The sequence below is a fragment of the Chelon labrosus genome (genome assembly GCF_963514085.1).
Source record: "Chelon labrosus genome assembly, chromosome: 9".
Lineage (NCBI taxonomy): Eukaryota > Metazoa > Chordata > Actinopteri > Mugiliformes > Mugilidae > Chelon > Chelon labrosus.
In genome coordinates, this window is record NC_140359.1 from 21,506,270 (window position 1) to 21,650,448 (window position 144,179).

At 40.9% G+C, this 144,179-nt stretch overlaps 8 protein-coding genes and 1 long non-coding RNA gene across 10 annotated transcripts; 7 read left to right on the forward strand and 2 right to left on the reverse strand.

Annotated features, from left to right (window-relative positions):
• Positions 1-41,627: 41,627 nt before the first annotated feature.
• LOC311493701 (uncharacterized protein) lies at positions 41,628-43,136 on the forward strand. The gene is made up of 3 exons (XM_084552467.1): positions 41,628-41,837; positions 42,460-42,567; positions 42,675-43,136. Exons 1-3 carry the CDS (start codon positions 41,783-41,785, stop codon positions 42,821-42,823), a joined length of 312 nt encoding a protein of 103 aa, XP_084408593.1. The 5' UTR covers positions 41,628-41,782; the 3' UTR covers positions 42,824-43,136.
• Positions 43,137-49,190: 6,054 nt separating this feature from the next.
• Positions 49,191-52,948, forward strand: LOC311493702 (lymphocyte antigen 6G-like). Its single transcript, XM_084552468.1, has 3 exons — positions 49,191-49,374; positions 50,000-50,107; positions 50,237-52,948. The coding sequence occupies exons 1-3, from the start codon at positions 49,320-49,322 to the stop codon at positions 50,383-50,385; spliced, it is 312 nt and encodes a 103-aa protein (XP_084408594.1). The 5' UTR covers positions 49,191-49,319; the 3' UTR covers positions 50,386-52,948.
• Positions 52,949-74,400: 21,452 nt separating this feature from the next.
• LOC311493587 (lymphocyte antigen 6G-like) lies at positions 74,401-75,620 on the forward strand. Its single transcript, XM_084552320.1, has 3 exons — positions 74,401-74,531; positions 75,135-75,242; positions 75,367-75,620. Exons 1-3 carry the CDS (start codon positions 74,477-74,479, stop codon positions 75,513-75,515), a joined length of 312 nt encoding a protein of 103 aa, XP_084408446.1. The 5' UTR covers positions 74,401-74,476; the 3' UTR covers positions 75,516-75,620.
• Positions 75,621-97,388: 21,768 nt separating this feature from the next.
• On the forward strand, positions 97,389-99,917 carry LOC311493588. Its single transcript, XR_014699245.1, has 3 exons — positions 97,389-97,663; positions 99,425-99,532; positions 99,641-99,917. It is a non-coding gene; the product is annotated as an uncharacterized lncRNA (long non-coding RNA).
• A 4,622-nt stretch (positions 99,918-104,539) lies between these two features.
• Positions 104,540-113,410, reverse strand: LOC311493559 (myogenesis-regulating glycosidase-like). Its single transcript, XM_084552276.1, has 6 exons — positions 113,226-113,410; positions 111,090-111,562; positions 109,857-110,388; positions 108,056-108,860; positions 107,837-107,955; positions 104,540-106,636 (listed from the first exon to the last, which is right to left on the reverse strand). Exons 2-6 carry the CDS (start codon positions 111,365-111,367, stop codon positions 106,289-106,291), a joined length of 2,082 nt encoding a protein of 693 aa, XP_084408402.1. The 5' UTR covers positions 111,368-111,562; positions 113,226-113,410; the 3' UTR covers positions 104,540-106,288.
• A 288-nt stretch (positions 113,411-113,698) lies between these two features.
• On the reverse strand, positions 113,699-119,841 carry LOC311493139 (uncharacterized protein). 2 transcript variants are annotated; one of them, XM_084551695.1, is made up of 5 exons: positions 118,867-119,841; positions 118,646-118,790; positions 118,404-118,530; positions 117,996-118,180; positions 113,699-117,224 (listed from the first exon to the last, which is right to left on the reverse strand). In XM_084551695.1, the coding sequence occupies exons 1-5, from the start codon at positions 119,130-119,132 to the stop codon at positions 117,084-117,086; spliced, it is 864 nt and encodes a 287-aa protein (XP_084407821.1). In that variant the 5' UTR covers positions 119,133-119,841; the 3' UTR covers positions 113,699-117,083. The 2 variants fall into 2 exon arrangements, with proteins under 2 accessions (XP_084407821.1, XP_084407820.1); XM_084551694.1 differs by having other exon boundaries at positions 118,314-118,530.
• A 4,002-nt stretch (positions 119,842-123,843) lies between these two features.
• On the forward strand, positions 123,844-127,047 carry izumo1 (izumo sperm-oocyte fusion 1; the record flags this gene model as incomplete). Its single annotated transcript, XM_084552134.1, has 9 exons — positions 123,844-124,045; positions 124,158-124,232; positions 124,346-124,429; positions 124,534-124,554; positions 124,685-124,774; positions 124,985-125,112; positions 125,325-125,475; positions 125,860-126,028; positions 126,842-127,047. The coding sequence occupies 9 exons, from the start codon at positions 123,844-123,846 to the stop codon at positions 126,918-126,920; spliced, it is 999 nt and encodes a 332-aa protein (XP_084408260.1). The 3' UTR covers positions 126,921-127,047.
• A 4,792-nt stretch (positions 127,048-131,839) lies between these two features.
• dusp2 (dual specificity phosphatase 2) lies at positions 131,840-134,528 on the forward strand. Its single transcript, XM_084550763.1, has 4 exons — positions 131,840-132,238; positions 132,551-132,672; positions 132,876-133,095; positions 133,579-134,528. Exons 1-4 carry the CDS (start codon positions 131,851-131,853, stop codon positions 133,794-133,796), a joined length of 948 nt encoding a protein of 315 aa, XP_084406889.1. The 5' UTR covers positions 131,840-131,850; the 3' UTR covers positions 133,797-134,528.
• A 7,473-nt stretch (positions 134,529-142,001) lies between these two features.
• adra2b (adrenoceptor alpha 2B) lies at positions 142,002-143,634 on the forward strand (the record flags this gene model as incomplete). The annotated part of the gene is made up of 1 exon (XM_084551261.1): positions 142,002-143,634. The coding sequence occupies one exon, from the start codon at positions 142,002-142,004 to the stop codon at positions 143,577-143,579; it is 1,578 nt and encodes a 525-aa protein (XP_084407387.1). The 3' UTR covers positions 143,580-143,634.
• Between the last annotated feature and the right edge of the window lie 545 nt (positions 143,635-144,179).

Here is a 144,179-nt window from a genome sequence, read left to right on the forward strand (position 1 = left end):
TAAACTAAAGGGAATAGATTTGATATCTACTCTAATCAATCTTCTCTAAAAGATGTTAGTAGGGAGTTTCAAAGTAGTGACACCAACTCTTTGTCTTAAGCGGTAGGAACGATTAAGCCTACTTTTGTAGAGTCTTCTCGGCGTCGGTGATGGCGGAGCGTCGGTGTGACGAGATGATGGCGGAGCGTCGGTGTGACGGTCTGATGCAGGTCTCTCTGGGACCGGTAGACAGGACTTGTTGCTTGGTCTGCAACTCCAACACCCAGCTTTGCTTGAGAGCGCTGTAGGTGTTCAGTCAAAGGCAGATGACACTTGGCAATGTCTTTGTATTTGAAGAAAGAAACTGGATCGTCACGTCTTCTTGATGTCGATGCTATGGCAACAGCTTCTTGATTTCTTGATCCGTCGAAGAGATTGGGTCTTTCTCTGATATCCCAGCTGACTACGCTGGCTAATTTATAAACGATGTTGGTTAGTACTTCGGTTCGTAGAGTATAAAAATGAATAAAGCTAGAAAAATATTTAAGTCACTATAAAAATCGTACGTCGGGGAAAACATCCGACGAGAAACAAACAGAGCTTGAAAAGGACCGTATTGTCAATATTCAAGTTGTTCTTAAAGTTACTAAGTATAAACGTGACTAAGTACGTAAAGAAGAAGACTAAGTAAAACGTAAACAGAAAGTGGAGAGTTGAAAGTGCGGAGAAAGTGCGGCGAAAAAGAGCGGAGGAAAGAGCGGAGAAATGGGTGCGTCTCTCTGGTTTTATGAGTTAATTATTCAGGGCGTGTTTGGATCGGGTTTCCATAATCTTCGCGCGGAAAGAGAAGGGAACGCCTTCTCCTTTGTCTTGAGGTGTCTTATTGCCTGATCTTCTTAACCTATTTTATATTACTAAATTTAATCATTCCATCACTCATCATGGCTCGTTAGCAATGTTTTCCGTATGCGACAACACTCAACATTACAACATGACAAGATGACGTATCAGAATGACCACATCAAAGTAACTCAAAAGCATCAATAAATTAATAAACTCAAGTTCTCTTTACATTGACATTTTGCTAATAATAAAAGGTCGGGGTTTCTAAAATAACAATTTCAACAGTTATGATTTCAACTAATAGCTACTATTAGTATAAGAACATACCTAAGTTTCAACATTCTTTAACTTCAACAATTGGTTAAAAGAGAGATAATACTTTTAAAGATAGCCACTTGATGGCAATGTTGATCCATCCTTACTGTGACAAATTATGTGAATTTGGGCTAGCTTTATCGTACAATGATCAAAATCGTCTCATTGTGATCGTAAGCACTTCCTGAACAATAATATATAACTTACCAGGTTATTACATTTTCAATAGTCATATTATAAAACTTAGGTGCTTTTCAGAGGAAAATGCATATCAGAGTCTGGTTCTGGGAAAAGAAAGTTATTTACGACCGGCTTATCAGTGTTTCGCTCTCTTGGTCATTCCAAGAGAGGGGGGCAAAACCTGTTAAAATGGTATGTTTGCATTCGTCTCTGAAAAAGAAAATTAGTACATCAGAAGTTTAAAACATAATTTAACATCACATTAAGGCTTCTAGACTTTGTCCTTCGAATCCAAAAGGAGTCAATTCATTCTTTGTAGTTCCTGATATCATGTTGATGTTCTTTCGATTCAGGACTAATTAGTCAAGAAACAAGAGTGGGAAATTCCACAAAAAGTGTAAATCTGTCTTTTTGGCTCAGATGACGTCCTCAGCATTAGGGAGGTCCGATAGCGTGGGTCTGTTCAGTGTTTAGACATGGCACCTTTATGGCTAAGGTGAAAAAGGTTGATCTGTTAGGAGAGTTCTTCTGCAAAACAACTCCGTAAATTTAAATTCCAGAGAGGGGAAGAATTGAGAGGACCACAGGTTCCTACATGAGGACGGTCACAACAAAGACTCTCCACAAGACAAAAAAACAGGAAGTTTACAACAATGTGACTATTCCATAGCAACCACTCTTTCAACTCAGTGTTTCCGTCAGGTTCGGCACAGTGGCGAGGTGGTTAGCACTGATGCATCACAGCAAAAAGGTCACCGGTTCAAATCCAGGCCAACTGGGCCTTTCTGTGTGGAGTTTGCATGTTCTCCCTGTGTCTTCGTGGGTTCTCCCCGGTTACTCCGGCTTCCTCCCACCGTCCAAATGATCAAAGAGTTAATTACCTCTCATTTCTACACACATCCAAGTTTTTGACAGAGGACTTGTTTGTTGTATGCCTTCTGACTTTTTTTGCCTATTCAATTTTCAATTTGTAAATTTCAGTTTGATTGGCAAAATTAGTACAATGACTTCAAAGGGATTAGTTTCTACTGTTACACAAGGTCACTTGTGATAGGTGGCTCTAGTCATATCACATGATGTTCATCAGAGATAGTGTGTGCTTCCGAATTGTAAATGTTCAGATATTGTAAATGACTGACTTCTAGAATAAAGTTATTCATGTTTAAAACTTCCTCTTGTTTGTCCACTCTGCAGTTTAATATTTCACTTTGTCTGTTTTTAGAGAAAGGTGAAGCTCATTTAGCCGTTTCATCAGCTGATTGCAAAAGATACTTTACGGGAGCCTGTGGCAAAGAGTTACCACTTAGAGTAGAGATGTACTCTCACATTTGAAAAATGTGTAACTGATCTCAGTCTCGTATATTCCTGTGTAGTGTCGCCGAGTGGACGCGACCGGGGCAGGGTGCAAAACCACCGTATTTTGTCGGGGGAGTGACTACCACAACAACAAAGTCCACGGGGGATTTTTTATAAAAAATATACACTTTTATTACAAATTTAAAATAATATACTCCTAAAAGTCCTTTTCTAAAAAGAGTCCACAATGTAGAGTTACTCCGGACGTGGCGAGCTCCTGGGCAGCAGGCCTCACTATCCACGATTGGCTGAAGATCACTTTGTAGGAGACACAGAAGAAAACACCAGGTGACCGTCAGAATGTTCAGCCTAATCAGTCTTCAGTTATTTGGTTCTTTTTCTTTTAGGAAACAGAAGTCAGTGTTGATGGGATAAAATCAATTAATCTCAAAAGTAATCAAACAAAGGCCAACACAGGGCAAGTCAAAAATAAACAAACAATCCACACAATTTGGAAGAAATTAATAGCACGGCAAATCAAACAAAAATCCCATCCAACGACTGACGTCTGTCCTATAATGACTGATAATAATGCTGGAGATGTTCCTTATGTTCAAATAGCGAAATGAGAAGGGTACTTAGCTGGAGGAAGGGTGGAACGCGTCCCCACCCTTCCACTGTCTCCCACAGCTTCCCCCTCTCGCACCGTGCGTCTACTGGGTCGGTCCGGCGCATCGACGGCGTCCTCTCTCTTGTACCGCAGCGGCTTCCGTCGTCTTATGGCCGTTTCCCGTGTTCCTCGGCAGACTCGCTCCTCACCCGTCGTGGTGACCAACGGCTGTACTCGTATTCTCCCCGTGTCACCTGCCCGCGTCAGCTCAGCCGCTCCGTCCTGCTCTGTCTCTGCTTCCTGAATGAGAAGAAAAAGCACCTACGACCCTCCCCCTAGTGCTGCCTAATTACACACGTGCAGGTGATCAGATAATCACCTCCACAGGTCGGCAGACCCACACACACCCACACACAGTCACCCCGTGACACTCCCCCAAACCAAAAGGTTCTAGTCCCGAGAACCATTCGGCTATGCATTCATCATCTATACCTAAGAGGGGGGTTACCCAGATTGGACCTCTGGGAACGTCTTGGTACCGGCCCGGGTTCTGCCTCCTCTGCTGCTTCACCTCGACCTGTCTGGAACATCAGCCCCCAGTTTAACAAAGGGGCCCGAATTGCTCCTGGGCTGGCAGGTTGAGACGGCTCTGTTGCGGGGTACAGTAGGCAGGGGCGGAGGTGGTTGCGATGGAGGGTGCGCTCCAGCCCGTCCTTTCCCTCTGGTCTGATCTTGTAGACTGGGAGGCTTGCATGATGACGTCCAACCACCACATAAATTTGCTTTTCCCACCGGTCACTCAACTTCCCCTTATTTCGTCTTCTGTGGTCCACTACTAGGACCCGTTCACCAGGTAGTAGTGGGGTGTCACGAGCAGTCTTATCATACAGTCTCTTATTTTTCTCCGCTGCCTGTTTGAGGTTCTCCGAGGCCTTGTTATAGGCATACGATAGCTGTTCTGCATGCTTCACCACCCACTCAGCAGTAGTCATCGTTGCCTGCACCCCTGGTGTACTGGTTATCATCTCGATGGGTAGCCTAGTATGACGGCCGAACATCAGGTATGTTGGTGCATACCCCGTAGAGCTATGAATACTGTTATTATAGGCATGAACTAGCCCAGGTAAGTATTCGGGCCACCTATTCTGCTTTTCCGCTTCAAGGGTGCCAAGCAAGTTTAACAGGGTCTGGTTGAATCGTTCACATCCCCCATTCCCCTGAGGATGGTAAGGGGTGGTGTGACTCTTACGACAGCCATAAATGTTACACAATTCTAAGATCACTTTGGACTCAAAATTTGGGCCTTGATCTGAGTGCAATGTTTCTGGACAGCCAAAGGGCTGTATGACATGGTTCCACAGGGCACGGGCAGTAGTGATGGCTGTTTGGTCAGATGTGGGAATAGCCCAGGCGTATTTAGTGAATAGGTCTGTTATAACTAGGATGTTCTGATAACGATCGGTGGGACGGCTCAGAGTTAGGAAATCCATAGAAACAATATTCAATGGTGCTTTAGGCACAATGGGTACTAATGGGGCCTTGACCTCTGGCTTAGCCTTTCGCAATACGCACCGTGGGCAAGTTTGAGTCCAAGAACTTACAGTCTCTTCCATACCAGACCAGTAGAATTTCCTTCGGAGAAGCGACATCGTCCTCTCCACGCCTTGGTGGCCCATTTCTGAGTGGTAAACGTCCCACAGGGCCTTTGTCTGGTCCGAAGGCACAACCACCTGCTGGAGAGTCTCATGAGTTAACGAGTCTTTTATATTACGGCATACCACTCCATCTCTCAGGCTCAGCCGCCTCCAATGGTTCAAAAGTCTCTTTACCGTTTCAGGGAGTGTGGCACGCTCAGCGCCTCTAGGTAACCAACCTCTATGAAGATACTCCCTCACTGTTCGGAGTGTGACATCCTTCTCTTGTAGCTCCTTCCAGCGACTCGGGTCCCACCCCCAACCTGGGGGCGCAGCCTCCGCTGGGGTTCCCGGAGCAGTCACTACACCAACCAGCAAGTACTCCTCTGGTACTGGTTCAGCTGGATCTTGTTCTGGGTGTGAGAGAGGCAGCCTAGACAGCACATCTGCATTAGTGTGGTCCCTCCCTGGTCTATACTTTAGGGTATAATCGAAGTTTGCCAATTGGGCAGCCCACCTCTGTTCGACAGCCCCCAGTTTTGCCGTTTGCAAGTGTACTAGTGGGTTGTTGTCAGTTATCACAGTCACTTTGGCCCCCCATAGATAGTCTTTGAACTTTTCCACAACAGCCCATTTCATTGCAAGAAATTCAAGCTTAAATGAACTGTAGTTGGAGTCGTTACGTTCTGCTGGGCGTAAGCTGCGGCTTGCATAAGCTATGACTTTTTCCTGCCCATTTTGTTCCTGTGCCAGAACTGCCCCCAAACCTTGATGGCTGGCATCAGTGTAAAGGGTGAAAGGAAGTGTGAAATCAGCATAAGCCAATATTGGGGCCCTAAGCAGTTCTTGTTTTAATAACTGGAAAGCTGTCTCACACTCATTAGTCCAGTTAATGGGCAAAGACCCACCCCTTTGTTTACGCCCTCTACCCACCAAAAGTTCATGAAGGGGTTTAGCGATCTTAGAAAAGTCTTTAATGAAGCGCCGGTAATAGCCTACAAACCCAAGAAAGGAGTGTACCTGCTTTGCTGTTGTTGGTGGGCTCCATTCTTGGACTGCCGTCACCTTCTCGGGGTCAGGTGAAACACCTTGTCCACTCACCACGTGCCCCAGGAACTTCACTTCCTTCTGAAAGAAGTGGCACTTTTCTGGTCTCAACTTGAGGCCATAACTAACAGGGACTGGAAAACTGCCTCCAGATGTTGAAGATGTGTTGTAAAATCAGGAGAAAAGATCACTACATCATCAAGATAAACCAAGGCAGATTCAGTTAGTTGGTTACCCAGACACCTTTGCATTAGTCTCTGGAATGTTGCTGGTGCATTACATAGCCCAAATGGCATCCGTTCGAACTGGAAGAGACCAAGTGGTGTTGTGAAGGCCGTCTTTTCCTTGTCTTTCTCTTCCAGTTCCACCTGCCAGTAGCCGCTTGCAAGATCTAATGTAGTGTACCATTCAGCTCCGGTCAGACTGGTAAGGGAGTCTTCGATGCGTGGGAGGGGAAATGCATCCTTGTGCGTCACACTATTAAGCTTTCGGTAATCTACGCAGAACCGCCAGGCACCACATTTTTTTTGTACTAGGACAATTGGTGCCGCCCAGGGGCTGCAGCTCTCCTTGATAACCCCTTTGTCCAACATACCTTGTAACAGGGTGCGCATCTCTTTGTAGAGGGTAGGGGGTAGGGGTCTGAACCTCTCTCGGATAGGGGCAGCATCACCTGTGGGAATATGATGTTTAGCAATGTCAGTCCGGCCATAGTCTTCCTCATGAACAGAGAATACATGTTGCCATTTAGCCACGAGTTGGTGGAACTGATGTTGCTGTTCCTCGCTCAGGTGGTCACTCTGGGGTAGAGGAATGGTCAGCTTGTCAGCCTCCTGGCCAACCTGGACAGCCCCCACCTCTACCACCCCGGGACTCACTTCCATGAGGGAGACGTCAGTACTCCCTCTCACACTTAGTGGATCAACCACAGAAACTGTGGCCAACTTTTGGAGTCTGTACAAGGAGACTGGATAGGGGTTAACGTTACGCACCCTCACAGGGACCCTTCCCCCTTTCACTGTTACCAAGGCCCTTGATACCTCAACTCCGATGTCCCCCCCAAAAGGCTCCACTAGGGCACAGGGATTCTTGAGCTGTGATGGGGCTGACACTCTGGCCCACAGGAGGGCCTCACTCTGGGCTGGAACAGTCACTGCATAGCGGCAGGCCACCCGGGCGGTGCCCTCCCACTGTTCCTTCGTCACTGTCGCTTGGACCCTTCGACAATCTGTGAACACATTGTCCCACTCTTTCCCAAAATTCTGTAACTGGGGATTGCACAGTCTGCCTGGGTTCTGGAAAAGTTGTTCCCAACAGCCCAAGATTACATTCATCCCCATAAGGGCTTTATGTCCTTTCAGACAGTCATCTTTCACAATTACAATCCCACGTGATGGCACTTTCACCCCCCCAACAATAAAATCTGCAACCATATATCCAACATAAGGAATTTCAAGTCCGTTAGCAGCCCGTAAGGTTAACCATGGAAGATCTCCATTATTGTGTTTACCCCTAAAGAGTTCTTTGCAAAGGTTTTCACTGAATAAGGTGACCTGAGAGCCTGTGTCTACCAAGCATTTAACATCTATGTTGTCTACTTTGACCTCTGCTACAGGGCATGCTCTAGCAATGGTGGCTTCTGCAAGCTTGTGGATAGGGTCGCAGTTGGGGGGGCCGGCCACTTGACCCACAGTGGCCGGTCCAGCTAAAAACCCGACTGAGCCTCTCTATGGGGGCAGTGGCGCCTAATATGGCCTGGCTCCCCACACTGGTTACAAATGGGGCGGCCACGGGGATCCCACTTAAAATCCTGATTATTTGAGGAGGTTCTAAACTTCTGTCTTGCCCTACCAGGATCGTCTGAATAGGCCCGAGGCCGAGCTGTGTGTAAAGGAGGACACGGGGGACCATTAATCTCCGCTCGCAACTCGTTTACAAGTACTTTTGCTGTTTCTGCCAATTGTTCTTTAACCTCTTTAAGTACTTCTCTACGAAATTCTTGTTTCCAGTCAGCAACACCATTTTGGGGAGAGGGGTTAGGCCTGTTTATGGCTAAGCACGAAGGTGCTGCTGACCAGTTATCCTCCTGTTCTTCCTCTAAAGCAAGCGCTTCTAACTTTACCTCATCAAATGACAGGGCTCGCTGTTTCCTTACTTGACGCCTCAGCTCTTGCTTTATTGGCCCTTCTCGTAGTCCCATAATGAACTGGTCACGCAGAAGTATGTCACTGTGTTCCAGGCCTGTAGCATCTTTGCGCTTCAACCTCAGAAACAATTCCCTGAGGCGAAGGGAAAAGGATCTAAGGGACTGGTTGGGTTCCTGTCTGCAATTAAAAAATTGGGCTCTTAAGACAGATACATGAGTGGAGTCTCCATACAGTGCAGACAATACAGCAAAGATTTTCCGTGGAGTATCTCTACCTGTTTTCTCTAATGTCATGATTTCTCTTTTTTGCCTCCCCATCTAAGAACCCCATTACCAAGTCGGCCTTTTGAGCGTCACTGATTGGCTGGAAGCTTAGCATTGTCTCCATTTGTGCCTGCCAATCTCCCAATTTTACTTCTGAGCCCAACCCACCAAACCTCTGTACCCAGGACATTCCCATCATAAAAGGCATCATTGTAGCTGGCTGATTAATAGCTTGTCCTGTGGCTGCCTGTCCCTCCCCGGGCATGTTGTAAGGTGTAGTCGCTCAAACCCCACAAAATCCTGCCGACAACGCCAAAATGTCGCCGAGTGGACGCGACCGGGGCAGGGTGCAAAACCACCGTATTCTGTCGGGGGAGCGACTACCACAACAACAAAGTCCACGGGGGATTTTTTATAAAAAATATACACTTTTATTACAAATTTAAAATAATATACTCCTAAAAGTCCTTTTCTAAAAAGAGTCCACAATGTAGAGTTACTCCGGACGTGGCGAGCTCCTGGGCAGCAGGCCTCACTATCCACGATTGGCTGAAGATCACTTTGTAGGAGACACAGAAGAAAACACCAGGTGACCGTCAGAATGTTCAGCCTAATCAGTCTTCAGTTATTTGGTTCTTTTTCTTTTAGGAAACAGAAGTCAGTGTTGATGGGATAAAATCAATTAATCTCAAAAGTAATCAAACAAAGGCCAACACAGGGCAAGTCAAAAATAAACAAACAATCCACACAATTTGGAAGAAATTAATAGCACGGCAAATCAAACAAAAATCCCATCCAACGACTGACGTCTGTCCTATAATGACTGATAATAATGCTGGAGATGTTCCTTATGTTCAAATAGCGAAATGAGAAGGGTACTTAGCTGGAGGAAGGGTGGAACGCGTCCCCACCCTTCCACTGTCTCCCACAGCTTCCCCCTCTCGCACCGTGCGTCTACTGGGTCGGTCCGGCGCATCGACGGCGTCCTCTCTCTTGTAACGCAGCGGCTTCCGTCGTCTTATGGCCGTTTCCCGTTGTTCCTCGGCAGACTCGCTCCTCACCCGTCGTGGTGACCAACGGCTGTACTCGTATTCTCCCCGTGTCACCTGCCCGCGTCAGCTCAGCCGCTCCGTCCTGCTCTGTCTCTGCTTCCTGAATGAGAAGAAAAAGCACCTACGACCCTCCCCCTAGTGCTGCCTAATTACACACGTGCAGGTGATCAGATAATCACCTCCACAGGTCGGCAGACCCACACACACCCACACACAGTCACCCCGTGACAGTAGCATGTGGATTAAGATGCTACACTTGTACATCCAGCATCTCTGAACCCTGCACAGAGTCCATAACTTGCTCTTCTGTCCTTAACTGATGTTACTCAGCAGTAAATTGTTCTCCCACACCAGAAGTGTTGATAGCTGTATGTCAAACATGTCTTTGTTGCTTCACTGTTGACTGCTGAAACCGAGTTTTTCCCATCATGTCTTACAGGTTATGTAAGAAGGGGCTGTGGACACAGTGCTGCATGTATAAACCCCATGAAACGCTGTGATAGGGATCTGTGTAACAGCGCAATACCAACTGGACTGCTGCACTGATGCCTCACAACAAGAAGGTTCTGGGTTCAAATCCAGGCCGACTGGGGTCTTTGTGTGGAGTTTGCATGTTCTCCCTGTGTCTCCAGCTTCCCCCCACCGTCCAAAGACATGCTCAGTTGTCACTGGGCATAGGTATACCCTGACAGCCCCAGAGTGAATGTTAGACAGAACAATCAGATCTCTGTTTTTCTTGTCACTGTAAATCTACGCAGTCAGGGATGGTCGGCGGAGCGGACCATCAGAAAGTTAAATGGGATTTGTATGTCTGTGATCTCACACAACATTGGCCCAGAATTGTTGGACTTTGTCACAGGACCATAAAACATCAACTAAATTACCTTCCTCAGATTTGCCAACAATTTGATGTGGGTAATAAACCCAATCTAAATAATCTGGAAGGGGTCCAGTAAAACCGATGCATCATTTTGAATTGAATGAGGCGTACTCTTGTATCCCTTGATGCTACTTTGACATTGTCATAAATTCTATTCCAATCCTCATCATTGAATGTCAGGTTCAGATCCCTTTTTCCATGTCTTCTGCAGAGGTGACATGGGCCCATTACCATGAGAACAAATCATCATAGAGTAATAGACAGCTGCCTCATGTCCTTTTCCATAAATCTCCAGAATTTTATCAAAGAATTCTGCTTTTTGGGGAACCAAAAACCCCTACCAACATATGTCAGAGTTACAGGTACCTAAAAAAGTGAGACGTTGGATGTGTACTTGCCTTCTTACTTAATTTAGTAGATAAGACATGGGTGCATGGGTGACAGAGAGGGACACTACAGCTTGTTTCATGCAGTATCACGAGGGTGGAGGCTTTCAGGAGGGAGAGACCAATGGGCCAACATCTGTAAAACAACATCTTTAGGAGCTCTAATCCTCCTCTATCAGTTGGTCTTTGTAACTTGTTGTGGTTCAAACAGGGGCACTTTCCATTCCAAATAAATATCTTGGATATCCTATCAAACCTTTTCCAATTTCCAAGGGGAGGGACTGAATAAGATAATTAAGTTTGGGGACACAGTTCATTTTCAAAACGTTAACTTTCCCTGCCATACATTGCTCAGGCCACTGAAATGTACCTGAATGGAAGACAGTAGAAGGGCAATAAAATGTTAAGGGGAGTGCCTCAGACTTGGACCAGTTCACCCTGTATCCAGAAAATTTTGAAAATGAATTTATGATTCCAAGAAGACAAGGTACGGATCTGCTGGGTTCAGACACCAGTAATAAAATGTCATTGGCATACAGCATCAGTTTATGTACCATCCCACCTATAGTGACACCTGGGAAATCAGCCGTCCCACGTATGCAAGAGGCTCAATGGCTAAACAGAAAAACAAAGGAGAGAGGGGAGATCCATGCCTGGTTCCTCTCCCCAACACAAAATAATTGGTATTACTTTTCTAAAATAAATCCATGTATTATATAAGTATCCAGAAGTGGCTGTACAGATAGTGGGCTTATCTCTGATTATTTTGTGTTGGGGAGAGGAACCAGGCATGGATCTCCCCTCTCTCCTTTGTTTTTCTGTTTAGCCATTGAGCCTCTTGCATACGTGGGACGGCTGATTTCCCAGGTGTCACTATAGGTGGGATGGTACATAAACTGATGCTGTATGCCAATGACATTTTATTACTGGTGTCTGAACCCAGCAGATCCGTACCTTGTCTTCTTGGAATCATAAATTCATTTTCAAAATTTTCTGGATACAGGGTGAACTGGTCCAAGTCTGAGGCACTCCCCTTAACATTTTATTGCCCTTCTACTGTCTTCCATTCAGGTACATTTCAGTGGCCTGAGCAATGTATGGCAGGGAAAGTTAACGTTTTGAAAATGAACTGTGTCCCCAAACTTAATTATCTTATTCAGTCCCTCCCCTTGGAAATTGGAAAAGGTTTGATAGGATATCCAAGATATTTATTTGGAATGGAAAGTGCCCCTGTTTGAACCACAACAAGTTACAAAGACCAACTGATAGAGGAGGATTAGAGCTCCTAAAGATGTTGTTTTACAGATGTTGGCCCATTGGTCTCTCCCTCCTGAAAGCCTCCACCCTCGTGATACTGCATGAAACAAGCTGTAGTGTCCCTCTCTGTCACCCATGCACCCATGTCTTATCTACTAAATTAAGTAAGAAGGCAAGTACACATCCAACGTCTCACTTTTTTAGGTACCTGTAACTCTGACATATGTTGGTAGGGGTTTTTGGTTCCCCAAAAAGCAGAATTCTTTGATAAAATTCTGGAGATTTATGGAAAAGGACATGAGGCAGCTGTCTATTACTCTATGATGATTTGTTCTCATGGTAATGGGCCCATGTCACCTCTGCAGAAGACATGGAAAAAGGGATCTGAACCTGACATTCAATGATGAGGATTGGAATAGAATTTATGACAATGTCAAAGTAGCATCAAGGGATACAAGAGTACGCCTCATTCAATTCAAAATGATGCATCGGTTTTACTGGACCCCTTCCAGATTATTTAGATTGGGTTTATTACCCACATCAAATTGTTGGCAAATCTGAGGAAGGTAATTTAGTTGATGTTTTATGGTCCTGTGACAAAGTCCAACAATTCTGGGCCAATGTTGTGTGAGATCACAGACATACAAATCCCATTTAACTTTCTGATGGTCCGCTCCGCCGACCATCCCTGACTGCGTAGATTTACAGTGACAAGAAAAACAGAGATCTGATTGTTCTGTCTAACATTCACTCTGGGGCTGTCAGGGTATACCTATGCCCAGTGACAACTGAGCATGTCTTTGGACGGTGGGGGGAAGCTGGAGACACAGGGAGAACATGCAAACTCCACACAAAGACCCCAGTCGGCCTGGATTTGAACCCAGAACCTTCTTGTTGTGAGGCATCAGTGCAGCAGTCCAGTTGGTATTGCGCTGTTACACAGATCCCTATCACAGCGTTTCATGGGGTTTATACATGCAGCACTGTGTCCACAGCCCCTTCTTACATAACCTGTAAGACATGATGGGAAAAACTCGGTTTCAGCAGTCAACAGTGAAGCAACAAAGACATGTTTGACATACAGCTATCAACACTTCTGGTGTGGGAGAACAATTTACTGCTGAGTAACATCAGTTAAGGACAGAAGAGCAAGTTATGGACTCTGTGCAGGGTTCAGAGATGCTGGATGTACAAGTGTAGCATCTTAATCCACATGCTACTGTCACGGGGTGACTGTGTGTGGGTGTGTGTGGGTCTGCCGACCTGTGGAGGTGATTATCTGATCACCTGCACGTGTGTAATTAGGCAGCACTAGGGGGAGGGTCGTAGGTGCTTTTTCTTCTCATTCAGGAAGCAGAGACAGAGCAGGACGGAGCGGCTGAGCTGACGCGGGCAGGTGACACGGGGAGAATACGAGTACAGCCGTTGGTCACCACGACGGGTGAGGAGCGAGTCTGCCGAGGAACAACGGGAAACGGCCATAAGACGACGGAAGCCGCTGCGTTACAAGAGAGAGGACGCCGTCGATGCGCCGGACCGACCCAGTAGACGCACGGTGCGAGAGGGGGAAGCTGTGGGAGACAGTGGAAGGGTGGGGACGCGTTCCACCCTTCCTCCAGCTAAGTACCCTTCTCATTTCGCTATTTGAACATAAGGAACATCTCCAGCATTATTATCAGTCATTATAGGACAGACGTCAGTCGTTGGATGGGATTTTTGTTTGATTTGCCGTGCTATTAATTTCTTCCAAATTGTGTGGATTGTTTGTTTATTTTTGACTTGCCCTGTGTTGGCCTTTGTTTGATTACTTTTGAGATTAATTGATTTTATCCCATCAACACTGACTTCTGTTTCCTAAAAGAAAAAGAACCAAATAACTGAAGACTGATTAGGCTGAACATTCTGACGGTCACCTGGTGTTTTCTTCTGTGTCTCCTACAAAGTGATCTTCAGCCAATCGTGGATAGTGAGGCCTGCTGCCCAGGAGCTCGCCACGTCCGGAGTAACTCTACATTGTGGACTCTTTTTAGAAAAGGACTTTTAGGAGTATATTATTTTAAATTTGTAATAAAAGTGTATATTTTTTTATAAAAAATCCCCCGTGGACTTTGTTGTTGTGGTAGTCGCTCCCCCGACAGAATACGGTGGTTTTGCACCCTGCCCCGGTCGCGTCCACTCGGCGACACTACACAGGAATATACGAGACTGAGATCAGTTACACATTTTTCAAATGTGAGAGTACATCTCTACTCTAAGTGGTAACTCTTTGCCACAGGCTCCCGTAAAGTATCTTTTGCAATCAGCTGATGAAACGGCTAAATGAGCTTCACCTTTCTCTAAAAACAGACAAAGTGAAATATTAAACTGCAGAGTGGACAAACAAGAGGAAGTTTTAAACATGAATAACTTTATTCTAGAAGTCAGTCATTTACAATATCTGAACATTTACAATTCGGAAGCACACACTATCTCTGATGAACATCATGTGATATGACTAGAGCCACCTATCACAAGTGACCTTGTGTAACAGTAGAAACTAATCCCTTTGAAGTCATTGTACTAATTTTGCCAATCAAACTGAAATTTACAAATTGAAAATTGAATAGGCAAAAAAAGTCAGAAGGCATACAACAAACAAGTCCTCTGTCAAAAACTTGGATGTGTGTAGAAATGAGAGGTAATTAACTCTTTGATCATTTGGACGGTGGGAGGAAGCCGGAGTAACCGGGGAGAACCCACGAAGACACAGGGAGAACATGCAAACTCCACACAGAAAGGCCCAGTTGGCCTGGATTTGAACCGGTGACCTTTTTGCTGTGATGCATCAGTGCTAACCACCTCGCCACTGTGCCGAACCTGACGGAAACACTGAGTTGAAAGAGTGGTTGCTATGGAAAAGTCACATTGTTGTAAACTTCCTGTTTTTTTGTCTTGTGGAGAGTCTTTGTTGTGACCGTCCTCATTCAGAAAGTAAAAACAGGTAAGTTATAAAATCAAGGAGTCTCTTTAGTCCTGAGAGGAAACAATTAACTATATGCAGCTAAGATATTTTTGCTGTAATCTAAAATATCAACATGAAATGCGCATATCTAAGGAATGAAACAATTAAATGCTTAATAATTTTTTTTATTTTTTTTTTTTGCTTTTATTGCTTTTATTGAAGAGACATCAATATATATTCTGGAAATTCAGAAGTTGTGTTTTCCACTCTAGGACATGGTTCCGTGCCACAAATTTTGGTAAAATCAGATTCAGCAAGAAAAAGAAAATAAAATTTAAAAGTCAAAATGAGCTGCCCTCTTTATAAGATGTAATTAAATTTATTGTCCAACTTCTCAGTTACGTTTCAGACCTTGCCCATGAAACCCAATTTATCATTAACTAGAGTAATTTGATCTCAGAAATGAAACCTATAATATGAAATGAAACCTGAATATCGACCTAGGCTGCTGTTGTTAGTTTAATACCAAGGCTACATTATCCTGACCCAGTGAACAATGTTCTGGTTTCCAGAAAGATGAAAGAAACACTGAATTGAAAGAACCATTGGTCTAGTCACATTGTTGTAAAGTACTTGGTTGTTAATGGTTGAAAATCAAATTTTTATTTTTGTCTTGTAGAGAGTCTTTGTTGTGACCGTCCTCATTCAGAAAGCAAAAACAGGTAGGTTACAAAATCAAGGAGTCTCTTTAGTCCTGAGAGGGAAAATTTAACTATATGCAGCTAAGATTTTTTTGCTGTAATATAAAATATCAACGTGAAATGTGCAGATCTAAGGAATCAAACAATTAAATGCTTAATAAATGATTGTGCTTTTATTGAGGAGACATCAATATGTTGCCTAAAAAAAGAATAAAGTAAAATCTTCTTCAGATGAGGTTGTTCCAGAGCCTCAGAGAAAGATTGTGACGATGGCTGAGGATACCAGCAGCAGGATGACACTGGAACCAGTTGGTATTGCGCCGTTACACAGATCAGTATCACAGCAGTTGATGGGGCTGATACATAGCTCATTTCTTCCACAGCTCTTAGTGACAACACCTATGAGACCATAAGAAAAAAAATCAGTTTAAGCAACAATGAAAGTCAACAGGCAACTAGTCCAGCAATATATCCACTCAAAATGTATCTGATGAACAGTTTTAAACTTGTGGAGGAACAACTTACTGAGTGCTTCAACAGACATACACTTGTCAAAGCCATCAGGACAAGTTATGACATTGGTGCAGGATGAGCCTACACAATTGTACCATCTTAATCCACATGCTGAATATAAATACAGAACATAAATCAAGACATCAGTTTATACACACAAAAGATAATCATTAACATTATTTTAACATTTACATTTTTTTTATGTTCTGGGAATTTAGAAGTTGTGTTTTCCACTCTAGGACGTGGTTCCTCTCCGCAAATTTCAGTAAAATCAGATTCAGCAAGAAAAAGCAAAAAAAGTGAAAAGACAAAATGAACTGCGCTCTCTAAAAAAACCTATAAAATGTAATTAAGTTTGTTGTCCAACTTCTCAGCCACCTTTTAAACCTTGCCCATGAAACCCAATTTATCATTAACTAGAGTAATTTGATCTCAGATATGAAACCTATAATATGAAATGAAACCTATGATAAGAAATGAAACCTAAATATCATCAACTACAGTGACCTTGACCATTCCTGTTGATTCCATAGTTGAAGTGAGGCAGACATTGTTAAGATATGCTAGGGTTGTCTATCGCTGTGTTTTTTCCTGTCCTTCTTGTTCTGTGTCTGTTTGTCTTTCTTCCTTTTCTCTGCAGGCTGAGGGTGGCTGGCCAGGCCTGGCCAGCAGCATATTACACACAACTAGAGAAAGAGTAGGGCTGTTTGGTTATATTTTCGGGCCGAAAATGAAACGATAGCAAGTTGTACTATTTGTTAAAAGGCTGTAAGATATAGTGGTAACACAACAAACTTGTATAAGCATATGGACATTTTTAAGTGATCATTTTGTGTTGTTTCTGAACAAAAACTTTTATTGTGATAATAAAGTATTTTATTAAGTTTATAACAATATAATTAACAAAAGCTCTAAATAAGAAACTTCTAATTTCTAAATATCTTTAGAAAAAAAATGCAAATTAAATGACACATAAATGATTTGACAATCACACTTTCCAGTTTTTTTTTCTTAATTGTCCGCATTTTTAGTTTAAGAAATATTGGGGTAACTGGTTTTTAATATTTGCCATAAGACACCTGCATTATAAATCTGCATCAGGAAAAAGGGCGGACCATCTGTCTGAGAAACTCTTTAAATTCAGCGTGACTCAAACTTTGTTTCACTTTCTCAGAGACATCTTATCAGCTGCAGGCTTTCCTCTCACCACTGCTCAGTTACTGCTGACTCCATGGCCACCATGAAGTTTTACGGAGCCCTGATCCTGTTCTTGACTGTGTCCACAGGTAAGAGGAGATAAATTAATTTACCTGGTCTGAACATTGTATCATGAATAAATGAGTAGTTGTCATGTGAACAGCGACAGTTAAGTAAATGTGAAATCTGTTTTACAAACTGTGCATAAGAGTGCTGAATGTAAAATGCCAGATACTTATTCTTCTCCATTCGTTTTTGTGTTCTTTTACAAATCAACAGATCTTCAAGGCTGATGTAGGAATGATCAGGTCACTGTAGTTGATGATATTTAGGTTTCATTTCTTATCATAGGTTTCATTTCATATTATAAGTTTCATGTCTGAGATTGAATTACTCTAGTTATGATGAATTGGGTTTCATGGGAAAGGTCTGAAAGGTGACTGAGAGGTTGGACAATAAACTTAATTACATCTGATGGGTTTCTTTATAGAGGGCAGCTCATTTTGTCTTTTCACTTTTTCACTTTTTCTTTCTGAATCTGATTTTACTAAAATTTGTTGCAAGGAACCACGCCCTAGAGTGGAAAACACAACTTCTGAATTTCCAGGACATTAAAAAAATGTTAATGTTAAAATAATGTTAATAATGTTTATCTTTTGTGTGTATAAATTGGTGTATTGATATATTTTCTGTATTTATATTCAGCATGTGGACTAAGATGCTACACTTGTGGACCTTCCAGCCCTTCATCCTGCAACGATATCTTAACTTGTCCACTTGGATTTGACAAGTGTATGTATGCTGAAGCGCCCGGTAAGCTGTTCCTCCACAAATTTAAAACTGTTCATCAAATACATTTTGAGTGGATATATTGCTGGACTTGTTGCCTGTTGACTTTCATTGTTACTGAAACTGAGTTTTTTTTTCTTATGGTCTCATAGGTTTGGTCCAAAAGGCCTGTGGACACCCTGTGCTATGTGGCAACGGCATCAAATGCTGTGATACCGATCTGTGTAACGGCGAAATACTGGAGGTGTGCGATACCGCTAGATTTGGTATCGATCCGATACCAAGTAAATACAGGGCCAGTATCGCGGATACCGATATCGATATCGATGCGATTTAATAATTAAGGTGGATGCATCATCAATCTAAATCAGTCTAAATCTGAATGAATTTTCATGACATTTTAAGTGTTTTTGTGATTTCCCTTTTGGATTATCAATCAGTTAAAATCCAGTATAGAATTTGGGCAAAGTTTATAAGTAAATAGAAAATACTTTATTATCACAATAAAAGTTTTTGTTCAGAAACAACACAAAATGATCACTTGAGGACAAATAAAAACAAATTATTTTTCAGGCAGAGTGTTCAGAAACCTAAATGTAACCAAAAACTAAATCTCTTCCTTTATTGCTCTTCTTTCTGGACTTTTTTTCTTAAATAAACAGAGTGCACAAAATTATCACTCCACAACAAATACTATAAATAATGTAAGGAAGTGTTTAGGAAGTACAATACAATACAAAAATAAGACAACATTTCTCCCTTTTAGTGCACCTTCTTTTCTTCTTTTCAGGGGTCTGTAGGGCCAGGTGGGCGGGGGATTTTAAAAATTTCCATATGCTTATACAAATTTGTTGTGTTACCACTGTATCTTACAGCCTTTTTCCAAATAGTACAACTTGCTATCGTTTCATTTGCAGCCCGAAAATATAATCAAACAGCCCTACTCTTTCTCTCGTTGTGTGTAATATGCTGCTGGCCAGGCCTGGCTGGTAGCGGTGGGCGGTGTTCGGTCACCTGGCGCCGCGGAGTCACGTGACAGTACAACAAACACATGCGAGGGGGAGGAGGAGCAAAATGAGCCTGCTCTGCTCTGGGACAGCAGCGGCATTTAGACAAAGTCAGGTCGCCTCTTTAATGAAACGAGAGAAACTGAAACTTAAGTATCGATCTCATTACATTGGTATCGATCAATCTCGATACCAACGTTGGTATCGATATTATCGATATTTTGATCGGTCCGTCCACCACTACGCAATACCAACTGGTCACAGTGTCGTCCTACTGCTGGTACACAGCAAAATCAAAAGTGTTCAATTTCCAGTGTTGGTGTCGTATGTTAAAAATACAGTGTTAATTCAACACTTTCATCTAATTCAACTATGTGAGAGTTCCTCAAAAGAGTTGGTGTTAATCCGGGGAGTTAAATCTAAGCAACTCAGTTCAACGCTTAACAGGATTGCTTTCTGAGTAGCTCCCAGAATTCCAACATATCTGTGACGTATTTGTCGTATGACAATCACATATGAGTGTCGATGAATATACACAATTTGCTTAATGTAAGTATACACGTTTGGATAACGCGGTATAGGCTATATGTACAACTGCACACACAGTGACAGCTTAGCCAAAGAGATGTAGCACCGAATATTAAAACGGTGTCGGAAGAATCTGTTGGGCATCGGCGTGCACATATTAATTAGCTATGGTGTAGTCTTGATGAATGACGTTGGCTTTACATGGCATAATGTTAAGCGATGGAGTAGCCGTCATGACAGCAGGCAGGCTGAGCTTCAGTAGTGTCACCGTGCTGGTTCCCATAGTCCAGATAGTGACAGGTTGGCATGACTGGCGAGTAACGCTAAAAATCAAAAATAAATACTCCCGCGTCGAAATCAACCGAGTAAAGCAAGTACTTTTACAAGTTGACTTAAAATGTGAAAAACAAGCTTTGCAAATTTCTGGTAATGTTCTTAATGTAAATCCCTTTTTCAAACCTAGGATTCTGACAGACCGCAGAAAACTGACTTGTAATGAACACATTGAAGACCTCTTGTCTGTGCAGCACGGCTCAGGTGGGTCTGGTTAGTTTGGCTCACTCTTCTCTTTAAAAAATGTCAATTATTTATGATGTTAATGTGTCTGATATTTCTATTTTTCCTCTAGGTTGGGATGGGACAGTGACCTGTCAAGCAGGTATGCAAATGTACTTATGCAGTTACTCTGACGATCCTACTCGTGTTGAAGCACTTTTTTTTTTTTTTTATTGACTTAGTTAGTCATTTGACTTTATCCTGATTCTTCTTTACATTTTGTTAAAGATGGGAGCCAGTGTTGAAACCTTCCTTGCTTTGTGGGACCAGGGCAGCCCTTCGTCCTGTGTGTTGGTAAAAAGAAGAACAGCATCCAAAGATACTACATCATCATTGATCACAAGGCCATCCCTTGCAAGGCATACTTTATTCTTAGTAAATTTGGTCAACCCAGAATGATGACCTATTGTTAAACATGTAAAATTGGTCACAGGCAATATATTGATGTCTCTTCAATAAAATAACAATTGCTTATTGAGCATTTAATCGTTTCATTCCTTAGATCTGCACATTTCACGTTGATATTTTATATTACAGCAAAATAGCTGTATATAGTTAATTGTTCCCTCTCAGGACTAAAGAGACTTCTTAATTTTATAACCTACCTGTTTTTACTTTCTGAATGAGGACGGTCACAACATAGATTCTCCACAAGACAATAAAAAAATATTTGATTTTCAAGGTTTAACAACTAGGTAGTTTACAACAATATGACTAAACAGTGTTACATTTCCATAGCAACCACTCTTTCAATTCAATCTTTCTTTCAGCTCTCTGGAAACCAGAACATTGTTCACTGGGTCAGGATAATATAGCCTTGGTATTAAACTAACAACAGCAGCCTAGGTCATATAAAGAGCCATAGTAAACTCAACAGAAAATATGAATGGTTCAGTATGAAGCAGATGATTTTAACTCTACAGTTTTAAATAGATTCACTTACACCAAACATATGGTGTTGTAATATGTTGCTCCTGAACTTGCACAGTGAGACTCTGCAATTAGCCTATGAACAAATAAAATTAAAATAACATTTTTATAAAAGGACCTTTTCTTAAATACATGAGTTAAATAAATGTACCATTAATAAATTATCTTTCACTTCTACACACATCCACGTTTTAGACAGAGGATTTGTTTGTTGTATGTCATCTGACTTTTTTTGCCTATTCAAATTTTTATTTTATTCATTAAATTTTTAACTAAATGATAAATATATGTAATGACATATAAATGATTTGACAAAAAATGTATCACACTTTCCTGTTGAATGAAATAGTTATTTGCATATTTTTATTTACCTGGGATCACCTTCCGTGGTTTCAGAAATGCCTGTTCAAATTCCAATTTTTATCATTTCTATTTTCAGAGACAATAACTGCAGATGAAAACTGAGCCACCAAAACATTATGAAACCGTCTGAGTTTAACTATGGACCATAAATCATGGACCACCATGATAAAATAAAAATAAAAAATCCTCCAACTTTTGACTTCTCGTTTAGTTACATCATTTTGTCACGCTTTTATTTTGAAACTTGTTTTTTCAGGGGTTGAAAATCACAGACTGTATGAATATCTATATGCTTTCTATGAGGGAAACTGTTTTAAAACAATTCATAAACAAATCAATAAGTTCTAAATTATTTGACATAGATTTGAAATACATAAAAATATAAATAACAAAAGTTCTAAACATGAAATTTATAATTTATAAATATCTTTAGAAAAACTAAAAGATAAATATATGTAATGACACATAAATGATTTGACAAAAAATGTATCACACTTTCCTGTTGAATTAAATAGTTAAAAACTAGTTTTTAAGATTTGCATATCGTCACACTGTTAAAATAATCGCCTAAGTCATTTTTTGTCAAAATTGTTTTTTTTTGCCGAAATCATCTCCTCATGACGCGGGCCACCTATGGTAAAATCGCCAACATCCTCAGTTGATCAGTTCATGTGATTTTACGCCTTTAAGATGATGGCCTATGGCAAGTGTGTGAGACTTCTGGTGAAGTTTTTTGTGTTTCCTGAAAAACTTAAAAAAATGAGTTAGGGGATTATTTTAACAGGGTGACGATATTTTTATTGACCTAGGATCACCTTCAGTGGTTTCAGAAATGCATTTCTATGCATAAACAATATGCACCAACTATATGTGGAACCATGTGTTCAGTATTACACGACAACTAAACACAGTGATCATGTCAAACCATATGTGAACTGACAGTTTAAGTGGGGAAGTTGAGGAAGTTATTACAATGTTTGTTAAAGAAGATGGTATGATGCAAGTCTTAGTGATAAGGTGCAGTTTGAAGGGTTGAGGCAGGAAATGATTCAAGGCATTTCAAGCATAGACCGGTCAGGGCTACCAGGGAAGTTAAAATTATGGTTTACTGCCCCGGCTAATGTAGCCGCTAACAGTTTATGAGGTTGCCCTGTCAAAGGTAGAAAAGTTAGAAAGGATGATTAATTCATCTATCAGAAAATGGCTCGGTGTCCCACGCTGCTTAAGCGGCACAGCCTTGTATGGGAAAGGCATATTGGAGCTCCCAGTTACCAGCCTAACAGAGGAGTTTAAGTGTGCTAAAGTTAGACTGGAAATGACTCTTACTCAGTCAAAGGATCCAGTGGAAGGCAAAAGAGGCAGTACAGCAAGCACAGGCAGCTCTTAGGCATAGGGATATCATAGGCAATGTACAGCAAGGGCGTGGAGGCTTAGGGCTGTGTGCAGGGAAACCTCTGTGGAGCAAGGCATCAGCAGTAGAAAGGAGAAAGATGGTAGTGGAAGAGGGTCAGTGGGTGAACTGGGAGAGTGTGGAGAAAAGGAAGTTGAAGTGGAGAGAGCTTTGGAGCATGGAGGCTAGCAGGATTAGATTTATGATAGGGGCTACTTATGATGTTCTGCCAACTCCCCAGAACCTAAACCAGTGGGTAGGTGAGGATGCTGCCTGCCCACTGTGCACTTGTGTCTGCACGCTTAGACATATTCTGACAGGTTGTAAGGTTAGTCTTTCCCAAGGACGTTATACCTGGCGTCACAACCAGGTACTGAAATGTTTAGCAGCTGCAATTGAGGAAAAACGGGTGAATGTAAATTCCATGGCCGTTAACAGAGAGAATAGATGTATTAAGTTTGTACAGAGGGAGAAAAGGCTAGACCACCAGGCATCAGGCATAACACGGGACAGCTAAGAGTAGGAGGAGCCTGGGAGATGAGGGCGGATTTAAATGGACAACTGGTTATTCCAACCGAGATAGCTAGTACCCGACTACGGCCAGATCTGCTGTTGTGGTCTGAGCCAGAGAAAGTAGTCTATTTCATAGAGCTGACTGTCCCGTGGGAAGATAGAGTCGAGGAGGCTAATGAGCGTAAGAGAGCTAAGTATGCAGAGTTAGCAGCAGATGGAATGGAAGGTTTATGTCCGCCCCGTAGAAGTGGGATGCCGTGGATTTGTAGCAAAATCTGCGATTGCTCTTCTGAGCGAGCTGGGCATACGGGGACAAAGCCAGAGGACTGCGGTATGTAACATGTCCCGGGCAGCAGAGAGAGCGAGCGAGTGGCTATGGGTACGTAGAAAGCATGTTAGCCGGGGAGCTAGCTAAAGGTAAGGATGGCTGCGTGACGTTAGTGTGCTTGCAAATTATTATAGATGTGGTCAATTGGTTCGTGTTTCATTTGTTTGTTTGTGTCGCGTTTCAGCCCGCATCAACGGGGCGATTCAAAGTAGATTTGTTTGTTTGTGTCGCGTTTCAGCCCGCATCAACGGGGCGATTCAAAGTAGATTTGTTTGTTTGTTTCGTGTTTCAGCCCGCATCAACGGGGCGAACCATGGTTGTTTTGTTTGTTTCGTGATTCATAAAGGACTAGGCTAATTATTGAAATATTAGTTGTTGTCTAATATTTATGGTGAGAAAAACAGGTTTTGCAATGGCAGTGTGGAGGGGGGTGACTCCAGGACGCTGGAATTCACTGTTAAGCCTTCTTGAGGTGTCGTGGGCCTAACTTAACGAAACATCGGTGAAGGGAGGTGCCCACTTGAAAACCCCAATGACATGCTGCATACTGCTGTTGTTTAGGCCAGGTTCCTGATGTCTTCATATTGTTTGCTAGCTATGGTTATCTGCTGAGCGGGCCATACAAGCCAGCAGCGTTAGGTTAGCTTATGTTTCACAATGTTTGAATTATCCTCTGCTGCTCTGTGGGCCTACAGCAGCATTTACTTAGTTGATTTAGATTTTAGGTTGAGCTAGCCAGTAGCATTTGATTAGCTTATATTTCGCAAGGTTTGAGTTAGCGTCTGCTGCTGAGCGGGCCATACAAGCCAGCAGCATTTACTTAGTTTATTTAGATTGTAGGTTAAGCGTCATATCATATGACTGTAGGTTTGTTAGGATTTCTCAGCTGGACAGGGCCTCTAAATGTGTTTTGCCTGAGATTTTGGCACAAGGGATTGTTACATCTAGTCCTGTGAATTAATGAATGAAAGGGAAATTTAAAAAGGTTATGTCACTGTGAATGGAAATATCTAGTCAGTGTACTAGATGATATTATCAAAAAACAAAATGTTAGAACAATCAGACATCTGTTTTTCTTGTCACTGTAAATCTACGCAGTCAAATGATGTGGTTGGAATGAAAATGATTGTAAACTCTATCTACTATGATTAACAAGAGTATCAGGTCTGTGTAATTCAATGCATGAAAATCAATCAAAATTTATTTCATATACATTTAATAGAGCAGATTGACTGAGCCAGTGCTGTCGTTGCTTTGAACCATTTCTCTTCTGTTTCCTGAGATAAATCGTTGAACACGACTCTATGACATTGACAGCAGAGGCTTGTGTTGAATTAAAATGATCCTCTTATTATTAAGACTGTTGTAACTTGTGCTTACCACAAAGCCAAATGAGTAACCTCCCAATCTAGAAAATAGTTTCTGTATTTAACTGTTAACTGTTAACTGTAATCCTTTGCTGGTCGATGTAGTGTCGGGTAATGTCTGCCTCACTTCACCTACGGAAGAGCTGTATCCTGTAGGGCAGCTCCCTGTTGTTTCTCGTTTTAGTGGGACATGTAGTGAGACATCTTCAATGTCTTTTTATTGGATATAGATGAGATAAGACCCTGTCACAAATCTCAACAACATTTAGAAGTCTATTTAGTCTAATCACCTCATATACTGGTCTAAAAATGGCAAGCTTTGGTTTTCTGCAGAAAGCAATGATCAACTTTCATTTTGAGGTCGTCATTCTAGATCGACTGATGCTATGTTACACAGAGAAAACAGCTGGCAAGTGTGCTTATGTCAGTACTGTTGCCACTCTCATGTGATGCATAAGACACATCTGTATCATAGAGTAGCCGTGTGCAAGGGTTCAGCAAAAAGGGCGGACCATCTGTCTGAGAAACTCTTTAAATTCAGGGTGAGTGTAGGAACCTGTGGTCCTCTCAATTCTTCCCCTCTCTGGAATTTAAATTTACGGAGTTGTTTTGCAGAAGAACTCTCCTAACAGATCAACCTTTTTCACCTTAGCCATAAAGGTGCCATGTCTGAACGCGGGACAGGCCCACGCTATCGGACCTCCCTGATGCTCTGGACGTCATCTGAGCCAAAAGAGACAGATTTACACTTCTTGTGGAATTTCCCACTCTTGTTTCTTGACTAATTAGTCCTGAATCGAAAGAACATCAACATGATATCAGGAACTACAAAGAATGAATTGACTCCTTTTGGATTCGAAGGACAAAGTCTAGAAGCCTTAATGTGATGTTCAATTATGTTTTAAACTTGTGATGTACTAATTTTCTTTTTCAGAGACGAATGCAAACATACCATTTTAACAGGTTTTGCCCCCCCTCTCTTGGAATGACCAAGAGAGCGAAACACTGATAAGCCGGTCGTAAATAACTTTCTTTCCCCAGAACCAGACTCTGATATGCATTTTCCTCTGAAAAGCACCTAAGTTTTATAATATGACTATCGAAAATGTAATAACCTGGTAAGTTATATATTATTGTTCAGGAAGTGCTTACGATCACAATGAGACGATTTTGATCATTGTACGATAATGCTAGCCCAAATTCACATAATTTGTCACAGTAAGGATGGATCAACATTGCCATCAAGTGGCTATCTTTAAAAGTATTTTCTCTCTTTTAATCAATTGTTGAAGTTAAAGAATGTAGAACCTTGGGTATGTTGTTATACTAATAGTAGCTATTAGGCTAGTTGAAATCATAACTGTTGAAGTTGTTATTTTAGAAACCCCGACCTTTTATTATTAGCAAAATGTCAATGTAAAGAGAACTTGAGTTTATTAATTTATTGATGTTTTTGAGTTATTTTGATGTAGTCATTCTGATACGTCATCTTGTCATGTTGTAATGTTGAGTGTTGTCGCATACGAAAAACATTGCTAACGAGTCATGATGAGTGATGGAATGATTAAATTTAGTAATATAAAATAGGTTAAGAAGATGAGGCAATAAGACATCTCGAAACAAAGGAGAAGGCGTTCTCTTCTCTTTCCGCGCGAAGATTCTGGAAACCCGATCCAAAACACGGCCTGAATAATTAACTCATAAAACCAGAGAGACGCTGCTCTTTCGCCGCACTTTCTCCGCACTTTCAACTCTCCACTTTCCGTTCACGTTTTACTCTTATTTTAGTCTTCTTCTTTACGTACTTAGTCACGTTTATACTTAGTAACTTTAAGAACAACTTGAATATTGACAATCCTGTCCTTTTCAAGCTCTGTTTGTTTCTCGTCGGATGTTTTTCCCGACGTACGATTTTTATAGTGACTGAAATATTTTTCTAGTTTTATTCATTTTTATACTCTACGAACCGAAGTACTAACCAACATCGTTTAAGTTAGCCAGCGTAGTCAGCTGGGATATCAGAGAAAGACCCAATCTCTTCGACGGATCAAGAAACCAAGAAGCTGTTGCCATAGCAACGACATCAAGAAGACGTGACGATCCGACTTCTTTCTTCAAACACAAAGACATTGCCAAGTGTCATCTGCCTTTGACTGAACACCTACAACGCTCTCAAGCAAAGCTGGGTGTTGGAGTTGCAGACCAAGCAACAAGTCCTATCTACCGGTCCCAGAGAGACCTGCATCAGCTGTGCCGTTTCGTCACTGACCACCTCGTCACACCGACGCTCCGCCATCATCTCGTCACACCGACGCTCCGCCATCACCGACGCCGAGAAGACTCTACAAAAGTAGGCTTGAATCGTTCCTACCGCTTAAGACAAAGAGTTGGTGTCACTACTTTGAAACTCCCTACTAACATCTTTTAGAGAAGATTGATTAGATTAGGTATCAAATCTATTCCCTTTAGTTTAGGACTTAAACATCTCCATCTCTCACCATCGCTCCAGAAATTAACTATTTCATACCTTATTATATTCGTTCATTTGATTACACTCCTATATTCTATTAGTCCCTCATTTATTCATAGTTGTCACTTTATTAAATAAATATTTGTTCACACTTAAGAAGTTGTTTGTGATGTTATTTTACGGCAGAGAATGACTGGTACAAATTGTAGTAAAGGATTCACTCCTTCAGATATGCAAATTATTGAACTGAGACTGATAAATTGATTTAAACCGTGTTCTTCCTACGATAACAGGAGGTGGTGCCCTAACGAGACAATTTAAAGGTGTAGACTACCCTACATGAGTCAAACTTTGTTCCACTTTATCAGAGACGACTCATAAGCTGCAGGCTTTCCTCTCACCACTGCTCAGTTACCGTTGTCTCCATGGCCACCATGAAGTTTTATGGAGCCCTGATCCTGTTCTTGACTGTATCTACAGGTAAGAGAAACTAAATTAATTAACCTGGTCTGAACATTGTATCATGAATAAATAAGTAGTTGTCATGTGAACAGCGACAGTTAAGTAAATGTGAAATCTGTTTTACAAACTGTGCATAAGAGTGCTGAGTGTAAAATGCCGGATACTTCTCCTCCATTTGTTTTTGTGTTCTTTTACAAATCAACAGACCTTCAAGGCTGATACAGGAATGATCAGGTCATTGTAGTTGATGATATTTAGGTTTCATTTGCAACTATACAGAGGAAAAACACATTGTTGAATACCTGAGATCGGATTACTGTTGTTAATGATAAATTGTGTTTCATGGGAAAGGTCTGAAAGGCGACTAAGAATTTGGACAACAAACTTAATTACATCTTATAGGGTTCTTTAAAGAGGGCAGTTCATTTTGTCTTTTCACTTTTTTTTGCTTTTTCTTGCTGAATCTGATTTTACTGGAATTTGTGCCAAGGAACCACGTCCTAGAGTGGAAAACTCAACTTCTGAATTCCCAGAACATTGAAAAAAAATGTAAATGTTAAAATAATGTTAATGTTTATCTTCTGTGTGTATAAATTGATGTCTTGGTTTATTTTCTATATTTATATTCAGCATGTGGATTAAGATGCTACAGTTGTGCAGATTCCAGCTCTTCACCCTGCACCAATGTCATAACTTGTCCTAATGGATTTGACAAGTGTCTATCTGTTGAAGCGCTCGGTAAGTTGTTCCTCCACAAGTTTAAAACTGTTCATCAAATACATTTTGAGTGGATATATTGCTGGACTTGTTGCCTGTTGACTTTCATAGTTGCTCAAAGTTTTTTTCTTATGGTCTCATAGGTATTGTCACTAAGAGCTGTGCAAACAGTGAGCTATGTAACAGCCCCGCTACTTGCTGTGATACTGATCTGTGTAACAGCGCAATACCAACTGGTCACAGTGTCGTCCTGCTGCTGGTATCCTCAGCCATCTTCACAATCTTTCTCTGAGGCTCTGGAACAATCTCATCTGAAGAAGATTTTACTTTACTCTTAGTAAATTTGGTCAACCCAGAATTATTACCTATTGTTAAACATATAAAATCCGTCCCAGGCAATATATTGATGTCTCCTCAATAAAAGCACAATCATTTATTAATGACGATCACAACAAAGATTCTCCACAAGTCAAAAATAAATATTTGATTTTCAAGGATTAACAACCCGTTAGTCTTCAACAATATGACTAAACGGTGTGACATTTTCGCAACGACTCTTTCATTTCAGTCTTTCTTTCATCTCTCTGGAACATTGTTCACTGGGTCAGGATAATGTAGCCTTGGTATTAAACTAACAACAGCAGCCCAGGTCATATAAAGAGCCAGAGTAAACTGAATACAAAATATGAATGGTTCAATATGAAGCAGATGATTTTAACTCTACAGTTTTAAATAGATTCACTTACACCAAACATATGGTGTTGTAATATTTTGGTCCTGAACTTGCACAGTGAGACTCTACAATTAGCCTATGAACAAATAAAATTAAAATAACATTTTTATAAAAGAAGCTTTTCTTAAATACATGAGTTAAATAAATATACCATTAATTAATTGTCTCTCATTTCTACACACATCCATGTTTTAGACAGAAGACTTGTTTGTTGTATGTCATCTGACTTTTTTTGCCTATTCAAATTCCAAATTTCTATTTTCAGAGGCAATAACTGCAGATGAAAACTGAGCCACTAAAACATTATGAAACCGTCTGAGTTTAACTATGGACCATGAATCATGGAACATGATACTATCTAGTAGTAATACTCAAGTGAAAGGTTTGAAAAAATAAATCCTCCAACTTTTGACTTCTCATTTAGTTACGTCATTTTGTCACGCTTTTATTTTGAAACTTGTTTTTTCCGGTATGCACAGGGTGAAAATCACAGACTGTATAAATACCTTTATGCTTTCTATGGGTGAAACTATTTTAAAACAATTCATAAACAAATCAATAAGTTCTACATTCTTTGACATAGATTTGAAATACACAAAAACATAAATAACAAAAGTTCTAAATATGAAACTTTTAATTTATAAATATCTTTAGAAAAACTAAAAGATAAATATGTGTAATGGCACATAAATGATTTGACAAAAAAAATGTACCACGCTGTACTGTTGAATGAAATAGTTAAAAACTAGTTTTTAAGATTTGCATATTTTTATTGACCTGGGATCACCTTCAGTGGTTTCAGAAATGCTTTTCTACACATAAACAATATGTGGAACCATGTGTTCAGTATTACATGACATCTAAACACAATGATCAAATGAATGAACTGTTTAAAATATGTGAACTAACAGTTTAAGGGGGGAAGTTATACTTGAGGGAGTTATTACAATGTTTGTTTGTTTGTTAAAGGGAAATTTAAAAAGGTTATGTGACTGTGAATGGAAATATCTAGTCAGTGTTATTATCAAAAAAAAAAATGTTAGAACAATCAGACATCTGTTATTCTTGTCACTGTAAATCTACGCAGTCAAATTATGTGGTTGGAATGGAAATGATTGTAAACGCCATCTACTGTGATTAACAAGAGTATCAGGTCTGTGTAATTCAATGCATGAAAATCAATCAAAATTAATTTCATATACATTTAATAGAGCAGATTGACTGAGCCAGTGTTGTCGTTGTTTTGAACCATTTCTCTTCTGTTTCCTGAGAAAAATGGTTGAACACGACTCTATGACATTGACAGCTAAAGTTTGTGTTGAATTAAAATTATCCTTTTATTATTAAGATTTTTGCTTAACAAATGAGTAACCTCCCAGTCTAGAATATAGTTTCCTGGTTTTGTGACAAGCTAACTGTAATCCTTTTCTAGTCGATGTAGGGTCGGGTAATGTCTGCCTCACTTCAACTATGGAAGAGCTGTATCCTGTCGGCAGAGCCGTTTCTTGCTGTAGGCGAACTAGGTGAATGCTTTGGGGCTCCCTATGTTAAATAAGCTTTATTTTAATGTTGTTGTTTTCATTCTTGCAATTAAAGAACCTCAGAACTTTTATTTTGAGGTTGTCATTCTGGATCGACTGATGCTATGTTATACAGTAAAAACAGCTGGCAAGTGTGCTTATGTCAGTACTGTTGTCACTCTCATGTGATGCATAAGACACATCTGCATCATAGAGGAGCCGTGTGCAGTCATCAGAGTATATCACTATGTCATCCAGATATGCTCTGCAGTTCGGCACACCCTCCAATACCATATTTACAAGCCTCTGAAAAGTTGCCGGAGCATTACACATCCCGAAGGGCATGACTGTGTACTGAAGAAAACTGTCAGGGATTACAAAAGCAAAAATCTCATAAGCATGTGGCATTAACGGAACCTGCCAATTCCCTCTTAGCATATCAAGCTTGGAGATATATGTTGCAGGACCAATCTCGTCAATGCAGTTGTCATTTTGAGGCAACGGATGAGCATCAGGGATAGTTACAGCGTTGACCTTGTGGAAGTCTGTACAAAATCTTGGACTTCCTTGAGACTTTGCATCTAGGAGGCAATGTGAACTCCATGGACTAGAGCTTGGCACCGCAAACCCGTTCTGCACCAGATACTCAACTTCTTGCTTCATGAGTTCTCTTTTAACAGGATTCACCCGATAAGCATGCTGTTTAATAGGTGTAGGATTAGTCAGGACGATATCATGGGTTATGGCAGCAGTCTGTAGTAGTAGTTTGTCACCTGGCTGAAACACATGAGAAACTGCTCTCTTGTTATAGTGTTTCTTCATCCTCACCTGAGCAGAGGTCAGGGCATCCCTAGCTAAAGAGCAGGCCAGCTGAAGGCGGTTTTTGAGCTTGGCAACGTACTCTGGAATGCTTTTGACCATTTTCTCTGGTGTGACCAGCTGCTCTTTGAGAAGCTTTAAAGGACCTCTAACCTCATGTCCAAATACTAACTCAGCCGTACTGATACCTAGTGACTCTTGCACAACTTCAAGTGCGGCAAACAGAACCAAGGGGACACTGTCATCCTAATCCTTCTGAGAGTCATGACAGTGTTTGCGCAACATGGATTTCATGGTTTGATGAAATCGTTCCAGTGCCCCTTGACTTTCAGGACGGTAGGGGCTAGATGTCACCGGGGTGATTCCTAAGGTTTTAAGTGCCTGGCACAATACCTTCGACTTAAAGTTTGTGCCTTGAGCAGTTTGAACCACTTTTGGTAGACCAAATGTTGAAAAGAATTTTACCAAAGCCTCTGTGATAACAGGAGCTGTAATTTTTCTTAGAGGAAAAAAACTGGTTTCCACTCTTAGCCTTGGGCAAAGGCCCCACACAATACACAATTACCCTTTAAAATGGTTCACCCATCACAGGAACAGGATGCAAGGGAGCAGGAGGAATCATCTGGTTCAGCTTGCCAGCAAACTGACATACATGGCATGTCTGACAATAATTAACATCAGATTTTAGTCCAGGCCAAAAGAAATGCTTGAGAACTCTATCTTAGGTTTTAGTCACCCCCATGGGTCCCGACCATGAGTGGTCATGTGCCAAGGACAGCACTTGGGAACGACTTGATATGTCACATTCCACTCCTCATCCCCTGAGATGTCACCAGCCCAGCAATGCATCAAGAGTTCATCATCGAGGATGTATGCCATTTTTGTCTTCCTGGCCTCCTTCTGGTCAAGTACAGAAGAGTGACATTTGCTACTCCTTCCAAGTAGCTGGTATGTTCTCGGCCTTCACATTACCAGAAACAACCAGAAAAGTGTCAGACAAGTCAAAATCATTGCTTTTTGAGCTCTCGTAACCACACATGCTGGAAAAACATCAGGATGGAAGGTCTGACTCAGAATTGAAAGTGGGTCTGTCTAGTGCCTCAGGTACAGGTGTTACTTTGCCCCCAGGTAGGTCATTACTCAGAATGAGGTAATGAAGAACAGCTACTTTAAAGAACCCGCTGACAAGTGAAGACTGAACATAAATGTCGTGCAAAGGGGCAGATACAAATCCCAACCCCCTGAACGACTGCACTTGACTGACATGATGAGCTGGACGACAGTGGTAAAATACCTTCCCGAATTATGGACTTGGATCCTCTGGTATCCGGTATCTTTACTGGCCGCTGATTTTCTCGACTTCCTGTAAGCAAAACAATGCCATCAGAAATAAATGGTTTGAATCAAGGATCAGGGCCATTGTCTACCTCCTGTGACACTTTAGTGACAGTTGGCGACATAACCTTAATGAAACTGACTCCTTTTGGGTGTGGTAAAGTAGACTGTTTACGTTTCAGGGAAAGACACTCAGCAATAATGTGACCACGACCATCTTCTCTGGTAATGCACTCTTAAAATCTTCAGACAAAATCAACTGACGAAGTGATTCAAAACTACCCTTAACCTCACAAGCAGAAGACCACTTATCGAAAAGAACACCCTTTTCCCGCACAAACTCAACAAACGTCTGAACACCCGTCTTTTGTGTGACTTCTAAATTTCTGTCTATTGGCCTCTGGCACGAGCTCATAGGCACGCAAAATGGACTCCTTAAGTATGTCACACTGCAAGCTAGTGCAGTCTAGTGCAGAAGCAATTCTTTCAAGAGCACTGAAATACGAGTCTACCTCAGACTCTTGAAATGCTGGTACCAAAACAATATTCTTGCTGACATCAAACCTTCGTGTACCAAGGGTTGCCTGTGAAGGTGTAGATTTCTCATGTGCATGTGGGAATTTTGTTGCTGAAGATATTCTCATGGCCTCCAATTCAAGTCGCCGCAACAAGATTTCTTTCTCAGCTTCGATCTCTAACCTGCGAATCTGTAGACGAAGATCATACTCTGCCTTGTGAGTCCTTTCCTTTTCCTGGGCCTCTAGCTGAAGACGAGCTAGACGAACTTTCAGCCTAGCATCTGTACTGGACCCCATGCCCTAGGCAGGACAGGGCCTCGAGGCACTACCAGGACTCCTAGCTCTACTAATCCTTCTAATACCCTGTTTTTCACCTCTTTTTTCTACCATACTTTATGGATATAAAGAATATTACAGTTTTTTCCAATTGTTTAAACACAATTTTGCAAACTAGGCTGGTTTTATCAAAATACTAACACAGTTCACCAAACCACACACCCAAACTGCAAAATACCTCATATATCCCACAAAATGAAGCACTGCAACCAAATCAAACTTTTGCACCAGATGGCACACACTTCATTCGTATTACAGATTTTTGTCTAACCAACTACACACTGTTGGGCATAATGAAAAGCACTCTCATCTTTAGTATGCTTTGCCATAATACTAACATAGTTCAAACTATAGAGAATTCATCAGATTGTTCACATGCACAGAAATATTTGCAGATACACACACGTGCTAATGAAATATTTATTTTTTTATTTTTCACCAAACAAGTCAGTGCAACATATGCACAGCAGATATATTTACATTGGAGTGAACTAAAATATGCTCACAAAACAGTAAGCTGAAAATACAATTGCAGAAAAAATGTGCAGAATTTTTTAAAAAAAAAAATAAAGAGGAAAGCAAAATAATTAGGCAGCATCCTGCCGGACAGCTGGGTCTGACCACAACGCCTTGTCCACATCACATTCTCACCCTCCCTCTTCCACTTCCTCTCTCTGCAATGTCTTCCATTGTTGTTGTAAAAGAAAAAAAGATGTTCACCTGTGGTCTTTTACAGTTTTTCTCAATTGCTTAAACACTAAACCATATTGTCTGAGCCAAATGCTCATTTGCCTGAACCCACTGATTGAATCAGTCACTCCTTTGGCAAAACCATAAGCACTTTTCACCTGTTTAGACACAACTTGCCAACACATTTTCATTGTGATGCACCTGTGTTGCATAATGGTGAGCACAGGTGGCAAAAGTCAAACACAATTAAAACACTGGTGTCACCGGTTGAACACAACAACTCAAAACTGATCACACCTGTGGCTAATGATGTGAGGGAACATATACAAGCCAGTTCAGAGAAATGATGCTGTGGCTGAGTAATGCACTCTTCATTTGTATATTTTTGTACTTTATTTTTATGTAGGCTTACTGTATAAAAGTGCTAAATGCACAAGATTTCTGTTTGTTCTTGCACTGTACAAGTGCTACGTGTAAATGCACAAGATTTCTGTTTATTGTTCTTTTTTTTGTTGTTTTTTACTATGTACAAGTGCTAATGCACAGGTTTTTTGTTTTGCAACATGCATTTAGCCTACAGTGAACAATAAACATTTATTTCTACAGCTTCATGTCCTAAGCATTGTGTTTTCTAATTTTCTATGTAGTGTTTAGTGACTGCTCAGTAGTGTTTTTGATTTTGATTGACTTGGGGCACGATTTGACAACATAGTTCAGTTTTGAGCACAGATTAAACAGTTTTGAGGTGAAAGTTTGGTTTTGCAAGAAGAGTCTGAGATTTTGGTAATGTAGCTTGAAAATTGGGTTTTGTGTTCACAGTTTAGAGAAAAGGAGAGCTGCTTTCGAGAAATGTGTCTTAGCAATCGAGAAAAACTGTATTGCTTACTTCCTGATTGAAGCGTTAACAATTACATAACACCTGTTTGGCCAGGTGGCACATATAGTGGCCAATGAGCTCATGTAGTGTCATTTTAAATGTCAGTGTTTTGAAATCGCAAACATGTGAATTTATGTCAGATTGTTGTGTCTTATGCCGAGAACCGCGTTCAGTACGCTTAAAAAGTGCCATTTCGAACTGCAAAATGTGTGTAAAGCAGAAAATGTGTTTAAAGTTTTGGAAATTTGAGATGAAGTTTTGCTCCCTGTGTGTCAGTTTAAATATTTGTGCTATCCATGTCATTTTAGCGTGTTAGCAACTGGAAAAAAATGTAAAGTGTGCCACAATACGTAATAGGTCATCTTTACAACAGGCCTCGAACTTCTCAATATCAGGATTTTCAAGAAAATCTTACAGCTTAAAACTCATTTTGACACACAGACTCAACAATAATGGTTGCCATTAGATTTAGGGAAAAATTATCCCAGACAAATCCCAATTGTGTTACATCCCTAAGAGGGTCCAGGCGAATTCAGGAACAATAACTGTACAACCAATGAAACCGAGTCTGGGTGTAAGGAAAGCTTAACAGAATTTATTGGAATACAAAGGGGTACCTCAAAAATACTCCTCAAAGCAGGAACAGTGGGGAAACATTTGGACCAAGTGGTAATGCCAAATAAATGAAACCAACAAAACAAAACTAGGCCTGGCTGACACCCTTCCACACAGAAAACAACAAACAAAAAGGCCTAACTATCTGATCTACTAAAATGTTACCAAAACTACGTAAGTGGCACCAAACAACAATCCTAGTGAGTATAACAAAGGATTGCCTACGTGGTGGGGTGTAAAGGGTACCCCAATCTTACCTCTGGTCCGCACCTTCCACCACAACTGAAATAAACCACACAAAAAGGGTCCACATGTCTCGATAACACGGTAGGCGACAAAAGCAAAAGAACAGTCAAGCAGGATAACAAGCAGGGAGCACAGACTGGACTTAGGTTTCCCAAAGCGAGCAACAAGGAGTCATAGCAACCAGCAAGCAGCAGCGAGGCAAGAGCAGGTGGAAGTATAGAGCGAGGAGCCTGCAGCTGGATGCTTTTAATGTAAGCCCTGTGGTGGTAATTGGATGACCTGGGGCCGAACCAACTAATCAGCAGGCCCCACCAGACTTCCCTGGTGGAATTACTTGTATCAACTGTAATCAACTGAACAAACAGGGGAGAGAGAGAGAGAGAGAGAGAGAGAGAGAGAGAGAGAGAGAGAAAAAAAAAACAAGAGAAATACACGTAACAAAGCGTTCAGGAAAAAGGGGGGACCATCCGTCTGAGAAACTCTTTAAAATCAGCGTGACTCAAACTTTCTTTAACTTTCTCAGAGACGACCCATAAGCTGCAGGCTTTCCTCTCACCACTGCTCAGTTACTGTTGACTCCATGGCCACCATGAAGTTTTACGGAGCCCTGATCCTGTTCTTGACTGTGTCCACAGGTAAGAGGAGATAAATTAATTTACCCGGTTTGAACATTGTATCATGAATAAATAAGTAGTTATCATGTGAACAGCGACAGTTAAGTAAATGTGAAATCTGTTTTACAAACTGTGCATAAGAATGCTGAGTGTAAAATGCCAGATACTTCTTCTTCTCTCTCTCTCTTTTGCATTATTTTACAAATCAGCAGATCTTCAAGGCTGATACAGGAATGATCAAGTCACTGTAGTTGATGATATTTAGGTTTCATTTCTTATTATAAGTTTCATTTCTGAGATCGACTTACTCTAGGTAATGATAAATTGGGTTTCATGCAAAAGGAATGAAAGATGACTGAGAAGTCGGACAATAAACTTTCTTTAGAGAGGGCAGTTCATTTTGTCTTTTCACTTTTTTTGCTTTTTCTTTCTGAATCTGATTTTACTGAAATCTGTTGCAAGGAACCACATCCTAGAGTGGAAAACACAACTTCTGAATTTCCAGGACATTAAAAAAAAAATGTGAATGTTAAAATAATGTTAATGTTTATCTTTTGTGTGTATAAATTGATTTATTTTCTGTATTTATATTCAGCATATGGACTAAGATGCTACAATTGTGTAGGTTCCAGCTCTTCATCCTGCACCGATGCCTTAACTTGTCCTGATGGCTTTGACAAGTGTATGTCTGCTGAAGCACTCGGTAAGTTGTTCCTCCACAAGTTTAAAACTGTTCATCAAATACATTTTGAGTGGATATATTCCTGGACTTGTTGCCTGTTGACTTTCATTATTGCTGAAAGTTGTTTTTCTTATGGTCTCATAGGTGTTGTCACTAAGGCCTGTGGAAAAAGTGAGCTATGTATCAGCCCCATCAACTGCTGTGATACTGATCTGTGTAACAGCGCAATACCAACTGGTCACAGTGTCGTCCTGCTGCTGGTATCCTCAGCCATCGTCACAATCTTTCTCTGAGGCTCTGGAACAACCTCATCTGAAGAAGATTTTACTTTATTCTTAGTAAATTTGGTCAACTCAGAATGGTGACCTGTTGTAAAACATGTCAAATCTGTCACAGGCAATATATTGATGTCTCTTCAAGAAAAGCACAATCATTTATTAAGCATTTAACTGTTTGATTCCTTAGATCTGCACATTTCACGTTGATATTTCATATTACAACAAAATATCTTAGCTGCATATAGTTAATTGTTTCCTCTCAGGACTAAAGAGACTTCTTGATTTTATAACCTACCTGTTTTTACTTTCTGAATGAGGACAGTCACAACAAAGATTCTCCACAAAACAATAAAAAAAAATATTTGATTTTCAAGGATTAACAACCAGGAAGTTTACAACAATGTGACGTTTCCATAGCAACCACTCTTTCAATTCAGTTTTTCTTTCATCTCTCTGGAAACCAGAACATTGTTCACTGGGTCAGGATAATATAGCCTTGGTATTAATCTAACAACAGCAGCCTAGGTCATATAAAGAGCCAGAGTAAACTGAACAGAAAATATGAATGGTTCAATATGAAGCAGATGATTTTGACTCTACAGTTTTAAATGGATTAACTTACTGATAGAGCAGATTGACTGAGCCAGTGCTGTCGTTTTGAACCATTTCTCTTTAGTTTCCTGAGATAAATGGTTGAACACGACTCTATGTCATTGACAGCTGAGGTTTGTGTTCCATTAAAATTATCCACTTATTATTAAGACTGTTAACTAGGGTTAGGGTTAGGGTTAGTAACTAACTGTAACTTGTGGTTAAAACAAAGCCAAATGAGTAACCTCCCAGTGTAGAATATAGTTTCCTGGTTTTGTGACAAGTTAACTGTAATCCTTTTCTAGTCGATGTAGGGTCGGGTAATGTCGGGTCCACTTCAACTACAGAAGAGCTGTATCCTGTAGGCAGAGCCGTTTCTTGCTATAGGCGAACAAGGTGAATGCTTTGGGGCCCCCAATCCACCAGGGGGCCCCAAAGCTGCATGTTCATCCTCATCTGAGGAGAATCAAAATGTCCTGTCTTTATCTGTAGCTATCTTGTGTGTTTGTTACATCTCTTATATGCTTAAAAATAAACGTAGGATATAAACAAAATAAACTGCAATGATAAGCTGGTAAAAACAACCTGTACCATACTTCTTATTTACCATAATATTTATTCCACGTGCACTTACTGCCTATTCCACTTCTGGTTAGAAGCTAAACTGCATTTTGTAGCTCTGTACCTGTACATGTGTAATGACAATAAAGTTGAATCTAATCTAATCACTGAATGTCAGGTTCAGATCCCTTTTTCCATGTCTTCTGCAGAGGTGACATGGGCCCATTACCATGAGAACGAATCAGCATAGAGTAATAGACAGCTGCCTTGTATTCTTTTCCATAAATCTTCCGAATTTTATCAAAGTTCTGCTTTTTGGGGAACCAAAAACCCCTACCAACATATGTCGGAGTTGCAGGTACCTAAAAAAGTGAGATGTTGGATGTGTACTTGCTTTCTTACTTAATTTAGTAGATAAGACATGGGTGCATGGGTGACAGAGAGGGACACTACAGCTTGTTTCATACAGTACCACGAGGGGGGAGGCTTTCAGGAGGGAGAGACCAATGGGCCAACATCTGTAAAACAACATCTTTGGGAGCTCTAATCCTCCTCTATCAGTTGGTCTTTGTAACTTGTTGTGGTTCAAACAGGGGCGCTTTCCATTCCAAATAGATATCTTGGCTATCCTATCAAACCTTTTGAAATAACAATAGGAAATTTCCAAGGGGAGGGACTGAATAAGATAATTAAGTTTGGGGACACAGTTCATTTTCAAAATGTTATCTTTCCCTGCCATACATTGCTGAGGCCACTGAAATGTACCTGGATGGAAGACAGTAGAAGGGCAATAAGATGTTAAGGGGAGTGCCTCAGACTTGGACCAGTTCACCCTGATTCCAAGAAGACAAGGTACAGATCTGCTGGGTTCAGACACCAGTAATAAAATGTCATCGGCATACAGCATCTATTTATGTACCATCCCACCTATAGTGACACCTGGGAAATCAGCCGCCCCACGTATGGCTGCCGCAAGAGCCTCAATGGCTAAACAGAAAAACAAAGGAGAGAGGGGTGATCCCTGCCTGGTTCCTCTCCCCAATCAGAGATAAGCCCATTAGTCTGTACAGCCGCTTCTGGATACTTATATATCCAAAATATGGACATCTACTATGATTAACAAGAGTGTCAGGTCTGTGTAATTCAATGCATGAAAATCAATCAAAATTTATTTCATATACATTTAATAGAGCAGATTGACTGAGCCAGTGCTGTCGTTGTTTTGAACCATTTCTCTTCTGTTTCCTGAGAAAAACGGTTGAACACGACTCTATGACATTGACAGTTGAGGCTTGTGTCGAATTAAAATGATCCTCTTATTATTAAGACTGTTGTAACTTGTGGTTAAAACAAAGGCAAATGAGTAACCTCCCAGTTTAGAAAATAGTTTCCTGGTTTTGTGACAAGTTGGACCGTAATCCTTTTCTAGTCGATGTAGGGTCGGATAATGTCCGTTAAGCTCGCGCTAGTCAGGACGCTGAACTTACAATGCAGACCATGACAGAAAGGAATAGCCTTTCCAAGACTTTTATTTCCGAGACAAACTTAAAAAAAAAAAAAAAAGGTCTATGAGAGCTGGTGAACAGACGAGTGAAGGCTGAGCGTGGCAAGCAGAGCACGGAAGGTACAACGACAAACTGGCAGAGTATGGGAGGGTGAACCGGAGTTAAATACTGTAGGAACTTGATGAGACAATGAGATGCAGGTATGAGAATAGAGCAGGTGAGGATCAATGGAGGAGTGGTAGGAGAGTTAGGCCAGCCAGCTACTCCCAGCCTGCAGAGGAAAGGGAGAAAGACAAACAGAGCGATGGACAACCCTAGGCCATCCTAACAATGTCTGCCTCACTTGAACTATGGAAGAGCTGTATCCTGTCGGGCAGCTCCCTGTTGTTTCTCTTTTTAATGGGACACGTAGTGAGACATCTTCAATGTCTTTTTATTGTATATAGAAAACATTTAGAGGAGCCGTGTGCAAGGGCGGACCATCAAGGTCTGAAAGGTGACTGAGAAGTTGGACAATAAACTTAATTACATCTTATGGGTTTCTTTAAAGAGGGCAGTTCATTTTGTGAGCCTATGAACAAATAAAATTGAAATAACATTTTTATAAAAGGACCGTTTCTAAAATACATGACTTAAATGAATATACCAACTGAAATGATCAAAGAGTTAATTACTTCTAATTTCGACACACATCCACGTTTTAGACACAGACTCTATAAATATCTTTATGCTGTCTATGGGTGAAACTGTTTTAAAACAATTCATAAACAAATAAGTTCTAGGTTCTTTGACATAGATTTGAAATACATAAAAATATAATTAACAAAAGTTCTAAATATGAAACTTTTAATTTCTAAATATCTTTAGAAAAAAAATACAAATTAAATGACACATGAATGATTTCACAAAAAAATGTATCACACTTTCCAGTTTTCTTTTTTGAATTGTCCATATTTTTAGTTTAAGAAATATTTAAAAAAATAAATCCAAAAGAGTTGAATGAAATGGGGTAACTGGTTTTTAATATCACCCATAACACACATCTGCATCACAAAGGAGTGAAACGGTTCAGGAAAAAGGGCGGACCATCCGTCTGAGAAACTCCTTAAATTCAGCGTGAGTCAAACTTTGTTCCACTTTATCAGAGACATCTTATCAGCTGCAGGCTTTCCTCTCACCACTGCTCAGTTACTGTTGACTCCATGGCCACCATGAAATTTTACGGAGCCCTGATCCTGTTCTTGACTGTGTCCACAGGTAAGAGGAGATAAATTAATTTACCTGGTCTGAACATTGTATCATGAATAAATAAGTAGTTGTCATGTGAACAGCGACAGTTAAGTACATGTGAAATCTGTTTTACAAACTGTGCATAAGAGTGCTGAGTGTAAAATGCCAGATACTTCTTCTTCTCCATTCGTTTTTGTGTTTTTTTACAAATCAGCAGATCTTCAAGGCTGATGTAGGAATGATGAGGTCACTGTAGTTGATGATATTTAGGTTTCATTTCTTATTATAGGTTTCATTTAATTTTATAAGTTTCATTTCTGAGATCGAATTACTGTAGTTAATGATGAATTGGGTTTCATGGGAAAGGTCTGAATGGTGACTGAGAAGTTGGACAATAAACTTCATTACATCTCATAGGTTTCTTTATAGAGTGCAGTTCATTTTGTCTTTTCACTTTTTTTGCTTTTTCTTGCTGAATCTGATTTTACTGAAATTTGTTGCAAGGAACCACGTCCTAGAGTGGAAAACACAACTTCTGAATTTCCAGAACATTAAAAAAAAAAATGTAAATGTTAAAATAATGTTAATAATGTTTATCTTTTGTGTGTATGAATTGATGTCTTGATTTATTTTCTATATTTATATTCAGCATGTGGACTAAGGTGCTACAGTTGTATAGTTTCCAGCTCTTCATCCTGCACCTATGCCTTAACTTGTCCTAATGAATATGACAAGTGTAGGTCTGCTGAATCGCAAGGTAAGTTGTTCCTCCACAAGTTTAAAACTGTTCATCAAATACATTTTGAGTGGATATATTGCTGGACTTGTTGCTGAAGGTGATTTTTTTTTCTTATGATCTCATAGGTGTTGTCATTAAGACCTGTGCAAACAGTGAGGAATGTATCAGCCCCATCAAATGCTGTGATACTGATCTGTGTAACAGCGCAATACCAACTGGTCACAGTGTTGTCCTGCTGCTGGTATCCTCAGCCATTGTCACAATCTTTCTCTGAGGCTCTGGAACAACCTATTCTGAAGAAGATTTTACTTTATTCTTAGTAAATTTGGTCAACCCAGAATGATGACCTATTGTTAAACATGTAAATTCTGTCACAGGCAATATATTGATGTCTCCTCAATAAAAGCATATTGAGCATTTAATTGTTTCATTCCTTAGATCTGCGCATTTCAAGTTGATGTTTTATATTACAGCAAAAATCTTAGCTGCATGTATTGTTCCCTCTCAGGACTAAAGAGACTTCTTGATTTTATAACCTACCTGTTTTTACTTTCTGACTGAGGACGGTCACAACATAGACTCTCCACAAAACCAAAAAACAGGCAGTTTACAACAATGTGACGTTTCCATAGCAACCACTCTTTCAATTCAGTGTTTCCGTCAGCTCTCTGGAAACCTGAACATTGTTCACTGGGTCAGGATAATGTAGCCTTGGTATTAATTAGGTGGAATTTTGTGCAAATTGTGCAAGAAAAAAGAAAGTTTGCATATCACCGAAGCACTTCAACCCTACGGTCAGTGGCGGTTCTAGACCAGTTTTATTGAGGGGGCCTGGCTGGGGCCAGGGGTTTTGTCAGAGGGGCACATTCAACCCGGGCAAAAAAAGACAAATATTCGAAATCTTATTTATTCTTATTTATCTGATTTATTTTTATAGTTCCCAGCTGTCATCGGGCGAGAGGCGGGGTACGCCCTGGACAGGTCGCCAGTCTATCGCAGGGCTAACACAGAGAGACAGACACCCATTCACACTCACATTCACACCTGTGGCCAGAATCACCAATCAGCCTAATGACCATGTCTTTGGATGGTGGGAGGAAGCCGGAGTACCCGGAGTGAACCCACGCAGACACAGGGAGAACATGCAAACTCCATATAGAAAGGCCCAGTTGGCCCATGGATTCTGTGTTACTGTCTGTGTCCGCGGGTAAGAGGCGTTTAATTCATGTACCTGGTCTGATCATTGAATGAAAAATAAATAAATGAACTATACAGAGGCTGCAGTGCTGAATGTAAAATGCCAGATGCATTATTGTGTGGGGATAATGGACATTAATGAATATTTAAATAAATTAGGGTTTTTTAAAAGGGAAACGGGCGACATGTGAGCCATGGTGAGCATCTGCATTCGTCTCTTAATCCACACCTTGTGTGTGCCACTGATCAGGGCAATTCAGAGGAAAGTAAGGAGAACCGAAAGCAGATGTGAAGATGTAGTAATAATAATAATAATAATACAAGTAATCATACAAGAATAATACATTTAATACATTGAACTACCTCAAATTCATAGTTCACATTTTTTAATTTTGAACTGAGTTCATAGACAGTTCACGTTCATTTTTTCTGTTTCTTTTTTTTGTTTGTTTTTTTAATGAGCAGCTTTGAACTATTCTTGTTCAATAGAATCTCTGACTGATCTGCCCATCCATCCCTAGCCCGTCATATTTTTTCCACCAGGATCTGTACTGCTTTTTTGAATAACCGTTGACTGTATATACTAGGAAATAACTGTTTGTGTGGATCAGTTGCTTCTGCAGTGCCAGAGAAGCAACTCAACATGTTCATATACATTCATACACAGTGTTGTGCATGAACGTGTTCAACTGTAGCTGGTGCCTCTAAGGCCTGTTGTGGCATGACCACTGTTTCTCTTTTAGCTGGACGTGTAGTAACAGATCTTCAGTTTTTTTAAAGAAGATCACATAAGAGGCCATGATCAACTTTAATCTTTTAGATCAGCATGCATCTTCTGCATATCTGGCACACTGGGGGAGAACTTGGTCCTACGACTGCTGTTGTGTTCTCCAGTGCATGGATGATGTGTTTGTGTGACACAAGTTTTCTTGTGTTAATACTGTTTGTCCTTGAGAGGAGAAGTTCATCTTGACTGCAAACCACAGGAGCCTCTTGCAGAGAACTGAATGAGATGCTTGGTGTCAGAACAATCAGGGAGTCAAACAGTACGTGACTGTCAACAGATTAGCATTCTTCGTCATTTTCTGTTTCTGTTATCTGTAGGCAGTTGTGGCTGGCTGTGTGGGGATAATGGAGCTTTTACAAGACAGGAATCAGGAATTCAGGAATGATCAAGTCACTGCCTGAGCCCCGACCGAGTTGGGTCTGTCGCCATGAGAACTAACGCCGTCTAAAACCTGCAAATCTAGTCTGTGAAGCATCTTTGCTACGATTATAAACAAGTGCCTTGACTAACTTGGCAGGGAGAAAAATTTTAGATTTTGTTGCCAAACCCTCCTCCACCTTAAAATATGCAACAACATGTCCGAGCAACATGTAACTCACTTCTTTGTTCATTTACACTGTAAAAAGACAGGGGGCTAACACAGAGACACTTTAGAATCACCAGTGAACCCAATCAGTATGTCTTTGGATGGTGGGACACAGACACAGGGAGAACATGCAAACTCCACACAGAAAGGCCCAGATAAAAGATAAAAGCTACAATTGTTTTTTTCAAAGTGACCCAGAGGGATCTTCTGAACTTCCTGACCAGGAAGCTCCAGGACCATCACATTCCTCATCAATCATGCATGAGATGGGCAAGCATCTGTCGTATGAGGACATCATTGTTGTTTTGTTTTCATTCTTGCACTTAAAATTGATGTTGGTTTGTTGTATTTTTGTATTTAAACACTAAAAATCTATTGTTTTTATTGATGCATAGAGGATTATTGTTTTCCTTGTATTATAGTGTTTCATCATTTTAGCTTGCCTGAGTGGCTCAACTTAAGATGTTTAATATTAACTGTAGTCTGTTTTGCTCATGAAGTGTAGTAGATTGCGGCATCTCTCATACTTGGATCAAGTGCAAAACCGGTGCTAGGAGTACATATTTTCACTGGTACATTTGTCATATATAAACTTCTCATTTACATGGTATGTTTTTGTTTTACAGTGGGAAAACGTGAAAACAACCTATGTGCTATTCTTGTACACACCTGAGCTGAGGTCATGGTTTGGTCTCAGTTTTTATTTCAACATGGTACGAAAGTAAGCTTCGTCAAATAAAACCACCATGTGTGCAACTTGAAAGTTAAACTCTGGGGCCTTCTGGTGGCAGTGTAAAAGATATATACACACACACACACACACAAAAAGATGAACGCGAAACATTTTTTTTCCAGCACAAGAAACCACAACATCCTGGCACTGAAACAAAATCTGCTTTTCGCTCTTCTTTTATTGCAATTTCATTTGTCCATGACTGCTATGTATTATTTAAGTTTGTTTTACTTTTCTCCTTGATCAATGTTTTCATGAATTTTGGGCATTTTTTAATTTATTTTTTTATCCTTTCCTTGCAGAGTAGGTACTATTAATAGATCTTTGTTGTTTTTTTTGTGCGTTTGGCACTGTGGTTGTAGCTACATTTATGGGAGAGGTGAAAAAGTTTGTTTTGCACCGTAATTACAAAAATGTAATTATCACATCATTATGTAGTTGATGACATTCAGGTTTCATTTCATATTATAGGTTTCATTTCTGAGATCGGATTACTCTAGGTAATGATACATCGGGTTTCATGGGAAAGGTCTAAAAGGTGACTGAGAAGTTGGACAATAAACTTAATTTACTGAAATTTGTGGTGAGGAAGCACATCCTGGAGTGGAAAACACAACTTCTGAATTTCCAGAACATTTAAAAAAAATGTAAATGTTAAAATAAGGTTAATGTTTATCTTTTGTGTGTATAAATTGATGTCTTGATTTATTTTCTATATTTATACAGTATTTAGCATGTGGACTAAGATGCTACAATTGTGTAGCTTCCAGCTTATGTGACTATGTGAATGGAAATATCTCGTCAGTGTACGAGATGTTATTATCAATGATTGTAAACTTTATCTACTGTGATTAACAAGAGTATCAGGTCTGTGTAATTCAATGCATGAAAATGAATCAAAATTTACTTCACAGACATTTGATAGAGCAGATTGACTGAGCCAGTGCTGTCGTTCCTTTGAACCATTTCTCTTCTGAGAAAAACAGTTGAACAGACTCTATGACATTGACAGCTGAGGTTTGTGTTGATGATCCTCTTATTATTAAAACTGTTTTAACTTGTGGTTAAAACAAAGCCAAATGAGTAACCTCCCAGTCTAGAAAATAGTTTCCTGGTTTTGTCACAAGTTAAGTCCAGTTGCCTTTTTTAAACCTTTTTTGGATATACCATGACCTGGATGACTGAGAACCTTCACAGACACGTCACAAGTTAACTGTAATGCTTTTCTAGACGATTTCGGGTCGGGTAATGTCTGCCTCACTTTAACTGTGGAAGAGCTGTATCCTGTAGGCAGAGCCGTTTCTTGCTATAGGCAAACTAGCTGAATGCTTTGGGGCCCCCAATCCACCAGGGGGCCCCAAAGCTGCATGTTCATCTTCATCTGAGGAGAATTAAAATGTCCTGTCTTTATCTGTAGCTATCTCGTGTGTTTGTTACATCCCTTATATGCTTAAAAAAAGCCAGGAAGCAGGACAATACACTGTGACTGTTACTGTGAATAAACTGTTATTATTACTTTGATTAAGTATATTAGGTGTTATGCTGATTAGTGTGAGACTGTGATGTTTTCATTCTTACACTTTGAAATAAATGTTGGTTTGTTGTATTTTTTTATTTTTTATTCAAAATCTGTTTTTTAAATGATGTATAGAGGATTGTTGTTTTTCTGGTATTATAGTTTTTTATCAGTTTAACTTGCCTGAGTGGCTCAACTTAAGATGTTTAATATTAACTGTGGCCTGTTTTGCTCATGAAGTGTGATAGATTGTGGCGTCTTAGTGGACCATCTAAGTGTTAGGAATCTCTTCATCAAAGTTTGACAAACTAGGGACCCCCAAACAGCATCTTACTTAGGGCCCCCACGAAGCTAGAAACGGCCCTGCCTGATATGTAGTGAGACATCTTCAATGTCTTTTTATTGTATATAGATGAGATAAGACCCTATCACAAATCTCAACAACATCTGGAAGTCTGTTTAGTCTAATCACCTCATGTACTTGTCTAAAAATGGCAAGCTTTGGTTTTCTGCAGAAAGCAATGATCAACTTTCATTTTGAGGGCGTCATTCTAGATCGACTGATGCTATGTTACACAGTGAAAACAGCTGGCAAGTGTGTTTGTGTCAGTACTGTTGTCACTCTCATGTGATTAGAGCCCGACCGATAAAGGATTTTGAAGGCCGATACCGATACAAATATTTGTTGGTTTTAAAATCCGATATTCCGATATATCGGCCGATATTTTTTTTTTTCAGAAACGCGCAACAAAACATTAACAGATTTCCCTAACATTAGTTATTTGTAGTTATTTATGAGTTTTAACTAAAATAATATGATAATGCATCCCTTTACCTGCACTTTTTAAATTCTTTCCATCAAGCTACATCAAACCATTTTCAATCATCAGTTGCTGCCTGCCTTCTAAAACCTACTATTTAGCGATCTAAATCCATTATGTGACTCGTTAATGCTGCGGCTGAACGACAGTCTGCAACGCACACTTGGCATCATTGGATTTCATACACGTGTAAAAGAAAAGCTAACTTTTATGCACAAGCTACGTTTGATACTTTTTCTCTATGTATAAATGTTCACTCCTCGCAAGTCTAACTTACATTTTACAATGCAGGGACTGTAATTAGAGATATGCTAGTTATAAATACAGTAAACATTACAATACTTTATTTAGACAGAATAAGTTCGTTGTGGTTTCCAAGCTCATTAACGTTAACGGTAGCGGTCTTCCACTGATAGTGGCATTAGCTAGCTTTGTGGTTAGCTAGTCTATGATGAGCCATAATTTAGCAATGGATAACGTCATACTGCAAATTGTAAAACATACATTTTCAATATAACAGGCCAAGGAGAGATGATACGTCTCATTGCTATAACTGTCACGCTATTAAAGAAATACTTCAGTCACATTGTCAAAAGTTAAAAGGGCAGTCAGTCAACTACACTGTAACAACGTAACGTAATTACTAGCTAATTCCGCTTCACTCTCGGCTTATTTAACAGCAGCAAAACTGGACATGATAGTCACGAATTTTGTCATGCTTATTTGAGTTAAGAGAACTGATGGGGATGTTCTTTTAATTGTTATTCAAGCAATGTATGTCTCGTGACCAACTCACCATGAACACACTTCACCGATGATCTTACTCGCGGATAACTGGTTATCTCTGCCCGACTCTGGCTGGATCAGCATGAGTTATACACGAGTTTTGAAAATGCCTAATATCGGCCGATAATATCGGCCGGCCGATATATCGGTCGGGCTCTACATGTGATGCATAACACACATCTGTATCATAGAGGAGCCATGTACAAGGGTTCAGCCAAAAGGGCGGACCATCTGTCTGAGAAACTCTTTAAATTCCGCGTGAGTCAAATTTTGTTTCACTTTCTCAGAGACATCTTATCAGCTGCAGGCTTTCCTCTCACCACTACTCAGTTACTGTTGACTCCATGGCCACCATGAAGTTTTACGGAGCCCTGATCCTGTTCTTGACTGTGTCCACAGGTAAGAGGAGATAAATTAATGGGCCTTTCTGTGTGGAGTTTGCATGTTCTCCCTGTGTCTGCGTGGGTTCTGTTCAGGTACTCTGGCTTCCTCCCACCATCCAAAGACATGCTCGTCAGGTTAACTGGTGATTCTAAATTGGCCGTAGGTGTGCAAGTGAGTGTGAATGGTTGTCTGTCTCCTTCTCCTTTTGTGTTCTTTTACAAATCAGCATATCTTTAAGGTCTTCAAGGCTGATGCAGGAATGATCAGGTTACTATAGCTGATGATATTTAGGTTTCATTTGCAGGTATACCGATTAAAAACACATTGTTCAATGCCTGAGATCGGATTACTGTAGTTAATGATAAACTGGGTTTCATGGGAAAGGTCTGAATGGCGACTAAGAATTTGGACAATAAACTTAATTACATCTTATAGGTTTCTTTAAAGAGTGCAGCTTATTTTTATTTTTCTTGCTGAATCTGCTTTTACTGAATAATCACTTTTGTGGCGAGGAACCACGTCCTAGAGTGGAAAACACAACTTCTGAATTTCCAGGACATTAAAAAATTTAATTTTAAAATAATGTTAATGTTTATCTTTTGTGTGTATACATTGATTTATTTTCTGTATTTATGTTCAGCATGTGGATTAAGATGCTACAGTTGTGTAGGTTCCAGCTTTTCACCCTGCACCAGTTTCATAACTTGTCCTAGTGGATTTGACAGGTGTATGTCTGCTAAAGTGCTCGGTAAGTTGTTCCTCCACAAGTTTAAAACTGTTCATCAAATACATTTTGAGTGGTTATATTGCTGAACTTGTTGCCTGTTGACTTTCATTGTTGCTGAAACTGAGTTTTTTTTTTCTTATGGTCTCATAGGTGTTGTCACTAAGACCTGTGGAAAAAGTGACCTGTGTGTCAGCCCCATCAAATGCTGTAAAACCAGTCTGTGTAACAGCGCAATACCAACTGGTCACAGTGTCGTCCTGCTGCTGGTATCCTCAGCCATCATCACAATCTTTCTCTGAGGCTCTGGAACAACCAAGATTTTGCTTTATTCTTAGAAAATTTGGTCAACCCAGAATGATGAACTATTTTAAACATGTAAAATCTGTCACAGGCAATATATTGATGTTTCCTCAATAAAAGCATATTGAGCATTTAATTGTTTCATTTCTTAGATCTGCGCATTTCAAGTTGATGTTTTATATTACAGCAAAAAAATCTTAGCTGCATATAGTTAATTGTTCCCTCTCAGTTGTTGCGATACGTCAGCGTCGCCGCCATATTGGAGGAGGCAGCTCTGTACCGCGAACCAATATTGAGTCAATGGAGTGAACTTTATTAAGCGTCTTCTACAAAGTGCTGTAAGTAAATGCCTCTCATTTACATAGTCACACACAGGAATGTATATATTCAGGGAACTGATAGGAACCAAAAACAACGTCTGAAACATTAACTACTCAGAATGTAATCAGACGTTGTTTTTGGTTCCTATCAGTTCCCTAAATATATACGTTCGTGTGTGAATGTGTAAATGCCTATAGTAGTTTGGGTTCTCTCCGGGTACTCCAGCTTCCTCCCACCATCCAAAGACATGCTCATTAGGTTAATTGGTGATTCTAAATTGGCCGTAGGTGTGCATGTGAGTGTGAATGGTTGTCTGTCTCTGTGTGTGGCCCTGCGATGGACTGGTGACCTGTCCAGGGTGTACCACTGCCTCTTGCCCGATGACAGCTGGGATAGGCTCCAGCAAACCCCTGTGACCCTTAACAGGACTAAACGGGTATAGAAGATGAATGAATGAATGAATTTTTAAAAGGATTCAATTCCCCAAAGATTACACAATGGGAGACTCCCTAGCAATATCAACTGCTCCCAGTGTCCTCCTGCTGCTGATATCTTCAGACATCACCAAAGTCTTTCTCTGAGTGTCTGAATAAACCACATTCATCTGTTACTAGAAGTATTTACAGTTTTTTACAATCACTTTGCTACTATTTTCAGAACCTTGATGTCATTTTTCACAACTCTAGACACAAAACTCACAACCAATGATCAAAATGCACATTTTTCAAAACTCTAACCCTTTTCTCAATTGCTTGGATACAATACACATAAAACTTAGATAATTTGTTCATTCAAAAAAAATCACCTGTTCAATATGATACAACTTAACATCAAAATACTACTATTTCAAAAGGCAATTCACACATTACATTTCAAATGAGTGTCTATTCATTTCCTTACAATGATCTAACTATCAATTGATACAACTGCTCAAAATGATAAGTAACTGTTGCATTACTCTAAATGCATAGTTGTATGGAAACAGACAAACAATCTTCCATGTCCAATCATGAAAGCTTCACGAGATTCATTGTCACCAATTAGCGTGGAGCATGAACCAATTAGACTACAATATCCATGGATGACGCCTGCAACGACATCACAGCAGACCACTGTCAGGCCTGGATTCGCCATGCCCGAAGGTTTTTTCCAAGATGTTTGGCTAATGAAAACATCCATTGTGATGTAGATGAGAACCTGTGGCCAAATTCACAACACAGAGTTGATGACAATGTAGAAGTACAGTAATCACTCCTGTTTTGTTTCTTACATGTACAGTACAAGCAAGCAAGTTGAGGAACACTGCATTTGATGTTTTACAGTACTGTCTTTTATTTTCTACTGTATTTCATAGCTAATTACAGTATTTTTGCTTTGATTCAAATACTGTAAACCTATGTTGTGATTGTACTGTCTTGAATTTCCCCTTGGGGATCAATAAAGTATCTATCTATCTATCGATCCATCTATCTCTATCTAGTGTTTTGCATCAATATACTGTATTACAAACTTTGTTCAATGATTCCACTGTGTCTGTAGTATTCTCTCTACTACTGCAGTACTTTTACAGAGATGTATTTACTGTACTGTACATGTAGTACCATAATGAAACCTGTATCACCTATTTTGTTCTACAATATTTAATGATTGTACGAACAATGACACAGTGAAACTATCGGTTGCTTGTGTGTGGGTGATCTATAGTTCTGTTTCAATGGTATTTCACAGTAAATTTGTTTTTTGAACCAATGATTGTGCAAGTGCAAGATTTATTTAAAGATGTGAATGCACAGTGCAATGTTTTGAACATTAGACAGCCTGTGTTACAAGTGATAACCGTTTTGAGTTTTGTGTCTAGAGTTGTGAAAAATGACATCAAGGTTCTGAAAATAGTAGCAAAGTGATTGTAAAAAACTGTAATTCCCAAATCCACTGATCAGAATGTCATGGTATGGACTTTTTTTGCGTTGATCTTGTGTTTTTGGTACCTCTGTTGTAATCCTGGCTTGTAAGTTTCTTTTCTGGAAATAAACCAATGGAAATCTCCCAATAGAGAGTAACAAACAAAAAAGGCCACAGATGTGACTTTTATTTGAAATGGATTACTACATTACAACATCTACAACCTGCCTTGAGTCACATTTGAGAAATGAACTGCATTGCTGCATGAGGATAATTGACCTTAATGAATGTCTACATAAATTAGTTTTTTTTTAAAAAAAAGGGGAACGGGCAACATGTGAGCCATGGTGAGCTTCTGCATCCGTCTCTTAATCCACACCTGATTCCACTGATCAGGGCAATTCAGAGGAAAGTAACAGTGTTATTATGAGAACCAAAAGCAGGTGTGATGATGTATTCTATATTTTCACAGTTGAGAGATTAGATGAAGAAGGAAGTGAAAGAAAGTGTCTGATATTTGTCACTCATAAAAGAATAACACATTTTAGTTTTTTTTGTTTTTCTGCAAGGGGAAAAAACTTTGAGGAACACTGAGGAAAATAGGAAGTTCAAAGTCTATATCAAAACTGGTCCAACCAATCAAAAACCTGCTTTGCTTTATGAAGTTCTAATACTGTTAATGACTGACTTATAAAACAAAGTTATTCATGTTTAAAACTTCCTCTTGTTTGTCCACTTTTAATATTTCACCTCGTCTGTTTTAAGAGAAAGGGGAAGCTCATTTAGCTGTTTCATCAGGTGATTGCAAAAGATATATTGTGGCAAAGAGTCACCACTTAGAGTAGAGATATCAGTTTAAGTGTTCCTGTAACATTTGAAAAATGTTTAACTGATCTCAATCGCGTATATTCCTGTAGCATGTGGATTAAGATGCTACACTTGTACATCCAGCATCTCTGAACCCTGCACAGAGTCCACAACTTGCTCTTCTGTCCTCAACCGATGTTACTCCCTTGAAATCAACGGTAAATTGTTCTCCCACACCAGAAGTGTTGATAGCTGTATGTCAAACATGTCTCCGTTGCTTCACTGTTGACTTGCTGAAACTGAGATTTTTCCCATCATGTCTTACAGGTTATGTAACAAGGGGCTGTGGACACAGTGCTGTATGTGTAAACCCCATGAAATGCTGTGATAGGGATCGGCGTAACAGCGCAATACCAACTGATCCCAGTGTCGTCCTGCTGCTGGTATCCTCGGCCATCATCACCACCTTTCTCTGAGGCTCTGAAACGGCCTGATCTCAAGAAGATTTTACTTTATTCTTACAGATTTTTAAAAATATGATAAAAATGTAAAAGCTGACAACATGTTGACACGTTTTCAATAAAAACACAATAATGTATCACCCATTTAATTGATTCCACAGATTCATGCATTTCACTATTTTATCCAGCATAAATATCTTAGCTGCAGCGGTAAACTACAAAGGCGAGATGCAAAAGAGGATGTGGACGTTAGCACCAAAAGTAGCTGTGGTCAGATGGGTTAGACCCTGTTAGAACTCGTTCGAGGTTCAGTTCACACAGATATAAGTGAACTAGTTCAGATTCATAGTTCACATTTTTTAATTTTGAACTGAGTTCATAGACTCCAATGCACAGTTCATGTCCATTTTTTTCTGTTTTTTTTATTTGTTTATTTTTTTTAATGAGCAGCTTCGAGCTATTACCTTCAGTAGAATGTCTGACTGACCTGTTCATCCATCCCTTTTGAATAACCATTGACTGTATATACTAGGAAATAACTGTTTGTGTGGATCAGTTGCTTCTGCAGTGCCAGAGAAGCAACTCAACATGTTCATACATATTCATACACAGTGTTGTGCATGAAAATGTTCAACTGTAGCTGGTGCCTCTAAGGCCTGTTGTGACATGGCCACTGTTTCTCTTTTAGCTGGACGTGTAGTAATAGATCTTGAGTTTTTTTTTTACAGCAGATCACATAAGACCCTGTCACAAATCTAAGCATCATCTGGAAACATATTTAACCTTCACTACTAATCTAAAAACACAAACTTTGTTACTCTGTGGCAGTATGGAAGTAACTTGAGAGGCCATGATCAACTTTAATCTTTTAGATCAGCATGCATCTTCTGCATAACTGTCACACTGGGGGAGAACTTGGTCCTACGACTACTGCTGTGTTCTCCAGTGCATGGATGATGTGCCATGTCCATGGACCAACCTGGGCCTTTCTGAGTGGAGTTTGCATGTTCTCCCTGTGTCTGTGTAGGTTGTCTCCAGGTACTCCGGCTTCCTCCCACCGTCCAAAGACATGCTTGTTAGGTTCATTGGTGATTCTAAATTGGCAGTAGGTGTGAGTGTGAATGGTTGTCTGTCTCTCTGTGTTAGCTGCGATAGACCTGTCCAGGACATACCCCTCCTCTCGCCCGATGACAGCTGGGATAGGCTCCAGCAGACCCTGCGACCCTTAACAGGAACAAGCAGTTACAGGAGATGATGAATGAGTGAATGAATACTGTTCGCCCTTGAGAGGAGAAGCTCTTCTTAACAAACCACAAGAGCCTCTTGCAGAGAACTGAATTAGATGCTCGGTGTCAGAACAATCAGGAAGTCAAACAGTACGTGGGTACCAACAGATTAGCATTCTTCTTCATTTTCTGTTCCTGTTATCTGTAGGCAGCTGTGTTTTGTGGTGTCTGTTTCCTGATTTCTGAAGGTGTGATAATCTTAATGGGTCACTTCAAACGCAAACTTGTACGTGTTAAAAACTTAAGGTGAGAGGTTGTCCACAAGGCCTTTTTTTTTTTTACTTTCATCCACTCTTTAGTTTAATATTTTATTAATATGCAACCTCGATAAACAGGCTGAGGCAGTTAGCAATTGTTTGGCCTTCCTGTCTTGACATCTGGGCCACGCATCCTTACACTTGCCCACCCAAAAAGTCTAAAGTACAGACAGTTGGTTAAAGTTTGTCATCAATTGTAACCCCTTGTTGGTTTAGGTGCATCACATGAAGGAGGAAATGAGCATTTAAGTGAGAAAAAAGATGACTCCCTTTTCACAGTTTTTTCTTCACAGCCACCATGAAGTTTTACTGAGCTCTGATCCTGTTGTTGACTCTGTCCACATGTGGGAGGAGCTTAATTTATTTACCCAGTCTGAACATTGCATCATAAATGAATGAAGGTGTCAATGAAATGGAAACATTGGCCATTGAAATGTGATGAGGTTCTTTATTTTTTGTTTTATAAACTATGCAGGTGCGAATCCATGGACCGACTGGGCCTTTCTGTGTGGAATTTTCATGTTCTCCCTGTGTCTGAGTGGGTTCTCTCCAGGTACTCCAGCCTCTTCCCATTGCCAAAGACATGCTCATTAGGTTAATTAGTGATTCTAAATTGGCCGTAGGTGTGTATGTGAGTGTGAGTGGTTGTCTGTCTCTCTGTGTTAGCCCTGCAATAGACTGGCGACCTGTCCAGGGTGTACCCCGCCTCTTGCCCGATGACAGCTGGGATAGGCTCCAGCAGACCCCCGAGACCTTTGACAGGAATAAGCGAGTATAGAAGATGAATGAATGAATGAACTATGCATCGGTTTCAAAGTGCTGGGTGTAAAATGTCAGATATGTCTCAACAGTAGTGATTATTTGCTCCCACTAATGAGATTCTTCTAGTTCTTGTCTTTGTTAACAAAAAAACGTAGATAGCCTGGCTGTGTGGGGATAGTGGAGCTTTTACAAGACAGGAATCAGGAATTCAGGAATGATCGGGTCACTGCCTGAGCCCCGACCGAGTTGGGTCCGATGCTGTGAGAACTAACACCGTCTAAAACCTGCAAATCTAGTCTGTGAAGCATCTAGGTGGAAGAGGGACAAACTGCAGGTGTCTTTTGAAATGCTTAGGGACTGTTGGCGATGCTATCAAACAACTGTGAAAGCTGCTAAAAGAAAACATTTGTCAGAAATCATCTTGTCAAACTGCCACAAGCCTCGCATCCTGTTTAATACTACTGACTCTGTCCTGAATGCCCCACAGTCTGTCAGTATGGAGACCTCCCCTGCTGTTTGTGAAAATTTTCTTCACTTTTTTATCAACAAGGTTTCTTCCACTAGGGCTCTAATTTCCCCCTCTGCGTATGACCCCTCAAGCTCTGTCACCTGCTCTGCTGTTTTTAACCAGTTTGGGCCTGTGACGCTGTCGTCCTTACAGGAGATTGTTGGTCATATGAAGCCCTCAGGTTCTCCAAATGATGCTGTCCCTGCTCGATTTTTTAAGGAGGTCTTCCCTACTGTAGGTCCATATGTTGCTTCAGTCATTAACAGCAGTCTGTCCTCAGGTATGGTCTCTATGAGTTTTAAACATGCAGTGGTGCAGCCACTGATTAAAAAACCAGGGCTAGATCCTGCTGTTCTTGCCAATTACAGGCCCATCTCTAAACTCCCTTTTCTCTCAAAAATCATTGAGAAAGTAGTTTACGGTCAATTAATGGCCTTTCTGGAACACCAAAATATTCTTGAGACTTTCCAATCCGGTTTTAAATCCCTGCACAGCACTGAATCAGCACTTTTAAGAGTTTTTAATGATATCTTTTTAGCTACAGACTCTGGTGATTCTGTGATTCTCGTGCTTTTAGATTTAACTGCTGCCTTCGACACAGTGGACCACAAGATCCTAATTTCTCGCCTGGACCAGTGGGTGGGCATTCGAGGCGTGGCATTGGAGTGGTTCAGGTCGTACTTGGCTGATAGAACGTTTTGTGTTAGCCTCGGCAACTCTGTGTCCTCCTCTGCTCCCCTCTCATGTGGGGTCCCACAGGGCTCAGTACTTGGCCCTCTCCTCTTCTCTCTTTACTTGCTCCCGCTTGGTTCCATAATTAGGAAGCATGGTATTTTATTCCACTGTTATGCAGATGACAGCCAAATTTATATACCCCTTAAGAGAAATGACACCAGCTCTGTCACTGCACTGCTGAAATGTCTTGACGACATCAAGGCCTGGATGTCTTTTAACTTTTTAAATTTTAATCATGACAAAACAGAGGTGATGGTTTTTAGTGGAACCACTGGAACCCCCCTGCCAGATCTTGGTCCCCTAACCCAGTACATGAAACCCACCGTTACAAACCTGGGGGTGAAGATGGACCCTGATTTTAAACTTGAGAGCCAGATCAGGTCTGTCGTTAAATCAAGTTTCTTTCACCTGAGGCAGCTGGCCAAAATAAAACCTATTCTTTCCAGGCAGCACTTCGAGACAGTAGTCCACGCTTTCGTAACCACTCGGCTGGATTACTGCAACGCACTATATGTGGGGGTCAGTATGTCGGCCATCTCTCGGCTCCAGATGGTACAGAACGCTGCAGCTCGTCTTTTAACTGGCACAAGAAAACATGAGCACATTACCCCCATTTTAGCCTCACTCCACTGGCTGCCCATACATTTTAGGGTTCACTTTAAAATTCTTTTATTTGCTTTTAAATCCCTCAATGGTCTTGCCCCGCCGTACCTCTCTGAGCTTCTACACTTTTACACTCCTTCCCGGTCTCTCAGGTCAGCTGATCAGCTGCTCCTGAGAGAGCCTAAAACAAAGCGGAAGCTCAGAGGGGATCGTGCCCTCGCTGTGGCAGCTCCAAAACTCTGGAACAATCTGCCTCAGCACATCAGACAGGCCTCCTCTCTGTCTGTTTTTAAATCCCACCTAAAGACCCACCTCTTCTCCTTGGCTTTTAACACCTAGTAGGAAGTTGACTTCATTTATTTTATTTTAAGGATTTTTACTGTGTTTTATCTGTTATCTCTTTTATCTCATTGGCTTTATTGTTGTTTTACCGTACCTTTACCTCATTGTGTTCGTTGTTCTATTGTACTTCTGTTGTGTTATTTATTGTATTTTATTGTGAAGCACTTTGGAAACCTTGTGTTTATTTAAATTGTGCTATATAAATAAAATTGGATTGGATTGGATTGGATCTTTGCTACGGTTGTAAACAAGTGCTATGGCTAACTAGGCAGGGAGAAAAGTTTTAGATTTTGTTGCCAAACCTTCCTCCACCTTAAAATATACAACAACATGTTTGAGCTACACAGTGTTTCAAAGAAGCCTCTGACTAATTTAAAATAGTGCAACGCCTCGAGATGTTCAAAGGCTAACAGGGCTAATTAAGTAGCCAAGCTTTGGTGAGGAATGACTTTGTTGTGATAGTTATGTTCGTGATGTTTCATGCTCATGTCTGGCTTCTGTAACTTAGGAGGGTTATGAGAAAATATATCACATCAGACACAAATGTATAACTCACTTCTTTGTTCACTCACACTGTAACCGCTTGTTCCTGTGAAGGGTCGTGGGGCTGGGGCCTATCCCAGCTGTCATTGGGCGAGAGGCGGGGGAGCTAATAGAGAGAGAGTTTAGAATCATCAGTGAACCTAATGAGCATGTCTTTGGATGGTGGGACACAGACATGCAAACTCCACATAGAAAGGCCCAGTAGGCCCATGGATTCGAACCCCAGGACCTTCTTGCTGTGAGGCATCAGTACTAACCACCTCGCCACTGTACCGCTGCCTGCTAAAACATTATTTTGTAATAGATAATGTTAAGCTACAATTGTTTTTTCAAAGTGGCCCAGAGGGATCTTCTGAACTTCCTGACCAGGAAGCTCCAGCACCATCACATTCCTCATCAATCATGCATGAGATGGGCAAGCATCTGTCATATGAGGACATCATTGTTGTTTTGTTTTCATTCTTGCACTTAAAATAGATGTTGGTTTGTTGTATTTTTTTATTTAAAGTAAACACTAAAAATCTATTCTTTTTATTGACACATAGAGGATTGTTCTTTTCCTTGTATTATAGTTTTTTATCAGTTTAACTTGCCTGAGTGGCTCAGCTTAAGATGTTTAATATTAACTGTAGCCTCTTTTGCAAAGTGTAGTAGATTGTGGCATCTTAGTGGACCATCTAAGGGTTAGGAATCTCTTCTTCAAAGTTTGACAAACTAGGGGCCCCCAAACAGCATCTTGCTTAGGGCCCCCACAGAGCGAGAAACGGCCCTGCACTGGAACATACACCATCTAAAAGCCTCTGTGGCATGATGATTGGTAGATTAAGAATAAAATAAAAACATTTGCAGAGAGCATTGTCTTTGATTAGTAGCCACTTTTAGCATCCTTTTAGGATATTTAGTTCTAGATAAATACAGCAAAATGTGAAGAAGTGAAGTTCCTCTTCCCTGAGCCGTGTCAGCAGCCTCCCGTTGTAAAGCCTTAATAAGATGAGCACAGGTCACCATTTTAACATTTAGGTGAGATCTTTGGATTTGGGTGGATCGACAGTCAGAGGACACAGAAACAGGATTTTTTTCTACCCTTTATCTGACCATTTGTACATTCGTATGAACAAACTCTGTCAAAAAACTCTCATACCTGGATCAAGTGTTAGGAGTACACGTCTTCATTGGTACATTTGTCATATATAAACTTCTCATTTACATGGGATGTTTTTGTTTTACAGTGGGAAAACGTGAAAACAACCTATGTGCTATTCTTCTACGCACTTGAGGTCATGGTTTGGTCTCAGTTTTTATTTCAACATGGCACGAAAGTAAAATAATAAAACCACCACGTGTGCAACTTGAAAGTTAAACTCTGGTGCCTTCTGGTGGCAGCGTAAAAGAGATACATACACACAAAAAAAGATGGATGCGAAACATTTTTTTTCCAGCACAAGACACCACAACAGCCTGGCACTGAAACAAAATCTGCTTTTCTCTCTTCTTTTATTGCGATTTTGTTTGTCCATGACTGCTATGTATTATTTAAGCTTGTGTTACTTTTCTCCTTGATAAAACATTTTAATGTATTTTGGGCATTTTTTAAATTATTTCTTTATCCTTTCCTTGCAGAGTACTATTAATAGATCTTTGTTGTTTGTTTGTTTTTTGTGCGTGTGTGTTTAGCACTGTGGTTGTAGCTACATTTATGGGAGAGGCCAAAAAGTTTGTTTTGCACCATAATTACAAAAATGTAATTATCACATTAATATGTAGTTGATGATATTCAGGTTTCATTTCATATTATAGGTTTCATTTATGAGATCGATTTACTAATGATAAATCGGGTTTCATGGGAAAGGTCTGAAAGGTGACTGAGAAGTTGGACAATAAACTTAATTTACTGAAATTTGTGGCGAGGAAGCACGTCCTAGAGTAGAAAACACAACTTCTGAATTTCCAGCACATTAAAAAAAATGTAAATGTTAAAATAAGGTTAATGTTTATCTTTTGTGTGTATAAAGTGATGTCTTGATTTATTTTCTATATTTATATTCAGCATGTGGACTAAGATGCTACAATTGTGTAGCTTCCAGCTTATGTGACGATGTGAATGGAAATATTTCGTCATCGTACGAGATGTTATTATCTATGATTGTTAACTCTATCTACTGTGATTAACAAGAGTATCAGGTCTGTGTAATTCAATGCATGAAAATCAATCAAAATTTATTTCATATACATTTGATAGAGCAGATTGACTGAGCCAGTGCTGTCGTTGTTTTGAACCATTTCTCTTCTGTTTCCTGAGAAAAACAGTTGAACACGACTCTATGACATTGACAGCTGAGGTTTGTGTTGAATTAAAACAATCCTCTTATTATTAAGACTGTTGTAACTTGTGGTTAAAACAAAGCCAAATGAGTAACCTCCCAGTTTAGAAAACAGTTTCCTGGTTTTGTGACAAGTTAACTGTAATCCTTTTCTAGACGATGTAGGGTCGGGTAATGTCTGCCTCACTTCAACTATAGAAGAGCTGTATCCTGTAGGCAGAGCCGTTTCCTGCTATAGGCGAATGAGGTGAATGCTTTGGGGCCCCCAATCCACCAGGGGGCCCCAAAGCTGCATGTTCATCCTCATCTGAGGAGAATCAAAATGTCCTGTCTTTATCTGTAGCTATCTCGTGTGTTTGTTACATCCCTTATATGCTTAAAACAAAAAGGCAGGAAGCAGACAATACACTGTGACTGTTACTGTGAATAAACTGTTATTATTACTTTGATTACGTATATTAGGTGTTATGCTGATTAGTGTGAGACTGTAATGTTTTCATTCTTACAGTTTGAAATAAATGTTGGTTTGTTGTATTTTTTATTTAAACACTCAAAATCTGTTTTTTAAATTGACGTAGAGGATTGTTCTTTTCCTTGTATTATAGTTTTTATCAGTTTAACTTGCCTGAGTGGCTCAACTTAAGATGTTTAATATTGACTGGAGTCTGTTTTGCTCATGAAGTGTAATAGATTGTGGCGTCTTAGTGGACCATCTAAGGGTTAGGAATCTCTTCATCGTAATTTGACAAATTAGGGTCCCCCAAACAGCGTCTTGCTTAGGGCCCCCACGGAGCTAGAAACGGCCCTGCCAGTTTTTAGTGTGTCTTTTTAGTGGGACATGTAGTGAGACAATGTCTGTTTATTGTATATAGATGAGATAAGACCCTGTCACAAATCTCAACAACGTTTGGAAGTCTATTTAGTCTAATCTCCTCATGTGTATCATAGAGGAGCGGTGTGCAAGGGTTCAGCCGAAAGGGCGGACCATCTGTCTGAGAAACTCTTTAAATTCAGCGTGAGTCAAACTTTGTTTCACTTTCTCAGAGACATCTTATCAGCTGCAGGCTTTCCTCTCACCACTACTCAGTTACTGTTGTCTCCGTGGCCACCATGAAGTTTTATGGAGCCCTGATCCTGTTCTTGACTGTGTCCACAGGTAAGAGGAGATAATATAATTTACCTGCTCTGAACATTGTATCATGAATAAATGAGTAGTTATCATGTGAACAGCGACAGTTAAGTAAATGTGAAATCTGTTTTACAAACTGTGCATAAGAGTGCTGAGTGTAAAATGCCAGATACTTCTTCTTCTCCATCCGTTTTTGTGTTCTTTTACAAATCAGCAGATCTTCAAGGCTGATACAGGAATGATCAGGTCACTGTAGTTGATGATATTTAGGTTTAATTTCTGAGATTGAATTACTCTAATGATGAACTGGGTTTCATAGGAAAGGTCTAATACATAACTGAGAAGTTGGACAATAAACTTAATTACATCTTAGAGGTTTCTTTATAGAGGGCAGTTCATTTTGTCTTTTCACTTTTTTTGCTTTTTGTTGCTGAATCTGATTTTACTGAAATTTGTTGCAAGGAACCACGTCCTAGAGTGGAAAACACAACTTCTGAATTTCCAGGACATTAAAAAAAAATTAAATGTTAAAATAATGTTAATGTTTATCTTCTGTGTGTATAAATTGATTTATTTTCTATTTTTATATTCAGCATGTGGACTAAGATGCTACCTTTGTGTAGCTTCCAGCTCTTCATCCTGCACCGATGTCATAACTTGTCGTGCTGGATTTGACAAGTGTATATCTGAGGAATCGCAAGGTAAGTTGTTCCTCCACAAGTTTAAAACTGTTCATCAAATGCATTTTGAGTGGTTCTATTGCTGGACTTGTTGCCTGTTGACTTCACTGTTGCTGAAAAAGAATTTTTTTTCTTATGGTCTCATAGGTCTTGTCGCTAAGAGCTGTGCAAACAGTGAGGAATGTGTCAGCCCCGCTACTTGCTGTAATACTGATCTGTGTAACAGCGCAATACCAACTGGTTCCACTGTCGTCCTGCTGCTGGTATCCTCAGCCATCGTCACAATCTTTCTCTGAGGCTCTGGAACAACCTCATCTGAAGAAGATTTTACTTTATTCTTAGTAAATTTGGTCAACCCAGAATGATGACCTATTGTTAAACATGTAAAATCTGTCACAGGCAATATATTGATGTCTCTTCAATAAAAGCATATTGAGCATTTAATTGTTTCCTTCCTTAGATCTGCACATTTCACGTTGATATTTTATATTACAGCAAAAATATCTTAGCTGCACAGAGTTAATTGTTCCCTCTCAGGACTAAAGAGACTTCTTGATTTTATAACCTGCCTGCATTTACTTTCTGAATGAACAATGTCCATAGAAACCACTCTTTGAATTCAGTGTTTCTTTCAGCTCTCTGGAAACCTGAACATTGTTCACTGGGTCAGGATAATGTAGCCTTGGTATTAATTAGGGGTGGGACTTTAACGCGTTAATTACGATTAATTAATTACAAAAAATAACACGTTTAATGGCAGTTTGCATTCCAAATATGTGTAACCTTTGTCAGCGCACGATTTCATGGTACACCGATTACACTGATGCACACGTCAGAGCTTGGCTAACGGCCAAATTTTATTAAAAACAACAACAACAAACTTCCTGATGAAAGCCTTGATAAAAGCAGAATTTTGTACAAATTGTGCAAAAAATAAAAAATAAAAAATAAAAGTTTGCATGTTACCGACCGAAGCACTTCAACCCTACGGTGCCATCTGAATGCAAAGCATGTTGCCGTGACCACAGAAACCGCAGGAGCTGTTAGCGCTAGCAGTATAGGTCTGACTACGGATAAGTGTCGGCAGCCCAAACAGGTTTTTTTTTGTTTTTTGTTTTTTTATCATTTAAAGCCAATACTGTTCTGAAAAAGTACTTAAAGTACTTAAAATGGCACTTTAACTTTAGGTCTGTTCAGTTTTGGCCAGGGATATTTTCTTTCTTTTTCTACTGTTTTGAATTAAAATCCAATTAAATGTATTTTTCCAGACATTAAAAGTTTACAATGTTTTCAATTTGTAAATTTCAGTTTGAATAGACAAAATAAGTACAGTGGCGAGGTGGTTAGCACTGATGCCTCACAGCAAGGTCACCGGTTCAAATCCATGGGCCGGCTGGCCTTTCTGTGTGGAGTTTGCATGTTCTCCCTCTGTCTGCGTGGGTTCTCTCCGGGTACTCCGGCTTCCTCCCACCTTCCAAAGACATGCTCATTAGGTTAATTGGTGATTCTGTGAGTGTGAATGGTTGTCTGTCTCTGTGTGTGGCCCTGCGATGGACTGGCGACCTGTCCAGTGTGTATACCCCTGCCTCTCGCCCGATGACAGCTGGGATAGGCTCCAGCAGACCCCCGTGACCCTTAACAGGACTAAACGGGTATAGAAGATGAAAATAAGTACAATCACTTCAAAGGGATAATTTCAGTTTCTATTGTTACACAAGATCACTTGTGATAGGTGGCTCCAGTCATATCACATGATCTTCATCAGAGATAGTGTTTGCTTCCTTGTCATAGAATTGTAAATGTTCAGATTCAGATAAAGACCCAAATGCTCTGACCCAATTAAACTGAGATCCCAACTTTATCTACCATTAGGACCAAATGACATAGTAGCCTACAGTTCAAGAAATTGAAACAAATACCATCACAGAGACACACTGCTGCCAGTAGTGTTCCCAAATGAATATTTCTATGATCATTCAGTAGGATCTGCAGCTGAAAATAAAACCCAGATAAAGCAAATATAAAAGAAACAAAACAGCAAGTATAGTTCATAATCCTTACTATGACAAGGCTGAATTTCTTGCTTTTCCAGCAACATCTCTTGTTGATCAGGGATTCATCCAGTTCCCCTGAATGCAGTTTAAGTACTGCAACTTCCTGAACTTGAGGCTTTGGGACCATTAGACACCAACTGGTTGCAGTGTCATCCTTCTGCTGGTCTGAACATTAGCGTTGTTTCAAATGTGTTTGTATTCAATGTCTGTAAAAGTTCCCAGTCAACTCGGTCATGTAATGGATTGTGTTTAGTTTTCCTGGGTTTCTGTTTCCTGTTTTATTTTGTTAAGTTTCTGGTTTCCTGCCCTGTGTTATTCCCTGTGTTTTTCCCTTTTGTGTCATAGTTAGCTTGCCCTTCCTGTATCTTCCAGCCTTTGTGATTGTCTTCCTCGTCCTGATCGTTTTCACCTGTCTCGTCACCCCTATTTTCCCTGTGTGTATATATAGCCCTGCCTTCCGCTTTGTTCTCTGTCATGTCATACTTGTTTCATAGTTTTACCTCGTCTTGTTTAGCTCTATAATCATGGTTCTTGTTACTCGTTGTAGTTTTTTCGTTTCTTGTCTCATAGTTTTATCTTGTCACGTCATGGATTATGTTTCATAGAAGTTTTTGTTTCATCAAGTTTTGAATACCTGCCATGTCTGCAGCACCTTTAGTTTTGTCTTGCTTTTATCATTAAATACCTTTTGCTACTACTGCCTTTGCTGCTCTGTCCTGTGTTTGGGTCCTACCCCCCATTATCCCACAACCTCCTGGACAGGTTAATGGTATATCCAAAAAATGTTACAGAAAGGCAACTGCATTTGTAGAGAAGCCGTTTCGCTGCTCAACTGAGTAACTTCTTCAGTGTCACTCTTGCTTCAGTTTTGAAGAAGTTACTCAGATGAGTGGTGAAACGTCTCCAAGATACTTTCTACAAGTTCAGTTGCCTTTCTTTAATTTTTTGGGGTATTTGTATTCCATGATAATGCAAGATATGATCCTCAATATGAAACACATGAATATAATTCTACAATTTTTAAAAGGATTGACTTCCCCTAAGATATGGTGTTCTAATATTTTGTTCCAGATGTTGCACAATGGGAGACTGTCTAGAATTAACCTATATCAGTATCAACTGCTCCCAGTTTCCTCCTGCTGCTGGTATCTTCAGCCATCACCAAAGTCTTTCTCTGAGTGTCTGCATGAACCACATTCATCTGTTACTAGAGAAGTATTTCATTCCCAAATCCACTAATCAGAATGTCAAGGTATGGACTTTTGAATATTTTTTGCGTTGATCTTGTGTTTTGTTTTTGTTTTTTGGTACCTCTGTTGTAATCCTGGCTTGTAAATTTCTTTTCTGGAAATAAATCAATGGAAATCTCCCAGTAGAGAGTAGCAAACACAAAAGGCCACGGATGTGACTTTTATTTGAAATTTGCAGTAAAGGTGTGCCATATGAGGGAAGAGTGGGATTTTATGTAGAAACGAGACAATCTGGCAGCTTTTCCTTGCCCCAACTCCTCTATCAGTTAATTGTTTTTCACGAGGAGTTTTTCAAGAGGAGTTTAATTCATGTACCTGGTCTGGTCACTGAATGAAGAATATGGGAATGATGTATATGTGCTAATACACCATCACACTGTGATGACAAAGTTATTCATGTTTAAAACTTCCTGTTTGTCCACTCTGCAGTTTAATATTTCACCTTGTCTGTTTTAAGAGAAAGGTGAAGCTCATTTTGCTGTTTCATCAGCTGATTGCAAAAGATATATTGTGGCAAAGAGTCACCACTTAGAGTAGAGATATCAGTTTAAGTGTTCCCGTAATATCTGAAAAATGTCTAACTGATCTCAATCTCGTATATTCCTGTATAGCATGTGGATTAAGATGCTACACTTATACATCCAGCATCTCTGAACCCTGCACAGAGTCCACAATTTGCTCTTCCATCTTCAACCGATGTTACTCCCTTGAAGTCAGCGGTAAATTGTTCTCCCACACCAGAAGTGTTGATAGTTGTATGTCTCCTGAAACTGAGCTTTTCCCATCATGTCTTACAGGTTATGTAACAAGGGACTGTGGACACAGTGCTGTATGTGTAAACCCCATGAAATGCTGTGATACTGATCTGTGTAACAGCACAATACCAACTGGTCCCAGTGTCGTCCTGCTGCTGGTATCCTCAGCCATCGTTACCATCTTTCTCTGAGGCTCTGAAACGGCCTGATCTCAAGATTTTACTTTATTCTTTCTGATTTTAAAAAATATGATAAAAATGTAAAAGCTGACAACATGTTGACACGTTTTCAATAAAAGCACAATAATGTATCACCCATTTAATTGATTCCTCAGATTCATGCATTTCACGACACTATTTTATCCAGCAAAAATATCTTAGCTGCAACGGTAAATTACAAAGACGAGATGCAAAAGAGGATGTGGACGTTAGCAACAAAAGTAGCTGTGGTCAGACGAGTTGGACCCTGTTAAAACTAGTTCAAGGTTCAGTTCACACAGATATAAGTGAACTAGTTCAGATTCATAGTTCACATTTTTTAATTTTGAACTGAGTTCATAGACTCCAAAATGAACAGTTCACTTCCATTTTTTTCCATTTTTTCTTATTTGTTTGTTTTTTTAATGAGCAGCTTCGAGCTATTGCCTTCAGTAGAATCTCTAACTGACCTGTTCATCCATCCCTTTTGAATAACCATTGACTTTATATACTAGGAAATAACTGTTTGTGTGGATCAGTTGCTTCTGCAGTGCCAGAGAAGCTACTCAACATGTTCATACACATTCATACACAGTGTTGTGCATGAACGTGTTCAACTGTAGCTGGTGCCTCTAAGGCCTGTTATTACATGGCCACTGTTTCTCTTTTAGCTGGACGTGTAGTAATAGATTTTGAGTTTTTTTAAAGCAGATCACATAAGACCCTGTCACAAATCTAAGCATCATCTGGAAACATATTTAACCTTCACTACTCATCTAAAAAACACAAACTTTGTTACTCTGTGGCAGTATGGAAGTAACTTGAGAGGCCATGATCAACTTTAATCTTTTAGATCAGCATGCATCTTCTGCATAACTGTCACACTGGGGGAGAACTTGGTCCTACGACTACTGCTGTGTTCTCCAGTGTATGGATGATGTGCCATGTCCATGGACCGACTGGGCCTTTCTGTGTGGAGTTTGCATGTTCTGCCTGTGTCTGTGTGGGTTCTCTCCAGGTACTCTGGCTTCCTCCCACCGTCCAATGACATGCTTGTTAGGTTAATTGGTGATTCTAAATTGGCAGTAGGTGTGAGTGTGAATGGTTGTCTGTCTCTCTGTGTTAGCTGCGATAGACCTGTCCAGGGTGTACCCCTCCTCTTGCCCAATGACAGCTGGGATAGGCTCCAGCAGACCCTGCGACCCTTAACAGCAGAGGCGGTCCTGGCTAGATTTACGCCCTGGGCGAATCATCCCATGGCACCTGATGCTTGTTTGATCTTTTACTTTGATCCATGTTGAAGATGAAGGCCTATAGGTGGCGCTGTTTCAGTTTCAGAAATTCACCAAAAACGGAGAGGAAGAGGCGGAGCATTCACACAAATCTTGAGCGCTGTTTACAAATCGCCTTTTTTGCTCAGCGTGGTGGCACAGGAGCATGATATTTTGCCCTAGTAACCCTAATAGGCTCAATATCTTCTGTAGTCCGCCATTGTTGTTGATGTTGTTATGAGACGTCTTGCGGGAGGTGGAAGGCTGCTCGGGGGTGTGGCGATGACATCATCGTTTTCTCCATTTGCGTCTTTCCACACAGAAACGCAAGAGTTGCGTTTGCGAATTTCTCCACCCTGGGACCCGTTTTCAGAAAAGTGCGTTTTAGGGCTATGCGTTTACAGGATACGTGTGGACGATCGGCCAAAACGATGCAAAACTTCTGCGTTTCTGCGTTTCTGCGTTTTTGCGTTTCTGTGTGGACGCCCCGAAGACTCGACATCATTAACTTTTACATTACCTTTTGCCAACACCGTCCGTTCGCCTGTCAATCAACCGGAGTTACGTGAGTCACGTAGATGACTGCACAGATTTTTTTTTTTCTTTTTTTCTTTTCATTTTTCACATGACCCAATTAATTACATGTAGGTATATGGGTCTGTAATTTTAGGAATGAAATACAATTTATTTGGAAGCAGTTTGTGTTGTGTGGCCTGGGATCAGTCTATCCCTCGCCCCCCTCCCTCTTGCCAACCTCTGCAGTTGCAAGTTGATCGCCCCCCGTCATTTTCTGTTCCTGATATCTGTAGGCATCTGTGTTTTGTGGTGTCTGTTTCCTGATTTCTGAAGGTGTGATATCTTAATGAGTCACTTCAAACGCAAACTTGTACGTGTTAAAAACTTAAGGTGAAAGGTTGTCCACAAGGCCTTTTTTTTTTTTTACTTTCATGCACTCTTTAGTTTAATGTTTTATTAATATGCAACCTCGATAAACAGGCTGAGGCAGTTAGCAATTGTTTGGCCTTCCTGTCTTGACATCTGGGCCACAAATCTTTACACTTGCCCACCCAAAAAGTCTAAACCACCGACAGTTGGTTAAAGTTTGTCATCAATTGTAGCCCCTTGTTGGTTTAGGTGCGTCACATGAAGGAGGAAATGAGCATTTAAGTGTGGGAAAAAAAATGACTCCCTTTTCACAGTTTTTTCTTCACAGCCACCATGAAGTTTTACTGAGCTCTGATCCTGTTCTTGACTGTGTCCACATGTGGGAGGAGCTTCATTTATTTACCCGGTCTGAACATTGCATCATGAATGAATGAAGGTGTCAATGAAATGGAAACATTGGCCATTGAAATGTGATGAGGTTCTTTATTTTTTGTTTTATAAACTGCAGGTTCAAATCTATGGACCGACTGGGCCTTTCTGTGTGGAATTTTCATGTTCTCCCTGTGTCTGAGTGGGTTCTCTCCAGGTACTCCAGCCTCTTCCCACCATCCAAAGACATGCTCATTAGGTTAATTAGTGATTCTAAATTGGCCGTAGGTGTGCATGTGAGTGTGAGTGGTTGTCCGTGTCTCTGTGTTGGCCCTGCGATAGACTGGCGACCTGTCCAGGGTGTACCCCGCCTCTCGCCCGATGACAGCTGGAATAGGCTCCAGCAGACCCCCGCGACCCTTAACAGGAACTATGCATCGGTTTCAAAGTGCTGGGTGTAAAATGTCAGATATGTCTCAACAGTAGTGATTATTTGCTCCCACTAATGAGATTCTTCTAGTTCTTGTCTTTGTTAACAAAAACGTAGATAGCCCGGCTGGCTGTGTGGGGATAGTGGAGCTTTTACAAGACAGGAATCAGGAATTCAGGAATGATCGGGTCACTGCCTGAGCCCCGACCGAGTTGGGTCCGATGCTGTGAGAACTAACACCGTCTAAAACCTGCAAATCTAGTCTGTGAAGCATCTTTGCTACGGTTGTAAACAAGTGCTATGGCTAACTTGGCAGGGAGAAAAGTTTTAGATTTTGTTGCCAAACCCTCCTCCACCTTAAAATATACAACAACATGTTTGAGCTACACTGTGTTTCAAAGAAGCCTCTGACTAAGTTAAAATAGTGCAATGCCTTGAGATGTTCAAACGCTAACAGGGCTAATTAAGTAGCCAAGTTTTGGTGAGGAATGACTTTGTTGTGATAGTTATGTTCGTCAGCTGATGTTTCATGCTCATGTCTGGCTTCTGTAACTAAGGAAGGTTATGAGAAAATATACATTTGTTAAAAATTACTCACTGTTCCACTCTGTTTATTTGATTTTTTACGTAACATGTTTTCAATAAAAGTACAATAATGTATCACCCATTTAATTGTTTGATTCCTCAGATTCATGCATTTCATGACACTATTTTACACAGTAAAAATTTCTTAGCTGCAACTGCAAATTACAACGATGACGTGCAAAACAGGATGTGGACGTTAGCAACACTGCTGTGGTCAGACGAGTTAGACCCTGAAATGTTCCACTGAGTTCTGAAACCTGTGATAAAGTGAAAAGTACAGGAAAAAAAGGTTATCGCCACATCAGATACAAATATATAACTCACTTCTTTGTTCATTCACAATGCACCTTCTAAAACATTATTTTGTAAAACATAATGCTAATCTACAATTGTTTTTTTCAAAGTGGGAATGAAACAAGTAATCAAGAAATATGGCATACAGTGGCTTGCAAAAGTATTCAGCCCCCCTGAGTCAGTACTTTGTGGAACCGCCTTTTGCTGCAATTACAGCTGCAAGTCTTTTGGGGTATGTCTGTACCAGCTTTGCACATCTAGAGACTGAAACTTTTGCCCATTCTTCTTTCCAACACAGCTCATGCTCATTCAGATTAGATGGAGACTGTTTGTGAATGGCAGTTTTCAGATCTTGCCACAGATTCTCGACTGGGCCCTGTCCCTGCTGAAGAGAAACACCCCTAGACCATGATGCTGCCACCACCATGTTTGACACTGGGGATGGTGTGCTCAGAGTGATGTACAGTGTTAGTTTTCCGCCACACATGGCGTTTTGCATTTAGGCCAAAAAGTTCAATTTTGGTCTCATCTGACCGGAGCACTTTCTTCCACATATTTGCTGTGTCCCCCACATAGCTTCTGGCAAACTGCAAACGGAACTTCTTATGGTTTTCTTTTAACAATGACTTTCTCCTTGCCACTCTTCCATGATGGCCAGACTTGTGCAGTGCATGACCAATAGTTGTCCTGTGATTGGGTCTCCTGTATTAAGAACCTCGTCTGCCAGTTCGAGCACCCTAGGAGCCACCAGAATTTCATGGAGCTTTGTGAACTTCTGTGCAATCTGCCCCACCTGCAGATGGAGGTACAAAGATACAGAGTTAGAGACACACTGGAGCATACGCCATCTAAGAGCCTCTGTGGCATGATGGTTGATGGATTAAGAATAAGATAAGAGAGAGAGCATTGTCTTTGATTAGTAGCCACTTTTAGCATCCTTTTAGGATATTTAGTTCTAGATAAATACAGCAAAAAAAAAACTTGTAAAAAATGTGAAGTTCTTCCCTGAGCCGTGTCATGTGTGCAACTTGAAAGTTAAACTCTGGTGCCCTCTGGTGGCAGGGTAAAAAAAATACACACAAAAAAATAGAATTTTTCCCACAAGAAACCACAACCTGGCATCAAAACAAAATCTGCTTTTCTTTTCTTTTATTGCAATTTCATTTGTCCATGACTACTGTGAATTATTTAAGTTTGTTTTACTTTTCTCCTTGATTAACATTTTCATGTATTTTGGACATGTTTTAATTTTTTCCTTTCCTTGCAGAGTACTATTAATAGATCTTTGTTGTTTTGTTTTGTCTGTGTGTGTTTGGCACTGTGGTTGTAGCTACATTTATGGGAGAGGCCAAAAAGTTTGTTTTGCACCGTAATTACAAAAATGTAATTATCACATTATTATGTAGTTGATGATATTCAGGTTTCATTTCATATTATAGGTTTCATTTCTGAGATTGAAATACTAATGATAAATCGGGTTTCATGGGAAAGGTCTGAAAGGTGACTGAGAAGTTGGACAATAAACTTAATTTACTGAAACTTGTGGCGAGGAAGCACGTCCGAGAGTGGAAAACACAACTTCTGAATTTCCAGCACATTAAAAAAAATGTAAATGTTAAAATGTTAATGTTTATCTTCTGTGTGTATAAATTGATGTCTTGATTTATTTTCTAGATTTATATTCAGCATGTGGACTAAGATGCTACAATTGTGTAGCTTCCAGCTTATGTGACTATGTGAATGGAAATATCTCGTCAGTGTACAAGATGTTATTATCAATGATTGTAAACACCATCTACTGTGATTAACAAGAGTATCAGGTCTGTGTAATTCAATGCATGAAAATCAATCAAAATTTATTTCATATACATTTAATAGAGCAGATTGACTGAGCCAGTGTTGTCGTTGCTTTGAACCATTTCTCTTCTGTTTCCTGAGAAAAACGGTTGAACACGACTCTATGACATTGACAGCTGAGGTTTGTGTTGAATTAAAATGATCCTCTTATTATTAAGATTGTTGTAACTTGTGCTTAACAAATAAGTAACCTCCCAGTCTAGAAAAAGTTTCCTTGTGACAAGCTAACTGTAATCCTTTTCTAGACGATGTAGAGTCGGGTAATGTCTGCCTCACTTCAACTATGGAAGAGCTGTATCCTGTAGGCAGAGCCGTTTCTTGCTATAGGCGAACTAGGTGAATATTCTGGGGCCCCCAATCCACCAGGGGGCCCCAAAGCTGCATGTTCATCCTCATCTGAGGAGAATTAAAATGTCTTGTCTTTATCCGTAGCTATCTTGTGTGTTTGTTGCATCCCTTATATGCTTAAAAATAAACGTAGGATATAAATAAAATAAACTGCAATGATAAGCTGTGACTGTGCATTATTACGTCACACACGTAGCGGGACGCATGAGATGGGCAAGCATCTGTCATATGAGGACATCATTGATGACTTTGTGAGTAAAAAAGCCAGGAAGCAGGACAATACACTGTGTCTGTTACTGTGAATAAACTGTTATTATTACTTTGATTAAGTACATTAGCTGTTATGCTGATTAGTGTGAGACTGTGATGTTAAATAAGCATTATTTTAGTGTTTTTGTTTTTATTCTTGCACTTTAAAATAAATGTTGGTTTGTATTTTTTATTTAAAGTAAACACTAAAAATTTGTGTTTTTTAAAATGACGTATAGAGGATTGTTCTTTTCCTTGTATTATAGTTTTTATCAGTTTAACTTGCCTGAGTGGCTCAACTTAAGATGTTTAATATTAACTGGAGTCTGTTTTGCTCATGGAGTGTAATAGATTGTGGCGTCTTAGTGGACCATCTAAGGATTAGGAATCTCTTCATCAAAGTTTGACAAACTAGGGGCCCCCAAACAGCGTCTTACTTAGGGCCCCCACGGAGCTAGAAACGGCCCTGCCTGATATGTAGTAAACAGACATCTTCAATGTCTGTTTATTGTGTATAGATGAGATAAGACCCTATCACAAATCTCAACAACATCTGGAAATCTATTTAGTCTAATTTCCTCATGTACTTGTCTAAAAATGGTAAGTTTTGGTTTTCTGCAGAAATTTTCATTCTAGATCGACTGATGCTGTTACACAGTGAAAACAGCTGGCAAGTGTGTTTGTGTCAGTACTGTTGTCACTCTCATGTGATGCATAAGACACATCTGTATCATAGAAGAGCCATGTACAAGGGTTCAGCCGAAAGGGCGGACCATCTGTCTGAGAAACTCTTTAAATTCCGCGTGAGTCAAACTTTGTTTCACTTTCTCAGAGACATCTTATCAGCTGCAGGCTTTCCTCTCACCACTGCTCAGTTACTGTTGTCTCCATGGCCACCATGAAGTTTTACGGAGCCCTGATCCTGTTCTTGACTGTGTCCACAGGTAAGAGGAGCTAAATTAATGGGCCTTTCTGTGTGGAGTTTTCATGTTCTCCCTGTGTCTGCGTGGGTTCTCTCTGGGTACTCCAGCTTCCTCCCACCATCCAAAGACATGCTGGTTAGGTTCATTGGTGATTCTAAATTGGCCGTAGGTGTGAGTGTGAGTGTGAATCGTTGTCTGTCTTGTCATGTGAACAGTGACAGTTAAGTAAATGTGAAATCTGTTTTACAAACTGTGCATAAGAGTGCTGAGTGTAAAATGCCAGATACTTCTTCTCCATTCGTTTTTGTGTTCTTTTACAAATCAAAATATCTTCAAGGCTGATACAGGAATGATCAGATTACTATAGTTGATGATATTTAGCTGTCATTTGCAAGTATACAGAGGAAAAACACATGTTCAATGTCTGAGATCGGATTACTGTTGTTAATGATAAATCAGGTTTCATGGGAAAGGTCTGAAAGGTGACTGAGAAGTTGGACAATAAACTCAATTTCATCTTATAGGGTTCTTTAGGGAGGGCAACTCAAATTAAATGTTAAAATAATGTTTATCTTCTGTGTGTATAAATTGATGTCTTAAATTATTTTCTATATTTATATTCAGCATGTGGACTAAGATGCTACAATTGTGCAGCTTCCAGCTCTTCATCCTGCACCGATGTCCTAACTTGTCCTGATGGATATAACAAGTGTATATCTGCTGAAGCGCTCGGTAAGTTGTTCCTCCACAAGTTTAAAACTGTTCATCAAATACATTTTGAGTGAATATATTGCTGGACTTGTTGCCTGTTGACCTTCATTGTTGCTGAAAGTGATTTTTTTTTCTTTTCTCATAGGGGGTGTCACTAAGAGTTGTGGAAGACGTGAGCTATGTATCAACCACATGAAATGCTGTAATACTGATCTGTGTAACAGCGCAATACCAACTGGTCACAGTGTCGTCCTGCTGCTGGTATCCTCAGCCATCGTCACCATCTTTCTCTGAGGCTCTGCAACAACCTCATCTGAAGAAGATTTTACTTTATTCTTAGTAAATTTGGTCAACCCAGAATGATGACCTATTGTTAAACATGTAAAATCTGTCACAGGCAATATATTGATGTCTCTTCAATAAAAGCACAATAATTTTAAGCATTTAATTGTTTCATTCCTTAGATCTGCGCATTTCAAGTTGATATTTCATATTACACCAAAAATATCTTAGCTGCATATAGTTAATTGTTCCCTCTCAGGACTAAAGAGACTTCTTGATTTTATAACCTACCTGCATTTACTTTCTGATTGAGGACGGTCACAACAAAGACTCTCTACAAGACAAAAAATCAGGAAGTTTACAACAATATGACGTTTCCATAGCAACCAGTCTTTCAATTCAGTGTTTCCGTCAGCTCTCTGGAAACTTGAACATTGTTCACTGAGTCAGGATAATGTAGGTATTAAATAGGGTGGGGCTTTAACGCGTTACGATTAATTAATTACAAAAAGTAACGCGTTAAAAAAATAACGCATTTAATCGCAGTTTTCATTCCAAACATGCGGACATCAATTACACTGATGCACAAGGCAGAGTTGAGTAACGGCCAAATTTTATTAAAAAGAAAACAAACAAACAGAAAAAACTACCTGATGAAAGCCTTGATAAAAGCGGAATTTTGTACAAATTGTGCAAAAAAAAAAAAATAAAAAAAAAGTTTGCATGTCACCGAAGCACTTCAACCCTGCGGTGCCAACTGAATGCAAAGCATGTTGCAGTGACCACAGAAACCGCAGGAGCTGTTAGCGCTAGCAGTATGGGTCTGAGTATGGATAATACGTGTCGGCGATACTGTTCTGAAAAAGTACTGCAAGTACTTAAAATGGCACTTTAACTTTAGGTCTGTTCAGTTTTGGCCAGGGATATTTTCTTTCATTTTCTACTTTTTTGAATTAAAATGCAATTAAATGTATTTTTCCAGACATTAAAAGTTTACAACGTTTTTAATTTGTAAATTTCAATTTGAATAAGCAAAATTAATCACGTCAAAGGGATAATTTCAGTTTCTACTGTTACACAAGGTCACTTGTATTAGGTGGCTCCAGTCATATCACATGATCTTCATCAGAGCTAGTGTTTTCTTCCTTGTCATAGAATTGTAAATGTTCAGATTCAGATAAAGACCCAAATGCTCTGACCCAATTAAACTGAACTCCCAACTTTATCTACCGTTAGGACCAAATGACATAGTAGCCTACAGTTCAAGAAATGGAAACAAATACCATTACAGAGACACACTGCTGCCAGTAGTGTTCCTAAATAAATATTTCTATGATCATTCAGTAGCATCTGTGCAGCTGAAAATAAAACCCAGATAAAGCAAATGTAAAAGAGACAATACAGCAAGTATAGTTCATAATCCTTACTATGACCAGGCTGAATTTCTTGCTTACCCAGCAACATCTCTTGTTGATCAGGGATTCATCAAGTTCCCTTGAATGCAGTTTAAGTACTGCAGCTTCCCGAACTTGAGGCTTTGGGACCATTAGACACCAACTGGTTGCAGTGTCATCCTTCTGCTGGTCTGAACATCAGCATTGTTCAAATGAGTTTGTATTCAACGTCTGTAAAAGTTCCCAGTCAACCCAGTTATGTCATGGTTTGTGTTTAGTTTTCCTGGGTTTCTGTTTCCTGTTTTATTTTGTCAAGTTTTTGGTTTCCTGTTCTGTGTTATTCCCTGTGTTTTCCCCTTTTGTCTCATAGTTAGCTTGCCCTTCCTGTATCTTCCCGCCTTTGTGATTGTCTTCGTCCTGATTGTTTTCACCTGTGTCTCGTCACCCCTACTTTCCCTGTGTGTATATATAGCCCTGCCTTCCACTTTGTTCTCTGTCATGTTGTACTTGTTTCATAGTTTTACCTCGTCTTGTTTTGCTCTAAAGTCATGATTCTTGTTACTTGTTGTAGTTTTTTGTTTCTTGTCTCATAGTTTTGTCTTGTCATGTCATGGATTATGTTTCATAGAAGTTTTGAATACCTGCCATGTCTGCAAATACCTTTTGTTTACTCCTGCCTTTGCTGCGCTGTCCTGCATTTAGGTCCTACCCCACATTATCCCGCAACCTCCTTATTGGTATATCCAAAAAAATGTTACAGAAAGGCAACTGGATTTGTAGAGAAGCCGTTTCGCGGCTCATCTGAGTAACATCTTCAATGTCACTCTTGCTTCAGTTTTGAAGAATTTACTCAGATGAGCCGCGAAACATCTCCAAGAAACTTTCAGTTCAGTTGGCCTTCTTTAACGTTTTTGGATATTTGTATTCAATGATAATGCAAGATATGACCCTCAAAATGAAAGAGATGAAAGCAATTCTATCATTTTTAAAGGGATTCAATTCACCTAAAATATGGTGTTCTAATATTTTGTTCCTGATGTTGCACAATAGGAGACTGTCTAGAATTAGCCTATATCAATATCAACTGCTCCCAGTGTCCTCCTGCTGCTGGTATCTTCAGCCATCACCAGAGTCTTTCTTTGAGTGTCTGGATGAACCACATTCATCTGTTACTAGAGAAGTATTTCATTCTCAAATCCACTAATCAGAATGTCATGGTGTGGACGTTTGAAAAAAAATTTTAAACACTTTATTTGTAATTTTCCAGTTATCATACAAAACAATCATATTCTTTGTTTTACAAATAGTCACAGAAAAACAATCCCGACAACAAATAGAGCAGATCAAACCCACAAGCAACGTGACAAACTCGTCATAGACAAACAGACAGGAACAGACAAGAGGAGAAAAACAAAAACAAACAAAAACTAAACTAAACAACAAAAGCAACAAGTGCACCTACTACTTCTTGTTACAGGATTGGTCCAGACCAGGTAAATTGTTCACATAAGTTATTAGAGGGTCCCAGGTTTTGTGGAATCTGCTGATGGAACCGTTGAGGGTACATCTGATCTTTTCCATCCTATGGTTCTGCATAACGTCCCTAATCCAGTGGTGATATGATGGAGGAGTAGCAGCCTTCCACTTAAATAAAATCAGACGTCTAGCTAGTAATGACGAAAAGGCAATGACCCTCTGTAAATGAACAGGAGGAACAGATCCCGTTGGATCAGAAAACCAGCCAAAAACAGCAACCAAAGGAGACGGTGAGATGTTATAGGCATAAGCATTAGAGATGACTTCAAAAAAGGATGACCAAAAAGGAACAAGTTTCGGACAAGACCAGAACTAGAGTGACCAGATCCCAATTCACCAGATGTGGGACAAAGGCTACGTTTGTGTTGACATGATTGACATGATCAAACAGCCCGCCCCGACCCCTGATGACAGCCCTCACTGCTTTCTCCAAACAGCTATTTGATAAATGCCAGATTATAAAACACGCATTTCAAAACTGGAGTCTGACTGTCAATAACAATGCGGGACAACGTCTCAATTTGTGGGACGTGTGAAAAGTAATGAAAATGCGTGACTGTCCCGCACAAAGCGGGACATCTGGTCACCCTATTCATCACCCCTCTCCCTACATGTGCTGGGCCGTGTGCAACATGCGCAAACGCATGTAAAAGAGCACGAGGGCAAACCAGTCGACCATCAGGGTGGAGCCACAAGCTAGACTCCTTATCAATAGAACAACCTTTAAGCTAACCAAAGACTACGTTCTCTTTCATCGGTCTGGCCTTGTAGGGCCAAAACGTCATTAATGAAAGGTAGTGTGATGGGGTCACAAGGTTGGGTGGAAACGCATTGGTGAACCAAAGAGGAAAAGGAAAGTGCGGCTTGTTTAGCTGATGCATCAGCCCTCGCATTTCGTGAGACAGGATCATTACCGTTGGTGTGTGCAGCGCATTTTACAATCGCGAGTTTAGAGGGAAGCAAAATCGCATCCAAAAGGTCATTTATCAACGTGTGATGTTGCAATGGTTTATCAGAAGACGTTACAAACCCGCGCATTTTCCAGATTTGGCCAAAGTCATGAGCGACACCAAAAGCATATCTAGAATCTGTGTAAACCGTGGCCACTTTCCCAGCTGCAAGTACGCAAGCTCTCGTGAGCGCGAACAATTCAGCAGCTTGTGCGGACGTCTTCTGTGGTAACGCGTTAGCTTCCAGAATGTCAAAATCAGTAACGACAGCGCAGCCGGCCAAATGAACACTATCAGATGGCCGACTAGCCGAGCCTTCAGTGTAGAGAACAAGGTCAGAATTTGGAATCGGTGTCAGTAGCAAATCTAATCTGGGGGAGGTACATTCACTTATCGCAGCGTTACAATCATGATCAAAAACATCGTCAATTGCTGGAAGAAATGTAGCGGGATTTAAGGGTGGTGAGCGTCGCACAGTGACGGGAAAGTGTTGTTTACATTAGTGATTGTCTGTATGATATAGAATAATAATAAAATGCAGCTAAAGTTTGATAAGCTGGCATTAGATTTGCCTAGTAGCTTGCTAGGCTAAACAAACGTGTTTGTGTTTTATTTTAATAAGAAGAAGAAAATTTTAATTTTTCGCTTCTCTATATTAAAGCTGAAGAGGATATCCCAGTTCCAAAGAGAGAGTACGATAATCTGAACCTGAGACACAGTCAACTTCAGGAGGACTGTCAACCTACGACAGGAGTTTGACACACTACGAGCAGAAAATGTAAAGCTGTTGTAAAATGAATGAATGAATGTGAATGAATAAATAAATGTAAAGCTGTTGTCACTGTGTTGTTCATGTTTCAAACCCTGGTTATGGGAAAGTTACAGGGCAAGGCATACGATTTATGATATGGAAAGGAGAGTATTTGCCAGCTGAAAGGACAGTAACACAAAAGCATAATTCATCTTTACATAACCACTACGTATACCATAGAGCTCTGAACTGTTATCGAAGCCCACAACACCAAATAATATGCTATTTAACCCGCTATACAGGTACAATTCGCTGTGAGGACGTAGTTTTCTCGTTGGTTGATTATAACCCAAGCCTCGTACATCGTTGTCTTATGTCCTTGTCTTTGACTAGGGAGAATTTCTGATCTCAAAACACAAAACTCTGAGTCTATGTCATAGACCCCCCCCGGCTAATCTCCGGCTCCGTCCTCCGTCCGGGTCACGCCCGCTCCCGCTGATTATTTGCTCTGTCCCGTCCCTATCATGTTACCAACAGTGAATTTGACTCTCATACCGCGGGAATACCGTGACTCGCGGGAGTCCCGAAAAATTGTCACCCTCGAATTTGATCCGCAACCTGCGCCTACCTGCAGTGGCTCTGCGACCCCCCCTAGGGGGTGCGCCCGCCACTTTGGGAACCACTTCTCTAAGGCAACTGCCTGTTGTGACATGGCCGCTGTTTCTTTTTTAGCTGGACGTGATCACATAAGACCCTGTCACAAATCTCAGCATCATCTGGAATCATATTTAACCTTCACTACTAATCTAAAAAACACAAACTTTACTGTTACTCTGTGGCAGTATGGAAGTAACTTGGGAGGCCATGATCAACTTTAATCTTTTAGATCAGCATGCATCTTCTGCATATCTGGCACACTGGGGGAGAACTTGGTCCTACGACTGCTGCTGTGTTCTCCAGTGCATGGATGATGTGCTTGTGTGACACAAGTTTTCTTGTGTTAATACTGTTCGCCAACTGTACGTGACTACCAACATATTAGCATTCTTCATCATTTTCTGTTGCTGTTATCTGTAGGCAGCAAAAGATTCAAGATTCAAGATTTCTTTATTGTCAATTTTTCAATATGTTCACAACATACAGAAAAATCAGAGTTCAGCACCAAAACCAGCAGCAAGATGGCGGCGCGTACGGATGCAGCGGCCCCTCTCTCTCCTCGTTTTGAGACCGAACGTGCGAAAAGGTACCAAAGTCGAAAGCACAGACAGTTGGTTAAAGTTTGTCATCAACTGTAGCCCCTAGTTGGTTTAGGTGCTTCACATGAAGGGGGAAGAGTGAGTATTTAAGTGTGAAAAAAGATGACTCCCTTTTCACAGTTTTTTCTTCACAGCCACGATGAAGTTTTACTGAGCTCTGATCCTGTTTTTGACTGTGTCCACATGTGAGAGGAGCTAAATTCATTTACCCGGTCTGAACATTGCATCATGAAAGAATGAAGGTGTCAATGAAACGGAAACATTGGCCATTGAAATGTGATGAGGTTCTTTATTTTTTGTTTCATAAACTATGCATCAGTTTCAAAGTGCTGAGTGTAAAATGTCAGTTATGTCTCAACAGTAGTGATTATTTGCTCCCACTAATGAGATTCTTCTAGTTTTTGTCTTTGTTAACAAAAACGTAGATAGCCTGGCTGTGTGGGGATAGTGGAGCTTTTACAAGACAGGAATCAGGAATTCAGGAATGATCAAGTCACTGCCTGAGCCCCGACCGAGGTGGGTCCAGCTCTGTGAGAACTAGATAGATAGACAACTTTACGTCGTCTAAAACCTGCAAAGCTAGTCTGTGAAGCATCTTTGCTACGGCTATAAACAAGTGCTATGGCTAACTAGGCAGGGAGAAAAGTATTAGATTTTGTTGCCAAACCCTCCTCCACCTTAAAATATACACTGTGACTAACTGGTCCCAGTGTCGTCCTGCTGCTGATATCCCCAGCCATCATCACAATCTTTCTCTGAGGCTCTGAAACAACCTCATCTCAACAAGATTTTACTTTATTCTTACAGATTTTTAAAAATATGATAAGCATGTAAAAGCTGACAACATGTTGACACGTTTTCAATAAAAGCACAATAATGTATCACCCATTTAATTAGGGAACACCTATTCACCATTAACTAGATGCTTATTAGCATGCAAATTAGTAACATATTGACTCTTAAATAGTCATTATTAAGAACTTATTAATGCCTTATTCTGCATGGCCTTATTATACAACCAGTAAGCCATTAACTAAGAGTTTTCCCTCAATAACCTCAGAATTATTGTTTATTAGTAGGAAGTAATAAATCCAAATAACTCTAAATTAAGTCTTTGTTATATTTTTTAGATTGTGCAATATTTTGTATTTTTGTACTTAATATTGTGAAGTATTTTATATTTTCCTGTTTTTTTGTTTTTTTTAAGCAGGGAGATTTTGGTTAAAGGATCCAACAGATTTTCAACAAGAGTACCTGTATTATCATACAGTATGACCTGCTTATACATTTCATACCATATTGTATGACATGTTTATATACACCGATATTTGTCAGTGTTTGAATTTTCAGGCAGACCCCATTACCTGTAAGTTAAACTACACAGCAAGTTCACACAGTTTTGTTGTCAGCCTTGGGAAAACCTGAACCTGTTTAATAAATGAGGTATTTGTTCTTGTGCTGTCTTTGTTATTCTACCACTGAATGAGAGGGAACCTATAGATTGATTCATTTTTTTCAAAGATGTAACCCATCATTTGTTCATTGCAGTAGTTACGTGCTATAATATATTAACTAAGTGTGAAAAGGAGGCAACTTTAGATTAGGGAACATGTGTTGGTTAATAAGTGTTCAACTATTAGTGAATTAGTAATGATCAAGATGTGACTTTAGTATGGGGAACATATTCTAAGTAGCAAAGACTTAATTTAGAGTTATTTGGGGACTATTAACACTTGTAGTTTTGTGTTTTGTTAACAGACCATATTCATTAAGTGTTATTAAGGGAGAATAACTATTCTTGTGGTACTACCACCTTATAAAGTCCATACTAAACAAAGCATATTGAGATCGGAATTCATATACAACAACTTCTTAACTTACTACTAATAAACAATAATTATTCTGTCCCTGAGGCGTGTATCATATACGCACAAACTGACAGATAGCTAACAGCAGGATTTAGAGAAAGTCGGACGCAGGAGCATGTTTACTGAATCCTTTTTACTCTTCTTTCCATCCTTTTTTGTAAAACTGAAATGAATATAAAGTTACAGTACTTTAGTAACTCACAAAATACAATCCAGAATGAATTTACATTGATTACAGTCTCAACGCACAAGCCATAACAATAAGCTACATTTAGCTTAGCTTAGCATTTAGCGAACTATATTATTACAGTCATTGTTTGTTCCAAAACAATCGTTTTTAAATCTAACTTAAGAATCTTTAAATTATTTATATGCTCTGTTGAACAGGAACACAGAAAACTAACAAAACTTACAAGCAAAGGCTCTCCAAGGCACTCACGTAGAAGAAAAGAGGAGAGGAGCTGTCTGCCTGACCGCATGGAGAAAGAATGGCTGCACTTCCTGTAACTTATGGTCACGTGACCTTAACTGACCAATAAAAAAAACACTTAATAACATAGTCTCTTTTCTGACAGATTTCAACAAAATAAGATATCTAGAGGCTACAAAATGTGTGCCATGACACTCCCCGCCTGGTATTAATGAGATACCACTATGTAACTAAGATTAAAGGGAATGTCCACAAGAAAACTTTAAAACATCAGTCCTTGGTTGACGTCAGAAGAACTGTTTCCGAAACAGGTCTGAGGAACGTCTTGACTGTTCCCTGTCTTGTGACCTTGAGCTCGACTTTTCTCACTCTTCCATCGCTGCAAGCAAATGCTTTAGTCACCAAAGCCATGGGCCATTCATTACGCTTGGCTTGCGAGTCCTTGAGAAGGACCACATCACCCTCCTTCAGATTTTGTCGTTCCTTTTGCCATTTGCTTCGACCTTGAAGCGTTGCCAGGTATTCACGCCTCCACCTGCTCCAGAAAATGTTGGCAAGATGCTGCACTTGCCTCCATTGTTGTTTGTGGAGGTCGGATTCCTTGAAGTCGCCTGGAGGGGAAAGGAGAGTGCAGGGCTTTTGCGTGAGCAGCATGGCCGGGGTCAACAAGAAAGGTGACTCTGGGTCTGTTGAGATGGGAGTAAGAGGTCTTGAATTGATGATTCCTGTAACCTCTGCCATCAGAGTAGAGAGGATATCGTGTGTCAAGCGAGAGGGGCTGGTCTGCTGCAACATGGAATCTAGTATGCGTCTAGAGACCCCTATCATCCGTTCCCAGGCCCCTCCCATGTGGGATGCATGGGGCGGATTGAAGACCCATGAACAGCCCTCTTCGCTGAGGTACTTCCTCACTCTGGATTCATGGGGATCGGTCTGCAGGATTTCCAGCTCCTTACATGCTCCTACAAAGTTGGTCCCACAATCTGAGCGAATCTGTTTGGCCGGTCCTCGCAGAGCAAAAAACCTTCTCAAGGCATTTATGAAGGTGGATGAATCCATGGAGTCAATCAACTCGATATGTATAGCTCGGGAGCTCATGCAGGTGAAGAGAACGGCCCATCTTTTGCTTTGTGCCTGCCCTCCTCGTGTACGTCTTGCGACAACGGTCCAGGGGCCGAACACGTCCAGCCCAACGTACGTGAATGGTGGTTCAGCACTCAGGCGAACGATGGGTAAGTCCGCCATCTTCTGCTCAGTCATCTTTCCACGAAGCCTGTTGCATGTCACGCACTTGTGAAGGATGCTGTTGATGCGCCTCCTAACACCAACGATCCAGTATCCAGCAGAACGAACAGCGGCTTCAGTGAACACGCGACCCTGATGCTTGACTCGATCGTGGTAGTATTCCACAAGCAGTTTTGCGGCATGGCTGCAACCTGGAAGTATCAAGGGGAACTTTTCTTTGGAATCCAAAGCAGCATGCTTAAGCCGACCTCCAATCCTGAGAAGGCCTCCTTCATCTAAATAGGGGTCCAACTTTTCCAGAGCACTGCATCTAGGAATGTCCCTCCCATTGGCAATGCAAGCTAGCTCTTCTCTATAAGCTTCTCTCTGTACAGTCTTGATTATGACTGCTTCTGCTTTCGACAGTTCTGCCACTGTGAAAGGTTTTGTACAGTGATGCCACGATCTGCAGGTTCTGTCTTGATCTTCCGTTGCCTTATAAGACTGAACGATGTGTATGAGAGAAGCTGTGGCTCTCACCAATGATCTCCACGAAGAGAATCGTTCAAAACGTTGGGATCCTAGATTGGAGCTCTCAATAGATAGAGTGGTGGCGAGAGAACGAACTTCCACATCTTTATCTGGATCAACGAGGTCGAACCTCTCCTCCTCCAGAGAAGGTTCTTCCTTGTTTTGTGACAGGAAAGCAGGTCCTGTGAGCCAGTTGGTGGTGTTCAACAGAGCTGCTGGCACGGAGCGAGTGGCATGGTCTGCAGGGTTATGCTTCGTAGTGACATAATGCCATTGGGATGGGCTTGAGACCTTCCTAATACGCTGCACTCTGTTGCCGACGTACACGTAGAACCGTCTTGTCTGATTATAGATATAGCCTAAGACGACTCTGCTATCCGTGTAGAACTCCACGGCATCTGGGGTGAAGTCAAGTTCACTTATAGCCAACTCTGCCAGTTCTGCAGCTAAAACAGCAGCTCCTAGCTCTAGTCTGGGGATGGTATGAGCTGCTTGTGGAGCCAGCTTTGCCTTACCAAGGACGAAACCGGTGTGACACGTCCCTTCTCTGTCGATGACACGGAGATATGCTACTGCCGCAATTGCTTTGACAGAGGCATCTGAAAAAATATGAAGCTCTTTTCTCAAAGCTGTAGAGAGTGTGGTGGCTGCATAGGGTCTAGGAATCTCCAGCTGCTCAAGGTCATGCAGAGAATTCCTCCAAGTGTTCCATTGCTCTTTCTTGTCCTCAGGAAGGGGAGAGTCCCAGTCCAGAGCCTCGCTTGATAATTCCCGTAGAAGGAACTTGCCTTGGATCGTGATTGGTGCAGCAAACCCGAGTGGGTCGAAGAGACTATTTACTGTAGCGAGTGTGCCTCTCCGTGTAAAGGGCTTCTCAGTGTTGGCTACACGAAAAGTAAATGCGTCCCTCTTCAGATCCCAGCTAAGGCCAAGGCTGCGTTGGATAGGAGTAGGCTCAACATCCAGGTTAAGGTCATTGAGTCCCTTTGCACGATCTTCAATGGGGAACGCCTCCATTACTTCGTTGCGGTTAGAAGCAAACTTGTGAAGTCTCAGATTTGAAGCGGCGAGCATCTCCTGTGTCCGTGCTAACAGATCGATGGCTCCAGCGGCTGTAGGCATTGACAGAAGACCGTCATCGACGTAAAACTGTCTGTCCACGAAATGCTTAGCATCTAAACCGAACTCCTCTTCATCGCAGGCAGCGGCGCGTCGGAGACCATAAATGGCCACGGCAGGAGACGGACTGTTACCGAACACATGCACTCTCATTCGGAAGTCGATGATCTCCTTGCTGGTGTCGTTATCCCTGAACCACAAGAAACGCAGGAAATCTCGACTGTCCTCTCTTACGATGAAACTATGGAACATCTGTTCGATGTCTGCAGTCACGGCCACTTGTTCCCTTCTGAAGCGCAGTAGAACCCCGAGCAGACTATTATTCAGGTCTGGACCCGAGAGAAGAACATCGTTCAGAGAGATGCCTTGTTTTTGTGCGCTAGAGTCGAAGACAACTCTGATCTCCCCAGGCTTCTGTGGATGGTATACCCCGAAGCTAGGCAAGTACCAACACTCTTGGCCTTCTTGCAGGGGTGGAGCTACCTCCGCGTGTTCCCGATCAAAGATCTTCTTCATGTAGGTCACGAAGTGGGCCTTCATTTCAGGTTTCTTCTCCAGTGTGCGTAGGAGAGAAGTTAGACGTGTCAATGCCTGGTCTCTATTGTTGGGGAGCCGCTGGCGTGGTGTTTTGAATGGGAGTGGCGCCACCCAACTGTTGCTGTCATCCCTCACCATTTCTCTGTCCATGATTTCCAAAAACTGTCTGTCTTCGATAGACAGCCCAATCTTGTCATCATTCGCTCCCCTGTCAAAGATGGTGGTTCCTATGGCACAGTCATCGAAGACAAGAGTGTCACTTGCAAGAGAAACGTCAGGCAGAGGCTTACTGCTGAACTTCTCCTTGACATAGAACCGGTTGGGACATGGAGGAAGAAGAGAAGGGCGTCCGTTGTCAAGTACATGAGTGCGGTAAACACTCACATCTGCGGACTTGTGCACGGATCCTAGGCAGACGTCTCCCACCACGACCCAACCCAGGTCGAGTCTCTGCGCGTAGGGGGTGTTAGTGGGTCCATTCCTCTGTTCACGCACTTTGTGGACCTGGAGTATGTCGCGACCCAGGAGTAGAAGAATCTGCGCTTTTGGATCCAGCGGAGGAATGCGATGGGCAATGGGCTTTAGGTGAGCATGCCATTGTGCTGCCTCAGGCGTTGGTATTTCGGCTCTGTCATCAGGCATGTTATTGCATTCAATCAGAGTAGGCAGTTTCACCTTTGTCGTTCCGTCTAAAGACTCAACGATAAACCCTGTAGCTCTTCTCCCTGTGGCTTCTGTCACACCTGCGCAGGTGCGTAGGGTGTATGCCGAGCTTGCTCCTTTGATATTTAACAGGTTGAAGAATTCAGTCCTCGCGAGTGAACGGTTGCTCTGATCGTCTAGGATTACATAGAGCTTGACTGCCTTCTCTGGGCAGCTTTCCAGGTAAACCTTAGCTAGGCAGATCTTCGAGCACGACCTTGTACTTCTGTCACCACCACAGACTTCAGTACACTTTGAAGTGACAGCTGGCTGAGGTGCTTCAGCATCTTCCTCCCCGCCATGCTCGGTTGAAGTTGCATCAGGTGGTCCTGGATGTAGGGCTGCAACGTGAGCGTCGCTGTCGCATTCTTTACATCTGATGGCTGCCCTACAGTTCCTAGCGAAATGGGTGGTTGTAGCGCAACATCTGAAGCATATGCCATTTTCCCTTAAGAAACTCTTACGCTCCTCTAAAGGTTTGTTCCTGAATCCCCGGCAGCGCCTCAGGGGATGTGGCTTCTTATGAAGTGGGCATTTCTTGTCAACATCATCCAACCCTTTACTTGAACTGCTCAACTGCCTCACATTATCTGGCAAGACCTCTGTCTTGTGGGTGTAGATGGAACTTTTCCCTGGCCTCTTGGCTGGTTGCTCCCATTTTGACGAACCTTGGTTTCCTGATGAAAGGGCAAAGCTTGGATCGTTGCGTGTCCGTGCCTCTCTGCAGACAAAGTCACAGAAGAATGAGAATGGAGGAAAAGCGACACGGTGTACTGCTTTGTATTGAGAACCTTGAGCCATCCACTTTTCCTGAAGATTGTAAGGTAATTTGTCTACAATCGGTGCTACACCACGAGCAGTGTTGAGGTAGGTCAGTCCAGGTAAGAAACCTTCCTCTTTAGCAGACTCCACTTCCTGTAGGAGATCTCCCAGCTCTCGAAGTTTCACAACATCCTTGTTACTAATCCGTGGAAAGTTATCAATTCTGTCAAAGAGAGACCTTTCAACAATCTCAGGGGAGCCGTAGCAGTCTTCCAGGCGTTCCCAAACCTTTTCCAGGCCTGTAGTGGGATTTGTTATGTGCACGGCTCGAATTCTTCTCACGTGACGTGCAGACTGTTCTCCTAACCAGTTTGACAGAAGATCTAGCTCCTCACTAGCTGATAAGTGCAGTCCCTCTATGGCGTTCATGAAAGATGACTTCCACGGCCAATAGCTCTCGGGGCGATCATCAAACTTAGTGAGTCCAGACGTAATAAGCTCACGACGTGCCAAGTACCTGGCAACATCGCCCATGTTGGTGTCGTTGTTGAGCGGTGGTTGTGGTGTAGGCTTTGCTGGTGAGGTGGAGAAACGTGATACCGGGGGGATGCGACGATTCACTGGTGTTGACTTTAGAGGCTGCCATGTTGTGTCATCAGTATCAAGCTTTTCATACTTTGCTCTATCATTTCGAGCTGTAGAGCTATGCTGCCGCGGTGGTGATTCTGATCTTAGTTCGTGGATGATGGGCTCTAGAGGTAGGTGATACGGCTCAACGCCTTCAGGAGTTGCCGACCCTTGCCGAGACTGGCATTGAATGTAGGTTTGAACACGTTCAGAAACTTTACTTACATCTGATTTCTTCTCTTCGAGTTCGCTTACTGCTGCTGCCTCTAACACCTCTGTCTCAGCGATAGCTGCAGCTACCTCACCTTCATGCTTTACAGCTGCTAGAGTCGCTTCCATACGAGCTTCTTTCACTTTTAATTCGGCCTTTTCAATCTTAATTTCAGATTCTTTCTTGAGGAATTCAGTCTTAGCTCGAGCTGCCTCGAGCTTAGCGCGAGCCTTAACAGCGGCTACGCTAGCTGATGAGCGTCTTGATCCATGTGATGAACAGGAGGCTATGGATCTAGTCTCACATGCTTGGCTTTGCTCCGTTGCATTTTCACTTTTGTCTGCCATCATGTATTGCTGATGCCGTCTTAGGCGTATAGCGTGATGATGAGCGAGGAAGACTTAAGGTGAAGCTTGCTTTCTTTTAACTGTAGTACCCGCTGTGAGATTTGCTTTTTTACTATTCTGTCCCTGAGGCGTGTATCATATACGCACAAACTGACAGATAGCTAACAGCAGGATTTAGAGAAAGTCGGACGCAGGAGCATGTTTACTGAATCCTTTTTACTCTTCTTTCCATCCTTTTTTGTAAAACTGAAATGAATATAAAGTTACAGTACTTTAGTAACTCACAAAATACAATCCAGAATGAATTTACATTGATTACAGTCTCAACGCACAAGCCATAACAATAAGCTACATTTAGCTTAGCTTAGCATTTAGCGAACTATATTATTACAGTCATTGTTTGTTCCAAAACAATCGTTTTTAAATCTAACTTAAGAATCTTTAAATTATTTATATGCTCTGTTGAACAGGAACACAGAAAACTAACAAAACTTACAAGCAAAGGCTCTCCAAGGCACTCACGTAGAAGAAAAGAGGAGAGGAGCTGTCTGCCTGACCGCATGGAGAAAGAATGGCTGCACTTCCTGTAACTTATGGTCACGTGACCTTAACTGACCAATAAAAAAAACACTTAATAACATAGTCTCTTTTCTGACAGATTTCAACAAAATAAGATATCTAGAGGCTACAAAATGTGTGCCATGACAATAATTCTGAGGTTACTGAGGGAAAACTCTTAGTTAATGGCTTACTGGTTGTATAATAAGGCCATGCAGAATAAGGCATTAATAAGTTCTTAATAATGACTATTTAAGAGCCAATATGTTACTAATTTGCATGCTAATAAGCAACTAGTTAATGATAAATAGGTGTTCCCTAATATAAAGTGTTACCAATTGTTTGATTCCTCCTTTCTTCATAGATAGATAGCCTTTATTGTCCCATAAGGGCTATCTATCTATGAAGAAAGGAGGAATCAAACAATTTCACGTCACTATTTTATACAGAAAAAATATCTTAGCTGCAACTGCAAATTATAAAGATGAGGTGCAAAACAGCATATGGATGTTAGCTGTGGTCAGACGGGTTAGACCCTGAAATGTTCCACTTAGTTCTGAAACCTGTGTCACCACATCCGACACAAATTTATAACTCACTTCTTTGTTCATTCACACTGTAACCACTTCGGGTCGTGGGGCTGGAGCCTATCCCAGCTGTTATTGAGCAAGAGCCAGGGGACTAACACAGAGAGACTTTAGAATCACCATTGAACCTAATGAACATGTCTTTGGATGGTGGGACACAGAACATGCAAACTCCACACAGAAAGCCCCAGTCGGCCCATAGATTCGAACCCGGGACCTTCTTGCTGTGAAGCATCAGTACTAACCACCTCCCCACTGTGCCGCCGCTAAAACATTATTTGTAAAAGATAATGTTAGATAGATAGATAGATAGATAGATAGATAGATAGATAGATAGATAGATAGATAGATCCCGAGGGAAATTCAAGCATCCAGTAGCAGTAACATACATTGAACATACAATACAAAAACTATATAAAAAATAGAAAGTAACTAGAAATAAAATGTTTTATACAACTATAAACTATGTTAAAAAAATAAAGTGACCTGTTAAAAATATAAAGTGACCAGTAAAGGCAGAAGGTTTTTTTTGTTTTGTTTTTTATAAATATGAGAACTACAAATGGGGAGGACTCTGTGTGCAATTAAATTAGGCTGTAAACAGATGAATGAAATGAATAAATGAATGAAGGTCACAGTCACCACATGTAGCAGAGGTAGACAGACATGGCAATGACCAGTAAGTGGTAAGTGGTGCAAAATGATTTGTCCATTGTCTATTGTGCCTCCTGCCATCACTGAGAGCTGTTGTACAGTCTGATGGCCAGGGGGACGAAAGAGTTCTTCAGTCTGTTGGTGGAGCAGGATTGAGACAGCAGCCTGCTACTGAACACACTCCTCTGCCTGATGAAGGTGTTGTGCAGAGGGTGGTGGGCGTTGTCTTGTATGGACAGCAGTTTGTCCAGGGTCCTTCTCTCTGCCACTGTCACCAGAGAGTCCAGCTCTGTGCCCACCACTGAGCCAGCCCTCCTCACCAGTCTGTCCAGTCGAGCAGTGTCCCTCTTCTTGCTGCTTCCTCCCCAGCAAACCACAGCATAGAAGAGGACGCTGCAGCAGTTTTTTGCAGACGTTAAAGGACCCCAGCCTTCTCAGGAAGTACAGACGGCTCTGTCCTTTCCTGTGGAGTGTGTCCATGTTTGTTGTCCAGTCCAGCCTGTCGTCCAGCTGCAGCCCCAGATATTTGTAAGTCCTGACCACCTCCACATCGACCCCGTTGATGGACACAGGTTGGAGATGTGGTTTCTTCCTTCTGAAGTCCACCACCATCTCCTTGGTCTTGGAGGTGTTCAGCTGCAGATAGTTGGACCTGCACCACCTCATGAAGTCCGCGACCAGGCTCCTGTACTCCCCCTCCCGTCCATCCTTGATACAGCCAACTATCACAGTGTCATCTGAGTATTTCTGCATGTGGCAGAGCTCAGAGTTGTACTGGAAGTCAGATGTGTACAAGGTGAAGAGGACGGGAGAGAGCACGGTCCCCTGTGGTGCTCCGGTGCTGCTGACCACAGTGTCCGACGTGCAGTCCTTCAGTCTGACATACTGTGGTCTCTCTGTGAGGTGGTCTGTAATCCATTTCACCAGGTGTGAGTCCACCCTCATCTCTGTCAGCTTGTCTCTCAGCAGGAGGGATGGTGTTGAAGGCGCTGGAAAAATCAAAAAACGTGATTCTCACAGCACCGTTCTCCTTATCCAGATGAGAGCCCTTTGTAACAGATAGAGGATGGCATCCTCCATGCCCACCTTCTCCTGGTATCCATATTGCAGTGGATCCTGTGCGTGGTGGACCTGGGGTCTGAGGAGATGGAGCAACAGCCGTTCAAAAGTCTTCATGATGTGGGATGTTAATGCAACTGGTCTGAAGTCACCTGGCTCCCTGGGGTGTTTTGTTTTGGGAACCGGGATGAGACATGAAGTCTTCCAGAGCACGGGGACCCTCCCCAGCTGCAGGCTCAGGTTGAAGACATGTTGAAGCAGCTCCCCCAATTCAGCAGAGCAGGCCTTGGACACACTTTGTCTGGGTCCGCTGCTTTCCTTGGGCGCAGCCTCCTCAGCTCTCTGCTGATCCTTGGTGATGGTGAAGGGGAGGGGGGTTGAACTGTCCGTGGTTGTGGTGGTGGTGGGGAGGTGGGTTGAACTGTCCATGGTGGTGGTGAGGAGGGGGAGGTGGGTTGAACTGTCTGTGGTTGTGGTGGTGGTGGTGGTGGGGAGTGGGAGGGGGGTTGAACTGTCTGTGGTGGAGGTGGGGAGGGGGAGGGGGTTGAACTGTCCATGGGTGTGGCGGGTGGGGGACCTCTGCAGTCCGAGGTGATGATAGACGTGATGGGGGTGTGGAGTGGGCAGTCACTGTCTGTAGGAGCTGGAGTATCAAACGGCCTCGTCGCCTCCTCAGCTCCTCAGGTATGGGGTGAACAATGCCGGCTCGTCCCATTGTTTGGAGTGAAAGCAGCTTCTCCCTTGAATAAACAAATTGTCCACCGCTGTGTTGCCGATAAAAAGACGTTGTATCCATAGGATATATAAAGTTACACAGCAAGTGTAGTTAAAAAAAAAAAAAAGTTGAAAAAAACACACTTTAAGCACTTAAAACTATATGACACGTACGGAGCTGCTGGATCGGCATCCTGCTCGCGCTGGAGCCGGAAGTAGAAGATGCTAAGCAACAACAATGTTAAGCAACAATTGTTTTTTTCAAAGTGGCCCAGAGGGATCTTCTGAACTTCCTGACCAGGAAGCGCCAGGACCATCATATTCCTTTGTTGTATTTTTGTTATTTAAAGTAAACTCTCAAAATCTATTTTTTTTTATTGACACATAGAGGATTGTTGTTCTCCCTGTATTATAGTTTTTCATCAGTTTAACTTGCCTGAGTGGCTCAACGTAAGATGTTTAATTAACTGTAGTCTGTTTTGCTCATGTAGTGTAGTAGATTGTGGCGTCTTAGTGGACCATCTAAGGATTAGGAATCTCTTCATCGAAGTTTGACAAACTAGGGGCCCCCAAACAGCGTCTTACTTAGGGCCCCCACGGAGCTAGAAACGGCCCTGCACTGGAGCATACGCCATCTAAAAGCCTCTGTGGCATGATGATTGGTGGATTAAGAATAAAATAAAAACATTTGCAGAGAGCATTGTCTTTGATTAGTGGCCACTTTTAGGATGCGAAAAGTGGCCACTAATGAAAGAGGATATTTGGGATATTTAGTTCTAGATAAATACAGCAAAAAAAAAAAAAAAAAAACAATTATGTTTTGCTTGAAAACGTGAAAAAGTGAAGTTCCTCTTCCCTGAGCCGTGTCAGCAGCCTGTCCTGATGAACTGAACAAGTGTATGTCTGCTGAAGCGCTTGGTAAGTTGTTCCTCCACACCACAATTTTAAAACTGTTCATCAAATACATTTTGAGTGGATATATTGCTGGATTTGTTGCCTGTTGACTTTCGTTGTTGCTGAACTTTTTTTTTTTTTTATGGTCTCATAGGTGGTGTCACTAAGAGCTGTGGAAGAAGTGAGCTATGTATCAGCCCCGCTACTTGCTGTAATACCGATCTGTGTAACAGCGCAATACCAACTGGTCACAGTATCGTCCTGCTGCTGGTATCCTCAGCCATCGTCACAATCTTTCTCTGAGGCTCTGGAACAACCTCATATGAAGAAGATTTTACTTTATTCTTAGTAAATTTGGCCAACTCAGAATGATGACCTATTGTTAAACATGTAAAATCTGTCACAGGCAATATATTGATGTCTCTTCGATAAAAGCACATTGAGCATTTAATTGTTTCATTCCTTAGATCTGCACATTTCACATTGATATTTTATATTACAGCAAAAATATCTTAGCTGCATATAATTAACTGTTCCCTCTCAGAACAGAGACTTCTTGATTTTATAACCTACCTGTTTTTACTTTCTGAATGAACAATGTGACGTTTCCATAGCAACTAGTCTTTCAATTCAGTGTTTCCATCATCTCTCTGGAAACCAGAACATTGTTCACTGGGCCAGGATAATGTAGCCTTTGTATTAATTAGGGGTGGGACTTTAATGCATTAATTACGATTAATTAATCTCAAATAAATAAATAAATAAATAACGCGTTAAAAAAACAACACATTTAATCGCAGTTTGCATTCCAAACAAGCGAAACTTTTGTCAGTGCACGATTTCCTGGTAGGCCTACATCGATTACACTGATGCACATGTCAGATCTCGGCTAACAGCTACCAAAATGAAGGAATCGGATAAAAGTACGTTGCTAGGACTGATGTAAATGTGTTTTTTAAAAAAATGGAAGCCTTGATAAAAGCAAGGTTTTATGCAAGTTGTGCAAAAAAAAAAAAAAAGAAAAAAGTTTGCCTATCACCGAATCACTTCAACCCTTGCAGTGAGCACAGAAACCGCTGGAGCTGTTAGAGCTAGGAGCACGGATCTGAGTAGGCAGATAAGATATGTAGGCAGGCCAAACTATTAGTTTTTTGTTTTAAAAGTCAATACTGTTCTGAAAAAGTACTTAAAATGGCACTTTAACTTTAGGTCTGTTCAGTTTTGGCCAGGGATATTTTCTTTATTTTTCTACTGTTTTGAATTAAAGTGCAATTAAATGTATTTTTACGGACATTAAAAGTTTACAAAAAGCAAATATAAAAGAGACAAAACAGCAAATGAAGTTCATAATCCTTATTATGACCAGGCTGAATTTCTTGCAGTGTCATCCTTCTGCTGGTCTGAACATCAGTGTTGTTTCAAATGTGTTTGTATTCAATATCTGTAAAAGTTCCCGGTCAACCCAGTTGTGTCATGGATTGTTTAGTTTTCCTGGGTTTCTGTTTCCTGTTTTATTTTGTTAAGTTTCTGGTTTCCTGTCCTGTGTTATTCCCTGTGTTTTTCCCATTGACTGTATATACTATGGACAAACCCTTCGTGACGTCACCCATTGGTTTCTGAATTCAAAAATGAAGCCTCTAGTGCCTATCTAGACTGGTATATGCGAGCTCAACTCTTGAGGTCTCAAAGGAAATTTCTACCACAATTGACAAAACCCTGTTTGACTTCATTTGGAAAAGAAAATCTCATCTGATTCGGAAAAATGTAATGGTAAACAAGCTTAGCAGTGGCGGATTCAATGTCTTAGACTTTCATACTTTACACTCCACATTCAAAATTAAATGGATCAAAAGGTACCTAACACACCCAAATTCGTTATGGAACTTCATCTCAACATATGTATTTGAGGCTTTAGGAGGTCTTAACTTTGTATTAAGATGCAACTACAAGGTAGAAAGACTTCCTGTAAAACTTTCTAATTTTCATAAGCAGTTACTTTTATGCTGGTCCCTGGTTTATAAACACAATTTTTCCCCCCACAAATGTTATATATGGAATAACCAGGATATTTGTTTCAAACATAAATCACTGTTTCTAAAGAATTGGATTGATAATGAGATAATATTTGTCTATCAGTTGTTTAACAAGAAGGGTCAGCTGTTCTCCTACACTGAATTTTTATCAGAATATAATATTCCTGTACTCCCAAGAGAATTTGCTATTGTTTTCGATGCTATTCCTTCAGGTTTAAATATTTTGCTATCATCTACTGGTAGACCCCCACCAATTGTTAACCCTCCAATTATTCAATCAGAATTATACATAGGAAATTCAGACCCTTTTTTGAGCAAAAAAACGAATAATAAGTGCATTAGAGAAATAATTCAAAAAGATATAACTTGTAAGCCGGCTTCTATATTTTTTTGGAATAATCTGTATTTTGATGTGAACTGGGAAAGAGTATGGTTATTACCTAGGAAGTTTTTCATCTCGAACAAGGTGCGTGAGGTTTCTTTGAAATTATTACATAGGTGTTATCCAGTTAATTCAGCTCTGATTAAATATAAAAGAGATATCGACCCTCTCTGTTCATTTTGTCGCAATGCAGATGAAACATTAGTTCATCTTTTTTGGGAATGTACATTCAGTCAAGCTTTTTGGTGTGACATCAGTCTCTTTCTAAGTAGTAAATTGAGCATTCACTTAAACTTAAAAATTGAATACATTTTATTTGGTTTCTTTATTAATGACTTGCCTATCAAGAAATTATTTGTTATTAATCTCATTTCATTATTAGCCAAATTCCATATACATACCAGCAAATTTGCAAATCAGAAACCCAGTATTAAGGTCTTCATAGCGTACTTAAATTCCTACCTGGACACTCTTAAATGTTGCACAAACTCCAAAGCTGTGAAAACTAAAGCCTTGTGTAAAGAATTTAATCTTTAAGTTCTTTTTGTTTTTACCTTTATTTACTTAATGTACTTATTTATGTTTTCGTCTTATTATTCTTATTATTATTTTCCTTCCTTACCTCAAGCCTCATGTATTACTTGTTATACTGTCTATTGATGTAATGTGTGTGTTTATTGCTGACATGTTTTGTACGAATGCAATGCTTAAATAAAGTTTGTAAAAAAAAAAAAAAAAAAAAAAAAAAAATGAAGCCTCTAGTGGGCGGAGACTTCGGTCGCCATGTTGGATTTGCTTTACTCCGCCCACACTCGGATACTCCAAATATGGACATGGGCGTCGTGTTGGGGCGGACCTAAGGCAGCCTGGACGCTGAAACCCGCCCACTCAACTCTCCGCTACCGTGTTAGCTCAGGCTACCGAGCTAGGCTAACCGCTATCCGAGGTGCTAGCAGCCGGCTAACACGGCAAAGCGGCCAACTCCCCCTTTTTCCTCACCCGTCCTCCCAGCACCCCAGCTCACCTTGCTCGAGGTAAGTTCACCAGAAGATATATAACACTCGAAATAATCAGTTATGTCTTAATTTTAGTTATACACAACAAAATAAATAAAGGTAGTAACTTGGTTAAATTACAGCTGTAGATTTTGTCGAGTGTTGCAGAACTTTGTCAAGTTGTCATAAAACATTTACTCAAAACACCAACGAACCTGAATCAAATGACTTCACCGTTAAACGTTTAAGTTATATTTTTATTAAATAATTAATATTTCGAACAACTTCAGTGGATTATGTTCCTTGAATATGTTTACTATCGTTAATAAACAATGTTGGTGCTGGCTGCTGTTTACCCCTATTTTCCCTGTGTGTATATATAGCCCTGCCTTCGACTTTGTTCTCTGCCATGTCGTACTCGTTTCATACCTTGTCTTGTTTAGCTCTATAATCATGATTCTTGTTACTTGTTGTAGTTTTTTTGTTTCATGTCTCATAGTTTTGTCTTGTCACGTCATGGATTATGTTTCATAGAAGTTTTGTTTCATTAAGTTTTGAATATCTGCCTTGTCTGCAGCACCTTTAGTTTTGTATTGCTTTTATCATTAAATACCTTTTGCTTACTCCTGCCTTTGCTGCTCTGTCCTGTATTTGGGTCCTACCCCACATTATCCCGCAACCTCCTGGACAGGTTAATGGTATATCCAAAAAATGTTACAGAAAGGACACCGCAGTTGTAGAGAAGCCGTTTCGCTGCTTGTTTTATTCTTGCAGATTTTTGAACATTTAATAAACATATAAAACCTGTCAAAGACAACATATTGACATCTGTTCATCACAGCACCCCCCCCCCCCCCATGTAATCTTTTCTAAGAATTCAGAAAAAAATATCTAATTAAAAATAATAATAATAATAATAATAAATGAATAAATATATATTGTGTGTTGGGCCACATTTCATTGTGTATTACAAGGTTTTTCATGTGAATTTAAAACTTAAGGAAATGTGTGGGTGGGGGGTCAGTTTAAACTGTACAGAGGCTGCAGTAGTACTGAATGTAAAATGCCAGATAGGCTATGGATTACTACATTACAACATCTACAACCTGACTTGAGTCACATTTGAGAAATGAACTGCATTGTTGTGTGGGGATAATGGACCTTTATGAATATAAATACATTAGTTTTTTTTAAAAGGGAAACGGGCAACATGTGAGTCATGGTGAGCTTCTGCATCCGTCTCTTCATCCAGACTTTGTCATGTGCCACTGATCAGGGCAATTCAGAGGAAAGTAACAGCGTTCTTACGAGGACCAAAAGCATATGTGATGATGTATTCTATATTTTCACAGTTGAGAGGTTAGATGAAGAAGGAAGTGAAGGAAAGTGTCTGATATTTGTCACTCGTACAAGAATAATACATTTTTGTCTTTTGTTTTTTTGCAAGGGGTAAAACTTTGAGGAACATTGAGGAAAATATAAAGTTCAAAGTCTAAATCAAAACTGGTCCAACCAATCAAAAACCTGCTTTGCTTTATGATAGTTCTAATACTGTTAATGACTGACTTCTAGAACAAAGTTATTCATGTTTAAAACTTCCTCTTGTTTGTCCACTTTGCAGTTTAATATTTCACCTCGTCTGTTTTAAGAGAAAGGTGAAGCTCATTTAGCGTTTCATTAGCTGATTGCACAGGAGCCTGTGGCAAAGACTCACCACTTAGAGTAGAGATCTCAGTTTAAGTGTTCCTGTAACATTTGAAAAATGTCTAACTGATCTCAATCTCATATATTCCTGTATAGCATGTGGATTAAGATGCTACACTTGTACATCCAGCATCTCCGAATCCTGCACAGAGTCCACAACTTGCTCTTCTGCCCTCAACCGATGTTACTCCCTTGAAGTCAGCGGTAAATTGTTCTCCTACACCAGAAGTGTTGATAGCTGTATGTCAAACATGTCTTTGTTGCTTTACTGTTGACTTGCTGAAACCGAGTTTTTCCCATCATGTCTTACAGGTTATGTAACAAGGGCCTGTGGACACAGTGCTGTATGTGTAAACCCCATGAAATGCTGTGATAGGGATCTGCGTAACAGCGCAATACCAACTGGTCCCAGTGTCGTCCTGCTGCTGGTATCCTCGGCCATCATCACCATCTTACTCTGAGGCTCTGAAACGGCCTGATCTCAAGAAGATTTTACTTTATTGTTATAGATTTTTAACAATATGATGAACATGTAAAAGCTGACAACATGTTGACACGTTTTCAATAAAAGCACAATAATGTATCACCCATTTAATTGATTCCTCAGATTCATGCATTTTGCAACACTATTTTATCCAGCAAAAATATCTTAGCTGCAACAGTAAATTACAAAGACGAGATGCAAAACAGGATGTGGACTTTAGCAGCAAAAGTAGCTGTGGTCAGATGGGTTAGACCCTGTTAGAACTAGTTCAAGGTTCAGTTCACACAGATATAAGTGAACTAGTTTAGATTCATAGTTCACATTTTTTAATTTTGAACTGAGTTCATAGACTCCAAAATGCACAGTTCACTTCCATTTTTTTACGTTTTTTCTTATTTGTTTATTTTTTTAATGAGCAGCTTCGAGCTATTGCCTTCAGTAGAATCTCTGACTGACCTGTCCATCCATCCATTTTGAATAACCATTGACTGTATATACTAGGAAATAACTGTTTGTGTGGATCAGTTGCTTCTGCAGTACCAGAGAAGCAACTCAACATGTTCATACACATTCATACGCAGTGTTGTGCATGAACGTGTTCAACTGTAGCTGGTGCCTCTAAGGCCTGTTATTACATGGCCACTGTTTCTCTTTTAGCTGGACGTGTAGTAATAGATCTTCAGTTTTTTTAAAGCAGATCACAGAAGACCCTGTCACAAATCTCAGCATCATCTGGAGACACATCTAACCTTCACTACTGATCTAAAAAACACAAACGTTGTTACTCTGTGGCAGTATGGAAGTAACTTGAGAGGCCATGGTCAACTTTAATCTTTTAGATCAGCATGCATCTTCTGCATATCTGGCACACTGGGGGAGAACTTGGTCCTACGACTGCTGCTGTGTTCTCCAGTGCATGGATGATGTGCTTGTGTGACACAAGTTTTCTTGTGTTAATACTGTTCACCCTCGAGAAGAAAAGCTCATCTTGACAACAAACCAAAGGAGCCTCTTGAGCCTCAGAGAACTGAATGAGATGCTTGGTGTCAGAACAATCAGTGAGTCAAACAGTAAATCACATGTTCACCAATTGCTGCTGTAAGAGCAGAAAATATTCTCAATCACGTGACTTCGTAATTTTCTGTTCCTGTTAACTGGCAGACGTGTTTTTTTTATTTTATTTTTTTAATCTGGTGTCACATCTGTCTGTTTCCTGATTTCTGAAGGTGTGTTATTTTAATGGGTCACTTCAAACACAAACTTGTACGTGTTAAAACAAGGCCTTTTTTTTTTTTTTTTTTACTTTCATCCACTCTTTAGTTTAATATTTTATTAATAAGAAACCTCGATAAACAGGCTGAGGCAGTTAGCAATTGTATGGCCTTCCTGTCTTGACATCTGGGCCACACATCTTTACACTTACCCACCCAAAAAGTCTGAAGCACAGACAGTTGGTTAAAGTTTGTCATCAGTTGTGGCCCGTTGTTGGTTTAGGTGTGTCACATGAAAGAAATGAGCATTTAAGTGCGAAAAAAGATGACTCCCTTTTCACAGTTTTTTCTTCACGGCCACCATGAAGTTTTACTGAGCTCTGATCCTGTTCTTGACTGTGTCCACATGTGTGAGGAGCTTAATTTATTTACCCGGTCTGAACATTGCATCATAAATGAATGAAGGTGTCAATGAAATGGAAACGTTGGCCATTGAAATGTGATGAGGTTCTTTATTTTTTGTTTTATAAACTATGCAGGTTCGAATCCATGGGCCGACTGGGCCTTTCTGTGTGGAGTTTGCATGTTCTCCCTGTGTCTACGTGGGTTCTCGCCGGGTACTCCAGCTTCCTCCCACCATCCAAAGACATGCTCATTAGTTTAACTGGTGATTCTAAATTGGCCGTAGGTGTGCATGTGAGTGTGAGTGGTTGTCTGTCTCTCTGTGTTGGCCCTGGGATAGACTAGCGACCTGTCCAGGGTGTACCCCCGCCTCTCGCCCGATGACAGCTGGGATAGGCTCCAGCAGACCCCCGCGACCCTTAACAGGAATAAGCGAGTATAGAAGATGAATGAATGAATAATGAATAAACTATGCATTGGTTTCAAAGTGCTGGGTGTAAATTGTCAGCTATGTCTCAACAGTAGTGATTATTTGCTCCCACTAATGAGATTCTTCTCGTTCTTGTCTTTATTAACAAAAACGTAGATAGCCTGGCTGGCTGTGTGAGGATAATGGAGCTTTTACAAGACAGGAATCAGGAATTCAGGAATGATCAGGTCACTGCCTGAGCCCCGACTGAGTTGGGTCCTGCTCCTAATTTAAAATAGTGCAACACCTCGACATGTTCAAATGCTAAAAGGGCTGATTAAGTAGCCAAGCTTTGGTGAGGAATGACTTTGTCGCGATAGTTATGTTCATCAGCTGATGTTTCATGCTCATGTCTGACTTCTGTAACTAAGGAAGGTTGTGAGAGAATATACATTTGTTCAAAATTACTCACGGTTCCACTCTGTTTATTTGATTTTATACGTTACGTCTCCAATAACATTTAGTTGGCTCCTTTAATAATTGCACTGGCAGTGTATTCTCAAAAATGTTGTTGAAACATACGCTGATTATTACAAACATTTAAACCACATAATCTGTGAGCCCAGTATTAATTTATTTTAAAGCAGTAAACTTGATTTAAATATGTGTGTTTCACACAGTGATTCCTGTTGAAGTTCTACTAATGAATTTTGATGTAGTCAAATCAAATGTGATCTGTGTAACAGCGCAATACCAACTGGTCACAGTGTCGTCCTGCTGCTGGTATCCTCAGCCATCGTCACAATATTTCTCTGAGGCTCTGGAACATCTGATAAACATGTAAAAGCTAACAACGTTTTGACACGTTTTCAATAAAAGCACAATAATGTATCACCCATTTAATTGATTCCTCAGATTCATGCATTTCACGACAATATTTTATACAGCAAACATTTCTTAGCTGCAATTGCAAATTGCAAAAACAAAGACGGGACGCAAAACAGGATGTGGACTTTAGCAACACCTTTAGCTGTGGTCAGACGGGTTAGACCCTGAAATGTTCCACTGAGTTCTGAAACCTGTGGTGAAGTGATATATACAGAAAAAGAAAAAGGTTGTCCACATCAGATACAAATTTATAACTCACTTCTTTGTTCATTCACAACGCACCTGCTAAAACAAGATAATGTTAAGCTACAATTGTTTTTTCAAAGTGGGAATGCATCAAGTAATCAGGCAATATGGCATACAGTGGCATGCAAAAGTATTCTTACCCCTTGAACTTTTCCACATATTCATTCATTCATTCATTCATCTTCTATATCCGCTTATTCCTGTTAAGGGTCGTGGGGGTCTGCTGGAGCCTATCCCAGCTGTCATCGGGCGAGAGGTGGGGGTATACCCTGGACAGGTCGCCAGTCTATCACAGGGCCCTTTTCCATATTTTACAAATAAAAAACTGAAAAGTGTGGTGTGCAAAAGTATTAATTCAGCCCCTCTGAGTCACTACTTTGTGGATCCGCCTTTTGCTGCAATTACAGCTGCAAGTCTTTTGGGGTATGTCTCTACCAGCTTTGCACATCTAGAGAGACTGAAACTTTTGCCCATTCTTCTTTGCATGGAGACCGTTTGTGAACTACGGTTTTCAGATTTTGCCACAGATTCTCAATTGGATTTAGGTCTGGACTTAGACTGGGCCGTTCTAACACATGAATATGTTTTGTGTTAAACCATTCCATTGTTGCCCTGGCTTTATGTTTAGGGTCGTTGTCCTGCTGGAAGGTGAACCTCCGCCCGAGTCTCAAGTCTTTTGCAGACTCCGAAACGGTTTCTTCCAAGATTGTTTCATCCATTTTCCCATCAACTCTGACCATCTTCCCTGTCGTCCCTGCTGAAGAGAAGCACCCCCAGAGCATGGTGCTGTTACCACCATGTCTGACAGTAGGGATGGTGTGTTCAGAGTGATGTGCAGTGTTTGTTTTCCGCCACACATAGCGTTTTGCATTTAGGCCAAAAAGTTCAGTTCTCATGGTTTTCTTTTAACAATGACTTTCTTCTTGCCACTCTTCCATGAAGGCCAGATTTGTGCAGTGCATGACCAATAACTGTCCTGTAGATAGATTCCCCCACCTGAGCTGTGGATCTCTGCAGTTCGTCCAGAGTCACCATGGGCCTCTTGGCTGCATCTCTGATCAGTGCTCTCCTTGTTCAGCCTGTAAGTTTAGGTGGACAGACGTGTCTTGGTAGGTTTGGAGTTGTGCCATACTCTTTCCATTTCCGGTGATGGATTGAACATTGCTCCATGAGATGTTCAAAGTTTGGGAAATCTCTTTATAGCCTAACCCTGCTTTAAACTTCTCCACAACTTTATCTCTGACCTGTCTGGTGTGTACCTTGGACTTCATGATGCTGTTTGCTCCCCAATATTCTCTTAAAAAACGTCTGAGGCCGTCACAGAACAGTTGTATTTGCACGGAGATTGGATTACACACACGGACTCTATTTATCATTTATCATTAGGTCAACATTTGATCATTCAGCAATCATCAGGCAACTTCTGAAGGCAATTGGTTGTATGTATAATAATTGGATGTATAATTTTCTTTCTTCTTCACAATTGTGTGCCATTTTGTGTTGGTCTTTCACATAAAATTCAAATAAAATATGTTTGTGGTCATTACGTGACAAAATGTGGAAAAGTTCAAGGGGTATAAATACTTTTGCAAGCCACTGTATATACATGGCACATTCATTTTAAAGGTTTTCAAAGTGAACCGGATCTAAAGGCTGGTAGTTTCAAATCCGATACAAAATAAAGTTGGTTTCCTAGCACTAAAGTAATGCTAACATTAAAACACAAGAAACTATTTCCTTTTGTTTCCAACTGGAAATACTTTTAAGGATTTCAACAAACTCCAACAGCAGATTGTTAGCCAGTCCATTTATTCAGTGTTTTGACAAAATCCCATTTTTTAAATCCCTTTAAATGTTGTCTATGTGCGTACGTCTGACATTTCACATTATATTTCCTTACAGTAATTCATTTACTTTCTCTTCAAGCCCTTCGCATATCTTCCTGTGGCTGTGTGTGGCTGTGTGAGGTTTGACCACTTCTGACTTTATCATCCGGTGGCAAGGTTTACAAATTCAAAAACCCAACACAAAGACGACCAACTTACAGGAAGTTAGTTTCATCAAACAAAAACCAGCAGAATGAGCAGGAGATACTCTAAACCGTCACATGTCTGCATATTAACAAACCTATACAGTGTAATTACTTTCAAGCAAGGCATTTAGTTTACTTCTAAAGCTGTGTGCTAGCGGTCGCCATGTACGAGCAGACAAACTTATATTCAGGCGACAAGAGTCTAATTTAAAAATAAAATTCCTCATGCCGTTTGCAAAGACATAAAAGACGTTGCAGTGCATCGACTGTGTGCAGCAGTGAGCGTTTCAACACTCTACTGGTTCTCTGTGCTACGTCTGGCAAACCTTAGTTTAGCTAATAAGGCAAATCAAGTCACAAGGCAAACATGGACGGTACACTGAAATATGGCATCTTTGAGAACAATAACTATTTCACAAGGCAGCCCATTAGTACTAGTATCATATTAAATCTGTCACTGTGGATCAGAAAAGATTATTCTAACACAAAAGTCTTCTTTTAAAAATGTACCCTGAGCAGTGAATTTGACTTATATGGACAGAAAGCGGTAGATTTTGGCACTGACATGACAGAATGGCACTACAGGTGAAGACATGTCGACGTAAAATTAGTTGATCGTGTCAAATACCCCTAACTAAAAACCCCAGAGTCGCACATATTTACATATATTAAGAACTTTCCATAAATTAGCTAAATGTAAAGAATAATCGACTAACACTTGAGTTACATTTAGTCATTAGTGCAATGTGAATTTATGTTAGCTTAAACACAGGGAGCTTAGAATGTGACATAAGGTTTTGGCGCGCACTCTGAGCAGGGTTGCATCTGTGCAGCTCAGAGAGCGTATTTATTGCCGGTCGGCAGGAAAAACACTTCTCGGTTATCCTCTGGCACCGTTATCTAATCTACAATGAAATAAAATCCACACAAGATAAAATACAGTGAACGTACCAATACCATTCAAGGCTTAGTACCCATTACGTGGAAGACTGCAGTAATGATACAATCTGGGATCGCGGAAGGCACATGGGGATGAAGATCATTTTTAGGGTGCAAAAAGATAATTGGAAGCAGATTTTGATTCTTTGGGTGGATGGTTATAGTTTGTATCAGGAAGTCCAGACAAAGAAACGATTGGAGGAGACAAAGCCAAATCCCTTTTTACAAGCAACTCCCTAGTGGTAATTTCCCTTTGAAAAAACAAACATCCCCTGCTATTTCTTGGCATGTGTGCTCAACGTTTTGATTTACATGTGCGTATTGCATGTGTGAGAGAGCTTGTGTGTCCTCAATGAACCCATGTAAAGAAAGCTATCTCATCCAGGTCCACAGGGTAGTCGGTGAGGTACATGGGACCTTTGTCAAAATGTTCCCCCTTGTAGCTTTTCCACCGTCCTGCGGGCAGGTAGATGTCCCTCTCCTGCTTTCCTGGCTCCAACACCGGAGCCACCATCAGGTCATCGCCGATCAGGAACTGGGAGTCAATCTTGTAGGCGGCCTCGTCCTCATTGGCGATCCACCAGAGGGGCCGTATGATTGGGTCTCCTGTATTAAGAACCTCGCCTGCCAGTTCGAGCACCCTAGGAGCCACCAGGGTTTCATGGAGCTTTGTGAACTTCTGTGCAATCTGTACCACCTGTAGATTGAGGTACAAAGATACAGAGTTAGAGACACACTGGAGCATACGCCATCTAACAGCCTCTGTGGTATGATGGTTGATGGATTAAGAATAAAATAAAAGGAGAGCATTGTCTTTGACTAGTAGCCACTTTAAGCATCCCTTTAGGATATTTAGTTCTAGATAAATACAACAAAAAAAATAAATAAAATGTTTTGCTTGAAGAAGTGAAGTTCTTCTTCCCTGAGGCGTGTCAGCAGCCCCCCCTTTGTAAAGCCGAGCACAAGTCACCATTTTAACATTTAGATGAGATCTTTGGATTTGGGTGGATGGACAGTCAGAAGACACAGGAACAGGATTTGTTTTTGTACCCTTTATCTGACCATTTGTACATTCGTATATTTCTGTGAACAAACCTACACACCTGGATCAAGTGCAAAACCGGTGCTAGGAGTCTTCACTGGCACATTTGTCATATATGAACTTCTCATGTACAAGGGATGTTTTTTTTTTTTTTTTGTTTTACAGTGGGCCCGCCTCGTGCCCCCTGCCGGACTATAACCCACCCATCACACAAGGACCCTACCTCACCTGCCTTAGTTACAAAAGACTCAACCTGACAGTAATCGGCACCTTACTGCACCTTTTTGCACATTTACTGGGAAAACCCAAGCTGCAAACTATACATTGCACTAAGCTGTACATAGTAATTTCTATTTCTATTTGTATTTATTAACTATATTTATACATATATTTATACAGAATGTTTACATAGTAACTTTTTTACTGCCACTTCATTTTTTTCACATCCACTCTAGGTCTATTTAGGTTTTTCTTTTTTATTATTGTGTGAGAAGAGAGAGAAAAGTTTTTTCAATTTTTCGGTATGTTGTGAACGTATTGAAAAATTGACAATAAAGAAATCTTGAATCTTGAATCTTGAATCTTGAAAACATGAGAACAACCTATGTGCTATTCTTGTATGCACCTGAGGTCATGGTTTCAGTTTTTATTTAAACATAGTACAAAAGTAAGCTTCCTCAAATTGTTGTATCTTACCACAAATAAAAACCACCATGTGTGCAACTTGAAAGTTAAACTCTGGTGCCTTCTGGTGGCAGCGCAAAAATAATACACACACAAAAAAAATAAATAAATGGAAGAGAAACATTTATTTTTTGTACTTTCTTTGTGTATCAGCTGTTTTTCTTGACTCACCTCATTGTCATAGGCCCACGGTGGTATAGAGAACTGCATGGCGGGCATAAAAGCAGACAGCTCCAACCATCTGATGTACAGCTCTCTGTCAGGCAGACCATTTTTTCCATCGAATCCATCTAAAATACAACAAAGATGTCAGACTGTACACCAAAGCATAAAACATCAAGATGTGTCTTCAACAGGACCATCTTTCAAGCATGTTACTGTGTACCATACCTGCAGTGTGGTTTGGGTATGCATTCCCACCGATCATATCAGGTAAGACAAACTGGTAGCCCAAAATACTAACAGTCAGAACGGTCGGGATGATGGACTTGAGGCCGAGCTCATATCCCCACACAGAGTCTCTGTCAATGATCCTGAAGAAGCAGGAAATATTCTGACTCTGGTAACCCACCCTCAGCTCAGCGCGCTCACTGAAGGGTATGGCCATCTCCGTGTAGCGGCGGGTGAAGGTAGACGGGTCAGACAGTGGGATCAGGGTGCTAAACTGTCGGGGGAGGTAGCTCGTCTCTCCTGCATCAAACTTGAAGGAGGTCACGTTATAGCGGTCTTTGAGCAAGCCCAGATGGGAGGAGTACCACTCACGAGCATCTGGGTTGGTGAAGTCCAAGATTCCTCCGATCCCGTTCCACCAGCGGACCAGAGCGGGCAGGTCACCACTGGGCTCCCGAACAAACAGCCCTTTCTCCACAGCTACACCGAAATTAATGGAGTCGTAGTTGATAAACGGATGCGTCCAGAGCGTCACCTGAAACCCGTCCTCTCTGAGTTTGTCAAACATACCGCTGGCATTGGGGAACTTCTGCGGGTCAAAGTCAAACTCTCCATAGTCGGCTGTGTAGCGGTCGTCCAGCTCCAGATGGGAGCACGTGAAGCCATGCTTGGTGATGTTAGAGGCGTAGTACAGGAGCTTCTCCTGAGTTACAGCTGTCTTGTAGAGCGCCCATGTGGACCACACTGGTTGCTTGAACAAATCGGGAGGTGGGACTTTGATGGGCTTTGGAAAATACCGACGCACCTAAGAAAAACACATGAATACACACAGGGTAACTATAGATGTGTTATTTTTTTTCTTAGTTTAATCCAAGCCTTCATAAGTAAGACATTTTGGCAAATATCCTAAGTGGCTTTCTTCTATTAGCTAGGGAAGGAAGTATCCAGCTAGTCTGGCAGTCAATCACACCTTTCCTTAACAAATTATTTGCAGCAAATAACAATACTATATATATATATATACTATATACTATAATACAACTAGATGTAACATTCAAACTAGTGAGCTTGTGGAGCTAAGCTAACTGGACAAAGCATGAATGATAGCACGACGAAAAGAAGGAACTAAAATACTTTGCAGACTGTGCAAGTCTTCCTGTAAACACCACTCTAGAGAGAAAGTGAAACCTCCTGATAATGGTGTGATATCTGACTGCAGACCTTCTTATGCAATTACAAATTTAGGCTGCAACTAAACAGTTAATTCAGTTATTATTTTAACAATCGTTTAGTCTATAAAATGTGACAAACGTTGGTCATCGTGTCTGGCAACAGAATGTTGTTAGTGGGGCCTCTGTGGATCATCCCACAGATACTTGATCAGTTTGGGATCTAGTGAATTTGGAGGCCAGGTCAACACCTTGTGTTGTTTTTAATGTTTTTTTGAGTTGTTCCTAAACAGTTTTTGTGTGTGTGCCTGTGTCAGACTGCATCCTGCTGGGGATGGCTGCTGCCATCAGGGAGTGTCATTGCTATGGGGTGGGGGTGCCTGGTCTGGTCTAGGTGGGTGCTACATGTCTAAGTAACATCCACACGGATGTCAGGTCCAAAAGTTTCCCAGCACAACACTGAACTGCTGGAAACACAACACAAGCTGGCCAATGTTATTTACTGTCAGTGGTTTTAATATTGTGGCTGATCGGTGTAAATACAACTAAGTATGTACTAAGTCAATGTTATTCACTTCTCCAGTCAGCGGTTTTAATGTTGTGGCTGATCAGTGTATGTTTACTCCACTCACCATGTATTTGTGAATAGAGGTAACGTCTGAGCCCACACAGACTCTGTAGCTGAGTTCAGGTAAGGCCTGTTGTCGGTCTTGTGGTCTGAAGGGTGAGTCCTGGTACCGGGCCTGGAACCTCAGCGTCCCGTCCTTCTGTGACCAGCCCAAATGAAACGGCACAGAGTCATTAATCTTGATTGCGGTTGCATTTGACGACAGCCAGTAGCGTTCCAGGATTCCCCCAAAAGCGTTTCGATTGGAGTAGACATCACTGGTGACGAAAGGCTGCGGTTCCACTTCGCCTTGGATCCTGTTGGGCCAGTACTGCGTTGCCGTCTCTGCTCCTCCATACCAGTGAGATACATTATAGGTCATGGCATGCTCTACTGAGTGCTTATTTTGCAGCTCCTCCCAGCGAACTCGGTAACACATCACTGTTCTCTTTGGTTGAACCGTCTGGATGAAGAAGTTGAGCTTGCCAGAATCGGACTGAGTGCAGGTCAACATATCACCCTCCTTCGAGCAGGAGTCAAGATCCAGAGCGCCAGATCTAGGACAGTGCGTGGAAAGAGGGACAAGAAAATGAATAAAGGGACAAGTTAAGCACAGCACTAATTGAGCTGGGATTATTTGAACCAAGTCACATTTGTGTAATGCTGAAAACATAGTAAGCTTGCCAAAATGAGATGATCAGAATACTGCAACAAAGAAGAAACCAATCACAACAAGGGGATGGTATGGCTATTTCTGTCAATATGTGAACTCTGCTGATGAAGGACACGACTAAATTAGACTCCCCTAAGGGTGCAATCACGTGTCTGCCTCGTCTGGTTTTCCATTATCCACCCTCATGTGGCCGACAGGCTGCCTTTTAGAACACGAGAGAAGAAACGAATGCACTGATGTCAAAACAACTTATTTGGCAGATGTTCCTTTTTTTTCCCTGTTACTTCATGTTTTGACTGCTGTAAAATAGCCATGGCATCAGCAGGGTTATTTTATTACCCCTCTTACTTATTGGCAGAGCTGAAACAATTAGCCAAGTGAGAGAAAATAGTCTTTATAAAAGCACTTTGGAGAGCAGTAAGTAATTATAGTTGTTTTTCAAGCTAAAGATCTCTGTACCAATAAATGTATCCATCTTATTTTACTGTAAAATTCATACAATGGGGCTTTAGCGACAAAAATATGCATCTAGACAAAAATCAAAGCGTTAATAAAGAATGAAAATACCCCCAACAGTGAACACACCTGAAAGTCATAGTGAAGATGACAAATCCTGCCTGGTTGCGGATGATAAAGCCACCCTTGTTGAGGTCTAACAACTCGGTCTTCAGCAGCTGGGCTTTGCGGAGAGACACCAAGTAGTAGCACCAGGAGACCACAGCAGTTAGGACCAGGATGAAACCCAGGATACTTGCTATCACCAGAGGGCGGCCTTCGTGAGCCAGCTTCTTCTTAAGCGGAGAGCCACCCGCTCCCCCAGCCGCCTGCTGCTCCCCAGGAGCCACCGGGACGATCTGATACATGCTGAAAACTTTGTGTGCATAGAAGTCGGTTTTGAGGAGGAATGGGAGGAATGGACGGCTGTAGTTGACTTGTTCTCAGTGCTTGTGAAAAAAAAAAGAACTAAACCTCCACGGCAGCAGCAGAGAAGAGGGAGGAAAACCAGCCAGTCTTTAAAAAAATCTCCATTTCTGAATGAGGGGCTGGTTTGTCCAAACCTGTGAGAGAGACAGAAGCACACAGAAGCAGTCAACATGCAGGTGAAGTATGGTACAACATGTTTAAGTCCACTTTAAGGAAACAGCGTCAAGAAAACAACATACAGCATATGTGTGACACACGGATTAACCCAACAACATGACAAACTGTATGTATACAATGCAACAATCCAACACAAAGAGGCTGATAAGAGTAATTAAATAAGATAAAATAAACTTTTACTGTTGTCGTGCACTATTCTGCTTCTCCAGAAAGCTTACATATTGCTGTACTTGTGTGTGTGCACTTGTTAAGTATGCCCTGCAGCATCAGCAGCGTCCAGCAGAGAGAGAGAGAGAGAGAGAAAGAGAGAGCGCCAGACCTTTAATCTGGTAAATGGCAGCAAGCCAGACTCTGTAGCCACACATGGCACTGATGGTAGCCAGGGTATGATCAGAGAACGCGTAGACATCCTGTCAGCATGATTCAGTTATATTTATCTCACAGGTAAGACCACTTTAGACAAGAGTAAATAATATTTAAGAGCAGCAGCCCTCAAATAACTGTACTGCAGCAAACATGCAGGTTTTTTTCCAGACAGAGTCCAGTCATCCACGGCAGGGCACTATTTAAACTCCCCACAGGTATCATTATGCTCCAGCTCAACTTTCTTATTTTATTCTGATAAAGCTTAGCGGCTGCAACAAGGAGACACTGGAATACTGTAAATGCATAACCCGCAAAAACAGGCTTCTTTGAATCAACCCTCCCTCTTTCAGCTAGTACAATTTGTTTTTAGAATAAGATCCTTTACCTGATCTATACAAACAATTACAGACAAGGCGGTGCCGTCAGTATCATGCCATTTAAGGATGATCAGCGTATGTGTGTGTGTGTGTGTGTGTGTGTGTTTTCAGTCACATGCTGAACTTAACCCACCCTGCTTGGCATGAGCATAAGGCTGCTCTGCACTTTCTGGTCCAGTGCTTTAATCCTCGTGTTGCTGGATCAAACTCTAACTTGGTTTAAAGTGTTTAATAAAATCAGTGGCCTTAATAGCACAAGTTATTCCAGAAGTGTTGTTGAGTATCCCAGATTTTGGCACTAATAGTTTAAGGAAACAATCTCAAATTATTTTTACAATCATTATTGCTCACATACAATATTTTCTCACATTTTCCAGCAATAAGCTCTGGGTATTTTAGAGACAATGCTTATGAATCATTGTTCCCTCGCCCTGCTCACTGTCACCACTGTAATAAAGTACAGCAGGTTGTAAAGCATGTTTTCTTAACCAGCTCATAAACACAGTCGGGATTCCTTTACAGTGACTGCACACTATCTTGACTATGTGACGTTTACTGTAAAAACACCTGACATTGCTAAAATGATCGCAGTGGACATTAACAGTGCCCTCAGTCGCAGGGAATATATCTAACTACTAACACAACATTTCCAGCTCTCTGGTCGATAACCAACAAGCCATTGTTGGCTCTGCCGTACATGGACGTTACAGTGGCTGTAACCTGCTGTGCCAGTTGTCGTGACTCTTGTCTAAGGACAACAGTGTACATAGTTCAAATCTATACAAGCTATGTCCATAATACCCAGATAAGTTATATGACAGTTAAACTACCATCTATAGTTTAGCTGCCACAAAAAAAAAAAAGAGAGTTACCTTACCTCTGTATCTCACTCTGGTTCCGATGTGTACAGCTGTGAACGCAGTGCTCTTCAGTGCAGCTGCAGGGCGGCTCAAACTTCCACGCTAACGCCCAATAGCTAACGAGCTCGAAGCGGATTGGTCCGCCTATCTGTCTGTCACTTCTATGCCGTTGGTTTCTGGGAAATGTAGTGCGACAATAAAGTCTTTTAAAAAAAATCCAATTTTATCTTAAAATAGACTTGTCATATATAATAATATTTGAAATGTGTTATTTTTTTTTATTTATTTTTTTTAGCGGGGAAAAAAACAAACCTGTCAAACGCACAGCACACGACACAACATTGTTAAATTAGTATTAACTGACATTAACGGTTCTTTTATATCAGCCATGGAAACGGTTCAAATAATTCGCAGCGTTCAAAACGTCTTTCGGTGTAACTAACTTATACGTGTGTGTGTTTTAGTATGGCGTTATTTATGAGCCTCATTCTTGAGCGAACAGAGGGCCGTTCTGAGCGCAGACAAATATGTTTTGCAAGCACAAAAGTTAATGTTTGAGCAGATAATATTTTCACTCAGAGATAAATTTAATCTGAGCAAACAATAAACTATTTTGGGCACACAAAATGCATTTCTGTGTGTGTTCAGATCTGTGCAGAGACACGACAGCTAAAACTGCCTCTCAGGTTCACTTCAAGGCGCACTCGCTCGGAGCAGCGTCTGTGCTCAATCCTGTCAACACGCTCGCTCAACACGGTGCAGTGAAATATTTGTGCCACTATTCCAACCAATCACAAGCCTCGGATAGCGTCATCCTGATTGGCTGCTTCGCAGCGTCCTGACAACACTGTAAAAGGTGGTTTACAGCAGTGCCGCTGGTGGGATCTGAAGGCGAGAGGAGTTCATCGGCTTAATCGTCACTACATTACGTTTTCGGTTAGTTTTATATTTGCATAGTATTACATAAATTATACATTTATCACCGTCATATGAAGGAATTCCAGTTGATTTGACATCATGTTGGCTAACATACAGGGAAACTGGTCATCTGTCCTTGCTAGCTAGCTGTCGCAGGAGATGTGTGAACCAGAAGGGCGACAAGAAAACTTCACATCACGGCCACATGTAAGTAGTAGTTCATATTGCTTGGTCTAGTTTCTTACAATTCTTTGTTATGTTCAACAAATATGGTTCAACATGGTTATTTTCTTCTGTCTGAGAGCTCGCTGGCTAACCAGCGATTTTTTTTTTTTACTGCCGCTAAATCAACGAAGTAACCAACGTAGCTTACGATGCTAAGATAACATGTTTGCTAGCCACAACAGCTGAGACCGATGCTTTATTCTTGAATCACATCTGCCCTAAGGGACAATTTGTGAAAACTTGATCTTTACAAATATTGAGACAATATGCTTGAATAGTAAAGGTAATGTTATTTGATTAAAGGCTTAACATCAGTCTCTTGTCTTTGTTTTGAAGCTAATCTTTAGAATTATTGTGGTTGTCTACAAGGCTGTCTTATATTGTCTTTGTTACACTTTCCCTAGGGGATACTACGGTATCAAATGATGGAGAGACTTCTCAACAAACTGGAATCTGCTTTAAATCAGCAGCCACTTAATCTGGACTACTTGGAATTTCTGACACGCCATGAACTTATTTTGTTCGAGTCATTTTCAGAGCAGATAGGCAATGTGTCAGAGATTACAGAAGCACTCCGTAGTCTCCATCTTTTAGTCCAGGCTGAAATAAATGCCAGCAGCTTGCACATTGTGGAACATGAAACAGAAGTCTGTCCAGGTCCTGGCCCCCCAAAAATCATGATTGAGAAAGAAAAATTAAAAAGTTTGTTGGACACACATTTGCCAGTTTCCTGCATTGCAAAATGTCTTGGTGTTTCAAGAAGGACTGTTTACAGGAGGATGCAAGAATTTGACTTATCAGTGAGGGGATCCTACAGCACAATGACTGACCAAGAGCTTGACAATGTGATATTGGCCATCAAAAGTCAAATGCCAAATGCTGGTTACCGAATGGTTCGAGGACATTTGGTTTCCATGGGTCTCCGTGTTCAGTGGTGGAGAATAATGGCATCAATGCATCGAACTGATGCCATTGGCATATTCTCACGGATAACACAACTTGGGTGTGTGGTACGCAGAAGTTACTCTGTGCGAGGTCCTCTCTCTCTTGTTCATATAGATACGAACCACAAACTAATAAGGTAAGTTAGTCTGCTTGATTAGATGAAGGTCATACATATATCAACTTTGTTTGCTCTTTCAGTCACTCATTTTTCATCAATACACTGAAAACAATGATTTGAGCAATCACTTCTTTGTTTTTGACAGGTCCATGAAATAGTGTGACTGTTTTTGGCCATGCAGTTTATAAATGTTGACTTGAAAAGACCTCTTGCCTCTTCTCAGGGGACAAAAGTCATTTTCTCCTTAAATTACATTTTTACTTTTGCTCATACAAGTATATGTATGGTATTAAGCTAACGGCATGTCATGCAAAGATCATCTTTGTAAATTTTTCTTGTAATGTTATTGTTTTGAACAGGTACAATATCGTTGTCTTTGGTGGAGTAGACGGCTACTCAAGAAAGGTAACTTTTCTCTGTCAAATTTACAAGTTTAATAACTCCATGTGTTTGGATATCACAAATGACATCTTCATAATAATCTAATTAATATGCTAAATTCAGCATGTGGATTTAGGTGATGTAAACACAAATCTAATGAACAGCTTCAACTGAAGGATGAAAAAATACACTGATCAAAGAAGACTGAAAATTTTCCATGTGGTTTTACTACAGATCTTGTACTTGGATGCTGCAAATAACAACAGGGCAACAACAGCACTTACATATTTCCAGAGATCGGTCCAGCTTCATGGCTTACCGTCAAGGTATTTTGCCCTGACTCAAAGTTAGATAACAAGAAGTTGTGATTCACTTGTTGAAAAGCCAAAAGTTATACCAGTGTATTTTCATCTTAGGGTAAGGGCAGACCAAGGTGTTGAAAATGTTGACATTGCACATTTCATGTTTGCAACACGAGGAACAGGGAGAGCGAGCTTCATCTCAGGAAAGAGCGTACATAATCAGAGGTTTGTCTCTTTGGAAAATTTAACTGCATTTATTAAAGGTAAGCCAGCAGTCTGGTTGTTTCTGCCAGTAAAAATTGTTTTAATGCATAAATTCATTGTTATGTTAATTATGTTTCATTTCAGAATAGAGCGACTTTGGCGTGATGTTTGGGTTGCAGTCACAAGCAAGTACCATGACATTCTTCACTCACTGGAGGAGGATGGTCTGCTTGATATTTCTGATACCATTCATCTCTTTGGCGTCCACTACATCTTTATTCCTCGGCTCCAGGCAGATCTTAAAATCTTTACTGGAGGGTGGAATAATCATCCTCTACGGACAGAAGGAGGTCTCACTCCTGAGCAGCTGTGGTGTATGGGACATCTACAAGATCTAGATGAGGGGGAGAGACTTGAGGTATGAAGTCATTTACAGAGGCCAAAACCAGTGACAATCAGTCGCAGGCCATAATATTAGCAAGGTAGCATAATTAACCATTAATACACATAATTCACATGCACTTTAAAAAATCTGAGTTTATAAGCAAGTTGATGAATAAATCAATCTTTTCATTCAACATTGCTTTTCCCTTTCTATTGTTCACAATGCTTTTGAGGCATATGTGCTAAATGTTCCTTAACAAAAAAAAATCAACTCTACTACCACCATCAGGCATGTGTGCAGTTACCAGTTATTCGAAATGATATATTTACACAGTGAGACATTTGTAATATTTGCATTTATTGTCAAATGTAAACACACAGCTGTTGAGAATCAGATCTTAATGAAGTTTATTATTCTTTTGAAGGATGTCCAAGATCCTGGCATTGACTGGGAAAGTGCTGTACTGCATGAAGACTCCCATGGTGCAGTTGTGATCCCTGAGCTTGAGTGCCCACTGCATGCGGAAGCTCTGGAGGAACTTCAAAGAAACCTCAATCCTCTTGAGCGCTCTCAGTCACATGGCCGTGACTTATACATACAATTTTTACATCTGGTGTCAAACTAACAATGACATTTACACATGAACAAATCACTTGTTGACAAATCTAAAATGGGCTTTTAGAAAACTCAAGATTACCTAAAACCACAGAAACCTGGAACTGTTGACTGTCATATTTCAATAGGATGTTATGGAAACAGCAGAAACTGATGTAAATCTACTGTACCAACATGAAAAAATAAACAGCGTTGATGTAGTTTGTATTTCATTTTTACATATACTCAGTAGTTAATTAATCCAGAAATAAAACAAATGTGTACACTTCTGAAACATGTGCATTAAATTCAAAACCTAAAATACATTTAACAGTTTTTTGGTCCTTTTGGAAGCTGCTTTAGTATTACAGTTTAACATCCCAGTAAAGATGGAGGTTAAAATTTGATATTTTTCCAATTGATACAGTCAGAGAATAAAGTAGGGACATTTTTCAGAGTGCTGGAAAAATGTGAAATGAAGTATATTCCTAACAAATAATTCCTTTCTTTTGTCTTTAAAACAGCTATGAACATATTCCAACAGCAGCTGTTTAGAAACAGCCTTATTTATTTCTTATAGAAAACTAGAGTTTTTGTACTAAACTCTGTGGAATCCTCCACCATATCTAACTGCTTCACTCATAACTCTTTTAAATTCATTGTAAGTGTTTAAATGTTGCACTGGAAAAGTGACAGTACGAGTGCATGCACTTACAACTGGGTAACAAATTGTGTGATCTCCAAGTCGCTGTTGGCACTGATGGTCAAAGCTGCATGTTATTTTGAAATGTCTCTTTTCATCTGGCAGTATGGGAATGTGAGACTGACCAGTCATCCACTGGAGCACATGATGGACTTTAAGAAAACCCATGTCTTCACCTGCTGAGTCTCCTTCACCGTCTGAAATGTGTAAAATATAAAATGAAAAATATCAAAATCTTTTTGATTTAGAATTCCTTAATATCCAAGGTTATACACTCTGTATATAAAGCAATTTAACCATCAAATGTTACTCTAGCCTCTGGCCTTATACCTGCTGGGATAGGCTCCAGTCCCCCGCTACCCTGAATTGGAAGAAGAGGATACAGACAATAGATGGATGAAATGTAAAGTAATACTGTACCTGTCATTTCAAGCTCCTGCATGTAATCTTGCAAAAAGTTTATGATCTTCCTCTCCGTCCTCTCCTTTGATGTTCCTTTCTCACTGAATTGTGGCTGGCAGTTCATCATCATGAAATCAGCGTCTGGCTATAAGTTAATGCAGGTTTGTTAAACTGTCAGAACTATAAGATAGCTAAGTAAATAATACAGATTGGAAGATTTTCTCCTAGGCCTAAGTGAAACATTTCAAGTGAATGCTTACTTTGATAATCTTCCCAGGAACAAACAGGCCATGGCAAGCTTCACGGTTTGTAGACATCAGGTTTAGAAGACCATACAGTTCCATACCATTCCTCAGTTGTTGCAGCATTGGAATAAGTCTTGTTGTGGAGTGCAAGACAATAGCACTATGAAGAAAAGCACAAAAATCAAACAAGCTCCACAAACTAAAATGGTTAAAATCCTTCTTTGTCCCCTCCTTACCGAATAATGCTTTCTTTTTTATCCTGTGTAATCTTGCTGGTGTACCCACAGCTTATGATTTCGTCAGCCCACTGAAGTAGACTCTGTGTATCTGCTGCATTTTCAACCTGTAAATGTTTAGTAATGGGGAGAAAAACAGATATAGATAAACATACAGACAGGCAGACAGATAGATAGATATATAGAGGAAGACTGCTCACCTTACTAATGAGTATGGAAGATTCTTGATCTGCCACATCTTCTGTGGAGAGAGAGCTGAAATCCATTTCTCCAGTGCAGAGGAAATTGTAACCCCACTCTTTAAAAAAAGCTGGAGCTGGTCCACCTTGGGCAAGGCTGACAGAAATGATTTCACCGATGGTTCTGCATATATGTAAATTTATTCATTTATTTATTTTTTTTAAAAAAGTATTCTTCTTTAAACACTTTAATCAGTGCAATCTTGTATACTCACTGCTAACCAACCTGAAACTTTCATTGTCGAGGTCTGACAGAGAGTATTTGGGGTTTTTACCTTGGCTCTCAGGTCCTTCAAAGAATCTGCGTTCAATACCTGAAATCATATCTGAGGCACAAAATCAGTACCCAGTTTTAAGTGATCTGCAATTGAATTTTCAATAGATGAAAACTGGAAATGATCAACTTACCAGTCAAAAACTCCTTTTTAAGTGCTCCCGTATCAATGCCTGCCTCACCAATAAACACCACTTTTAAAGCACTGGCAGGAGATGCATTTTTTTTTCTCTGCCACTGGAGAATACCTCTGTCAGGAAGGCTTTCCCTGTCCACACAAAGTTTAAATTCTGTTGTGGTGTCAACTTGTTGCTCAAGGAAGCATAACACATCCCCCATGCTTAAAGAAAGGAGGAAAAAAAGAGAGCTTAGTTATAGAACCTGAAACAAAGTCAAACTTAGAGAAAAACAAACATTTAAAACCCTCTGAAAATAATTTGAGATTACGTTGTAATATATATACATTTCATTTGCAGAGGAACTTTACAATTTTATATTTGAAATTGCACAATTAGTTAAAAGCATACCTTTTGATTGGGGATGCTAGAGTTTCATCAAATTGGCACGGACTGTTCTCATTTACTGCAGGCCCAGCATTTGCAAAACTGTAAATAAAAACTATTTTCAATAACTTAAGACTTGATGTACATTACTCCATTTAAAAAAGTTATCAAAGAGAAAGTAGATTCAATTAGATTACCTCTCTCCACAGAGATCAGCATGAACAATGATCTCATCCTCTGGAAATTCTTTAGTGCAAATTGGACAAACCACCTAAAAGACAAAGTTGATTACTGGTTCAAACTGGACTTGAGTAATTTTGAATTCTTGCGCTAGGCTAAGTGTACCTTGCACTTGTTCTCCATGATTTGTAACTCAGAGCACTGCAAATAAACAAAGAAGTTAATTTCAGTTTCTTTTTCTTTGTATAATTTCCATCATATGCCAAATAAAACCATTAGTTCTCACCTCGTCATCAGTCCCATCAGAATAATTATTTCCTTTGCACGTCTTAATGTGTACAGCAAGCATCTGCAGAGGCATTACTTCATTGCACTGGTAACATATCTTCTTTGGCATCTTTGAAAAGTGCTGTGAGTCTGGAGGCAAAGGAGATATGTCTAATGTCTCCTGAAGTGGCACTATGTAAAAGATGGCTTTACCACCCGCTGACACAGCTTTCAGAGCTTTAACAGAATATCCCTCTGCTTCTGGAGGAATCATTGTCAGCTTTCGTCGACCACTACCACCTTGATTAAGAGAAAGAGAAGAAAGAAAAATCAGTAACTCAAAGCAAATCTGCTTTGTTATCTACAATGCTTACACATACAGTACCAATATACAACAGAAAATATGCTAACATTTCAAGTGGGATGTAATGACACAGCTACTACTAATTAAAACATAAAAACACAAAATGTTGCTAGAACAAACCTGTTGCTTTATGTAACAGCCATCCACCATAAAGATTTTCCATTTTTGGAAATGTTTCTGTCAGCAGTCTTGAAATCTTAGATCACAATAAAGTAAAGGAAGAGCGAACACCACAGAAAGGGCATTGGTTAATAAAAGTGTCTTCTAATCACCACCTTCAAAAACTAAGCTAAACAACTGGATTAGTAACTATACCTCTGCATGGTCACCATCATCAGGAAGGGACACTGTTTGCCGTCCCATGCCAGCTTGAAGGAGTTCAAGCTCCTCAGCTGGCATTGGTGTATGGGATGTGTTTTTTTGCAGCAGATAAAAATTCAGGGCGACGATCTTACTAGATATTTTAGAAAGCTGCTTTGTGGAAGATAAGAGCCTCTTTTTACCACGACTGAAGTTTGATTTGAAATATCCTGGAAAAGCTCTGTTGGGCAAAAATGTTTTTAGCGATCAAATTAAATGAACAGTGCAAGACCTGTCAGTCCTGTCCATTACAATTTAAATAAAAGTATTTGATGTTATACTAAATGAATATGAATATTTTATCTGCAAATATACAAATAAAAATATAAAATGAGATGGCACGAACCTGGTCATTTCTTGCTGCACCGTTACATTTCTAGTCTCTCCCTGTCCCAACGCTGCTGAACTTGGTGAAGCATTTGAAGCCATGGTGTTAAGTAACAGAGACACCAGGTTTCTGGCTGCGGACTCCACCGCACCATGATCCTTAATCAGTCAAACGGGAAAAGAATAACATTATAAGTTAAAAATGCTAAAATTAGTTTTAAAAAAAACAAAAACATACTATGATAATCAATCGAAACTGACAAATTAGCTATAGGTCCATTGTCCTGCTTGCTAGCTAGCTATAATCTTAATCCAATTTTGAGACCAGAATAATTAACTATGTGAACAGATGAAATAATGGTAATTAAGCCACACACAAAAAAAGGCAGCTCACCTGACGTTGTGGTGTATTACTGTTTATGTGTTCACTTTTTTCCTCCATATTTATTTTTCATTGAATGTTCTAAACAAAGATCACCTCTGACTGGAAAAAGAAAGAGACAGTCAGGATAAACTCGTAAGGTCTAAGAGCGTATTAGTAATACAATACTAAATGCATTAGTAATTTCTTAATTTTTTTAACTGCATCGGTCTCAGCTGTTGTGGCTAGCAAACATGTTATCTTAGCATCGTAAGCTACGTTGGTTACTTCGTTGATTTAGCGGCAGTAAAAAAAAAAAATCGCTGGTTAGCCAGCGAGCTCTCAGACAGAAGAAAATAACCATGTTGAACCATATTTGTTGAACATAACAAAGAATTGTAAGAAACTAGACCAAGCAATATGAACTACTACTTACATGTGGCCGTGATGTGAAGTTTTCTTGTCGCCCTTCTGGTTCACACATCTCCTGCGACAGCTAGCTAGCAAGGACAGATGACCAGTTTCCCTGTATGTTAGCCAACATGATGTCAAATCAACTGGAATTCCTTCATATGACGGTGATAAATGTATAATTTATGTAATACTATGCAAATATAAAACTAACCGAAAACGTAATGTAGTGACGATTAAGCCGATGAACTCCTCTCGCCTTCAGATCCCACCAGCGGCACTGCTGTAAACCACCTTTTACAGTGTTGTCAGGACGCTGCGAAGCAGCCAATCAGGATGACGCTATCCGAGGCTTGTGATTGGTTGGAATAGTGGCACAAATATTTCACTGCACCGTGTTGAGCGAGCGTGTTGACAGGATTGAGCACAGACGCTGCTCCGAGCGAGTGCGCCTTGAAGTGAACCTGAGAGGCAGTTTTAGCTGTCGTGTCTCTGCACAGATCTGAACACACACAGAAATGCATTTTGTGTGCCCAAAATAGTTTATTGTTTGCTCAGATTAAATTTATCTCTGAGTGAAAATATTATCTGCTCAAACATTAACTTTTGTGCTTGCAAAACATATTTGTCTGCGCTCAGAACGGCCCTCTGTTCGCTCAAGAATGAGGCTCATAAATAACGCCATATTTTAGCTGCATATTTTAATACAAACCCTTAATTTTTTTACAGACAGTTTTATTGTTTGTATGTAAGAGCAGCCGTTAGAAGACCTTTTATGTGCTTGACAATAGACTGGATATAAAACAGGGCTTGACTGGGCCTGAGTGGAAACAGCAGCTGCCACAGGATTAACACTGACTGCACAGCTCGTCCTGAACAAACTACAGGTGTGAAGTTACACGGAGAAATAATATAATAATTGTGTGACTGTTGCCTCCTTTTCGCCACTGGGTGACAGCAACGAGCTATGAACAGGAAAGCTGACTAGTCTTCTATACTTTGTTTTAACATCATGTAGTCGTACCGACATTATTAGCAACAGTTGAAAGGTCTACGTAGTTTAGCTAGCAGTTAGCTTCATCGCTGTGTTTTAATTGGCAACATTAGCTAACTTGTTAGCTGTAGCTACTAGCACTTGTAGCATTAGCAAGAGGTGAAAGCAGAAAGGTACTGTAAACAGCTGAATTGTTTACCGTATCTTTTTGATATGTCGCAGCAGCTTACTTATTTATGTCTATTTTAAGTTAATTAACAGAATTATAATCAGCTATTTTATTATTACATTAAGCTTATGTGTCTAATGTGATAGTGAACAGAGTATCTTTAGGTTACTTCACTGTTAATCAGACCGAATAGACCATCTGAAGATGTCATCTGGACTTCTCCCCCAAATATATTGGATATTGTATAAACATGGTGGATATACACTGCTCAGGCATAACATTATGACCACCTGCCTAATATTGTGTAGGTCTACCTGTGTGCCTCCAAAACAGTTGTGACTCATCAGAGAATGGACATGGGTCTTATGCAGGTGGTACATTTCTAAGTGTGAAAGTACCAGTTACTGTAAGAGCATTTGTAGAAGTGGTGACAACTCTATCTGTGTGTCTAGTAACAATAATATTGGCTGTTTCAGAGTCTGCACTGAATGAAAAACCACAGGAAACAGCCAAAGTGACTGAGGGGAGATGCTGTTGATGCTGGTGTCCCTGCTTTGCTGTGTCCCTGCAGCCCAGGCCTGTCTGCAGTGTGACCGTAGCATCAGGCTGCTACATGAGGACTTCATCTTGTCTGCTCCTTCAGTGAACGACCAGATAGAAATGAAAAAGATATGTGACCGTGCCTATGTGGCCTACAGAGAGACCAGCCGGGGAAGAAAGGGGGTCATTGGTGAGGTCAAGCAATTCTCCTTCATTGTTTCTTGTTTTTGTTATTGTTTTGTAAAAGACTGTTTTTCTAATCAAACATTAATTAAAATATTTAAATACCGTCTGTGGCCCAGATCCCACCACTCTGTACAGAACCAAAACGGAGTACCAGAGTGAATTTGACCGCTTCTTGAAAATTCAGCACAGTGGTGAGCAGTAAAAAAAACTCAAAACTTGACTATTCATTTCACAAAACAGTAGTTGTAAACTGAGGTGCTGGACGTATTGTGACAAACCGTAACTATTCTCTTGTATCATCAAGGATCTGGAACATTTGAAGCCATTCAGATCATGGAAAAAGGCCGGAAGATCTTAGAGAAACACCTGGATGCCTTCATCCGTGATGGTAAGTGGTATGAATAACAGTGGGTGTTCTGAGGACACTTTGTATAAATTATTGCTGTCTGCGAGATGCATTTCATTTCATTTCATTATCTGTCTCTCCCTCAGGATTGTGCCCCAACAAATGTGGTAAGTTTATTCTGTCTGACCGTCCCATCTTAACTGCTTTAAGTCTTTGTACATGCATGGCGTGTATTATGTGCTGCATGTTCTACATGTTTACAGGACACATGTCTGTGCATGTGTGTGTGATTTTCAGGGCTTCTACATAGGAGAGTAATGGATTGCTTCTCTTGCCGTTACAAGATATACATCTGTCCCTCTCCGACTGGCCTGCAGGATTGTGGTGGTATATTTTTATCTATTTGTGAGTGTGTGTGCGTGTTGTTGTTGACTGGATGAGGAGGAGTCATACAAATGCGGTTGCAGTGCCCCATTTACAAGCAAGGCACTGCTGCCGCCTGGCCATGTGCAGGGCTAATGAAAAAGATTATTCAAGTAATCCTAATGCAAACAAACAGAGGATCCCTCGTTCTCCCTCCTTTCACCCTTTCTCCAGAACGTCCACTGCAGGCTGAGGAGGGAGGCCAGGTGGTGTTTAACTGTTTTCTTCCATGGCAACGCCTTCTGTTGGGGAGACCAGAGTACCACTACTCTTGGGCCCCAGGAACACCAGGAACTGAGAAGGTCTGATAACAACAAAAACAGAAGCTTATTAAAGCGCAACACAACACATAAAAGCTTCTTCTATAGAAACAGATCGCGTTATAACTTGGCTGCATACTCCCCACTTCCCATTCTTTAACTTTCGCCCCATATTTAGCTTCAAGGTATCGCCACAAAAAATGCCTGCCAGCTTTTCCTCCCACTAACTATCACTTCCCAATGTTTATATATAGCTGGATGAAAGTGACTTCAAGGCCCTGGTAGTGACAGGTGACTCATCTGTGGTCTTGAATCAGCTGCACGTCTATGAGCAAGGAACATATCGCTGCTCTCTGCAAGACCAAAACGGAACCGTCTTCTATCGAGTCACTTTCCTGCTCACGGGTATTGTCCCGCATTCAGACATGTCATCAGTAAATAAAAATCTCAGTCAAAACACACTTCAGTCCATATTTGTTAAACTCCCAACAACTAGAATATAATCCAATGCCTTAAGATATGTATGACTGTTAGTTTCCGTCTGTAAAGCTAAACATATTGGACACACTTGTACGGACATATAAGATGTTCATTGTCATTGATCTATCCATGGTATTACTTGTTACGTGGATTTTAATATTTTATATTGAAATGCTCGTTATGCTGTAAATAGAAGACAATCCCAAATGTATTGTTTTGGTGGTTTCATCATACTAAATTTATAGGAAGGCAGGAAACTCTGCCTCCACATGCTCTTTTACTCTTCTATTTTCTCCTCCTTCTTCACAGTCGCCCCTTTGCCTCACCAAACTCACCGATCCTTCGTCACTCTCCCTCCCCCGCCTCGTGGAGACAACTACTCACCTTTTCAACCTACAGAGGACCTGTTGGTGCCAGTCATCGCCATGGTTACCGCTCTGAGTCTGACAGCAAGCGTAGGCCTCACAGTTGTCCTGGGGTGAGCGACTTGCAAGTGGGCGGAGGTTGGCAGGAAGGGTGGAGGTGAAAGAGGTGACACTAAGCAGTCAGAGAGCACGTCAGACTAAATGATGCAAGACAAAGGAACTGGCCGCGTTGTCCTGTAGTCTGAGGATTGAAATATGATTCATTAGGTTTAGATATACAGTATAATGCATGAACAGACATACACTCACTTCCCAGTTCGTTAGGTACACTTGTTCATTATAATATAACAGCCCCTCACTTAATCTGAGCTTCTTCAGGGTTATGGTATTAACTGAGAGAGATGTTGATACGACTGTGCTTTTATTTTGGAGGCAGTGGTTTGTAGTGTCACTGTATTGTGCTATACCATGTTTCTATTATTTTGACAACCCCATTGTAGTCAGCGGGCTAGGTTAAATAACAGAAACCCTGTAGTGTTTATTTCAAGCCAGTTTAACATCACCACAAACTACATCCTTCAAAATGATCATACAGCTCAATAACCACCGCCTTTGTGATGCTGTTTAAACATAAACTAAACATTATAACATTCGTGGAGGATTTAGTGCAGGACTGTTACATCAGAATGTGTTTGTTTTGTCTAGTGTAGCCAATTTTAAATTTTCACACACAAATGTTTTTGCGGTCTTCAGAATTTTCTACATTTCCATTTAGTTCGTTTTCTGTGACAATACCATCATTTTCCAGGAAGTGATGTCAGCAGGTGTTAACTTCAACTCAGACACGCATGAAGAGCGACAACACATGTTAAAATCCCGGGGATGCCCTAAAAGTTAGACTATTACTTTTGTGTATTTTTTTGTAGAATGATGATGAATCAGCGGAGAGCAGCAAAGGAACTGAGAATGAGGAAGGAGGAAATAGACTCAGAAAACATGGTGTGAGGAATCTACTGTATACAGTAAACACACACTTTGTTGACTGGAAGCTTTTTCGCACTTCAGGTTGTACATGTGCTCTACGGTCAAATAAATTTCCCGTGAAAAAGTGCCAAGTCATGTCCAGATATCACAAATGAGAATACGCTCTTGCTACAAAAAGGGGTGCTGTTGTCGTTTATGACTGAGAGTGAAACAAATCTCAATGAATACAAAACAGAGAGTTTGTGGTGTAGTAAAACCAGAACGTACACTCCCAGTTAAACACACACACACTCTGAAACTCCCCCTGAAATCCCAGGGATCACAGAGTCTACAACACATCAACGATCTGACCCTAGCAGGGACACGTTGCCCCTGAATGAAGCGATGCCGTTGTCACGTGGGCGTTCAGCAGAGGAATCGGGGATGAGGTAAATCTCCCGGATTATAGTGTTTTTTAGAGATTAACAGCCCCTGCCGTCCAATTAATCCTGGATAATCCCCCTGTGGAGAGGCAGAGGGGTGTAAAAGCAGGCAGCAGATGTTTCCATCAGAGGTTCTATTAAGGTTTAGTTACTCAGATGTTCATTCAAAGAGACAAAGTAATTATTTTTTCATTATTAGTAATCTTCCTATCATTCTGAAGTCACGGCTTTCTTACAACACCACAACCAGGCTGATGTTTCTCTCTATATATATTATGTTACGACACAAGCTGCCGCTGATTCATAAATATTCACTTCTTCGGATCATGGCAGCTTCTGTCATGATCTCCTCCACTACGTCCTCGTCATCAGCTCCACGCGTCGGTCATAAATCCTATATCTACTTGTTGTTGCCTTTTTTAACTCATGATGTGTGCGCTCTCAGCACATCCTCTGATGTCAGTGTCAGGTTTCCTGCCAAAAAAAAGAAAACATTACGGCCAACAACAAATGCATAGTTGTTTTATTATCTCTTCTACATAGGAGAGATAATGAAAAGTGAAAGCAAGTGATTTTTGCTACATGAGTCACCACTACTTGGAAGTTACCTGTGAAACTATAACTGATTGCTTCAGGCATTTCTGGGTAATTTCTGACAAACATTTTGAATCATACCGAGTTAGTTTTGGTTGTGAGCCATGGCCCATGTAGCAACGTTTGTAATGATACACTGTGGGGGTGCGCGTGTTGAGGCGGAGGCGGAGGTCTGCATGGATGGTGACAGGATGTATGTGTGGTGCTGCTTCCTGTCTGGCTTGCCGACACGGGGGCGAATGCTTAAAAAAAAAAAAAAAACAACATTCTTTAAGACACCCTCATACAGAGACGTCACAATCTTCCAACTCAACAGACCTCAGCATTGCACTGTGGGTTTATACTGTATGTGTGTGTTCAAGCCTAAAGTGCAGGTTGGGGCTACTTTAAGTGCATGCTCAGCGGCTCCACTGACAGTTGTGATGAACTGTGTTGCAAAATGTGTGTGTGTGTGTGTGTGCGGCTGTGGATTGAAATTGCAGCCTCAGCAGGCGGTGGGAATGACGAAGTAGGAGTGCTATTGAAGGAGCAGCAGGGAGCAGCGAGGGAGGGAGGGAGGGAACGAAGGGAAGTGGGAACATGAAGAAAGTGGAGTCAGAGGTTTGAGTAGGAGACACTTGTGGGAAGGCAGATTTGAATGTGGGCTATGAGGAAGTGATGATGTCAGAAAACGCTTCACGATGTAAACTATCCCACACAACACATTAAAACCACTTTGAGACTTGTGAGCATCCACGGGTGGAAAGACATTTGACCTAAATGTTTCTCATATAAGAAATGAAAGAACTTTCACTAAAAACTGTTAGAGTAATATTGTTTTATCTCACCTCGTTAAGAAACATGATTAGCTCATGTTTATTGTATCATTAAAAGAAAAAAAGTTTTTACTCATAGCGCTTAGATCCTGTCATCATACTTTGACCCAAATGCTAATCCATCGAAATAACATCACCTTGTCTCCACTGAGATACTGACACAATGTAGATAATGACAAACAAAAACACAAATATAGGAATCACTCATGCAAAATGACCTAAGCTGTTCTAAAGCTGACACAAAAACTGCAGAGAAAGATAAGAAACCAAGAAAAAAAAATGTTTTCATGCCCTTTAAAGTCACCAAGTAAGAGCCAACATGGCATCTGGTCTGAAACCACCTCAGTATGAAGAGCAACCTTTTCCAATCCATTATCGCCTTACAAAATTCACTGCCTGACCAAAAAAAAAAAAAAGTCGCCACCTGGACACGCAACAACAACCCACTTAAAGCACAGATATGTTTTACTTAGCCTGCAATTATATACACCGCCTGGCTAAAAAAAAAAAAAGTCACCACCTGGATTTAACTAAGCTAATAGGTACGAGCCTTCTATTGGATAATTACTGCATGGGTGATTATCTTTCAGCTGGCAACAAGTTATTTAACCTCAACTGATGCAATGAGTAGCTTCTCTTTTCTTAAACAACCATGTCGAAAGACACATCCTGTCAAATCATTGGTATACGTCAAGCAGAGAAAACATCTAACGAAATTGCAGACACTACTAAAATTGGGTTAAGAACTGTCCAACGCATTATTAAAAACTGGAAGGATAGTGGGGAACCATCGTCTTAAACGTTTGGTGAAAACAAATCGAAAGAAAAACAACAGTAGAACTCAGGACTATGTTTATTAGTGAAAGTAAGAGCATTTCCACACGTACAATGTGAAGGGAACTCAAGGGATTGGGACTGAACAGCTGTGTAGCCTTAAGAAAACCACTAATCAGTGAGGCTAACTGGGAAAAAGGCTTCAATTTGCTAGGGAGCATAAAGATTGGACTGTGGAGCAATGGAAGAAGGTCATGTGATCTGATGAGTCCAGATTTACCCTGTTCCAGAGTGATGGGGGCATCAGGGTAAGAAGAGAGGCAGATGAAGTGATGCTCCCATCATGCCTAGTGTCTACTGTACAAGCCTGTGGGGACAGTGCTATGATCTGGGGTTGCTGCAGTTGCTCAGGTCTAGGTTCAGCAACATTATGTGTCCAAAGAATGAGGTCAGCTGACTACCTGAATATGCTGAATGACCAGGTTATTCCATCAATGGATCATATTCCAAGATGACAATGTCAGGATTCATGGGGCTCAAATTGTGAAAGAGTGGTTCAGGGAGCATGAGACATCATTTTCACACATGGATTGACCACCACAGAGTCCAGACCTTAACCCCATTGAGAATCTTTGGGATGTGCTGGAGAAGGCTTTGCGCAGTGGTCAGACTCTCCCATCATCAATACAAGATCTTGGTGAAAAATTAATGCAACACTGGATGGAAATAAATCTGGTGACATTGCAGAAGCTTATCAAGACAATGCCATAGCGAATACGAGCTGTAATCAAAGCTAAAAAACTGTTTTTTGGTCTGGCAGTGTACTTTGTATTCTGTGATCTTTAATTAGCATGAGCAGCAATTGAATTAAATAGTGGCAATAACTTTTATTTTTCATTATTATCATTCTACCACGTCAACTTAGAAACACAATTATTATTATCTTTTTTTTACTTTTCTTGTTGAGCACAGTGGTATTAATTGGCGAAATGGTTCTGTAAGTCTGATAATATTCCATGTTTTGGTATCCTAAAGTAAAGATAGTAAACTGATCACGTTAACATATACTGTAGTTGAAGCCTTCTCTCTGCCCTGATGTCTGTTGTTGCTCAGAAACTATTTAAATTACATCAGTGAACTGAGATAAACTAGTGTAAGCGTGTATGAGTGTGTAATTCTGAAGAATACACAGACACTGAGCTCATTCTCAGGACCACCTACTCACCCTTAAACGTTAGCAATAAATGTTGATATCACTGAATACTTAAAAGAGCACATCAACCAACAAATAATGTACAGCATATACAAAAAAAAACAACGAATTACCTCACTAAAATTAAACAGCTTGCCAATATTTCTGCTTACGCTAAGTTCATTTTGAGTAAATCATGAATACACATGAAATCCACAGCTGGCACGCACGGGAAGTTTGAGAAAAAACACCCTGTTGAACAAAATCATTCAAGCATTTGACTTGTTTTCAACGGATTGCAAAGTGACTTTTTGTGGTATTCATTGGCAATAACAAAATTGTGCGGCCAAACCTATCTTTGCGTGTTGGACCTCTGTGCAAAATGTGTGCAATCAAACTGTGATTCATAACCTGCACGGGCCTGACTCATAAACTGAGCAGAAACAGTCGAGCCGTATCAGTGCATTTGTTACAAGTTGTGCTCTTTGCAATCATTTTTATTTTTTTTTGCTTCTGTAATATAGATAAGAAAGATACAAGTGCTTTAACAACAGAGCAGAAACTGAATCTGTTCTGGCCTCCCCCCCCATCAAGGTGAAAACAAAGCGAGAGCGCTGAAGGGAAGTGGAACTCCTGTTTATGACCTGCATGTGACAAGCAGACAGCGCAGGACTCATTTATTAACCCAAATAACTAAGTCAACCTCCACCGTTTCCTCTGAAGGCAGGGCTGCGTTTTAACTCGCAGCGTAACGTCATCAAACACAACAACACGGGATAACCCCCAAAGACCACGTGCGCGGTAGGAAAATCAGACTTGACGTAAGTGTCCATATGAGGAGTGCCGGGCAGACCAAATATGGTTGTTCCTCCCCCTGACGTTGTTCTTTCTGTGGAAAACGAGGAGGGGCCGCGGTGACCCCACCCCCTTGCGCATCTGTTATCAATGAACAAGTGGAAGTATGAATCTAAAACTGATTTAACCGACTGGACGGAGAGGTCAATAACCTTTCTCTAGATATCTACACCGGATTGTAAAGCAATTTCCAAAATACTTTATCAGTAATTTGAAATTGCCACAACATATTTTTTTAGGTTATTGTTTTTTTGTTTTATTATTTTATTTTTTGACGTTTAGTTATCCACTTTTCAACCATGTCTTCAAGCTGCGAGCCGCTAGAAATAACTGCCAACGAGTTGGTTCACATACTCAGGACCCCCCGGGACCAGTACACCTCTGCCGGGTGTGTGGTGCTGGACTGCAGACCCTTTCTCGACTTCTCCTTCGCGCACATCTGCGAGTCCCGGAACGTCAACTGGAACTCAATGCTGCGTCGCAGATCCAAGAGTTCAGTGGTGGCTCTGGAGTGGCTCATCCCGGACAAGGCGCTGCTGGGGCGGCTGCGGTGCGGCGAGTTCTCCCCGCTGGTGGTGGTGGATGAGCGCAGCCTCTCCGTGGCCGACCTCAAGTCAGAGAGCGTGGCTCAGATGCTGCTCACCGCCCTGCAAAACGAAGTTCAGACGCAGATCTGCTTCCTACAAGGTAAAACATTAAAGCACCTTGATTTTACGCACCGATATGTATTTATAAGGCTGCTGTTAAAATTGTTTTTGAAGCTTTAAATGTGATTCTAGCATGTTAATTATTTATTTACCGATTACATCTAGATGTTTTTTTTAATTTAAAAGTATTCAAAATGAAAGCAAAAGCATAAACGAGCTGTTAAAGTTGTATTTTTAAAACGGTATGGAGTGCTCTTAGTGTTTACCATATATCATTGTTATTAACACATTTTTAAGGAGGGCCGTGGTGAAAGCTTGCATCTTATCTAAACTGTGTGACCTCCATTTTTAGGTGGATTTCAGGGGTTTTCAGAGGCCTATCCAGAGCTTTGTTACAACTCTGCCACCAATCTCCTCTCTAATGTGGAACCAGAGCCAGCTGTGACAGGCCGCAGGACTCCAGCCTATGATCGGGTAAGATCAAATGCTCCTTTATAGATAGATAGATACTTTATTAATCCCATACTGGGATATTTCATAATATATAGTTATGAGATTGAATATACAAAAAAAACCAACAACAAACAAACAGTTCATCCAAAATCTCTCTCATAAAGATATAATACATAAAGTAATAAACAAGCTATATAACGATTACTCCTGATTGTAAATTCCAGGATGGTCCAGTGGAGCTTCTGCCCTTCCTGTTTTTGGGCAGTGCCCTCCACTCCTCCCGCAGAGAGACGCTGAAGGCAGCGGGCATCACGGCTGTGCTCAACGTGTCCTCCACCTGCCCCAACTTCTACGAGGGCGACTTCCAGTACCTGCGGCTCACTGTGGAGGACACTCTGGCTGCAGACATCAAAGCCTGCTTTTCTACGGCCATTGCCTTCATCGGTGAGTCTCTCCAGCCTGTGTACAGTGTCACCATGAAATGAAAGTTCAGTCATTATTTGCTCACGGTCCAAACTCTAAGTTAGATGACGCACTAAATACACGGAAAATTAGCCTATATCAGTCATCTCTCTGTGCTCTCAAAACATGAAACGGTGAAAACATTTCTCAGGAGCTTATGCGCCGTAATCCATCTTTTAGCTCAGATTTATGGACCAACAGTGTAATCATCTGGTTACAAAACAACTTGGATTTTGCTGGACATTGATCCACATCTTGTTTTTTCTTTTACTTGTTTTGACTTTGATTTATAAGATCTGTAGTTTCTATTTGTGAGTAATGACTGTATTCTCATTTCTGTGTGACTACTGATTCAGCCAAGCCTTTTCAATAGAACATTAAATTAAAGAGACTGATGTGAAACGGAACACCGTATGCTGATCGCTCTTCCTCTTCCCTCCTGTTCTTTTCCGGTCCCTCCTACAGACTCAGTGAAGCAGAGCGGTGGTCGGGTGCTGGTGCATTGTCAGGCAGGGATCTCCCGCTCAGCCACCATCTGTCTGGCCTACCTCATGCACACGCAGCGCGTCCGGCTAGAGGAGGCCTTCGACTTTGTGAAGCAGCGGCGGCACGTCATCTCCCCCAACCTGGCCTTTATGGGACAGCTACTGCAGTTTGAGACTGACGTTCTCTGTCAGGGATGAAGAACTGAATGCATGAAGGACTTTTACACGACTGTCACGCCCGTCTCTTGGCGTTGTGCTGGAGCATTATTATCAGGACTCAAATGATCAGAAGTGTATATTTTGTACTTTGAAAGAAAATCTACATGTGTTGCTGGTATCACATGGCTAGACTCTTACTTTCAACAGAAACTGACAAATGGCTTCCTGACAAAACAAAAAGCAGTTGGCATGATAAAAACCACTGTAATGACCACATTAAGAGCAACTGCGACTCTGAGCCAGTTGGAGCAGCTATGCGGTAATTTCCCTGACGCTTTATACTCGAGGGGAGTTGTGAATGTTTGTCTGGTTATGTGTGTGTGTGTGTGTGTGTTATTGGGTTTGACTTATGTGCCTGATAATTTGTAAGGGCTGCCCCATTTTCATATAAAAGTCATTCCCTCACAGGAACAATCACTGTGACGTTTTTATGACGTTTAACACTGTGTTGACTACTTGGAGCAATAATGGATGATTCTCATGTTTTAGCTGATTTATCAAAATGCACCAACCACTATAAGCCTGAATCCTGAGAAGTTTTCTTTTTTTTATCATGTGTGTTTGTTTTTTTTTTGTTTTTTTTTATTTATTATTTAAACATTTCGTTATGACAGTGTTATTAATGTCTGTTACTGCACTTTACACCTTCAGGTTTTAGCCTTTTCCTGCTGTTTTTCCACTGAAATAAAAAAGGAAATATGGAAAGCATATTATATCTGTTCGTTGTGTAATTACCTCCTCATTTCACACACTTTGTTTCTATGCCTGAAAACACACGTTTTTCAGACAGACAAAAAAAAAATAACCTCAGACAACGGAGTCCTGAGTGTGCTGTAATGATTTTATAGAGCACATTTCAAATGTCATAAATTAAAACACTGACCTTCCTGCACTTGGCTCACTCTTCCTGAATTCGGAAGGTATTATAGCAGTGCATTGCTGAGTGTTTTGGGAGATTATCCTGCTGGGGTTGGGTTTTAGAGTCTGAAGTCTGTTAAACCTCAACAACCACAGACATAAATTTCACATCCACTTACTCAAGAACATGGGAAATGGTAAAATGTGCAATTTACAGGAAGTTTAAAACGCTTCATGTCATCAGGACGTTTGGAAAATCCACGTCACTGATTGAGTAGCCTTCCTGACATTCTGATCCGATGACTGGATTGGAAAATAAATTTGCACAATTTGCATCTGTATTTGGAGATGTATAAATCTATCTTTGGTCATTTGAATTATGAAGTACAGTGTAAACAACTTGTGGTCGCTGCCAGTTATTAAAAGACCACCTGAAACCTCCACCTCACCCCCTGATGCTAATTATGCCACCCACACTTCTGTGTTGGCCATAGTCAGAAACAATCCACTTCCTCTCATTTGCATTTATTGCCCAACGGTTACGCAAGCGTGACTGTTCTGCTTGACTTCTTTGCTCCGTTAGCCACAGTTTTCCACCTGTGAAATGCCCCAGAGAGTTTTTAGGTTTTGATCAAGACTGAGAGTAGAAGTTATACTAAAACCCAGAAAAAAAAAGACAATACGAACAATATTCTTTAAAGTATATAATACTTTAACATGTATTTCTTTCCAGCTGAGCATCTGCTAAGGTCAATATTTTCCACTTATGGATAAAGATCTCTGTTGTGGAAACTTGGGCCACAAACCAAAATGTTTTAAAGGAGAGTTTTTCCATTACTCACATTAACAACCAGAGGAAAAAAGGATGGGTGATGTAAGATAAGATAAACAACTGTTAGGTTTGTTGTAGTGCATATAGTAAATGTAGTCTAATCTGTACATGTATACTGTTGTGTGATTGATTTTTACATTTAGAGAACGCATGTTAAGCCAATAAAATACAGTCTATTGTCAATGATTAAATTAGCGGTTTCCTACTGTAAAGCTGTTTCTATTTTGGGCCCTTTGACACGTTTTAGTATAGAGGGCATCACAGTAGTAGTAAATCTTAAAAAAGAAATATAAGACCTGACTTTGGACAAAAGCCTCAGATGGAAAAAATTTGACTTAACCACTGAATTGATCGGTTTCTCTTATTTAAAATCCCCGTCCATTATCACGGTCAGGTTTTCAACAGAGTTTTTCACAAATAGGAAGAGGTCCAAACATCCTGATCTCAGTTTTGCTTTCGTAGAAATTTACGACATGTGAGGCCAGGAGTGGTTTTAGGGAATCGTTTCATTTCAACGAAACATAACGTTGTGTATCATCTGCATTAAAAAGGTAGCATGATGCCGTATAAAGACTGCTTATATAGCTTGTTTATAACTTTATGTCACAGAATAAGATCGGCCCGATAATAGAGCCCTGGGGGACTCCATAAGGGCGAGGCGTTGAGGAAGAACAGTGTCACCAAGGGTAGGACCTAAACCACTCTAGAGCAATCCCTTTGATGCCCACATAGTGATCCAAATGAGTCACCCCGGTCAGTGACTAAGATAACTAAAAATTACTAAAACACTGTCAATAAATTGTGCCATATTTCACCAAAAAAGCAAAAAAAAAGAAATCTAATTAAAATTTGTGAACTTAAGTGACTTTAAGTAATCAGATTTTAATTTGTACAGTCCAGCAACAAGCAAGTTTCTTCTGTTAATAACTACTACTACTGCTTTTAAATTAAGTAAAAATTACAAAACAGGACTTGGAATACGGTGTTTTTGGTTGGATTTTCAATTAAATTTTTTGTCTAGAGTCAGTAATGATCCAAATGTGTTCACTTTACAGAACCCAGATCTTGAAACCCCCAGACCCCCGAGCACTGAGGCGACGGTGGTGGCAAGGAAGAACCGTCCTTCACTGGGAAGAGAGAGACAGAAAACAGAGGGAGGTTGGACAGAAGAGAAGGTAGGTAAATCCATCCATGTATCTAGATAAAGCGTACATGAAGTAGCCACAACATTAAAACCACTGACAGGAGATGTAAATAACACTTGTGACAATTCAATGTTCTGCTGGGAAACTTTTGGATCTGGTATTCCTAGACCAGACCAGACTAGGCACCCCCACCCCATAGCACTGACACTCCTTGATGGCAGCAGCAATCCCCAGCAGGATGCAGTCTGACACAGGCACACACACAAAAACGCTTTAGGAACAACTAAAAAATACATGAAAAATGGCACAATGTGTTGACCTGGCCTCCAAATTCACTAGATCTCAAACTGATCAAGTATCTGTGGGATCCTTTCCCTCAACCCATAGGACCCAAAGGTCCCCACTAACAACGTTATGTTGCCAGACACCACAGGACACCCTCAGAAGGCCCATGTCCATTCTCTGATGAGTCACAACTGTTTTGGAGGCACAAGGGAGACCTACACTATATTAGGAAGGTGGTCATAATGTTATGCCTGATCAGTGGGTTAGGGTATCTGCATGACACAAACTTGAGTACATGATTCACTGATGGAAAGCCAGCATTCGAGTTATTCATTGTCAGACAGCTTAATGTGTACACAGTGGGTTGTTATAAGAATAAACAGGAGCACTGAGGCAGAAAACTACTCTATGTCAGTGATTAAAGTATTTCGCATTAGAGCTGGCATGAATAGCTGAGGCTTCATAAGCAGACTGGAGAAAATTATGCATGACATTTAGGCATGAATGGATAACTGTTAGCAATGATAGCAACTGGGCAGGTTGGTTGGGTCATGGTCACAGACGACAAACATGCATCTCCAGGCTGGAGACGCTAGCAGGAAGGCGAGGGGGAGGGAAAAGGAGACAGAGAGGGACATACAGAGCAGCACATCAATGCAGGGATAGTGAGAGAGTGGAGAGCACTTTGTTACTGCTGCAGGTGATTTCAGAGCAAATACCAGCCAGAAGACTGCCTCAAATTAGTTAGTAGTGAGACAGCGCTCTCTGGTGTCAGGTTCTGTAAGGACCAGAACTGAAGCTGATTCAAAAGCATCCAGCAGATGACGCCGTTAGACTGTTTATAAGCTGTGGCATCCTTTGTATTATCTACACAACACAGAAAAGCCTCCAGTACACATCTCTCTCTCTCTCACACACACAAACACACACACATAATGTCTGTTCTGTTTCCTTGTCAATTTACACGTAGAAATCACTGCTGGTGTCATTTTGTTTGGTCACAAACAACAACGCTGGAAGCCGTCTGATCCACTTCCCCTCCACCTGAACTGAGTTTCAGTCACTTCTCAATCAGCCTGGCTCCTTTTACTCAAACTGTTGTGTCCAGGTTACTCCAGTGTCAGGTCACCATTACATACAGCTGCCGCAGGGTATGGTGCGTACGTGTATTTGTGTGCGTCTGCCATGTGTGCACAAAAGAAACAGCCTGAGATGTCAGAGATCACACTCCTACCCCGTGTTCGCTTTACTCAGCTCAACACTGTCAATCAAGACGAATCCCAGTTGGTGAAAACCACTAATAGATGCTATGTGCAGCATGAGGGATATTATTAGCTGAAGAATTACAATGTGGTCGTATAACACGTACCTGCACTGGCATGCTTGTACACACACACACACACACAAGCAGCAGTAGCTGTCATCGCAAATGCTGACAAGAAAATGACTGTATGGCCGTTTGGGAGTGTTCTCCTTGACTGTTTGCAGGTTTTACATACAGTACACATAACCCTGCGTGACAGAGGACACTCGCTGATGTGTGAGGCATTCCTTGAACCAGTGGAAGGGTTTGCAGCAAGATGAAGATAAAAAACATTCAGTTATACAAGTATATATTTAGCAGAATATATATTTTTCCAAGCATTGCATTTTATGCTGAAGTATTTTACAGTGTTGTCTCCGGAGGCGTGTAAATGCATTCAATCTGAGATGGGAACATCATTTTCTCGCAACGCAATTTTCAACATCACATTCACCTGATGCGTAACTCCAGCCAGCACCTGCAAGAACATTAACCATACTTCAACCTTGAAACCAAGTTTTACCTTCTTGCCAACCAAACTTTCCTCTACCTCAAGGTCTGAGCATCGAACTGGTCCTTGTAAAAGTACACACACACACTCAGAGAAAACAGGAGGCAGAATCAATCAAGGATTTGGACCTGAACCACAATGTGCACGGACTCCCACCAGAGCCGTGCATTACGCTGCCCTGCAGTGATCTCGTCTGGGATACAGTCTTTAAGGACGCTTTCTCTCCTCTCTCTTTGTGGCTACTTTGAACTAAACAAAAAGCACATGAGGATTTTTCAAGCACTGAGCGCCTTCACCAGACCAAGTGCCAATTTTCCAGTCTGGATATCAAGCAAGAATTGCTGATCCAGTGTGCATGATCCATGACAGCAGAATTTCCTCCAGGCTTGTGAGCTCTATGTGTGAGCACGTTTGTGTACCACATGCTCTTACACAACCAGCACTCCAGAAGCTATACACTGAACACTGTGCGCCGCTCAGTCTCCATAACCTTGGCATCAACGACACACCCCTCACCCCCAGTATGCATTTTCCGCGTGTTACTAAGCACGGTTCACCCACTGAAACAGAGACACTTGATTGGAGTGCACTCTCCTGCTAAAAGCTTTATTCTCTTTCCCTTTATATTTAGAATGTGTAGCGTGGAGCGAAAAATGTACAACCATTATTGGCTGCTGCTGCAGGTCACACCATCAGAGAGCAGGCCTCCCAATTGTAATTCCACGGGTGGCTATCTGGGTTTCTCTGTCATTAAAGCGGCAGTGTGTGGGGGACGCACAACAAAGACAAATAAACAGGACCTCCTACCCACACACCATTCATAAGACTGTGTGTGTGTGCAAGGCTGGTAAATGTGTGTTTGTGAATTGTTTGTGTCACAGAGCCCACCTACCCACTTCCAGCCGACACAGGATAAACTCTGCGGCTGTTTAATTTGTGGCTCAGTCAAACAGGCTGCGTGACGTAGGTTTCACTCGATAATTGAACAATCGGGCACTTGATCTCAGGTAGGCAACAAATTACGAGGGATGCCATGGATGTCTGTTCTTCTTGGGGGAGGAGGCGTCGCAGGCTGCATAATGCAGAGGGATTTAAAAAGCAGTCAAGTGATGATGTAAATGCATGAGCATAAAAATCCACAATAAGTGCTTTGTACCCCTGCCCTGCACCTCGCACAGTGAGTAGAGGTGGAAGGTAGCGCGGTGCATTCGTGCAGGGAGGGGCAGATGAACACGAGGAGATTTCAGATTTCATAAGGATCTAATTTATTTCTGCTGCAACGTTAACCTGCTGGTTGTAGTTGCCAGTTCCTTTGCAGAATCAAGTTTTATTATCCAAAATCTGTAACCTCGTAAAATATATGATTCAGTCCCTTTGATAAACCTCCCCAGTCCAGACCACCTGCAGTTTAATGCATCAATTATGTAGGACTCTGAAGGAGATCATTCTTCCAGTTTTCTTTTTTGCTGGAAGTTTGGGACTTCTTGCCACATTAGAAATGTTTTACTACTTTCTCTTTGAGGCTGAGTCTGCCTTTATGGTCATAAGCTGGAGATCTGTATTGATCAGGACACTCACAAAACAACACTGCACCATGTACACAGCCCTTCCCTCAAATATTTAGTTGCTTTATTCCCTCACTTTTTCTTATCTAACATCGACAAACAAGTTTCTGAACGGATTATTTGTATCTCTGCCCTTGAGTAGCCTATATAACAAGAGGAAAAGTTTATTGCATCTAAAAGCATAGACTGAAGTTATGTGGAAACGGGTGAGAAGGGCAAAGCTAAGGATTCAGACAACATACAGAGAGGTTACATACTGCACTGAATGAATGCTAATGAGGAGTGGTTCTTCATGAATCACTGAAATGAAACCCATGTTTTCTGGAAGACACACTGCATCAGCTCTTCCCTCCCAGCTGGACACCTATGCGTCATGTGGAGTTAATTGACCGGATCAGTGGCACCCAAAAAGCCACTGCTAATATAAGTGCGTCGGCTGAGCCCCTTGAGCATACATTAAATGGGAGGGGTGGCTGTATAGGGACGGAGAAAGCAAGGATCCCATGACGCCCATAGCTCCACAATGACATCACCGGGTCTAAAAGAAGCGCAAGAGGGAGATGGGAGGCACCCCACTTATTAGATTTCGTCGTAAGGTCCTGCTCACAAGTGAAGATGCCTCTGCGCCTCTGTGAGGAAATCTGTGATGTGCGCCAGCGGAGCGGCTGAACCATGGCATCCCGGTGAACTTCCAAAAGAGCCTATAGGACCAGAAAACAAGTCCTGAAACGCGGAGGCTGAAGCTGCTCTGTGGGGATCATTTCACTTCTGGAGAAACAGCGCGTTTTGACAACACATCTGGCTTCGAGCGCACGGCTGGAGAGATTGAGGTTAACTTTGTGTTCTCTCTTGTTCGATTGACTGGAAAGGCTGGCATCATCAGCGAGGGCTATTCTTCTCACTGAAACACCTTTGTCATTTATTATTAAATCGCTGTAGACATTTCATTATATTACTTCCATCCGTCTAGATCATTCGTAGTTCGGCAGTCAGATGAGGCGGTCAGCTGTGCGCGCGTCTCCAAACCAGGACGCACGGAGATCGCGCAAGTGACAATATTTACCCTGATCTCTTATAGACTATTCAGTGTCACTTCGCTGTAAACGACGCCAGTTTTGATTATGGTGAATTGAAATCTGCTCCCTTTCAAGGCTGCTATTAATCCACTGAGAGAAAGGATCAATCATCGTGAGCTGAAGAAGTTTGAGTTCTCCGGGCTGCGTTGTAACTCTAAGCGGCAATTGGCTTAAATGTTTTGAAGCGGGGAATATAGTCTACAAAATGACACGGCTTCTTGATTAAAAAAAGAAAATCACCGATCTGCGTCTTGACGCATTGCCCAGGACAGTTTTTTTTTTTAATTTTTAATTTTTTTTTTTGTGCTTAAAATGGACTTGGAAGACCTGCCGTGGAGGGTACAAGGGAGCGATTATTTGGAAACAACACAGAAGCAAAACTAGAAGAACTGAGGTAAATATGACACATTAGAATTTGATATAAGCGCAATTATTTTTTTTATTATTTCATTGAGTGTACATACTATATGGCAATCTCGTGAGATAATTATTAAAACAGTTCAATATACAATTTAACCTCATTTTATTAAGTGACCAAAAATATACACTTTTTATTTATTTATTTATTTATTTTTTATCCATCAAGACTCCTGGAAATATTATCCCAGCATGGCCTCTGTTCTGGACAGCGGCTGCTCCATGGAGCTGAGCAGCTGGAACAGCAGTGTGAGCATTCCCGGAGCCTCGGTGCCCTGCAACCAGAGCGTCCTGAAGCTCGCCCCTTATTCCCCTGAAGCCACGGCGGCATTCGCCACAGCCATAACCCTGATGGTCCTCTTCACCATCGTGGGGAACATCATGGTCATCATCGCCGTCTTGACCAGCCGGTCACTCCGAGGTCCGCAGAACCTGTTCCTGGTGTCACTGGCTGCTGCGGACATTTTAGTGGCCACTCTCATCATCCCCTTTTCTCTGGCCAATGAACTGCTTGGCTACTGGTACTTCAAGTCTCTCTGGTGCGAGATCTACCTGGCACTTGATGTGCTCTTTTGCACCTCCTCCATTGTGCACCTGTGCGCCATCTCATTGGACCGCTACCTGTCAATCTCCAGGGTTACCTACGGGCGTCAGCGGACTCCCAGACGCATCAAAGCGGCTATCGTGGTCGTGTGGCTCATCTCTGCCATCATCTCCTTCCCTCCTCTGCTCTCACTGAACAAAAGTGAGGGGAGCGACGAAGCGAGCGAGAGAGGACCCCAGTGCCAGCTGAATGATGAGCGCTGGTACATCCTTTACTCCACCATTGGCTCCTTCTTTGCCCCGTGCCTCATCATGATCCTAGTCTACGTAAGAATTTACCAAATAGCCAAGCAGAGAACACGCTGCCCACCAGGAGAGCCCAGGAAGGATGGGGTCGCCGCAACACCGAGTCAGCCTCCACGTCATGTACAAGCCAACGGGAAGGATGATGAAGAAAGCACGCCCCCTTCATCCAACAAAACCTCGAACACCAGACCCCCAACCCTCGCCATCACCCCTTCTCCAACCCCGGCGGAGTCTCAAACCTCCCAGAATCCCACTCCCAATAATCTCCTGCAGCCCCCGTCCCCTTCTCCAGCCGTGTCCCCTGTCACAACTTCCCTTGACACCTCTCCCCACGGCCCCTCAGCCCCCTCCTCTGTGCCTCAGTCGGCCCCCAAGAAGAAAGAGGTGGGGAAAAAGGGCAAGCGTCTGGCAGGGAAAAAGGCCGACAATAACAATGGTGACAGTTCAAGCACAGACAGCGACATGGAGCACAGCCAGGGAGGAGGTCGTGGCAGCGCCAGCATGCCTGGTTCACCTGCTGGAGGGGGGATCCACTCCCCTGCCTCAGTCAAGCGCTACCGGGACATGATCGCCACTTCAAAGGGGGCTCGGCTGGTGCCAGGGAGGAAGTCAAAAAAAGACAATAACCCCGGAGCAGCGAGGCGTAAAGCCATGGTGAACAGAGAGAAGCGTTTCACCTTCGTCCTGGCAGTGGTCATTGGTGTCTTTGTGGTGTGCTGGTTCCCCTTCTTCTTCTCCTACTCCCTACAGGCAGTGTGCCCGGAGACCTGCACCATCCCCGGTCCACTTTTCACGTTTTTCTTCTGGATCGGTTACTGCAACTCCTCACTCAACCCAGTCATATACACCATCTTCAACAAAGACTTCAGAAAGGCCTTCAAAAAGATACTGTGCAGAAGCACCAAGGGCACTTTCTTTTAGCATACGTAGAAACCTGCTGTATAGAACATGGACCCCGGAAATGTCTGAGGCATAAAAAAACAACAACAACAAAAAAAAACAATCATTTAAATTTTTCAGAACACTCAAAGGGCTGTTTTAAAAATCTTTTGAACTGTGGAAGTTCCAGCATCTATACCAGAACTGCGCCACACTTCTACAGCCACAGTGTGCAAACAGGCTACACGGACTATGAACTCCCGGCTCACAGCTCAAATCTTAACAGGGTGTGGGATGAAAACGGGACATGAAAAAAAGATGCTGAGCAGAACTCCACTAAACTGCTTAGCGCTTCAGTATTGCTGATAAGATTTCCAACGCAAAGTTTTATCCCTGCATCAAATTGAATAATGGATAGTGCTGGGAGACAGAGCGATGCACAGTGATCACAGGGGAAATGTACACACTCTGCATCAAGCTGAAAACAAGTGAGAATTGACTCTCCGGTGCAAATGCAAACTGTTTCATATATTATACAAAGAAAAAAAAAAGTTTTCTAGTTATTAAGGATTCCAGGACTTAGAAGGAAAAAGTGACCTTAGAGTGCCGCGAGCCTAGGGCCTCTTGTTTATCAATACAGAG

Bases quoted from the DNA above. Each gene is read 5' to 3' on its own strand.
- LOC311493559 (XM_084552276.1), bottom strand. From the start codon at position 111,367: ATGTATCAGATCGTCCCGGTGGCTCCTGGGGAGCAGCAGGCGGCTGGG. The intron at 107,956-108,055 runs GTATGGTACACA...GTTGTATTTTAG, and splicing joins ATACCCAAACCACACTGCAG to ATGGATTCGATGGAAAAAAT. The intron at 106,637-107,836 runs GTGAGTCAAGAA...CTCAATCTACAG, and splicing joins CGTGGGCCTATGACAATGAG to GTGGTACAGATTGCACAGAA.
- LOC311493587 (XM_084552320.1), top strand. From the start codon at position 74,477: ATGGCCACCATGAAGTTTTACGGAGCCCTGATCCTGTTCTTGACTGTG. The intron at 74,532-75,134 runs GTAAGAGGAGCT...ATTTATATTCAG, and splicing joins GTTCTTGACTGTGTCCACAG to CATGTGGACTAAGATGCTAC. The intron at 75,243-75,366 runs GTAAGTTGTTCC...CTTTTCTCATAG, and splicing joins TATATCTGCTGAAGCGCTCG to GGGGTGTCACTAAGAGTTGT.
- LOC311493701 (XM_084552467.1), top strand. From the start codon at position 41,783: ATGGCCACCATGAAATTTTACGGAGCCCTGATCCTGTTCTTGACTGTG. The intron at 41,838-42,459 runs GTAAGAGGAGAT...ATTTATATTCAG, and splicing joins GTTCTTGACTGTGTCCACAG to CATGTGGACTAAGGTGCTAC. The intron at 42,568-42,674 runs GTAAGTTGTTCC...ATGATCTCATAG, and splicing joins TAGGTCTGCTGAATCGCAAG to GTGTTGTCATTAAGACCTGT.
- LOC311493702 (XM_084552468.1), top strand. From the start codon at position 49,320: ATGGCCACCATGAAGTTTTACGGAGCCCTGATCCTGTTCTTGACTGTG. The intron at 49,375-49,999 runs GTAAGAGGAGAT...ATTTATGTTCAG, and splicing joins GTTCTTGACTGTGTCCACAG to CATGTGGATTAAGATGCTAC. The intron at 50,108-50,236 runs GTAAGTTGTTCC...ATGGTCTCATAG, and splicing joins TATGTCTGCTAAAGTGCTCG to GTGTTGTCACTAAGACCTGT.
- LOC311493139 (XM_084551694.1), bottom strand. From the start codon at position 119,132: ATGGATTTCAGCTCTCTCTCCACAGAAGATGTGGCAGATCAAGAATCT. The intron at 118,181-118,313 runs GTATAAGGCCAG...TACACATTTCAG, and splicing joins ACTGGAGCCTATCCCAGCAG to ACGGTGAAGGAGACTCAGCA. The intron at 117,225-117,995 runs GTAAGTGCATGC...GTTTCTTTGAAG, and splicing joins ACACAATTTGTTACCCAGTT to TTCCTCCAGAGCTTCCGCAT.
- dusp2 (XM_084550763.1), top strand. From the start codon at position 131,851: ATGTCTTCAAGCTGCGAGCCGCTAGAAATAACTGCCAACGAGTTGGTT. The intron at 132,239-132,550 runs GTAAAACATTAA...CTCCATTTTTAG, and splicing joins GCAGATCTGCTTCCTACAAG to GTGGATTTCAGGGGTTTTCA. The intron at 133,096-133,578 runs GTGAGTCTCTCC...TCCCTCCTACAG, and splicing joins TACGGCCATTGCCTTCATCG to ACTCAGTGAAGCAGAGCGGT.